This window comes from Mauremys mutica, unplaced genomic scaffold (genome assembly GCF_020497125.1).
Source record: "Mauremys mutica isolate MM-2020 ecotype Southern unplaced genomic scaffold, ASM2049712v1 Super-Scaffold_100129, whole genome shotgun sequence".
NCBI lineage: Eukaryota > Metazoa > Chordata > Testudines > Geoemydidae > Mauremys > Mauremys mutica.
The window spans coordinates 443,556-556,310 of record NW_025423276.1 but is presented as its reverse complement, the minus strand read 5'-3'; the positions used below and the strand labels follow the sequence as shown (position 1 = coordinate 556,310).

The 112,755-nt window shown below is 44.2% G+C and overlaps 5 protein-coding genes across 5 annotated transcripts in view; all 5 read right to left on the bottom strand.

Annotated features, from left to right (window-relative positions):
* Positions 1-5,652: 5,652 nt before the first annotated feature.
* Positions 5,653-17,286, bottom strand: LOC123359602 (nectin-3-like). Its single transcript, XM_045001105.1, has 5 exons — positions 17,277-17,286; positions 14,425-14,763; positions 10,001-10,297; positions 6,976-7,093; positions 5,653-5,785 (listed from the first exon to the last, which is right to left on the bottom strand). Exons 1-5 carry the CDS (start codon positions 17,284-17,286, stop codon positions 5,653-5,655), a joined length of 897 nt encoding a protein of 298 aa, XP_044857040.1.
* Positions 17,287-17,371: 85 nt separating this feature from the next.
* On the bottom strand, positions 17,372-37,135 carry LOC123359601 (nectin-3-like). Its single transcript, XM_045001104.1, has 7 exons — positions 37,126-37,135; positions 36,269-36,316; positions 34,273-34,611; positions 29,848-30,144; positions 26,822-26,939; positions 18,991-19,142; positions 17,372-17,376 (listed from the first exon to the last, which is right to left on the bottom strand). Exons 1-7 carry the CDS (start codon positions 37,133-37,135, stop codon positions 17,372-17,374), a joined length of 969 nt encoding a protein of 322 aa, XP_044857039.1.
* An 85-nt stretch (positions 37,136-37,220) lies between these two features.
* LOC123359600 (nectin-3-like) lies at positions 37,221-56,924 on the bottom strand. The gene is made up of 7 exons (XM_045001103.1): positions 56,915-56,924; positions 56,058-56,105; positions 54,063-54,401; positions 49,638-49,934; positions 46,676-46,793; positions 38,838-38,989; positions 37,221-37,225 (listed from the first exon to the last, which is right to left on the bottom strand). The coding sequence occupies exons 1-7, from the start codon at positions 56,922-56,924 to the stop codon at positions 37,221-37,223; spliced, it is 969 nt and encodes a 322-aa protein (XP_044857038.1).
* Positions 56,925-57,009: 85 nt separating this feature from the next.
* Positions 57,010-76,767, bottom strand: LOC123359599 (nectin-3-like). The gene is made up of 7 exons (XM_045001102.1): positions 76,758-76,767; positions 75,901-75,948; positions 73,905-74,243; positions 69,482-69,778; positions 66,457-66,574; positions 58,627-58,778; positions 57,010-57,014 (listed from the first exon to the last, which is right to left on the bottom strand). The coding sequence occupies exons 1-7, from the start codon at positions 76,765-76,767 to the stop codon at positions 57,010-57,012; spliced, it is 969 nt and encodes a 322-aa protein (XP_044857037.1).
* A 31,138-nt stretch (positions 76,768-107,905) lies between these two features.
* LOC123359604 (pappalysin-1-like) overlaps positions 107,906-112,755 on the bottom strand; it is a 96,584-nt gene continuing 91,734 nt past the window's right edge. The window contains 1 exon segment of the mRNA XM_045001107.1: positions 107,906-108,417. Within this exon segment, the coding sequence (XP_044857042.1) occupies positions 107,906-108,417 (512 nt within the window).

The following is a 112,755-nucleotide window of genomic DNA, read 5'->3' as shown; positions in this document are numbered from 1 at the left end:
TAGACTGACCTGACCCATGGGTGAACCTTAAGGACTGGTTAGGAAGATCTGTAAATGGACTAGAGCTTTGAAATGCAAGTCTGCATTGTTAAAGGTAAAAGGGGAGATGTTTGCTCAGGTCTTGTAAAGTCAGCAAACAAGTCTTGTCTATTGCTATAGTTTTAATTCAAAGATCAAAAAAGGAACATTAACATTTATGATGATACTTGAGTGAAATAGTATTATTGTCTATGTGTCTCTTTGAAGGTTGTGCTAACCTGTATCTGAACTGTTTAATGGATAAATTACTCTGGGCTAATTGCCAGGATATTTGGGAGAAGGAGTTAAGCCTATTGTTTTCTCAGGCCGAAAGGCTGCTGGAAATGTATAAGGAATCATCATATCTGACAGGTGTGTCTGGACGGAGGCCTGAGGCTGGGCACTTTAAGGGAACTGCGTGGTTTGGACTTCTACGTGACCAGTGAGGTACTGTAGAAGCTGTTTTGTGCTGGTTGGTGAATCTAAGTATTGGAATAACCACCAGCGTTTGGGGTTTGTCTGCCCCGTTTGGTTTGCAGTTCACCCTGATTGAGTGACCTCAGCTGGCTCCCCAGCTAGCACCGTCACACCCTGGGGTGTTTCTGGGGCACACTATGTCACAGTTGGGTGCAGCCTCACCACTCAGTCTGTGTCCCGGGGGGAGGGGAGGCACGGTGGAGCTGCACAGTGATGTTCCATCTCTGTGCAGCCAATGTCCCGAGCTCCCCACACCATGCTGGAGCCTCCACATTTATTTGACAATTATTTAAAATATTGTATGTAGAATTTTTTGGCGCAGAATGCCCTCATGAGGAGTCTTTTGTGCTCTTCTGCAGGTTTGTAGGCTGTAAATAAATCATCTTCCATCTTTTGAAGTAAGGCTTGAAGGACACATTTTCCAAACACATTTACAAGAATGAGCAATCTTAAAACAGACCAACTTTATCACCAGTTTAGCTCCAAATCCTGTCAACAGAATTAAATTCAGAGCCTGTGTGGGGATGGTGTTGCTACCACAGGGTGAGTCACCATCGAAGAAGAGGATGGAGGGTAAGCAAGCTCAGAGAAATGAGTTGGTACCAGTGCGGAGCGCAGGGGCGGCTCTAGGAGGCTGGCAGAGTGCCCCCCGTGGCTTGCCGCACTTGGCGTGCTGGTGCCTGGAGCCACCCCTGGCGGAGCGCCTCTCAGTACCTTTCAATAATGGTGATTCGGGCTCTTTGAGGATTCGGATGTCTTTGTGAGATAGGAGCCTGGACGGTACCAGGACGTGTGAATGTGTTTTCTCAGGAGTAAGCATATGGGGTGGTGCCAGATGCAGCACCAGAATAGGTATGGTACACTTTTCACTTCTGGCTATGGAAGACTGTACCAATAAGGACTTTGCCTCCGAATCTCAAAATGAAGGCTGAGTCGGATGCCAGTGTCAGAATCTCTCTAGATGACTTCTAGGTATGCTCCTGTGGTCACAGTACTGCAGGAAAGGGAGCCTCAGAAATATCTGTGTTTGGACATGAGGTCCAAGACCCAGATCAAGGAAGTGACTTTCCCTTTTTCGTCTGATTCTGGAGAATGGGGTCTTTCCTTGGGAAGTCTAGTGTCTTTGGTTACTGCCGAAGCAGAGCTGGTCCAAAGAACCACTATATTTGGGTCTGACTCACCACCTGAGTCTCAAAAAGTACTACATAAATAGGAATGTATGTTTTTCCTACCTCAATTTTTTAGATCTGTTTTTAAATCTTACGTAGACTTTACATTTAGAGGGAATGTGGATTTCTCCCAAGCAGCAGAGAGGCAGGCTGAATCTCCATCACTCCAAGGGAAGGACTTATGGCACATATGGAAAGGTTTGAAGTCCAGGGTCTAGAACCTAACCCACACTTGGGGCTGCGGATGAGGGTCGGGAGTTGAAGGCGGAGGTGAGGGAGAGAACAGGGACCCACAGGAGAGAAGGGGTGAACCCTCTCAAAGCGTGAACTTGTGCTAACAGAAAAAATAAATCTAAAAAGAAACTAAAATGAGAAAGGCATAAGAAAGCAAAGGGTAGCCAGCTGCATAGTTCAACTGCTGGGCACGGACTGCTCTGTTGCAAGACACTGGCAGTTTATTGGGGTATAAAGGTGAAGAGGGCATAGGTGCGGACACCACTGTCAAACATTGCTGATCAAGAGTGCACAAGCAGGCAGCATATACTGACATAGAGCACCCACAGGGACATTACTCAAAGGAGAGAGAGAGAGAGAGAGAGAGAGAGAGTGAGTGAGTGTGTGTGTGTGTGTATTTCCATGAGTGAAGTGTCAACACAATCTGCCATGCAACACCACATGCTACAGCTACTTTTCATGAACAGTACCCTAAAAAATTCAACATGTACAGTGAATGAACATCCTCAGACTTTCTTCCACGTGAGCTTTTGCTGACTATAGGCCAATGACTGCTAGACAACTATGGAAATGTTTTATTTCTGCAGCTTAATAGCTATCCTGTTTGACAATCTCAAAGTTTTCCCATCATAGGAGTCAAGTGGCTAAACAAGCACAAATCTGTACTTATGTTACTTTTCATTGTACATGCATGGACTTTTATTGTCATTTCATTGCGTGAACACAACACACTGCTGCAATACACACTCATTTGTCATCTCCCCAGCCAAACAAGGATTCATTAACCTCGTTGTGTACAGATTTGTCCATCTACTTCCAGGTTATTAAGATCGCTCAGCATGTGTTATTACTATTACTGAGAATATAACCTAGCCCCTTTATCTTAAAATTCAGTGGACAAAATGCAAAAATACATCTATTCTGCACCAGTTCAATTCTGTATTTCTTCAAAAGCATTATTTAGCATTTAAACTAGATTTGAAATCAACTTCAACTGAAAGGTTTTCTGGGACAAAGTGGTACAGATGAGATTCTACCTTTGCTTTCCCCAAATGCCACTACTTTGTTCATTTTTTCAGAAGCAAGTACAAGTAAATACCCCACACGTGACCCAGCTCTCCAGCCTTGCATAACAGTGGTCTGACCCTCTGCATTGTAGCTCAGTATCCTGTCAATAAATTACAACCTCAACTTTTTAAAGTCGGCATTCTTATCATAATTAAGTTTCTGCCAAGGAGTTTTGTCATAAATAAACAGATAGTTAAGGGCTAAGGTCTCTTTTACCTGTAAAGGGTTAACATGCAGTACCTGATGACCACCTGACCAGAGAACCAATCAGAGACAACATAATTTCAAATCTCTGTGGAGGGAAGCCTTTGTCTGTGTTCTTTGTTAGAGCTCTCTTTGGATCTAAGAGAGGTCAGTCATGTCTCCAAGTTCTCCTGGAGTAGTTTCTACTATTTAATAGTGAGTATTAATTAGAAAGGCGGATTAGTCTTTTGAGTTGGCTTTCTATATTTGCAATTGTGTGTTTGCTAAAGGAAATTCTTTATTCCTGTTTGCTGTTACTTTGCTTTCACTGAGAAAGAAAGGGGGAGGGGGGATTCTCTCCAGAGATTGATAAGTTTAGACCCTGTATTGTTCCATTTTGGTTACAGAGACAGTGACTTTTCTTTTTATTCTTTAATAAATTCTTTTCTATTAAGGACTTGGTTGATCTTTCTTTGGGTGGATTCTCAGGGAAAGAGGAGGGGGAGGTATCCCTCTGTAGTTAGATCCTGGTGTCTCTCCTAGGAAAAGGGAGGGGGGAGGAAGCAGGGGGGAATGGTTTATTTCTCCTGGGTGTAAGAACTCCATGGATTTGGGGCTCTTGGAATCCCCTAGGATTTTGGGGAAGGACTGTGTCCCAATCCACGTTTCCTGATTGGGTGGTGGCAGCTTTTACTAGATCTAAACTAGGATTTTAGTTTAGAGGGAAACCAGTGCAGGTCCCCACATTGGAACCCAACAGCTCTAAGTGGGGGTGAGACCTATGACAAGTTTATTACAAGAAATTTGTATACAAGTTCATCTCCAATTTCTTGAAATTAAAGTTCTCTGCTTTTACAAACCATATTAGACTTGTCTATACTACATGAGGAATGATACTAATCTGGGAATTGGTTTAAGTGTTATGAAAGCCCTTTTAGTGAGAAGGTTAGCATATCTTGTAAAACTAGATTAGTTATTTGCCCTTATTACTTTTAACCTGCATCATAACATGTTGGAGAGGATAGGAGGGGATTTTTTTTTAATCCAACTGGTTTAAATGTGATCCAATTGAGACTACTACATTTGTTTCTTAATTTTTAATGTAATACTTGGATAGCATATTTTGTTTTGCATTTAGGAGGTTCCATTCAAGAAACTTTGGTTGTATGTTTATTATTATTAACCCTGCATTTCAAATACAATTTTAAAAAGCTTTGTCTACACCACACAGCTTTTAGCAACATTCCTGTGCCGCTATAGCCATGCTGCTAAAAGTCGTGCAATGAGCGACTCCTGCCGACAAATCACTGTTCACACTGGCACAGGGGTCGGCAACCTTTCAGAAGTGGTGTGCCGAGTCTTCATTTATTCACTCTAATTTAAGGTTTCGTGTGCCGATAATGCATTTTAACATTTTTAGAAGGTCTCTCTCTATAAGTCTATAGACTATTGTTGTATGTAAAGTAAACAAGATTTTGAAAATTTTTAAGAAACTTCATTTAAAATTAAATTAAAATGCAGATCTTATCAGTTTAGTGCAGTGGTTCTTAACCAGGGGTGCCTGCACCCCCTGGGGCAGGGCTGGTGCAAGGATATTTTGTGCCCTGGGCAAAACTTCCACCTTGCTGCCCCCCATCCCACGCACATCGGTTCATTGATGGGCAAATTCCAAGGAGCCTTTATAGACCCCAGGGGCCAGCCGTGCCAGGGGCTGCTCCCCAGACCAGGTTAATTAATTTTTTAATTAATTAATTAATGGAGATATCCTATCTCCTAGAACTGGAAGGGACTTTGAAAGGTCATCAAGTCCAGCCCCCTGCCTTCACTAGCAGGACCAAGTACTGATTTTGCCCCAGATCCCTAAGTGGCCCCCTCAAGGACTGAACTCACAACCCTGGGTTTAGCAGGCCAATGCTCAAACCACTGAGCGATCCCTCCCCCGGAACTCCCCCGGCGGGTGCACAGTCCCCCCGCAAGCCCTCCTCACCCTGGTGGCCCCTGCCCAGAGTCCACTCACTGGCTTTGCGGGGCTTGGGCCGCTGCAGCAGTTTGGCAGGGAGGAGCTGCCTTCTGGAGGGACCAGAGAGCCAGAGTGTCCTGCTTGCGGCAGCAGCAAGCTCCAGCCATGGGGGAGCCAGCGCGGTGCAGGGGGGCAGCAGCCCTGCAAAGGTGGTGGCGCCACTAGTGGGGAGCACCTGCGCTCTCCCACCCCTCCTGCCCATGCTGCTGAGGCAGTGGGGGGGGGGGAAGCTGAAAGGGGGGGCAGCTGCGGCTCACAGTTCTAGGAGCCGCAGAACCCGAGCGTGGTGAGGGAGGAGCCGGGAGGCCTGCCTGCCTGGGCTGCGGCCTGGTGACCCCTGGGGGGCTCCTGCAGCAGATGCATGCGGGCGGCCGTCCCCATGCGCCCCTCGGCTCCCTCCCGCCACACTTGGGCTCTGCAGCTCCCGGAACTGTGAGCCGCCGCCCCTCCCACAGCAGGCTCAGGGCCCCGCGCCCTGGTGGCTCACGCTCCCGGGAGCCGCAGAGCCCGAGCACGGTAAGGGGGCGCGCTTGCGGCCGGTCTGGAGTCCCAGCCGCCGGCCCCGCTCAGCCTCTGCCGACCCCTGCACTGGCGCTTTTCATCGGTAAAACTTCCGCTGTTCGGGGTGGGGAGGGTGTTTTTAACACTGCTAAACGACAAAAGTTTTGCCAACCAAGTTCCAGTGTAAACTTTTAGTCTTTTAGTCTTTTTTCTTCTAACTGATCCAGGAAGCAACGTGAGGTTACAAGGTGGTACCACAGCTGATCTTTAATGCTTCTTATAGCACTATGACTATCAATGATTCTCATAGCGCTATTACTGTGCATTACATACACTTAAACACTCACACAAGTTCTTTTCTTTTTTTCAGACAGACTGACCAAGTGAAGTTGAAGTAAAAGGGAAGTTACCTTTTGGGGCCATATATTTGCTCCGGAAGTGGCTCCCTCCAGGGGAACGTACTTAACATGCAAGACTACAGATGGCAGGCAGCAGGACTCTCAGTAAAGGCATCCAATTCATATTGGAGTCATGAAATACTGCTTTTATCACACAACAGGAAGCCATACAGAGATACCAGATCTCAGCACGGGTTGACTTAAGTTTTGAGTCATGAGGGGAGCCATCTCATGCAGCTTATTTGGAAGTAGATACAGTGCCTTACTCTTCACTAGAGCATGGTAAACTTGATGACTGAAATGATACTTCAAGTGTTTTCCATCCCAATTTTCAATGTAATATCAATGTTATATAATTTTATTCAAAAAATATCCCTTTTTTTTGCATCTTTGCTTTATGCACGTCCTCAACTCACACGGAGAAGGAAGGCTGGACAACAGGTGCTTACAATGTCTTACAGTAAGCTCAAGAAACTCAATATCACAATCACCTGTCAAAGAAGTTATTCCATTTATAAAAATAAGTGGATTTATCCTAAAGCATTGGTAACTGCTCAGACTTCAGAGTAACAATCATTCTTCACTTGTACTTTCCCACCCCAATTGCTACTGCTCCCCTTTCCTTAGGAGCCATCAACTATATAAGGCCAATATTTTTCTTTACAACATCCACATGTCTCAGTCCATACATCTGATGCATCAGTATGGGACATATTTCAAAAGCAGTCATTTCTAATACATAGAATGTGCATTAGTCATGTACTGAAACCAGACAAGCTAGTAGCAGTCAAAGGGCCTTGTTTCCACTGTGTCATAAGCCAGTAGCACCCTTCAAAACTCGCCTTTATTAAAATATTGATTGTGTATTTAAATGGAAAATTCATCTTTTGTTTTCATGAACACTCACCTGGTCCATGTAAATTCCGTGGGTGGTGGATTTGCGTCAGCATTACACTGGAGCTGAACATGCTCTCTTCCAATGAACCAGTTTCCATCATACCCACTTACTGAAACTTCAGGCGCATCTATAAAATATGATTCATTTCACATTCCAATATTCAAAGTACATTACTAAAAAGGAGACACGCATTGCTTAGAATGATGTGTCTACATGTTGTATTTAACTAACAGTATGGCAGTGCTTAATCTCCAACGAGCAATGGTAGTCCTACCTGGAAATCTTAGAAATAACACGTATACATGGGTAGTTGCCATCGGAGGCTTAACATGAAGCAAATCAGTGGGCCCCATACGTTTTTAGTTTGTTAACTGAAACAAGCGGAGATAATTATATAGTTTTTACGTCAACAATGCCAATTTTTAGCATGATGCAGTGCTAACTTCAATAGTTCAAATATGCCAGATTCTGTGAATTCAAAAAAATTCATATTACACGGTGGTAAATGATGAATTGCACATATGACATGAGTAACTTCTGGCTAATGATTTATACTGTAGTAGGTATCTGCACTGTGCCTATGTTAATAATACTAGTCAAACCAGCAAGGAACTTTAGCGTATTCTGTGTTTAATTTTGATTTATTTCTTTTCAAAGGACTCAACAACTAGTAACGGTGGTAAATATTTAATTTTTTGATAGAGCAGCTTACAGCAAGGGGCCTGATGTTCAGTAAGGAGAGAAAGTATCTTTAAAATATTTTTACCACTCAGTTGCTTTTCTGAAGTAGTAATTAAGTTACTCTAGTATCAGAGGGGTAGCCGTGTTAGTCTGGTTCTGTAAAAGCAGCAAAGAATCCTGTGGCACCTTATAGACTAACAGACGTTTTGCAGCATGAGCTTTCGTGGGTGAATCCGACGAAGTGGGTATTCACCCACGAAAGCTCATGCTGCAAAACGTCTGTTAGTCTATAAGGTGCCACAGGATTCTTTGCTAAGTTACTCTAACCCATCAATATTTTCTGTTCTGAGATCTACATCCTACACTTCCTTTCCCCTTCTCCTGCACACCCATTACTGTGTTATGGTTTGTGTTTGAAAATGGATGCCTAAAGCTAACATTTTGAATCCTTAGGAACCCAATATGTTCTGGACTTTTGAAAATTCTGGTCATATATTTGATAGCCCAACTCCAGGCATCTATTTTGGGTTATGTGGACTAAAGTTTGTAACAGCACATCGAAATGACCAACATAGCATACAATGTAAGGTTTTAAGAAATTCAACTTCTTTATGGCAAGTTACAAGTTACTCTTCAATGGGGAGAATTTATTTTGGAGGCAACTCTTGTCAAAGTCAGCAGGCCATCAGAGCACCGCATTATTAGCGGTTAATCGAGGGAGATATGCGAAGGCCGTGTCTTCAAACTGCAGTTTGGACTATGGGAGTGTGAAAAGGACTCAGCGCCTGGTGTGCAATGATATTCACACTCCCACAATCCAAACTGCAAGGCACTGTAAACAAGCCCGACATTGGTTAGGGCTTTAATCTGTGACCATCAAGACAGAGTTTTTCAAGTAGCCAGAAGTTCACCAGCAAAGGGCTAGAAAGAGGTCTTTTATTGTTGTATTTGTTAATGAACTGAAATTGAAGTAGTACATGTGCCACACTTTTTCCTTGTGATATGCTAACAGTAGTAAAGATGCAGAATCCAAAACAATCTGGTCATACACAGAAACTTATTTGCTGCAATAAAGACACAAACATTGCTAACCGATGAAAGCTCTGCAAATTTCTACAGCTGAGATACAAGGTGCAGTTATGAAATTATAAAGATTATTATTAGGGTCAAATAAGGAGGGGGGCGTGGTAATTTATCATCTCCTGTCACTTGTTTCTTTTAGGGACATCAAGTTTAACAAACCAAAACACACATACACATCTATACACACACAGACATACACACAAAGAAAATAAACTTCCAAATGGAGGGATTCTCAAATTATCCACGCTCTCGCTAACACTCTCAGTAGTGTAGTGAGTGATCTGGTTAAGCACAGTTACCCCATAACATTTTTCATCACTGAAGTTCTTTGGGAATATCATGACTTGTATTATTCCAAGCGTGAAAGAAATGGCAACCACCGTTTCAAGTATTTTTAAATACCTCAATTCTTGTCGACAGGGCCGCCCAGAGGATTCAGGGGGCCTGGGGCAGGGCCAGGTCTTCGGTGGCAATTCAGCGGTGGGTCCCTCTCGGAGGGAAGGACGCACCACCGAATTGCCACCGAAGAATGAAGCGGTGGTGGTAGAGCAGCCTAAGTGCTGCCGATCGCGGCTCTCCCCACCCCTGCCGCTTGCGGCGCTTGTACTCACCGGGCGGCGCTCCAAGGCTTTGGCAGCACTTCAGCGGCGGGTCCTTCACTTGCTCCGAGTCTTCCGCTGCACTGAAGGACCTGCTGCCGAAGACCTGGCGCGAGTGAAGGGCCTGCCACCGAAGTGCCACCAAAAACCCGGAGTGGCTCTTGGGGCCCCTGCAGGGCCCAGGGCAAATTGCCCCACTTACCCCTCCCTCTGGGCGGCCCTGCTTGTTGAATGGGAAAACAGATTTTGCTTATAACAAGTCCCTGTAAAGCTTCCGAGGAGGAACTGAAATTTCAGCTTCAACATCTGAGTATTAGTCAAATTTGTTAAAAAATAAGGGTCCATGAAGAAACATAGGAGGAATCTGAATGGGTAATGAAACCAAGTTAATTAAAAGGTAAGTGGCAATGTGTCTCAGCAAGTAGGGAAACTGACTGGGTCTCGGGAGCCCTGGGTTCTACTCCCAGCTCAGCCAGTGGCCTGCTGCAAATCCTTGGTCAACCCACTTCACCTCTTCCTAGCTCTGTTTCTCCAATCTGTGTGCGGGGCAATGATACTGATCTTCTTTGTACACTGCTTGCAGATCTACTGATGGAACATACTCCAAGGCCTAGTTGTCATATGACAGACCAGCAGCTATAAAAGCAATAGTTAACTTGTTGTATACTTACATAGTATGTCCAATGTGTAAGGATATCTCAGCTCCTTTTCCAAAGCCGGATGCCTCACAACACAAGTTATGAATCTTCCTCTGGAAAATCTGGTGGGTATGAGTTTGTACTGACTGGCAACTGTCATGGTTTCATTTGGAAATAAAGTACAACTGGATTCCACTTCTCCAAGCCCACCTTCCCAATCAATATCTGCAGCAGGTTTTCCAGTGGCTGCTGTACAAATGGCTGCTACTGTCTGATTTTCACCATCTATTAAAGAGTTTGGTCCCTTTGTTAGGCTCACAATGGGTTCAACTATTGAAATAAAAAAAAGTACGTTTTCAGTCAAGACAGAAACGTTTAATCAACCTTACTTCAATTCCTGTATGTACATTTTATCCCCAATAGCCTACAGCTAACAACTCATTTTCAAGGCAGATTTGTTAACTGGCAGGTAAAGTTGATGACACAATGGGCACTTAAAAGTAATCTGGACAACTGACAGCTCTGACATCCCTGTGCTGCACATTGCCAGGATAGACTGATTTAAAATCAAAGTGATAGAAGTCAGATTTTAATCAGCAAGCAAGAAATCTTGTTTTAAATCATTTATTTTAATCTAGCTTTGTATCTGTACTTTATCCCCCTCCCCTCACAAGGTAAGGTTGATGGCTCATTCATTGGTAACCATTAAAACATGTGAAGTGCAACTAAATATAGCCTTTAGGCTACATTTGGTGGGATTGGTTTAACTAACCAGGAACAGACACTATATTTTACACATTTACTTAAGCAATTCTGTAGTTTAACTTACATGTACTCAGGTTTTTTTATAAATACCACAGAAATGTAGGATGCACTTATTTACAACTACACATCTCCAGTGTGGTTAGAACCCAAATCTTTGTTGTTTACTTCAAGTGCTATCACCTAACTAGATACCAGGGTGGGTTTTTTTGGTTGTTTGTTTAGGTTTTGGTTGTTTGTGGTTAAAGATACTTGCTCCACAAGCTATTAAACAAATCATTATGTCCTTCAGCCTACTTTCTTTGGTAGTTAACAGTGTGACTTGCAGCATTATGCTTTGGCCACAAAACATTCTTTTCACTTCTCTTCATTTTTCTCTTTTTTTTTAAATATAGCTATCAAGATAATCAACATGCAAAAACTCAACATCAGGAAAGACCTGAGAGATGCCCAAGAATCAATGACGTCCAGGAGGTTGAACTCGTATACATTAAGGAAAGCCGCTGAGAAAATCAAACTTTTAAGTGCAAGGAAATTTAGACTACTTATGAATGTCAAGCCAGTTACAAATAAGAGATTGATTTCACTCGCATGCTGCAAGCTACTAACAGGGAATATCCAACTGCCCAACATTTTGTGAACTCAGGTGTTCAGAGCATCTCTACTGCAGTTTATATTTAAAAGAAAATAATTCTTACAGTAGTTAGTATTAACTTAAAGTCAATTTGTACATTTTATTTATAAATAAGGTTCAATTATGCATCCACCCACGGAATACAGTTAGTCATCCACCAATTCTTGACCAAACGTAGAATTCTTACTTAATCCAAGTGTAGTGTACTGTTTAAATAATGCCACTTGTACATTGAGAGGTTAGTAACTTTGTATAGTAACTCGAGTTCTTCAAGGTGCATCCCCCTACATGCACTCCACTTCAGGTTCATCTTTGACATTTTTGGTAACAGTGCATGTTCAGCACACGCAGGTGGCTCCAGACCACCTCATGTCCTGTCTCAAGAATACGGGAAGCCATGCAGGCAAATAGCCCTCAGTTCCTTCGCTGTCACCAAAAGAGGAGGGAAAGGGCAAACAGTAGAGCACCTATCAAGACGTCTCTAAGAACTTCAGTTCCTGTAAAATTAAACCACCTTTCCTTTCTCAAGTAGTGTCCTGATGGGTGCTCCACTTCAAGCAACTGACAACCAGCATCCAGAGGAGGGAGCAGCTTTGGAGTCAGATTTAAGACTGCTGACAAAACAGCACTGGCAATAGCAGTATCTGACCTGCAAGCCTATACCAAGACATATTGTTTGGAAAAACTGAACTGGTGACCAAGTTGCAACTTTGCAAATTTCAGTGACTCGCACACTTTTCAAACAACTCAGAATAGCCCCAGAAACGCATTTTGAAGTCTTTGGGTGGAAAGTGTATATTTTTCTGATCGAGCCACAAAAGAAACAGAGTTTCTAAATGGTCTGGCTCTGTCCAGATACAAAGCTAACACCCTTCTGACATTCAGAGTATGGAATGCAGATTCTGCCCTGGACAGGTCTGGATGGGAAATGGATGGGGGAGGGGGAACCACACATACAGAGGAAGGTATATGGCCTGGTTAGTGCAGAAATGGAAGAATGGTTTAGGTAGAAGTTTGAGATGAGGCTGTAATGAAACTTTTTCCTTAATACTGTAAAGGGGCTCCAATATTAATGCCCCTAACGATCGGGCCCAGGTGCAGAAGTGATGCCATTTTAATAGGTAAAGGGAATAGAAAACAACTACTGTAGCTAGAGGCACAAATGAAGGTTCCATGAAGCTGTTAAGGACCAAGTTCAAGCCTCGTACCAGAGTAGGTTGGCTTATTTGTGGGAAGGACCTGCATTGCTGGCATATGATGGTGTACCAATCCATGCAACAAACCTCAATGCCAACTCTGCCCACATATCTACACCAGCGACACCATCACAGGACCTAACCAGATCAGCCACACCATCACCGGTTCATTCACCTGAACATCCACCAATGTAATATACGCCATCATATGCCAGCAATGCCCCTCTGCTATGTACATCGGCCAAACTGGACAGTCCCTACGGAAAAGGATAAATGGACACAAATCAGACATTAGGAATGGCAATATACAAAAACCTGTAGGAGAACACTTCAACCTCCCTGGACACACAATAGCAGATTTAAAGGTAGCCATCCTGCAGCAAAAAAACTTCAGGACCAGACTTCAAAAAGAAACGGCTGAGGTCCAGTTCATCTGCAAATTCGACACCATCAGCTCAGTATTAAACAAAGACTGTGAATGGCTTGCCAACTACAAAAGCAGTTTCACCTCCCTTGGTGTTCACACCTCAACTGCTAGAAGAGGGCCTCACCCTCCCTGATTGAACTAACCCAGTTATCTCTAGCCTGCTTCTTGCTTGCATATATATACCTGCCCCTGGAAATTTCCACTACATGCATCTGGCGAAGTGGGTATTCACCCATGAAAGCTCATGCTCCAATACGTCTGTTAGTCTATAAGGTGCCACAGGACTCTTTGCTGCTTTTATAGATCCAGACTAACACGGCTACCCCTCTGATACATGGAATGTATTGTTCACTGAGATCAAATAAAGGCCATATATATCTTTTCTACAAGACAAAAGCATTCCTTTTATATTTATCACTTATTTTCTAAAATCCCTTACAGGTTTTACAGCTTTAAGCTTTCTGATACATTGAACACTACTAAATTTGTGACATCTTTTTTCTTAACAGGACTAAACAGCTCAAGTCAAAACTCAGTGATTTGGTAAAATCCAGATCAAGTGAGGCAACTAACATTTCAAGTAGACAAAACACTTTTGAGGCAGAGGTTTCCTCGAGAAAAGTATCAAAATTGAAGCTAGGATTCAAATGCTTGAAATTTCTCCCATTCACGTGCAGTTTATTTTAAACATACAAGAATGTGAACGTTTATTTTTAATTAACTGCACTATTTTAGCACATATTTGTCAAACATTTGAAATAGCAACAATTTCATCTCAGCCTATTGTCACCCAGCAAACAAGCTCTCTCCGTAAGCACTGCCCAGTATATTAATTCCATCACTCAATGTTTATTTTCTCCTTCTTGCACTTAAGGCCCAACCATATTACCTACTTTAAAAAAGAAATGCACACACTATTCTCAGCTTTTGGATTATTTGACAGAGTGCCTGGATCTTCTGATTTAAAAAAATGCAAGTCCTCCCCAAATCACTAAGAATGACTTTCAATCAAAAGGCTTGTAGTCTTCTCGTGGATGTGGCTATGGTGACAAAAAAAAAAGTCACAAACCAACTAATACCTACTCTGTGTTGTCTTCCAAGTCAGCCAAGAGGATTGTTAAAGTAAACTTGAGACAGAAGAATAAGTTGTATACTTCTGTAAGTCACAGCATTAAGAAACTCGATCACTTCCTTACAAAGCTGGAGCCCACTAACAATATTTGAAACATCTGTCAAACCCCACTACTGAACTTTCAGTACACAGCAGGAAGGTAAACACGGCCAATCATTATGTGGCAAGATACTGTGCTGTAGATTCAGACCCCAGCTTGCCACACACGATGTCTCCATGTAGCCAAGTCCTATGAAGTTTATTTAGCTTTTTGTGGCGGCTTTTGGGGATAAAAAAATTAAATATAAAATTAAAAAGCAAACATACCTAATACAGTTACGGTTGTTGATGACTGAGTATTTCCTAGTGGGAATGTAACTGCTTTGCATATATATTCTCCTGAATCAGAAAAGCTTATATTGTTTAGGGTGATAGTTGCATCAGTAAGTGAGTGGTTCTTAAGTGACACTCTTCCTTGGTAGTCTCCTCGAGCAGTAAACCCATATTTAGGATGATGAACAGCAATGGTCTGTTTACTTTTACCATGCATCTTCTCCCATGAGATTTGTGTTATTGTTCCATTTATTTCAATTATGCATTTCAGGGTGACATTCTTCCCCCAAACGGCTGTTACATGTGGATCAACAACTGGTTCAACCAAGGCACCTAAAACCAAAGAAATGTGTTAGTTGAGAGATGGGTCCAAATCACTAAGTTAAGAACCATATTCCAAGATAGTTGTCAACAGGGAAGGTGGGACCTTGAGCTGTTCAGGGTGTTGGGATCCGAAGTTTTATTAGGGCTCAGTGCACAGAGCAGACTCATGAAGCTAATTTTCTCCTACTGATTACTACCTTCCTACCACACATTCAATCTTTGAGAGCAAACTGACTATACAAAGGTACTTCTACTCCAATACATCTGTTAGTCTATAAGGTGCCACAGGACTCTTTGCTGCTTTTATAGATCCAGACTAACACGGCTACCCCTCTGATACTTAGCCCCTCCCACACACCCCTGCGGGGTCCCTGCTCCCCATAGTACAGCAGGCCCAGGCTGAAGGGAGCACCCCAATCCAGCCGGGGGGGGGAGGGGAGGGCAGATGGAACCCAGCAATCCTGACCCCCAGCTCCTCTGGGGCTCCCCTGTCCCCTCCCCAAGCAGGGAGGGAACTGCTTTTGTAGCACAAAAGCAATCACTGTCAAATTTTAAAAATAACCATTAATTCTCCTGAAAGAATGGAGAAGTTCCTTTCAGTTTATGTAGATTTTATAGTTGACTACTTCCAACCAGTTTTATCTCATCCATGGAGGATATTATCTACCACAAAAAACCAAAACCAAAATAAAACCAACCACTAACCAATTCCTCAGCCAAAGATAAGAATAATACTGGCGAAGGACAAACAGTATCTTCACTTTTTACTTAAAGTTTTATTAAATTTTGAAATTGTTCAGTTCACTGAAACGAACTCGTAAAGAATGAAAAACTATACATTGTGTGCTAAGTTATCAGAAAGTAAGTTATTGATTTCAATTATTCTCCCCAAAACACTGACTGTGTTAATAGAAACTCAACAGCCTAAGTGGGGAACGGTGAAGGAACTCAAAGTTAAATTATGTTGTGCAGTTCTTTGGTTATGAATTTTCTTTTAAGAGAATGATGTCAGCAGTGTAACAATGCAACTTTACCTTTTAAACCACTGTTTGAGCAAAATATTCTACAGAAAGCAGTTGAAATCACTAAAAATAGTTTTCTGCAGTACATAATAACTAGTACATTTCCAGAATCTTGATTGGTTTAAATTGTTTTTAAGCAATTTAAAAAAATTCAAAGTTCCCTGTCTCCTTCTTAATGGCACACATTCTGAGTTTTAGCTTGCTCTCAAGGGTATGCACTGAAGCATCACTTAAAATCTGCTGCTGGGGTTGTACGACGAGACCTTTTTTCTTTTGATTCACAGGAGAGTTCTTATTTCCAATGCTACAGGCTATCACCTTCACCTTTGAATGAGGTAAGATGCCTCCTTAGCACATTTCATAAAGGTAATGCAGTCCTGTTTTACAGAAAGGGAAACTGAGGCAGAAACATGTTCTGTCCCTTGTCCAAGGTCACCAAGTGAGTCCACAGATAGGACAAGAGCTCAGGTCTCCTGAGGCATGATTGTGTCCTATCCGCCAGGCCGCACAGTTCCCCATATACATTCTGAATAATAATAATAATAATAATGCCATATGTCCACGTTGTAATCAATTAAAACAACACCTTCTTGAGTGGAAACAGTATGAATGATATCTTTAAAGAAACAGACTATACCATTACCTGTGACTTCAGACTCATCATCACCACCAACAACCAATGATGGAGAATCTTGAAATGGAAGAAAAAAAAGTCACTTGTGCTACTACTACTGGTGTTTCAGTATTTCATTTTCTTGATACCACTACAAGAAACAGTAGATCAAATGCAGTCATTTTTTAAAACCACTATGGAGCAGTCTTTCAAGAGGCAGCCTTCATATGTGAAATGTTACACCTTCCCCCACCCTCCATAATTACATTTCTGGGCACGTGAGAGGAGTTTCACATTTGTCCAACAGAGGATCTGTCACTTCTGGAGAATGGAGACTGATGGACAAATACCACAGGTGTGTGCATGCCAAAATGGAGGAGGGCTGCAGCCCTACTGAAAACTAGGCCCTATGTGTCTCAGAAACGCTTAACTGCTGAGCCTTCCTGTGACTCTTTTGCTGTTTTCTGCAGAATCTAAGATTTCATCCAAGAGAATAATAAAGGAAGCTCTCCTCTTTTCCACTGCTGTCAACATTCCCATGCAGAAGAGCTAACCAAATAGGAAAAGCAGCAGAAGTGTGAATTGTTTCCCCCAATCTTGTGTTAAAGGTGCTCAGCAAAGAAACCAAAATAACCAACAAACACTCCTTCCCCCAAGACTCGTGATTTTTTTTGCTTCTTTACGATGGCTAAAGAGTGCCGGCAAGTATTTTTCCCAAGAAGGATCCTGCCTGGTTATTTCAAATCTTAGATTAGCAGGCCCGGATGCTCAAAAGTATTTTAGGGACTAACACATGGGCACCGGGTGCCTAAATATTTTTGAGGCCCAGGACCTCAGCTCCTGTCTAAGCTGAAACACTCTGAAGCCCTGACCTTGTAAAGACTTACCAGTGTGCATAACGTTACACACTATGAGTAGTCCCATTGACTCCACATTGCTATAGGATCATGAATGGTGCATTACATTAAGGAACTGGGATTGTTTAGTCTGCAGAAGAGAAGAATGAGGGGGGATTTGATAGCTGCTTTCAACTACCTGAAAGGGGGTTCCAAAGAGGATGGATCTAGACTGTTCTCAGTGGTAGAAGATGACAGAACAAGGAATAATGGTCTCAAGTTGCAGAGGGGGAGGTTTAGGTTGGACATTAGGAAAAACTTTTTCACTAGTAGGGTGGTGAAGAACTGGAATGGGTTACCTAGGGAGGTGGTGGAATCTCCTTCCTTAGAGGTTTTTAAGGTCAGGCTTGACAAAGCCCTGGCTGGGATGATTTAGTTGGATTTGGTCCTGCTTTGAGCAGGGGGTTGGACTAGATGACTTCCTGAGGTCCCTTCCAACCCTGAGATCCTATGATTCTATGTGAGTGCTCTGGATATGTCATGAGACAAACATTTAAACAGTGCAAAGTTCAGCAGGCCTGAATGGAGAGGTTTAGATTTAAGTTTTGTTTCTGAGGCAGTTACTGAAACAGCAAAGATTTGTAGAGCTGTAATATCGTTTCTTTTTCACTCCCAGCCAGGACCAGCTGGGCATTTATTAGTGATGCTTTGTGGAGTCTTCTTCGAGATCACATGGCATCAGAAAAAAGGTGCCAGAAAGCCCCAACCTTTCCCCTTCAATTCACAGCTCTGCAGATACCAAATCCTACGTCCTCTGAGTTTTTAATGTATGCTCCTCGAATCTCCATTTAATGCAGGCAGCTGGCTCGAAATACCCCAGAACAATGAGTTTACTCCTAAGCATCCTGAAAGCCCCCTGCACCAAAACCGAAGCAAAGTAAAAAGAACATGGAACCGTGGGTGGTTGTGTAGTAGTTTTCATTAGCTACAATGCCACCAGCATAGTACCTACTGAGATAAGAATGGATTCAGACCTTACCATATAGATTTGCTCTCAAGAACATAAAAAGAATAAAATGAATGTATAGTTCATGTTCTGAATACTGCTACCACCCGTTAATTGAAACATTTGCACCTATTGGTAAAAGTAAGTAATTCCATTTTGTTTACCCCCATCATCATGGTAATATAATAACATTGGGTCTCAGCTCTACTACTGATGCTACTATGTATGATCTTCATTAGGCCATGGTACTCTTTCAATATGCTGCTATACTCAAAGGAACGTGTACTATGATAACATGGCACTTCTGTCTGCTCCTGAGATTCTTTACCATCGGAAACCCTGGAATAAGTGTTTTCCTGATTTAAATACTAACAAAAAGTCTGCCACCAGCAATACCCCACCCACAAGAGAGTACCACACAGACGGGAAGGGGCAGGTGGAGCAAGGTGCGCTGACCATTTCTGCCCCTTGTAATTAGCTTTATGCTTGCTCCATAGGAGTGTGTGAGCTGTGAGAGGCGACACTGTTATTCTGAACAGCTCAGCTGAGGATAAAGGAATAAAACCAGACTCCCTCAGGAAAGTGTTTTAAGTTTGGGTTTTAGAACATTTCTTCCCTCCGCCCCCAACTCTGAGTTTTAGATAATCTGTTATAGAACATGGCTAAAAAACGCATTCAACTAGACACCTAATCCAATTTCTGACACAGGATTTTAAACTAAGCATGCTTAGGAAGTGAAGGGAGAAACAACAAACTCACCTAAAATGTAGATCGTCTGTTGATCACTTCTTTGTCCAAGGGAATTGGTCACCTTACAGACGTAAGTCCCAGCATAATTGTAAGTCAACGGACTGTTGAAATGCAGACTATTATTTGAAGACATTAAACCTTCAGGCCATTGCCCATCCAACCTGAATTAGACAATAAATAGATAAATAAATGCAAAATGTATTATCTGACCTGGCTGGTGGCTCCTCTTCCCCTGCATGGCATCTGGGGTCATGTTAGACCCATCCCCACATTTCTCCCCAGCTGTCGGAAGCTCTGCCAACTCCCTCCTCTCCCTCCCCGTCTCGTCCCCCATACTTCCTATAGCCATCGCTCCTCAGCTGCAGAGAGAGGAATCGCTGCACAGGGAGCTGCTCCCCGTGCATCCAGATCCCCTTATACCCAGAATCCTCCTGACTAGCCCCACTCCCCCTGCACCTGCACCACCCCCACAACCCACCCAACCAAGCCCCAACCAGCAGCACCAGGAACCTGACACCACAGGATTCCCACACTGAGCACCCACCCACACCTCACACTGAGCCCCAACCATCTTCACCTGGACCCTCCTGCAGAGTTCCATTAACACTGCACCCAGAACTGTCCAACAAGTCCCCAGATCTCCCCCCACCGCACCCAGATCTCGCACTAAGCCTCCCGCACCCAGATTGCCCCACACCGAACCCTCCCAACCCACACCTGGATTCCCCCACACTAAGCCCCTCCACCCTTGGATCCTGCCTGCCCTATTGCATAAGGCACATAGGGTAGGGCCCTGTGTGACGTTATGAGTGTGATATAATATCTCATTGAAAGGTGACAGGGCCAGAAAGAGTTAATTAACTCATAGACTGACCTGACCCATGGGTGAACCTTAAGGACTGGTTAGGAAGATCTGTAAATGACTAGAGCTTTGAAATGCAAGTCTGCATTGTTAAAGGTAAAAGGGGAGATGTTTGCTCAGGTCTTGTAAAGTCAGCAAACAAGTCTTGTCTATTGCTATAGTTTTAATTCAAAGATCAAAAAAGGAACATTAACATTTATGATGATACTTGAGTGAAATAGTATTATTGTCTATGTGTCTCTTTGAAGGTTGTGCTAACCTGTATCTGAACTGTTTAATGGATAAATTACTCTGGGCTAATTGCCAGGATATTTGGGAGAAGGAGTTAAGCCTATTGTTTTCTCAGGCCGAAAGGCTGCTGGAAATGTATAAGGAATCATCATATCTGACAGGTGTGTCTGGACGGAGGCCTGAGGCTGGGCACTTTAAGGGAACTGCGTGGTTTGGACTTCTACGTGACCAGTGAGGTACTGTAGAAGCTGTTTTGTGCTGGTTGGTGAATCTAAGTACTGGAATAACCACCAGCGTTTGGGGTTTGTCTGCCCCGTTTGGTTTGCAGTTCACCCTGATTGAGTGACCTCAGCTGGCTCCCCGGCTAGCACCGTCACACCCTGGGGTGTTTCTGGGGCACACTATGTCACAGTTGGGTGCAGCCTCACCACTCAGTCTGTGTCCCGGGGGGAGGGAGGCACGGTGGAGCTGCACAGTGATGTTCCATCTCTGTGCAGCCAGTGTCCCGAGCTCCCACACCATGCTGGAGCCTCCACATTTATTTGACAATTATTTAAAATATTGTATGTAGAATTTTTTGGCGCAGAATGCCCTCATGAGGAGTCTTTTGTGCTCTTCTGCAGGTTTGTAGGCTGTAAATAAATCATCTTCCATCTTTTGAAGTAAGGCTTGAAGGACACATTTTCCAAACACATTTACAAGAATGAGCAATCTTAAAACAGACCAACTTTATCACCAGTTTAGCTCCAAATCCTATCAACAGAATTAAATTCAGAGCCTGTGTGGGGATGGTGTTGCTACCACAGGGTGAGTCACCATCGAAGAAGAGGATGGAGGGTAAGCAAGCTCAGAGAAATGAGTTGGTACCAGTGCGGAGCGCAGGGGCGGCTCTAGGAGGCTGGCAGAGTGCCCCCCGTGGCTTGCCGCACTTGGCGTGCTGGTGCCTGGAGCCACCCCTGGCGGAGCGCCTCTCAGTACCTTTCAATAATGGTGATTCGGGCTCTTTGAGGATTCGGATGTCTTTGTGAGATAGGAGCCTGGACGGTACCAGGACGTGTGAATGTGTTTTCTCAGGAGTAAGCATATGGGGTGGTGCCAGATGCAGCACCAGAATAGGTATGGTACACTTTTCACTTCTGGCTATGGAAGACTGTACCAATAAGGACTTTGCCTCCGAATCTCAAAATGAAGGCTGAGTCGGATGCCAGTGTCAGAATCTCTCTAGATGACTTCTAGGTATGCTCCTGTGGTCACAGTACTGCAGGAAAGGGAGCCTCAGAAATATCTGTGTTTGGACATGAGGTCCAAGACCCAGATCAAGGAAGTGACTTTCCCTTTTTCGTCTGATTCTGGAGAATGGGGTCTTTCCTTGGGAAGTCTAGTGTCTTTGGTTACTGCCGAAGCAGAGCTGGTCCAAAGAACCACTATATTTGGGTCTGACTCACCACCTGAGTCTCAAAAAGTACTACATAAATAGGAATGTATGTTTTTCCTACCTCAATTTTTTAGATCTGTTTTTAAATCTTACGTAGACTTTACATTTAGAGGGAATGTGGATTTCTCCCAAGCAGCAGAGAGGCAGGCTGAATCTCCATCACTCCAAGGGAAGGACTTATGGCACATATGGAAAGGTTTGAAGTCCAGGGTCTAGAACCTAACCCACACTTGGGGCTGCGGATGAGGGTCGGGAGTTGAAGGCGGAGGTGAGGGAGAGAACAGGGACCCACAGGAGAGAAGGGGTGAACCCTCTCAAAGCGTGAACTTGTGCTAACAGAAAAAATAAATCTAAAAAGAAACTAAAATGAGAAAGGCATAAGAAAGCAAAGGGTAGCCAGCTGCATAGTTCAACTGCTGGGCACGGACTGCTCTGTTGCAAGACACTGGCAGTTTATTGGGGTATAAAGGTGAAGAGGGCATAGGTGCGGACACCACTGACAAACATTGCTGATCAAGAGTGCACAAGCAGGCAGCATATACTGACATAGAGCACCCACAGGGACATTACTCAAAGGAGAGAGAGAGAGAGAGAGAGAGAGAGAGAGAGTGAGTGAGTGTGTGTGTGTGTGTATTTCCATGAGTGAAGTGTCAACACAATCTGCCATGCAACACCACATGCTACAGCTACTTTTCATGAACAGTACCCTAAAAAATTCAACATGTACAGTGAATGAACATCCTCAGACTTTCTTCCACGTGAGCTTTTGCTGACTATAGGCCAATGACTGCTAGACAACTATGGAAATGTTTTATTTCTGCAGCTTAATAGCTATCCTGTTTGACAATCTCAAAGTTTTCCCATCATAGGAGTCAAGTGGCTAAACAAGCACAAATCTGTACTTATGTTACTTTTCATTGTACATGCATGGACTTTTATTGTCATTTCATTGCGTGAACACAACACACTGCTGCAATACACACTCATTTGTCATCTCCCCAGCCAAACAAGGATTCATTAACCTCGTTGTGTACAGATTTGTCCATCTACTTCCAGGTTATTAAGATCGCTCAGCATGTGTTATTACTATTACTGAGAATATAACCTAGCCCCTTTATCTTAAAATTCAGTGGACAAAATGCAAAAATACATCTATTCTGCACCAGTTCAATTCTGTATTTCTTCAAAAGCATTATTTAGCATTTAAACTAGATTTGAAATCAACTTCAACTGAAAGGTTTTCTGGGACAAAGTGGTACAGATGAGATTCTACCTTTGCTTTCCCCAAATGCCACTACTTTGTTCATTTTTTCAGAAGCAAGTACAAGTAAATACCCCACACGTGACCCAGCTCTCCAGCCTTGCATAACAGTGGTCTGACCCTCTGCATTGTAGCTCAGTATCCTGTCAATAAATTACAACCTCAACTTTTTAAAGTCGGCATTCTTATCATGATTAAGTTTCTGCCAAGGAGTTTTGTCATAAATAAACAGATAGTTAAGGGCTAAGGTCTCTTTTACCTGTAAAGGGTTAACATGCAGTACCTGATGACCACCTGACCAGAGAACCAATCAGAGACAACATAATTTCAAATCTCTGTGGAGGGAAGCCTTTGTCTGTGTTCTTTGTTAGAGCTCTCTTTGGATCTAAGAGAGGTCAGTCATGTCTCCAAGTTCTCCTGGAGTAGTTTCTACTATTTAATAGTGAGTATTAATTAGAAAGGCGGATTAGTCTTTTGAGTTGGCTTTCTATATTTGCAATTGTGTGTTTGCTAAAGGAAATTCTTTATTCCTGTTTGCTGTTACTTTGCTTTCACTGAGAAAGAAAGGGGGAGGGGGGATTCTCTCCAGAGATTGATAAGTTTAGACCCTGTATTGTTCCATTTTGGTTACAGAGACAGTGACTTTTCTTTTTATTCTTTAATAAATTCTTTTCTATTAAGGACTTGGTTGATCTTTCTTTGGGTGGATTCTCAGGGAAAGAGGAGGGGGAGGTATCCCTCTGTAGTTAGATCCTGGTGTCTCTCCTAGGAAAAGGGAGGGGGGAGGAAGCAGGGGGGAATGGTTTATTTCTCCTGGGTGTAAGAACTCCATGGATTTGGGGCTCTTGGAATCCCCTAGGATTTTGGGGAAGGACTGTGTCCCAATCCACGTTTCCTGATTGGGTGGTGGCAGCTTTTACTAGATCTAAACTAGGATTTTAGTTTAGAGGGAAACCAGTGCAGGTCCCCACATTGGAACCCAACAGCTCTAAGTGGGGGTGAGACCTATGACAAGTTTATTACAAGAAATTTGTATACAAGTTCATCTCCAATTTCTTGAAATTAAAGTTCTCTGCTTTTACAAACCATATTAGACTTGTCTATACTACATGAGGAATGATACTAATCTGGGAATTGGTTTAAGTGTTATGAAAGCCCTTTTAGTGAGAAGGTTAGCATATCTTGTAAAACTAGATTAGTTATTTGCCCTTATTACTTTTAACCTGCATCATAACATGTTGGAGAGGATAGGAGGGGATTTTTTTTTAATCCAACTGGTTTAAATGTGATCCAATTGAGACTACTACATTTGTTTCTTAATTTTTAATGTAATACTTGGATAGCATATTTTGTTTTGCATTTAGGAGGTTCCATTCAAGAAACTTTGGTTGTATGTTTATTATTATTAACCCTGCATTTCAAATACAATTTTAAAAAGCTTTGTCTACACCACACAGCTTTTAGCAACATTCCTGTGCCGCTATAGCCATGCTGCTAAAAGTCGTGCAATGAGCGACTCCTGCCGACAAATCACTGTTCACACTGGCACAGGGGTCGGCAACCTTTCAGAAGTGGTGTGCCGAGTCTTCATTTATTCACTCTAATTTAAGGTTTCGTGTGCCGATAATGCATTTTAACATTTTTAGAAGGTCTCTCTCTATAAGTCTATAGACTATTGTTGTATGTAAAGTAAACAAGATTTTGAAAATTTTTAAGAAACTTCATTTAAAATTAAATTAAAATGCAGATCTTATCAGTTTAGTGCAGTGGTTCTTAACCAGGGGTGCCTGCACCCCCTGGGGCAGGGCTGGTGCAAGGATATTTTGTGCCCTGGGCAAAACTTCCACCTTGCTGCCCCCCATCCCACGCACATCGGTTCATTGATGGGCAAATTCCAAGGAGCCTTTATAGACCCCAGGGGCCAGCCGTGCCAGGGGCTGCTCCCCAGACCAGGTTAATTAATTTTTTAATTAATTAATTAATGGAGATATCCTATCTCCTAGAACTGGAAGGGACTTTGAAAGGTCATCAAGTCCAGCCCCCTGCCTTCACTAGCAGGACCAAGTACTGATTTTGCCCCAGATCCCTAAGTGGCCCCCTCAAGGACTGAACTCACAACCCTGGGTTTAGCAGGCCAATGCTCAAACCACTGAGCGATCCCTCCCCCGGAACTCCCCCGGCGGGTGCACAGTCCCCCCGCAAGCCCTCCTCACCCTGGTGGCCCCTGCCCAGAGTCCACTCACTGGCTTTGCGGGGCTTGGGCCGCTGCAGCAGTTTGGCAGGGAGGAGCTGCCTTCTGGAGGGACCAGAGAGCCAGAGTGTCCTGCTTGCGGCAGCAGCAAGCTCCAGCCATGGGGGAGCCAGCGCGGTGCAGGGGGGCAGCAGCCCTGCAAAGGTGGTGGTGCCACTAGTGGGGAGCACCTGCGCTCTCCCACCCCTCCTGCCCATGCTGCTGAGGCAGTGGGGGGGGGGGAGCTGAAAGGGGGGGCAGCTGCGGCTCACAGTTCTAGGAGCCGCAGAACCCGAGCGTGGTGAGGGAGGAGCCGGGAGGCCTGCCTGCCTGGGCTGCGGCCTGGTGACCCCTGGGGGGCTCCTGCAGCAGATGCATGCGGGCGGCCGTCCCCATGCGCCCCTCGGCTCCCTCCCGCCACACTTGGGCTCTGCAGCTCCCGGAACTGTGAGCCGCCGCCCCTCCCACAGCAGGCTCAGGGCCCCGCGCCCTGGTGGCTCACGCTCCCGGGAGCCGCAGAGCCCGAGCACGGTAAGGGGGCGCGCTTGCGGCCGGTCTGGAGTCCCAGCCGCCGGCCCCACTCAGCCTCTGCCGACCCCTGCACTGGCGCTTTTCATCGGTAAAACTTCCGCTGTTCGGGGTGGGGAGGGTGTTTTTAACACTGCTAAACGACAAAAGTTTTGCCAACCAAGTTCCAGTGTAAACTTTTAGTCTTTTAGTCTTTTTTCTTCTAACTGATCCAGGAAGCAACGTGAGGTTACAAGGTGGTACCACAGCTGATCTTTAATGCTTCTTATAGCACTATGACTATCAATGATTCTCATAGCGCTATTACTGTGCATTACATACACTTAAACACTCACACAAGTTCTTTTCTTTTTTTCAGACAGACTGACCAAGTGAAGTTGAAGTAAAAGGGAAGTTACCTTTTGGGGCCATATATTTGCTCCGGAAGTGGCTCCCTCCAGGGGAACGTACTTAACATGCAAGACTACAGATGGCAGGCAGCAGGACTCTCAGTAAAGGCATCCAATTCATATTGGAGTCATGAAATACTGCTTTTATCACACAACAGGAAGCCATACAGAGATACCAGATCTCAGCACGGGTTGACTTAAGTTTTGAGTCATGAGGGGAGCCATCTCATGCAGCTTATTTGGAAGTAGATACAGTGCCTTACTCTTCACTAGAGCATGGTAAACTTGATGACTGAAATGATACTTCAAGTGTTTTCCATCCCAATTTTCAATGTAATATCAATGTTATATAATTTTATTCAAAAAATATCCCTTTTTTTTGCATCTTTGCTTTATGCACGTCCTCAACTCACACGGAGAAGGAAGGCTGGACAACAGGTGCTTACAATGTCTTACAGTAAGCTCAAGAAACTCAATATCACAATCACCTGTCAAAGAAGTTATTCCATTTATAAAAATAAGTGGATTTATCCTAAAGCATTGGTAACTGCTCAGACTTCAGAGTAACAATCATTCTTCACTTGTACTTTCCCACCCCAATTGCTACTGCTCCCCTTTCCTTAGGAGCCATCAACTATATAAGGCCAATATTTTTCTTTACAACATCCACATGTCTCAGTCCATACATCTGATGCATCAGTATGGGACATATTTCAAAAGCAGTCATTTCTAATACATAGAATGTGCATTAGTCATGTACTGAAACCAGACAAGCTAGTAGCAGTCAAAGGGCCTTGTTTCCACTGTGTCATAAGCCAGTAGCACCCTTCAAAACTCGCCTTTATTAAAATATTGATTGTGTATTTAAATGGAAAATTCATCTTTTGTTTTCATGAACACTCACCTGGTCCATGTAAATTCCGTGGGTGGTGGATTTGCGTCAGCATTACACTGGAGCTGAACATGCTCTCTTCCAATGAACCAGTTTCCATCATACCCACTTACTGAAACTTCAGGCGCATCTATAAAATATGATTCATTTCACATTCCAATATTCAAAGTACATTACTAAAAAGGAGACACGCATTGCTTAGAATGATGTGTCTACATGTTGTATTTAACTAACAGTATGGCAGTGCTTAATCTCCAACGAGCAATGGTAGTCCTACCTGGAAATCTTAGAAATAACACGTATACATGGGTAGTTGCCATCGGAGGCTTAACATGAAGCAAATCAGTGGGCCCCATACGTTTTTAGTTTGTTAACTGAAACAAGCGGAGATAATTATATAGTTTTTACGTCAACAATGCCAATTTTTAGCATGATGCAGTGCTAACTTCAATAGTTCAAATATGCCAGATTCTGTGAATTCAAAAAAATTCATATTACACGGTGGTAAATGATGAATTGCACATATGACATGAGTAACTTCTGGCTAATGATTTATACTGTAGTAGGTATCTGCACTGTGCCTATGTTAATAATACTAGTCAAACCAGCAAGGAACTTTAGCGTATTCTGTGTTTAATTTTGATTTATTTCTTTTCAAAGGACTCAACAACTAGTAACTGGTGGTAAATATTTAATTTTTTGATAGAGCAGCTTACAGCAAGGGGCCTGATGTTCAGTAAGGAGAGAAAGTATCTTTAAAATATTTTTACCACTCAGTTGCTTTTCTGAAGTAGTAATTAAGTTACTCTAGTATCAGAGGGGTAGCCGTGTTAGTCTGGTTCTGTAAAAGCAGCAAAGAATCCTGTGGCACCTTATAGACTAACAGACGTTTTGCAGCATGAGCTTTCGTGGGTGAATCCGACGAAGTGGGTATTCACCCACGAAAGCTCATGCTGCAAAACGTCTGTTAGTCTATAAGGTGCCACAGGATTCTTTGCTAAGTTACTCTAACCCATCAATATTTTCTGTTCTGAGATCTACATCCTACACTTCCTTTCCCCTTCTCCTGCACACCCATTACTGTGTTATGGTTTGTGTTTGAAAATGGATGCCTAAAGCTAACATTTTGAATCCTTAGGAACCCAATATGTTCTGGACTTTTGAAAATTCTGGTCATATATTTGATAGCCCAACTCCAGGCATCTATTTTGGGTTATGTGGACTAAAGTTTGTAACAGCACATCGAAATGACCAACATAGCATACAATGTAAGGTTTTAAGAAATTCAACTTCTTTATGGCAAGTTACAAGTTACTCTTCAATGGGGAGAATTTATTTTGGAGGCAACTCTTGTCAAAGTCAGCAGGCCATCAGAGCACCGCATTATTAGCGGTTAATCGAGGGAGATATGCGAAGGCCGTGTCTTCAAACTGCAGTTTGGACTATGGGAGTGTGAAAAGGACTCAGCGCCTGGTGTGCAATGATATTCACACTCCCACAATCCAAACTGCAAGGCACTGTAAACAAGCCCGACATTGGTTAGGGCTTTAATCTGTGACCATCAAGACAGAGTTTTTCAAGTAGCCAGAAGTTCACCAGCAAAGGGCTAGAAAGAGGTCTTTTATTGTTGTATTTGTTAATGAACTGAAATTGAAGTAGTACATGTGCCACACTTTTTCCTTGTGATATGCTAACAGTAGTAAAGATGCAGAATCCAAAACAATCTGGTCATACACAGAAACTTATTTGCTGCAATAAAGACACAAACATTGCTAACCGATGAAAGCTCTGCAAATTTCTACAGCTGAGATACAAGGTGCAGTTATGAAATTATAAAGATTATTATTAGGGTCAAATAAGGAGGGGGGCGTGGTAATTTATCATCTCCTGTCACTTGTTTCTTTTAGGGACATCAAGTTTAACAAACCAAAACACACATACACATCTATACACACACAGACATACACACAAAGAAAATAAACTTCCAAATGGAGGGATTCTCAAATTATCCACGCTCTCGCTAACACTCTCAGTAGTGTAGTGAGTGATCTGGTTAAGCACAGTTACCCCATAACATTTTTCATCACTGAAGTTCTTTGGGAATATCATGACTTGTATTATTCCAAGCGTGAAAGAAATGGCAACCACCGTTTCAAGTATTTTTAAATACCTCAATTCTTGTCGACAGGGCCGCCCAGAGGATTCAGGGGGCCTGGGGCAGGGCCAGGTCTTCGGTGGCAATTCAGCGGTGGGTCCCTCTCGGAGGGAAGGACGCACCACCGAATTGCCACCGAAGAATGAAGCGGTGGTGGTAGAGCAGCCTAAGTGCTGCCGATCGCGGCTCTCCCCACCCCTGCCGCTTGCGGCGCTTGTACTCACCGGGCGGCGCTCCAAGGCTTTGGCAGCACTTCAGCGGCGGGTCCTTCACTTGCTCCGAGTCTTCCGCTGCACTGAAGGACCTGCTGCCGAAGACCTGGCGCGAGTGAAGGGCCTGCCACCGAAGTGCCACCAAAAACCCGGAGTGGCTCTTGGGGCCCCTGCAGGGCCCAGGGCAAATTGCCCCACTTACCCCTCCCTCTGGGCGGCCCTGCTTGTTGAATGGGAAAACAGATTTTGCTTATAACAAGTCCCTGTAAAGCTTCCGAGGAGGAACTGAAATTTCAGCTTCAACATCTGAGTATTAGTCAAATTTGTTAAAAAATAAGGGTCCATGAAGAAACATAGGAGGAATCTGAATGGGTAATGAAACCAAGTTAATTAAAAGGTAAGTGGCAATGTGTCTCAGCAAGTAGGGAAACTGACTGGGTCTCGGGAGCCCTGGGTTCTACTCCCAGCTCAGCCAGTGGCCTGCTGCAAATCCTTGGTCAACCCACTTCACCTCTTCCTAGCTCTGTTTCTCCAATCTGTGTGCGGGGCAATGATACTGATCTTCTTTGTACACTGCTTGCAGATCTACTGATGGAACATACTCCAAGGCCTAGTTGTCATATGACAGACCAGCAGCTATAAAAGCAATAGTTAACTTGTTGTATACTTACATAGTATGTCCAATGTGTAAGGATATCTCAGCTCCTTTTCCAAAGCCGGATGCCTCACAACACAAGTTATGAATCTTCCTCTGGAAAATCTGGTGGGTATGAGTTTGTACTGACTGGCAACTGTCATGGTTTCATTTGGAAATAAAGTACAACTGGATTCCACTTCTCCAAGCCCACCTTCCCAATCAATATCTGCAGCAGGTTTTCCAGTGGCTGCTGTACAAATGGCTGCTACTGTCTGATTTTCACCATCTATTAAAGAGTTTGGTCCCTTTGTTAGGCTCACAATGGGTTCAACTATTGAAATAAAAAAAAGTACGTTTTCAGTCAAGACAGAAACGTTTAATCAACCTTACTTCAATTCCTGTATGTACATTTTATCCCCAATAGCCTACAGCTAACAACTCATTTTCAAGGCAGATTTGTTAACTGGCAGGTAAAGTTGATGACACAATGGGCACTTAAAAGTAATCTGGACAACTGACAGCTCTGACATCCCTGTGCTGCACATTGCCAGGATAGACTGATTTAAAATCAAAGTGATAGAAGTCAGATTTTAATCAGCAAGCAAGAAATCTTGTTTTAAATCATTTATTTTAATCTAGCTTTGTATCTGTACTTTATCCCCCTCCCCTCACAAGGTAAGGTTGATGGCTCATTCATTGGTAACCATTAAAACATGTGAAGTGCAACTAAATATAGCCTTTAGGCTACATTTGGTGGGATTGGTTTAACTAACCAGGAACAGACACTATATTTTACACATTTACTTAAGCAATTCTGTAGTTTAACTTACATGTACTCAGGTTTTTTTATAAATACCACAGAAATGTAGGATGCACTTATTTACAACTACACATCTCCAGTGTGGTTAGAACCCAAATCTTTGTTGTTTACTTCAAGTGCTATCACCTAACTAGATACCAGGGTGGGTTTTTTTGGTTGTTTGTTTAGGTTTTGGTTGTTTGTGGTTAAAGATACTTGCTCCACAAGCTATTAAACAAATCATTATGTCCTTCAGCCTACTTTCTTTGGTAGTTAACAGTGTGACTTGCAGCATTATGCTTTGGCCACAAAACATTCTTTTCACTTCTCTTCATTTTTCTCTTTTTTTTTAAATATAGCTATCAAGATAATCAACATGCAAAAACTCAACATCAGGAAAGACCTGAGAGATGCCCAAGAATCAATGACGTCCAGGAGGTTGAACTCGTATACATTAAGGAAAGCCGCTGAGAAAATCAAACTTTTAAGTGCAAGGAAATTTAGACTACTTATGAATGTCAAGCCAGTTACAAATAAGAGATTGATTTCACTCGCATGCTGCAAGCTACTAACAGGGAATATCCAACTGCCCAACATTTTGTGAACTCAGGTGTTCAGAGCATCTCTACTGCAGTTTATATTTAAAAGAAAATAATTCTTACAGTAGTTAGTATTAACTTAAAGTCAATTTGTACATTTTATTTATAAATAAGGTTCAATTATGCATCCACCCACGGAATACAGTTAGTCATCCACCAATTCTTGACCAAACGTAGAATTCTTACTTAATCCAAGTGTAGTGTACTGTTTAAATAATGCCACTTGTACATTGAGAGGTTAGTAACTTTGTATAGTAACTCGAGTTCTTCAAGGTGCATCCCCCTACATGCACTCCACTTCAGGTTCATCTTTGACATTTTTGGTAACAGTGCATGTTCAGCACACGCAGGTGGCTCCAGACCACCTCATGTCCTGTCTCAAGAATACGGGAAGCCATGCAGGCAAATAGCCCTCAGTTCCTTCGCTGTCACCAAAAGAGGAGGGAAAGGGCAAACAGTAGAGCACCTATCAAGACGTCTCTAAGAACTTCAGTTCCTGTAAAATTAAACCACCTTTCCTTTCTCAAGTAGTGTCCTGATGGGTGCTCCACTTCAAGCAACTGACAACCAGCATCCAGAGGAGGGAGCAGCTTTGGAGTCAGATTTAAGACTGCTGACAAAACAGCACTGGCAATAGCAGTATCTGACCTGCAAGCCTATACCAAGACATATTGTTTGGAAAAACTGAACTGGTGACCAAGTTGCAACTTTGCAAATTTCAGTGACTCGCACACTTTTCAAACAACTCAGAATAGCCCCAGAAACGCATTTTGAAGTCTTTGGGTGGAAAGTGTATATTTTTCTGATCGAGCCACAAAAGAAACAGAGTTTCTAAATGGTCTGGCTCTGTCCAGATACAAAGCTAACACCCTTCTGACATTCAGAGTATGGAATGCAGATTCTGCCCTGGACAGGTCTGGATGGGAAATGGATGGGGGAGGGGGAACCACACATACAGAGGAAGGTATATGGCCTGGTTAGTGCAGAAATGGAAGAATGGTTTAGGTAGAAGTTTGAGATGAGGCTGTAATGAAACTTTTTCCTTAATACTGTAAAGGGGCTCCAATATTAATGCCCCTAACGATCGGGCCCAGGTGCAGAAGTGATGCCATTTTAATAGGTAAAGGGAATAGAAAACAACTACTGTAGCTAGAGGCACAAATGAAGGTTCCATGAAGCTGTTAAGGACCAAGTTCAAGCCTCGTACCAGAGTAGGTTGGCTTATTTGTGGGAAGGACCTGCATTGCTGGCATATGATGGTGTACCAATCCATGCAACAAACCTCAATGCCAACTCTGCCCACATATCTACACCAGCGACACCAATCACAGGACCTAACCAGATCAGCCACACCATCACCGGTTCATTCACCTGAACATCCACCAATGTAATATACGCCATCATATGCCAGCAATGCCCCTCTGCTATGTACATCGGCCAAACTGGACAGTCCCTACGGAAAAGGATAAATGGACACAAATCAGACATTAGGAATGGCAATATACAAAAACCTGTAGGAGAACACTTCAACCTCCCTGGACACACAATAGCAGATTTAAAGGTAGCCATCCTGCAGCAAAAAAACTTCAGGACCAGACTTCAAAAAGAAACGGCTGAGGTCCAGTTCATCTGCAAATTCGACACCATCAGCTCAGTATTAAACAAAGACTGTGAATGGCTTGCCAACTACAAAAGCAGTTTCACCTCCCTTGGTGTTCACACCTCAACTGCTAGAAGAGGGCCTCACCCTCCCTGATTGAACTAACCCAGTTATCTCTAGCCTGCTTCTTGCTTGCATATATATACCTGCCCCTGGAAATTTCCACTACATGCATCTGGCGAAGTGGGTATTCACCCATGAAAGCTCATGCTCCAATACGTCTGTTAGTCTATAAGGTGCCACAGGACTCTTTGCTGCTTTTATAGATCCAGACTAACACGGCTACCCCTCTGATACATGGAATGTATTGTTCACTGAGATCAAATAAAGGCCATATATATCTTTTCTACAAGACAAAAGCATTCCTTTTATATTTATCACTTATTTTCTAAAATCCCTTACAGGTTTTACAGCTTTAAGCTTTCTGATACATTGAACACTACTAAATTTGTGACATCTTTTTTCTTAACAGGACTAAACAGCTCAAGTCAAAACTCAGTGATTTGGTAAAATCCAGATCAAGTGAGGCAACTAACATTTCAAGTAGACAAAACACTTTTGAGGCAGAGGTTTCCTCGAGAAAAGTATCAAAATTGAAGCTAGGATTCAAATGCTTGAAATTTCTCCCATTCACGTGCAGTTTATTTTAAACATACAAGAATGTGAACGTTTATTTTTAATTAACTGCACTATTTTAGCACATATTTGTCAAACATTTGAAATAGCAACAATTTCATCTCAGCCTATTGTCACCCAGCAAACAAGCTCTCTCCGTAAGCACTGCCCAGTATATTAATTCCATCACTCAATGTTTATTTTCTCCTTCTTGCACTTAAGGCCCAACCATATTACCTACTTTAAAAAAGAAATGCACACACTATTCTCAGCTTTTGGATTATTTGACAGAGTGCCTGGATCTTCTGATTTAAAAAAATGCAAGTCCTCCCCAAATCACTAAGAATGACTTTCAATCAAAAGGCTTGTAGTCTTCTCGTGGATGTGGCTATGGTGACAAAAAAAAAAGTCACAAACCAACTAATACCTACTCTGTGTTGTCTTCCAAGTCAGCCAAGAGGATTGTTAAAGTAAACTTGAGACAGAAGAATAAGTTGTATACTTCTGTAAGTCACAGCATTAAGAAACTCGATCACTTCCTTACAAAGCTGGAGCCCACTAACAATATTTGAAACATCTGTCAAACCCCACTACTGAACTTTCAGTACACAGCAGGAAGGTAAACACGGCCAATCATTATGTGGCAAGATACTGTGCTGTAGATTCAGACCCCAGCTTGCCACACACGATGTCTCCATGTAGCCAAGTCCTATGAAGTTTATTTAGCTTTTTGTGGCGGCTTTTGGGGATAAAAAAATTAAATATAAAATTAAAAAGCAAACATACCTAATACAGTTACGGTTGTTGATGACTGAGTATTTCCTAGTGGGAATGTAACTGCTTTGCATATATATTCTCCTGAATCAGAAAAGCTTATATTGTTTAGGGTGATAGTTGCATCAGTAAGTGAGTGGTTCTTAAGTGACACTCTTCCTTGGTAGTCTCCTCGAGCAGTAAACCCATATTTAGGATGATGAACAGCAATGGTCTGTTTACTTTTACCATGCATCTTCTCCCATGAGATTTGTGTTATTGTTCCATTTATTTCAATTATGCATTTCAGGGTGACATTCTTCCCCCAAACGGCTGTTACATGTGGATCAACAACTGGTTCAACCAAGGCACCTAAAACCAAAGAAATGTGTTAGTTGAGAGATGGGTCCAAATCACTAAGTTAAGAACCATATTCCAAGATAGTTGTCAACAGGGAAGGTGGGACCTTGAGCTGTTCAGGGTGTTGGGATCCGAAGTTTTATTAGGGCTCAGTGCACAGAGCAGACTCATGAAGCTAATTTTCTCCTACTGATTACTACCTTCCTACCACACATTCAATCTTTGAGAGCAAACTGACTATACAAAGGTACTTCTACTCCAATACATCTGTTAGTCTATAAGGTGCCACAGGACTCTTTGCTGCTTTTATAGATCCAGACTAACACGGCTACCCCTCTGATACTTAGCCCCTCCCACACACCCCTGCGGGGTCCCTGCTCCCCATAGTACAGCAGGCCCAGGCTGAAGGGAGCACCCCAATCCAGCCGGGGGGGGGGAGGGGAGGGCAGATGGAACCCAGCAATCCTGACCCCCAGCTCCTCTGGGGCTCCCCTGTCCCCTCCCCAAGCAGGGAGGGAACTGCTTTTGTAGCACAAAAGCAATCACTGTCAAATTTTAAAAATAACCATTAATTCTCCTGAAAGAATGGAGAAGTTCCTTTCAGTTTATGTAGATTTTATAGTTGACTACTTCCAACCAGTTTTATCTCATCCATGGAGGATATTATCTACCACAAAAAACCAAAACCAAAATAAAACCAACCACTAACCAATTCCTCAGCCAAAGATAAGAATAATACTGGCGAAGGACAAACAGTATCTTCACTTTTTACTTAAAGTTTTATTAAATTTTGAAATTGTTCAGTTCACTGAAACGAACTCGTAAAGAATGAAAAACTATACATTGTGTGCTAAGTTATCAGAAAGTAAGTTATTGATTTCAATTATTCTCCCCAAAACACTGACTGTGTTAATAGAAACTCAACAGCCTAAGTGGGGAACGGTGAAGGAACTCAAAGTTAAATTATGTTGTGCAGTTCTTTGGTTATGAATTTTCTTTTAAGAGAATGATGTCAGCAGTGTAACAATGCAACTTTACCTTTTAAACCACTGTTTGAGCAAAATATTCTACAGAAAGCAGTTGAAATCACTAAAAATAGTTTTCTGCAGTACATAATAACTAGTACATTTCCAGAATCTTGATTGGTTTAAATTGTTTTTAAGCAATTTAAAAAAATTCAAAGTTCCCTGTCTCCTTCTTAATGGCACACATTCTGAGTTTTAGCTTGCTCTCAAGGGTATGCACTGAAGCATCACTTAAAATCTGCTGCTGGGGTTGTACGACGAGACCTTTTTTCTTTTGATTCACAGGAGAGTTCTTATTTCCAATGCTACAGGCTATCACCTTCACCTTTGAATGAGGTAAGATGCCTCCTTAGCACATTTCATAAAGGTAATGCAGTCCTGTTTTACAGAAAGGGAAACTGAGGCAGAAACATGTTCTGTCCCTTGTCCAAGGTCACCAAGTGAGTCCACAGATAGGACAAGAGCTCAGGTCTCCTGAGGCATGATTGTGTCCTATCCGCCAGGCCGCACAGTTCCCCATATACATTCTGAATAATAATAATAATAATAATGCCATATGTCCACGTTGTAATCAATTAAAACAACACCTTCTTGAGTGGAAACAGTATGAATGATATCTTTAAAGAAACAGACTATACCATTACCTGTGACTTCAGACTCATCATCACCACCAACAACCAATGATGGAGAATCTTGAAATGGAAGAAAAAAAAGTCACTTGTGCTACTACTACTGGTGTTTCAGTATTTCATTTTCTTGATACCACTACAAGAAACAGTAGATCAAATGCAGTCATTTTTTAAAACCACTATGGAGCAGTCTTTCAAGAGGCAGCCTTCATATGTGAAATGTTACACCTTCCCCCACCCTCCATAATTACATTTCTGGGCACGTGAGAGGAGTTTCACATTTGTCCAACAGAGGATCTGTCACTTCTGGAGAATGGAGACTGATGGACAAATACCACAGGTGTGTGCATGCCAAAATGGAGGAGGGCTGCAGCCCTACTGAAAACTAGGCCCTATGTGTCTCAGAAACGCTTAACTGCTGAGCCTTCCTGTGACTCTTTTGCTGTTTTCTGCAGAATCTAAGATTTCATCCAAGAGAATAATAAAGGAAGCTCTCCTCTTTTCCACTGCTGTCAACATTCCCATGCAGAAGAGCTAACCAAATAGGAAAAGCAGCAGAAGTGTGAATTGTTTCCCCCAATCTTGTGTTAAAGGTGCTCAGCAAAGAAACCAAAATAACCAACAAACACTCCTTCCCCCAAGACTCGTGATTTTTTTTGCTTCTTTACGATGGCTAAAGAGTGCCGGCAAGTATTTTTCCCAAGAAGGATCCTGCCTGGTTATTTCAAATCTTAGATTAGCAGGCCCGGATGCTCAAAAGTATTTTAGGGACTAACACATGGGCACCGGGTGCCTAAATATTTTTGAGGCCCAGGACCTCAGCTCCTGTCTAAGCTGAAACACTCTGAAGCCCTGACCTTGTAAAGACTTACCAGTGTGCATAACGTTACACACTATGAGTAGTCCCATTGACTCCACATTGCTATAGGATCATGAATGGTGCATTACATTAAGGAACTGGGATTGTTTAGTCTGCAGAAGAGAAGAATGAGGGGGGATTTGATAGCTGCTTTCAACTACCTGAAAGGGGGTTCCAAAGAGGATGGATCTAGACTGTTCTCAGTGGTAGAAGATGACAGAACAAGGAATAATGGTCTCAAGTTGCAGAGGGGGAGGTTTAGGTTGGACATTAGGAAAAACTTTTTCACTAGTAGGGTGGTGAAGAACTGGAATGGGTTACCTAGGGAGGTGGTGGAATCTCCTTCCTTAGAGGTTTTTAAGGTCAGGCTTGACAAAGCCCTGGCTGGGATGATTTAGTTGGATTTGGTCCTGCTTTGAGCAGGGGGTTGGACTAGATGACTTCCTGAGGTCCCTTCCAACCCTGAGATCCTATGATTCTATGTGAGTGCTCTGGATATGTCATGAGACAAACATTTAAACAGTGCAAAGTTCAGCAGGCCTGAATGGAGAGGTTTAGATTTAAGTTTTGTTTCTGAGGCAGTTACTGAAACAGCAAAGATTTGTAGAGCTGTAATATCGTTTCTTTTTCACTCCCAGCCAGGACCAGCTGGGCATTTATTAGTGATGCTTTGTGGAGTCTTCTTCGAGATCACATGGCATCAGAAAAAGGTGCCAGAAAGCCCCAACCTTTCCCCTTCAATTCACAGCTCTGCAGATACCAAATCCTACGTCCTCTGAGTTTTTAATGTATGCTCCTCGAATCTCCATTTAATGCAGGCAGCTGGCTCGAAATACCCCAGAACAATGAGTTTACTCCTAAGCATCCTGAAAGCCCCCTGCACCAAAACCGAAGCAAAGTAAAAAGAACATGGAACCGTGGGTGGTTGTGTAGTAGTTTTCATTAGCTACAATGCCACCAGCATAGTACCTACTGAGATAAGAATGGATTCAGACCTTACCATATAGATTTGCTCTCAAGAACATAAAAAGAATAAAATGAATGTATAGTTCATGTTCTGAATACTGCTACCACCCGTTAATTGAAACATTTGCACCTATTGGTAAAAGTAAGTAATTCCATTTTGTTTACCCCCATCATCATGGTAATATAATAACATTGGGTCTCAGCTCTACTACTGATGCTACTATGTATGATCTTCATTAGGCCATGGTACTCTTTCAATATGCTGCTATACTCAAAGGAACGTGTACTATGATAACATGGCACTTCTGTCTGCTCCTGAGATTCTTTACCATCGGAAACCCTGGAATAAGTGTTTTCCTGATTTAAATACTAACAAAAAGTCTGCCACCAGCAATACCCCACCCACAAGAGAGTACCACACAGACGGGAAGGGGCAGGTGGAGCAAGGTGCGCTGACCATTTCTGCCCCTTGTAATTAGCTTTATGCTTGCTCCATAGGAGTGTGTGAGCTGTGAGAGGCGACACTGTTATTCTGAACAGCTCAGCTGAGGATAAAGGAATAAAACCAGACTCCCTCAGGAAAGTGTTTTAAGTTTGGGTTTTAGAACATTTCTTCCCTCCGCCCCCAACTCTGAGTTTTAGATAATCTGTTATAGAACATGGCTAAAAAACGCATTCAACTAGACACCTAATCCAATTTCTGACACAGGATTTTAAACTAAGCATGCTTAGGAAGTGAAGGGAGAAACAACAACTCACCTAAAATGTAGATCGTCTGTTGATCACTTCTTTGTCCAAGGGAATTGGTCACCTTACAGACGTAAGTCCCAGCATAATTGTAAGTCAACGGACTGTTGAAATGCAGACTATTATTTGAAGACATTAAACCTTCAGGCCATTGCCCATCCAACCTGAATTAGACAATAAATAGATAAATAAATGCAAAATGTATTATCTGACCTGGCTGGTGGCTCCTCTTCCCCTGCATGGCATCTGGGGTCATGTTAGACCCATCCCCACATTTCTCCCCCAGCTGTCGGAAGCTCTGCCAACTCCCTCCTCTCCCTCCCCGTCTCGTCCCCCATACTTCCTATAGCCATCGCTCCTCAGCTGCAGAGAGAGGAATCGCTGCACAGGGAGCTGCTCCCCGTGCATCCAGATCCCCTTATACCCAGAATCCTCCTGACTAGCCCCACTCCCCCTGCACCTGCACCACCCCCACAACCCACCCTACCAAGCCCCAACCAGCTGCACCTGGATCCTGACTCCACTGGATTCCCACACTGAGCACCCACCCACACCTCACACTGAGCCCCAACCATCTTCACCTGGACCCTCCTGCAGAGTTCCATTAACACTGCACCCAGAACTGTCCAACAAGTCCCCAGATCTCCCCCACCGCACCCAGATCTCGCACTAAGCCTCCCGCACCCAGATTGCCCCACACCGAACCCTCCCAACCCACACCTGGATTCCCCCACACTAAGCCCCTCCACCCTTGGATCCTGCCTGCCCTATTGCATAAGGCACATAGGGTAGGGCCCTGTGTGACGTTATGAGTGTGATATAATATCTCATTGAAAGGTGACAGGGCCAGAAAGAGTTAATTAACTCATAGACTGACCTGACCCATGGGTGAACCTTAAGGACTGGTTAGGAAGATCTGTAAATGACTAGAGCTTTGAAATGCAAGTCTGCATTGTTAAAGGTAAAAGGGGAGATGTTTGCTCAGGTCTTGTAAAGTCAGCAAACAAGTCTTGTCTATTGCTATAGTTTTAATTCAAAGATCAAAAAAGGAACATTAACATTTATGATGATACTTGAGTGAAATAGTATTATTGTCTATGTGTCTCTTTGAAGGTTGTGCTAACCTGTATCTGAACTGTTTAATGGATAAATTACTCTGGGCTAATTGCCAGGATATTTGGGAGAAGGAGTTAAGCCTATTGTTTTCTCAGGCCGAAAGGCTGCTGGAAATGTATAAGGAATCATCATATCTGACAGGTGTGTCTGGACGGAGGCCTGAGGCTGGGCACTTTAAGGGAACTGCGTGGTTTGGACTTCTACGTGACCAGTGAGGTACTGTAGAAGCTGTTTTGTGCTGGTTGGTGAATCTAAGTACTGGAATAACCACCAGCGTTTGGGGTTTGTCTGCCCCGTTTGGTTTGCAGTTCACCCTGATTGAGTGACCTCAGCTGGCTCCCCGGCTAGCACCGTCACACCCTGGGGTGTTTCTGGGGCACACTATGTCACAGTTGGGTGCAGCCTCACCACTCAGTCTGTGTCCCGGGGGGAGGGGAGGCACGGTGGAGCTGCACAGTGATGTTCCATCTCTGTGCAGCCAGTGTCCCGAGCTCCCCACACCATGCTGGAGCCTCCACATTTATTTGACAATTATTTAAAATATTGTATGTAGAATTTTTTGGCGCAGAATGCCCTCATGAGGAGTCTTTTGTGCTCTTCTGCAGGTTTGTAGGCTGTAAATAAATCATCTTCCATCTTTTGAAGTAAGGCTTGAAGGACACATTTTCCAAACACATTTACAAGAATGAGCAATCTTAAAACAGACCAACTTTATCACCAGTTTAGCTCCAAATCCTATCAACAGAATTAAATTCAGAGCCTGTGTGGGGATGGTGTTGCTACCACAGGGTGAGTCACCATCGAAGAAGAGGATGGAGGGTAAGCAAGCTCAGAGAAATGAGTTGGTACCAGTGCGGAGCGCAGGGGCGGCTCTAGGAGGCTGGCAGAGTGCCCCCCGTGGCTTGCCGCACTTGGCGTGCTGGTGCCTGGAGCCACCCCTGGCGGAGCGCCTCTCAGTACCTTTCAATAATGGTGATTCGGGCTCTTTGAGGATTCGGATGTCTTTGTGAGATAGGAGCCTGGACGGTACCAGGACGTGTGAATGTGTTTTCTCAGGAGTAAGCATATGGGGTGGTGCCAGATGCAGCACCAGAATAGGTATGGTACACTTTTCACTTCTGGCTATGGAAGACTGTACCAATAAGGACTTTGCCTCCGAATCTCAAAATGAAGGCTGAGTCGGATGCCAGTGTCAGAATCTCTCTAGATGACTTCTAGGTATGCTCCTGTGGTCACAGTACTGCAGGAAAGGGAGCCTCAGAAATATCTGTGTTTGGACATGAGGTCCAAGACCCAGATCAAGGAAGTGACTTTCCCTTTTTCGTCTGATTCTGGAGAATGGGGTCTTTCCTTGGGAAGTCTAGTGTCTTTGGTTACTGCCGAAGCAGAGCTGGTCCAAAGAACCACTATATTTGGGTCTGACTCACCCACCTGAGTCTCAAAAAGTACTACATAAATAGGAATGTATGTTTTTCCTACCTCAATTTTTTAGATCTGTTTTTAAATCTTACGTAGACTTTACATTTAGAGGGAATGTGGATTTCTCCCAAGCAGCAGAGAGGCAGGCTGAATCTCCATCACTCCAAGGGAAGGACTTATGGCACATATGGAAAGGTTTGAAGTCCAGGGTCTAGAACCTAACCCACACTTGGGGCTGCGGATGAGGGTCGGGAGTTGAAGGCGGAGGTGAGGGAGAGAACAGGGACCCACAGGAGAGAAGGGGTGAACCCTCTCAAAGCGTGAACTTGTGCTAACAGAAAAAATAAATCTAAAAAGAAACTAAAATGAGAAAGGCATAAGAAAGCAAAGGGTAGCCAGCTGCATAGTTCAACTGCTGGGCACGGACTGCTCTGTTGCAAGACACTGGCAGTTTATTGGGGTATAAAGGTGAAGAGGGCATAGGTGCGGACACCACTGACAAACATTGCTGATCAAGAGTGCACAAGCAGGCAGCATATACTGACATAGAGCACCCACAGGGACATTACTCAAAGGAGAGAGAGAGAGAGAGAGAGAGAGAGAGTGAGTGAGTGAGTGTGTGTGTGTGTGTGTGTATTTCCATGAGTGAAGTGTCAACACAATCTGCCATGCAACACCACATGCTACAGCTACTTTTCATGAACAGTACCCTAAAAAATTCAACATGTACAGTGAATGAACATCCTCAGACTTTCTTCCACGTGAGCTTTTGCTGACTATAGGCCAATGACTGCTAGACAACTATGGAAATGTTTTATTTCTGCAGCTTAATAGCTATCCTGTTTGACAATCTCAAAGTTTTCCCATCATAGGAGTCAAGTGGCTAAACAAGCACAAATCTGTACTTATGTTACTTTTCATTGTACATGCATGGACTTTTATTGTCATTTCATTGCGTGAACACAACACACTGCTGCAATACACACTCATTTGTCATCTCCCCAGCCAAACAAGGATTCATTAACCTCGTTGTGTACAGATTTGTCCATCTACTTCCAGGTTATTAAGATCGCTCAGCATGTGTTATTACTATTACTGAGAATATAACCTAGCCCCTTTATCTTAAAATTCAGTGGACAAAATGCAAAAATACATCTATTCTGCACCAGTTCAATTCTGTATTTCTTCAAAAGCATTATTTAGCATTTAAACTAGATTTGAAATCAACTTCAACTGAAAGGTTTTCTGGGACAAAGTGGTACAGATGAGATTCTACCTTTGCTTTCCCCAAATGCCACTACTTTGTTCATTTTTTCAGAAGCAAGTACAAGTAAATACCCCACACGTGACCCAGCTCTCCAGCCTTGCATAACAGTGGTCTGACCCTCTGCATTGTAGCTCAGTATCCTGTCAATAAATTACAACCTCAACTTTTTAAAGTCGGCATTCTTATCATGATTAAGTTTCTGCCAAGGAGTTTTGTCATAAATAAACAGATAGTTAAGGGCTAAGGTCTCTTTTACCTGTAAAGGGTTAACATGCAGTACCTGATGACCACCTGACCAGAGAACCAATCAGAGACAACATAATTTCAAATCTCTGTGGAGGGAAGCCTTTGTCTGTGTTCTTTGTTAGAGCTCTCTTTGGATCTAAGAGAGGTCAGTCATGTCTCCAAGTTCTCCTGGAGTAGTTTCTACTATTTAATAGTGAGTATTAATTAGAAAGGCGGATTAGTCTTTTGAGTTGGCTTTCTATATTTGCAATTGTGTGTTTGCTAAAGGAAATTCTTTATTCCTGTTTGCTGTTACTTTGCTTTCACTGAGAAAGAAAGGGGGAGGGGGGATTCTCTCCAGAGATTGATAAGTTTAGACCCTGTATTGTTCCATTTTGGTTACAGAGACAGTGACTTTTCTTTTTATTCTTTAATAAATTCTTTTCTATTAAGGACTTGGTTGATCTTTCTTTGGGTGGATTCTCAGGGAAAGAGGAGGGGGAGGTATCCCTCTGTAGTTAGATCCTGGTGTCTCTCCTAGGAAAAGGGAGGGGGGAGGAAGCAGGGGGGAATGGTTTATTTCTCCTGGGTGTAAGAACTCCATGGATTTGGGGCTCTTGGAATCCCCTAGGATTTTGGGGAAGGACTGTGTCCCAATCCACGTTTCCTGATTGGGTGGTGGCAGCTTTTACTAGATCTAAACTAGGATTTTAGTTTAGAGGGAAACCAGTGCAGGTCCCCACATTGGAACCCAACAGCTCTAAGTGGGGGTGAGACCTATGACAAGTTTATTACAAGAAATTTGTATACAAGTTCATCTCCAATTTCTTGAAATTAAAGTTCTCTGCTTTTACAAACCATATTAGACTTGTCTATACTACATGAGGAATGATACTAATCTGGGAATTGGTTTAAGTGTTATGAAAGCCCTTTTAGTGAGAAGGTTAGCATATCTTGTAAAACTAGATTAGTTATTTGCCCTTATTACTTTTAACCTGCATCATAACATGTTGGAGAGGATAGGAGGGGATTTTTTTTTAATCCAACTGGTTTAAATGTGATCCAATTGAGACTACTACATTTGTTTCTTAATTTTTAATGTAATACTTGGATAGCATATTTTGTTTTGCATTTAGGAGGTTCCATTCAAGAAACTTTGGTTGTATGTTTATTATTATTAACCCTGCATTTCAAATACAATTTTAAAAAGCTTTGTCTACACCACACAGCTTTTAGCAACATTCCTGTGCCGCTATAGCCATGCTGCTAAAAGTCGTGCAATGAGCGACTCCTGCCGACAAATCACTGTTCACACTGGCACAGGGGTCGGCAACCTTTCAGAAGTGGTGTGCCGAGTCTTCATTTATTCACTCTAATTTAAGGTTTCGTGTGCCGATAATGCATTTTAACATTTTTAGAAGGTCTCTCTCTATAAGTCTATAGACTATTGTTGTATGTAAAGTAAACAAGATTTTGAAAATTTTTAAGAAACTTCATTTAAAATTAAATTAAAATGCAGATCTTATCAGTTTAGTGCAGTGGTTCTTAACCAGGGGTGCCTGCACCCCCTGGGGCAGGGCTGGTGCAAGGATATTTTGTGCCCTGGGCAAAACTTCCACCTTGCTGCCCCCCATCCCACGCACATCGGTTCATTGATGGGCAAATTCCAAGGAGCCTTTATAGACCCCAGGGGCCAGCCGTGCCAGGGGCTGCTCCCCAGACCAGGTTAATTAATTTTTTAATTAATTAATTAATGGAGATATCCTATCTCCTAGAACTGGAAGGGACTTTGAAAGGTCATCAAGTCCAGCCCCCTGCCTTCACTAGCAGGACCAAGTACTGATTTTGCCCCAGATCCCTAAGTGGCCCCCTCAAGGACTGAACTCACAACCCTGGGTTTAGCAGGCCAATGCTCAAACCACTGAGCGATCCCTCCCCCGGAACTCCCCCGGCGGGTGCACAGTCCCCCCGCAAGCCCTCCTCACCCTGGTGGACCCTGCCCAGAGTCCACTCACTGGCTTTGCGGGGCTTGGGCCGCTGCAGCAGTTTGGCAGGGAGGAGCTGCCTTCTGGAGGGACCAGAGAGCCAGAGTGTCCTGCTTGCGGCAGCAGCAAGCTCCAGCCATGGGGGAGCCAGCGCGGTGCAGGGGGGCAGCAGCCCTGCAAAGGTGGTGGTGCCACTAGTGGGGAGCACCTGCGCTCTCCCACCCCTCCTGCCCATGCTGCTGAGGCAGTGGGGGGGGGGGAGCTGAAAGGGGGGGCAGCTGCGGCTCACAGTTCTAGGAGCCGCAGAACCCGAGCGTGGTGAGGGAGGAGCCGGGAGGCCTGCCTGCCTGGGCTGCGGCCTGGTGACCCCTGGGGGGCTCCTGCAGCAGATGCATGCGGGCGGCCGTCCCCATGCGCCCCTCGGCTCCCTCCCGCCACACTTGGGCTCTGCAGCTCCCGGAACTGTGAGCCGCCGCCCCTCCCACAGCAGGCTCAGGGCCCCGCGCCCTGGTGGCTCACGCTCCCGGGAGCCGCAGAGCCCGAGCACGGTAAGGGGGCGCGCTTGCGGCCGGTCTGGAGTCCCAGCCGCCGGCCCCGCTCAGCCTCTGCCGACCCCTGCACTGGCGCTTTTCATCGGTAAAACTTCCGCTTTTCGGGGTGGGGAGGGTGTTTTTAACACTGCTAAACGACAAAAGTTTTGCCAACGAAGTTCCAGTGTAAACTTTTAGTCTTTTAGTCTTTTTTCTTCTAACTGATCCAGGAAGCAACTTGAGGTTACAAGGTGGTACCACAGCTGATCTTTAATGCTTCTTATAGCACTATGACTATCAATGATTCTCATAGCGCTATTACTGTGCATTACATACACTTAAACACTCACACAAGTTCTTTTCTTTTTTTCAGACAGACTGACCAAGTGAAGTTGAAGTAAAAGGGAAGTTACCTTTTGGGGCCATATATTTGCTCCGGAAGTGGCTCCCTCCAGGGGAACGTACTTAACATGCAAGACTACAGATGGCAGGCAGCAGGACTCTCAGTAAAGGCATCCAATTCATATTGGAGTCATGAAATACTGCTTTTATCACACAACAGGAAGCCATACAGAGATACCAGATCTCAGCACGGGTTGACTTAAGTTTTGAGTCATGAGGGGAGCCATCTCATGCAGCTTATTTGGAAGTAGATACAGTGCCTTACTCTTCACTAGAGCATGGTAAACTTGATGACTGAAATGATACTTCAAGTGTTTTCCATCCCAATTTTCAATGTAATATCAATGTTATATAATTTTATTCAAAAAATATCCCTTTTTTTTGCATCTTTGCTTTATGCACGTCCTCAACTCACACGGAGAAGGAAGGCTGGACAACAGGTGCTTACAATGTCTTACAGTAAGCTCAAGAAACTCAATATCACAATCACCTGTCAAAGAAGTTATTCCATTTATAAAAATAAGTGGATTTATCCTAAAGCATTGGTAACTGCTCAGACTTCAGAGTAACAATCATTCTTCACTTGTACTTTCCCACCCCAATTGCTACTGCTCCCCTTTCCTTAGGAGCCATCAACTATATAAGGCCAATATTTTTCTTTACAACATCCACATGTCTCAGTCCATACATCTGATGCATCAGTATGGGACATATTTCAAAAGCAGTCATTTCTAATACATAGAATGTGCATTAGTCATGTACTGAAACCAGACAAGCTAGTAGCAGTCAAAGGGCCTTGTTTCCACTGTGTCATAAGCCAGTAGCACCCTTCAAAACTCGCCTTTATTAAAATATTGATTGTGTATTTAAATGGAAAATTCATCTTTTGTTTTCATGAACACTCACCTGGTCCATGTAAATTCCGTGGGTGGTGGATTTGCGTCAGCATTACACTGGAGCTGAACATGCTCTCTTCCAATGAACCAGTTTCCATCATACCCACTTACTGAAACTTCAGGCGCATCTATAAAATATGATTCATTTCACATTCCAATATTCAAAGTACATTACTAAAAAGGAGACACGCATTGCTTAGAATGATGTGTCTACATGTTGTATTTAACTAACAGTATGGCAGTGCTTAATCTCCAACGAGCAATGGTAGTCCTACCTGGAAATCTTAGAAATAACACGTATACATGGGTAGTTGCCATCGGAGGCTTAACATGAAGCAAATCAGTGGGCCCCATACGTTTTTAGTTTGTTAACTGAAACAAGCGGAGATAATTATATAGTTTTTACGTCAACAATGCCAATTTTTAGCATGATGCAGTGCTAACTTCAATAGTTCAAATATGCCAGATTCTGTGAATTCAAAAAAATTCATATTACACGGTGGTAAATGATGAATTGCACATATGACATGAGTAACTTCTGGCTAATGATTTATACTGTAGTAGGTATCTGCACTGTGCCTATGTTAATAATACTAGTCAAACCAGCAAGGAACTTTAGCGTATTCTGTGTTTAATTTTGATTTATTTCTTTTCAAAGGACTCAACAACTAGTAACTGGTGGTAAATATTTAATTTTTTGATAGAGCAGCTTACAGCAAGGGGCCTGATGTTCAGTAAGGAGAGAAAGTATCTTTAAAATATTTTTACCACTCAGTTGCTTTTCTGAAGTAGTAATTAAGTTACTCTAGTATCAGAGGGGTAGCCGTGTTAGTCTGGTTCTGTAAAAGCAGCAAAGAATCCTGTGGCACCTTATAGACTAACAGACGTTTTGCAGCATGAGCTTTCGTGGGTGAATCCGACGAAGTGGGTGCCACAGGATTCTTTGCCATCAATATTTTCTGTTCTGAGATCTACATCCTACACTTCCTTTCCCCTTCTCCTGCACACCCATTACTGTGTTATGGTTTGTGTTTGAAAATGGATGCCTAAAGCTAACATTTTGAATCCTTAGGAACCCAATATGTTCTGGACTTTTGAAAATTCTGGTCATATATTTGATAGCCCAACTCCAGGCATCTATTTTGGGTTATGTGGACTAAAGTTTGTAACAGCACATCGAAATGACCAACATAGCATACAATGTAAGGTTTTAAGAAATTCAACTTCTTTATGGCAAGTTACAAGTTACTCTTCAATGGGGAGAATTTATTTTGGAGGCAACTCTTGTCAAAGTCAGCAGGCCATCAGAGCACCGCATTATTAGCGGTTAATCGAGGGAGATATGCGAAGGCCGTGTCTTCAAACTGCAGTTTGGACTATGGGAGTGTGAAAAGGACTCAGCGCCTGGTGTGCAATGATATTCACACTCCCACAATCCAAACTGCAAGGCACTGTAAACAAGCCCGACATTGGTTAGGGCTTTAATCTGTGACCATCAAGACAGAGTTTTTCAAGTAGCCAGAAGTTCACCAGCAAAGGGCTAGAAAGAGGTCTTTTATTGTTGTATTTGTTAATGAACTGAAATTGAAGTAGTACATGTGCCACACTTTTTCCTTGTGATATGCTAACAGTAGTAAAGATGCAGAATCCAAAACAATCTGGTCATACACAGAAACTTATTTGCTGCAATAAAGACACAAACATTGCTAACCGATGAAAGCTCTGCAAATTTCTACAGCTGAGATACAAGGTGCAGTTATGAAATTATAAAGATTATTATTAGGGTCAAATAAGGAGGGGGGCGTGGTAATTTATCATCTCCTGTCACTTGTTTCTTTTAGGGACATCAAGTTTAACAAACCAAAACACACATACACATCTATACACACACAGACATACACACAAAGAAAATAAACTTCCAAATGGAGGGATTCTCAAATTATCCACGCTCTCGCTAACACTCTCAGTAGTGTAGTGAGTGATCTGGTTAAGCACAGTTACCCCATAACATTTTTCATCACTGAAGTTCTTTGGGAATATCATGACTTGTATTATTCCAAGCGTGAAAGAAATGGCAACCACCGTTTCAAGTATTTTTAAATACCTCAATTCTTGTCGACAGGGCCGCCCAGAGGATTCAGGGGGCCTGGGGCAGGGCCAGGTCTTCGGTGGCAATTCAGCGGTGGGTCCCTCTCGGAGGGAAGGACGCACCACCGAATTGCCACCGAAGAATGAAGCGGTGGTGGTAGAGCAGCCTAAGTGCTGCCGATCGCGGCTCTCCCCACCCCTGCCGCTTGCGGCGCTTGTACTCACCGGGCGGCGCTCCAAGGCTTTGGCAGCACTTCAGCGGCGGGTCCTTCACTTGCTCCGAGTCTTCCGCTGCACTGAAGGACCTGCTGCCGAAGACCTGGCGCGAGTGAAGGGCCTGCCACCGAAGTGCCACCAAAAACCCGGAGTGGCTCTTGGGGCCCCTGCAGGGCCCAGGGCAAATTGCCCCACTTACCCCTCCCTCTGGGCGGCCCTGCTTGTTGAATGGGAAAACAGATTTTGCTTATAACAAGTCCCTGTAAAGCTTCCGAGGAGGAACTGAAATTTCAGCTTCAACATCTGAGTATTAGTCAAATTTGTTAAAAAATAAGGGTCCATGAAGAAACATAGGAGGAATCTGAATGGGTAATGAAACCAAGTTAATTAAAAGGTAAGTGGCAATGTGTCTCAGCAAGTAGGGAAACTGACTGGGTCTCGGGAGCCCTGGGTTCTACTCCCAGCTCAGCCAGTGGCCTGCTGCAAATCCTTGGTCAACCCACTTCACCTCTTCCTAGCTCTGTTTCTCCAATCTGTGTGCGGGGCAATGATACTGATCTTCTTTGTACACTGCTTGCAGATCTACTGATGGAACATACTCCAAGGCCTAGTTGTCATATGACAGACCAGCAGCTATAAAAGCAATAGTTAACTTGTTGTATACTTACATAGTATGTCCAATGTGTAAGGATATCTCAGCTCCTTTTCCAAAGCCGGATGCCTCACAACACAAGTTATGAATCTTCCTCTGGAAAATCTGGTGGGTATGAGTTTGTACTGACTGGCAACTGTCATGGTTTCATTTGGAAATAAAGTACAACTGGATTCCACTTCTCCAAGCCCACCTTCCCAATCAATATCTGCAGCAGGTTTTCCAGTGGCTGCTGTACAAATGGCTGCTACTGTCTGATTTTCACCATCTATTAAAGAGTTTGGTCCCTTTGTTAGGCTCACAATGGGTTCAACTATTGAAATAAAAAAAAGTACGTTTTCAGTCAAGACAGAAACGTTTAATCAACCTTACTTCAATTCCTGTATGTACATTTTATCCCCAATAGCCTACAGCTAACAACTCATTTTCAAGGCAGATTTGTTAACTGGCAGGTAAAGTTGATGACACAATGGGCACTTAAAAGTAATCTGGACAACTGACAGCTCTGACATCCCTGTGCTGCACATTGCCAGGATAGACTGATTTAAAATCAAAGTGATAGAAGTCAGATTTTAATCAGCAAGCAAGAAATCTTGTTTTAAATCATTTATTTTAATCTAGCTTTGTATCTGTACTTTATCCCCCTCCCCTCACAAGGTAAGGTTGATGGCTCATTCATTGGTAACCATTAAAACATGTGAAGTGCAACTAAATATAGCCTTTAGGCTACATTTGGTGGGATTGGTTTAACTAACCAGGAACAGACACTATATTTTACACATTTACTTAAGCAATTCTGTAGTTTAACTTACATGTACTCAGGTTTTTTTATAAATACCACAGAAATGTAGGATGCACTTATTTACAACTACACATCTCCAGTGTGGTTAGAACCCAAATCTTTGTTGTTTACTTCAAGTGCTATCACCTAACTAGATACCAGGGTGGGTTTTTTTGGTTGTTTGTTTAGGTTTTGGTTGTTTGTGGTTAAAGATACTTGCTCCACAAGCTATTAAACAAATCATTATGTCCTTCAGCCTACTTTCTTTGGTAGTTAACAGTGTGACTTGCAGCATTATGCTTTGGCCACAAAACATTCTTTTCACTTCTCTTCATTTTTCTCTTTTTTTTTAAATATAGCTATCAAGATAATCAACATGCAAAAACTCAACATCAGGAAAGACCTGAGAGATGCCCAAGAATCAATGACGTCCAGGAGGTTGAACTCGTATACATTAAGGAAAGCCGCTGAGAAAATCAAACTTTTAAGTGCAAGGAAATTTAGACTACTTATGAATGTCAAGCCAGTTACAAATAAGAGATTGATTTCACTCGCATGCTGCAAGCTACTAACAGGGAATATCCAACTGCCCAACATTTTGTGAACTCAGGTGTTCAGAGCATCTCTACTGCAGTTTATATTTAAAAGAAAATAATTCTTACAGTAGTTAGTATTAACTTAAAGTCAATTTGTACATTTTATTTATAAATAAGGTTCAATTATGCATCCACCCACGGAATACAGTTAGTCATCCACCAATTCTTGACCAAACGTAGAATTCTTACTTAATCCAAGTGTAGTGTACTGTTTAAATAATGCCACTTGTACATTGAGAGGTTAGTAACTTTGTATAGTAACTCGAGTTCTTCAAGGTGCATCCCCCTACATGCACTCCACTTCAGGTTCATCTTTGACATTTTTGGTAACAGTGCATGTTCAGCACACGCAGGTGGCTCCAGACCACCTCATGTCCTGTCTCAAGAATACGGGAAGCCATGCAGGCAAATAGCCCTCAGTTCCTTCGCTGTCACCAAAAGAGGAGGGAAAGGGCAAACAGTAGAGCACCTATCAAGACGTCTCTAAGAACTTCAGTTCCTGTAAAATTAAACCACCTTTCCTTTCTCAAGTAGTGTCCTGATGGGTGCTCCACTTCAAGCAACTGACAACCAGCATCCAGAGGAGGGAGCAGCTTTGGAGTCAGATTTAAGACTGCTGACAAAACAGCACTGGCAATAGCAGTATCTGACCTGCAAGCCTATACCAAGACATATTGTTTGGAAAAACTGAACTGGTGACCAAGTTGCAACTTTGCAAATTTCAGTGACTCGCACACTTTTCAAACAACTCAGAATAGCCCCAGAAACGCATTTTGAAGTCTTTGGGTGGAAAGTGTATATTTTTCTGATCGAGCCACAAAAGAAACAGAGTTTCTAAATGGTCTGGCTCTGTCCAGATACAAAGCTAACACCCTTCTGACATTCAGAGTATGGAATGCAGATTCTGCCCTGGACAGGTCTGGATGGGAAATGGATGGGGGAGGGGGAACCACACATACAGAGGAAGGTATATGGCCTGGTTAGTGCAGAAATGGAAGAATGGTTTAGGTAGAAGTTTGAGATGAGGCTGTAATGAAACTTTTTCCTTAATACTGTAAAGGGGCTCCAATATTAATGCCCCTAACGATCGGGCCCAGGTGCAGAAGTGATGCCATTTTAATAGGTAAAGGGAATAGAAAACAACTACTGTAGCTAGAGGCACAAATGAAGGTTCCATGAAGCTGTTAAGGACCAAGTTCAAGCCTCGTACCAGAGTAGGTTGGCTTATTTGTGGGAAGGACCTGCATTGCTGGCATATGATGGTGTACCAATCCATGCAACAAACCTCAATGCCAACTCTGCCCACATATCTACACCAGCGACACCATCACAGGACCTAACCAGATCAGCCACACCATCACCGGTTCATTCACCTGAACATCCACCAATGTAATATACGCCATCATATGCCAGCAATGCCCCTCTGCTATGTACATCGGCCAAACTGGACAGTCCCTACGGAAAAGGATAAATGGACACAAATCAGACATTAGGAATGGCAATATACAAAAACCTGTAGGAGAACACTTCAACCTCCCTGGACACACAATAGCAGATTTAAAGGTAGCCATCCTGCAGCAAAAAAACTTCAGGACCAGACTTCAAAAAGAAACGGCTGAGGTCCAGTTCATCTGCAAATTCGACACCATCAGCTCAGTATTAAACAAAGACTGTGAATGGCTTGCCAACTACAAAAGCAGTTTCACCTCCCTTGGTGTTCACACCTCAACTGCTAGAAGAGGGCCTCACCCTCCCTGATTGAACTAACCCAGTTATCTCTAGCCTGCTTCTTGCTTGCATATATATACCTGCCCCTGGAAATTTCCACTACATGCATCTGGCGAAGTGGGTATTCACCCATGAAAGCTCATGCTCCAATACGTCTGTTAGTCTATAAGGTGCCACAGGACTCTTTGCTGCTTTTATAGATCCAGACTAACACGGCTACCCCTCTGATACATGGAATGTATTGTTCACTGAGATCAAATAAAGGCCATATATATCTTTTCTACAAGACAAAAGCATTCCTTTTATATTTATCACTTATTTTCTAAAATCCCTTACAGGTTTTACAGCTTTAAGCTTTCTGATACATTGAACACTACTAAATTTGTGACATCTTTTTTCTTAACAGGACTAAACAGCTCAAGTCAAAACTCAGTGATTTGGTAAAATCCAGATCAAGTGAGGCAACTAACATTTCAAGTAGACAAAACACTTTTGAGGCAGAGGTTTCCTCGAGAAAAGTATCAAAATTGAAGCTAGGATTCAAATGCTTGAAATTTCTCCCATTCACGTGCAGTTTATTTTAAACATACAAGAATGTGAACGTTTATTTTTAATTAACTGCACTATTTTAGCACATATTTGTCAAACATTTGAAATAGCAACAATTTCATCTCAGCCTATTGTCACCCAGCAAACAAGCTCTCTCCGTAAGCACTGCCCAGTATATTAATTCCATCACTCAATGTTTATTTTCTCCTTCTTGCACTTAAGGCCCAACCATATTACCTACTTTAAAAAAGAAATGCACACACTATTCTCAGCTTTTGGATTATTTGACAGAGTGCCTGGATCTTCTGATTTAAAAAAATGCAAGTCCTCCCCAAATCATTAAGAATGACTTTCAATCAAAAGGCTTGTAGTCTTCTCGTGGATGTGGCTATGGTGACAAAAAAAAAAAGTCACAAACCAACTAATACCTACTCTGTGTTGTCTTCCAAGTCAGCCAAGAGGATTGTTAAAGTAAACTTGAGACAGAAGAATAAGTTGTATACTTCTGTAAGTCACAGCATTAAGAAACTCGATCACTTCCTTACAAAGCTGGAGCCCACTAACAATATTTGAAACATCTGTCAAACCCCACTACTGAACTTTCAGTACACAGCAGGAAGGTAAACACGGCCAATCATTATGTGGCAAGATACTGTGCTGTAGATTCAGACCCCAGCTTGCCACACACGATGTCTCCATGTAGCCAAGTCCTATGAAGTTTATTTAGCTTTTTGTGGCGGCTTTTGGGGATAAAAAAATTAAATATAAAATTAAAAAGCAAACATACCTAATACAGTTACGGTTGTTGATGACTGAGTATTTCCTAGTGGGAATGTAACTGCTTTGCATATATATTCTCCTGAATCAGAAAAGCTTATATTGTTTAGGGTGATAGTTGCATCAGTAAGTGAGTGGTTCTTAAGTGACACTCTTCCTTGGTAGTCTCCTCGAGCAGTAAACCCATATTTAGGATGATGAACAGCAATGGTCTGTTTACTTTTACCATGCATCTTCTCCCATGAGATTTGTGTTATTGTTCCATTTATTTCAATTATGCATTTCAGGGTGACATTCTTCCCCCAAACGGCTGTTACATGTGGATCAACAACTGGTTCAACCAAGGCACCTAAAACCAAAGAAATGTGTTAGTTGAGAGATGGGTCCAAATCACTAAGTTAAGAACCATATTCCAAGATAGTTGTCAACAGGGAAGGTGGGACCTTGAGCTGTTCAGGGTGTTGGGATCCGAAGTTTTATTAGGGCTCAGTGCACAGAGCAGACTCATGAAGCTAATTTTCTCCTACTGATTACTACCTTCCTACCACACATTCAATCTTTGAGAGCAAACTGACTATACAAAGGTACTTCTACTCCAATACATCTGTTAGTCTATAAGGTGCCACAGGACTCTTTGCTGCTTTTATAGATCCAGACTAACACGGCTACCCCTCTGATACTTAGCCCCTCCCACACACCCCTGCGGGGTCCCTGCTCCCCATAGTACAGCAGGCCCAGGCTGAAGGGAGCACCCCAATCCAGCCGGGGGGGGGAGGGGAGGGCAGATGGAACCCAGCAATCCTGACCCCCAGCTCCTCTGGGGCTCCCCTGTCCCCTCCCCAAGCAGGGAGGGAACTGCTTTTGTAGCACAAAAGCAATCACTGTCAAATTTTTAAAATAACCATTAATTCTCCTGAAAGAATGGAGAAGTTCCTTTCAGTTTATGTAGATTTTATAGTTGACTACTTCCAACCAGTTTTATCTCATCCATGGAGGATATTATCTACCACAAAAAACCAAAACCAAAATAAAACCAACCACTAACCAATTCCTCAGCCAAAGATAAGAATAATACTGGCGAAGGACAAACAGTATCTTCACTTTTTACTTAAAGTTTTATTAAATTTTGAAATTGTTCAGTTCACTGAAACGAACTCGTAAAGAATGAAAAACTATACATTGTGTGCTAAGTTATCAGAAAGTAAGTTATTGATTTCAATTATTCTCCCCAAAACACTGACTGTGTTAATAGAAACTCAACAGCCTAAGTGGGGAACGGTGAAGGAACTCAAAGTTAAATTATGTTGTGCAGTTCTTTGGTTATGAATTTTCTTTTAAGAGAATGATGTCAGCAGTGTAACAATGCAACTTTACCTTTTAAACCACTGTTTGAGCAAAATATTCTACAGAAAGCAGTTGAAATCACTAAAAATAGTTTTCTGCAGTACATAATAACTAGTACATTTCCAGAATCTTGATTGGTTTAAATTGTTTTTAAGCAATTTAAAAAAATTCAAAGTTCCCTGTCTCCTTCTTAATGGCACACATTCTGAGTTTTAGCTTGCTCTCAAGGGTATGCACTGAAGCATCACTTAAAATCTGCTGCTGGGGTTGTACGACGAGACCTTTTTTCTTTTGATTCACAGGAGAGTTCTTATTTCCAATGCTACAGGCTATCACCTTCACCTTTGAATGAGGTAAGATGCCTCCTTAGCACATTTCATAAAGGTAATGCAGTCCTGTTTTACAGAAAGGGAAACTGAGGCAGAAACATGTTCTGTCCCTTGTCCAAGGTCACCAAGTGAGTCCACAGATAGGACAAGAGCTCAGGTCTCCTGAGGCATGATTGTGTCCTATCCGCCAGGCCGCACAGTTCCCCATATACATTCTGAATAATAATAATAATAATAATGCCATATGTCCACGTTGTAATCAATTAAAACAACACCTTCTTGAGTGGAAACAGTATGAATGATATCTTTAAAGAAACAGACTATACCATTACCTGTGACTTCAGACTCATCATCACCACCAACAACCAATGATGGAGAATCTTGAAATGGAAGAAAAAAAAGTCACTTGTGCTACTACTACTGGTGTTTCAGTATTTCATTTTCTTGATACCACTACAAGAAACAGTAGATCAAATGCAGTCATTTTTTAAAACCACTATGGAGCAGTCTTTCAAGAGGCAGCCTTCATATGTGAAATGTTACACCTTCCCCCACCCTCCATAATTACATTTCTGGGCACGTGAGAGGAGTTTCACATTTGTCCAACAGAGGATCTGTCACTTCTGGAGAATGGAGACTGATGGACAAATACCACAGGTGTGTGCATGCCAAAATGGAGGAGGGCTGCAGCCCTACTGAAAACTAGGCCCTATGTGTCTCAGAAACGCTTAACTGCTGAGCCTTCCTGTGACTCTTTTGCTGTTTTCTGCAGAATCTAAGATTTCATCCAAGAGAATAATAAAGGAAGCTCTCCTCTTTTCCACTGCTGTCAACATTCCCATGCAGAAGAGCTAACCAAATAGGAAAAGCAGCAGAAGTGTGAATTGTTTCCCCCAATCTTGTGTTAAAGGTGCTCAGCAAAGAAACCAAAATAACCAACAAACACTCCTTCCCCCAAGACTCGTGATTTTTTTTGCTTCTTTACGATGGCTAAAGAGTGCCGGCAAGTATTTTTCCCAAGAAGGATCCTGCCTGGTTATTTCAAATCTTAGATTAGCAGGCCCGGATGCTCAAAAGTATTTTAGGGACTAACACATGGGCACCGGGTGCCTAAATATTTTTGAGGCCCAGGACCTCAGCTCCTGTCTAAGCTGAAACACTCTGAAGCCCTGACCTTGTAAAGACTTACCAGTGTGCATAACGTTACACACTATGAGTAGTCCCATTGACTCCACATTGCTATAGGATCATGAATGGTGCATTACATTAAGGAACTGGGATTGTTTAGTCTGCAGAAGAGAAGAATGAGGGGGGATTTGATAGCTGCTTTCAACTACCTGAAAGGGGGTTCCAAAGAGGATGGATCTAGACTGTTCTCAGTGGTAGAAGATGACAGAACAAGGAATAATGGTCTCAAGTTGCAGAGGGGGAGGTTTAGGTTGGACATTAGGAAAAACTTTTTCACTAGTAGGGTGGTGAAGAACTGGAATGGGTTACCTAGGGAGGTGGTGGAATCTCCTTCCTTAGAGGTTTTTAAGGTCAGGCTTGACAAAGCCCTGGCTGGGATGATTTAGTTGGATTTGGTCCTGCTTTGAGCAGGGGGTTGGACTAGATGACTTCCTGAGGTCCCTTCCAACCCTGAGATCCTATGATTCTATGTGAGTGCTCTGGATATGTCATGAGACAAACATTTAAACAGTGCAAAGTTCAGCAGGCCTGAATGGAGAGGTTTAGATTTAAGTTTTGTTTCTGAGGCAGTTACTGAAACAGCAAAGATTTGTAGAGCTGTAATATCGTTTCTTTTTCACTCCCAGCCAGGACCAGCTGGGCATTTATTAGTGATGCTTTGTGGAGTCTTCTTCGAGATCACATGGCATCAGAAAAAGGTGCCAGAAAGCCCCAACCTTTCCCCTTCAATTCACAGCTCTGCAGATACCAAATCCTACGTCCTCTGAGTTTTTAATGTATGCTCCTCGAATCTCCATTTAATGCAGGCAGCTGGCTCGAAATACCCCAGAACAATGAGTTTACTCCTAAGCATCCTGAAAGCCCCCTGCACCAAAACCGAAGCAAAGTAAAAAGAACATGGAACCGTGGGTGGTTGTGTAGTAGTTTTCATTAGCTACAATGCCACCAGCATAGTACCTACTGAGATAAGAATGGATTCAGACCTTACCATATAGATTTGCTCTCAAGAACATAAAAAGAATAAAATGAATGTATAGTTCATGTTCTGAATACTGCTACCACCCGTTAATTGAAACATTTGCACCTATTGGTAAAAGTAAGTAATTCCATTTTGTTTACCCCCATCATCATGGTAATATAATAACATTGGGTCTCAGCTCTACTACTGATGCTACTATGTATGATCTTCATTAGGCCATGGTACTCTTTCAATATGCTGCTATACTCAAAGGAACGTGTACTATGATAACATGGCACTTCTGTCTGCTCCTGAGATTCTTTACCATCGGAAACCCTGGAATAAGTGTTTTCCTGATTTAAATACTAACAAAAAGTCTGCCACCAGCAATACCCCACCCACAAGAGAGTACCACACAGACGGGAAGGGGCAGGTGGAGCAAGGTGCGCTGACCATTTCTGCCCCTTGTAATTAGCTTTATGCTTGCTCCATAGGAGTGTGTGAGCTGTGAGAGGCGACACTGTTATTCTGAACAGCTCAGCTGAGGATAAAGGAATAAAACCAGACTCCCTCAGGAAAGTGTTTTAAGTTTGGGTTTTAGAACATTTCTTCCCTCCGCCCCCAACTCTGAGTTTTAGATAATCTGTTATAGAACATGGCTAAAAAACGCATTCAACTAGACACCTAATCCAATTTCTGACACAGGATTTTAAACTAAGCATGCTTAGGAAGTGAAGGGAGAAACAACAACTCACCTAAAATGTAGATCGTCTGTTGATCACTTCTTTGTCCAAGGGAATTGGTCACCTTACAGACGTAAGTCCCAGCATAATTGTAAGTCAACGGACTGTTGAAATGCAGACTATTATTTGAAGACATTAAACCTTCAGGCCATTGCCCATCCAACCTGAATTAGACAATAAATAGATAAATAAATGCAAAATGTATTATCTGACCTGGCTGGTGGCTCCTCTTCCCCTGCATGGCATCTGGGGTCATGTTAGACCCATCCCCACATTTCTCCCCCAGCTGTCGGAAGCTCTGCCAACTCCCTCCTCTCCCTCCCCGTCTCGTCCCCCATACTTCCTATAGCCATCGCTCCTCAGCTGCAGAGAGAGGAATCGCTGCACAGGGAGCTGCTCCCCGTGCATCCAGATCCCCTTATACCCAGAATCCTCCTGACTAGCCCCACTCCCCCTGCACCTGCACCACCCCCACAACCCACCCTACCAAGCCCCAACCAGCTGCACCTGGATCCTGACTCCACTGGATTCCCACACTGAGCACCCACCCACACCTCACACTGAGCCCCAACCATCTTCACCTGGACCCTCCTGCAGAGTTCCATTAACACTGCACCCAGAACTGTCCAACAAGTCCCCAGATCTCCCCCCACCGCACCCAGATCTCGCACTAAGCCTCCCGCACCCAGATTGCCCCACACCGAACCCTCCCAACCCACACCTGGATTCCCCCACACTAAGCCCCTCCACCCTTGGATCCTGCCTGCCCTATTGCATAAGGCACATAGGGTAGGGCCCTGTGTGACGTTATGAGTGTGATATAATATCTCATTGAAAGGTGACAGGGCCAGAAAGAGTTAATTAACTCATAGACTGACCTGACCCATGGGTGAACCTTAAGGACTGGTTAGGAAGATCTGTAAATGACTAGAGCTTTGAAATGCAAGTCTGCATTGTTAAAGGTAAAAGGGGAGATGTTTGCTCAGGTCTTGTAAAGTCAGCAAACAAGTCTTGTCTATTGCTATAGTTTTAATTCAAAGATCAAAAAAGGAACATTAACATTTATGATGATACTTGAGTGAAATAGTATTATTGTCTATGTGTCTCTTTGAAGGTTGTGCTAACCTGTATCTGAACTGTTTAATGGATAAATTACTCTGGGCTAATTGCCAGGATATTTGGGAGAAGGAGTTAAGCCTATTGTTTTCTCAGGCCGAAAGGCTGCTGGAAATGTATAAGGAATCATCATATCTGACAGGTGTGTCTGGACGGAGGCCTGAGGCTGGGCACTTTAAGGGAACTGCGTGGTTTGGACTTCTACGTGACCAGTGAGGTACTGTAGAAGCTGTTTTGTGCTGGTTGGTGAATCTAAGTACTGGAATAACCACCAGCGTTTGGGGTTTGTCTGCCCCGTTTGGTTTGCAGTTCACCCTGATTGAGTGACCTCAGCTGGCTCCCCGGCTAGCACCGTCACACCCTGGGGTGTTTCTGGGGCACACTATGTCACAGTTGGGTGCAGCCTCACCACTCAGTCTGTGTCCCGGGGGGAGGGGAGGCACGGTGGAGCTGCACAGTGATGTTCCATCTCTGTGCAGCCAGTGTCCCGAGCTCCCCACACCATGCTGGAGCCTCCACATTTATTTGACAATTATTTAAAATATTGTATGTAGAATTTTTTGGCGCAGAATGCCCTCATGAGGAGTCTTTTGTGCTCTTCTGCAGGTTTGTAGGCTGTAAATAAATCATCTTCCATCTTTTGAAGTAAGGCTTGAAGGACACATTTTCCAAACACATTTACAAGAATGAGCAATCTTAAAACAGACCAACTTTATCACCAGTTTAGCTCCAAATCCTATCAACAGAATTAAATTCAGAGCCTGTGTGGGGATGGTGTTGCTACCACAGGGTGAGTCACCATCGAAGAAGAGGATGGAGGGTAAGCAAGCTCAGAGAAATGAGTTGGTACCAGTGCGGAGCGCAGGGGCGGCTCTAGGAGGCTGGCAGAGTGCCCCCCGTGGCTTGCCGCACTTGGCGTGCTGGTGCCTGGAGCCACCCCTGGCGGAGCGCCTCTCAGTACCTTTCAATAATGGTGATTCGGGCTCTTTGAGGATTCGGATGTCTTTGTGAGATAGGAGCCTGGACGGTACCAGGACGTGTGAATGTGTTTTCTCAGGAGTAAGCATATGGGGTGGTGCCAGATGCAGCACCAGAATAGGTATGGTACACTTTTCACTTCTGGCTATGGAAGACTGTACCAATAAGGACTTTGCCTCCGAATCTCAAAATGAAGGCTGAGTCGGATGCCAGTGTCAGAATCTCTCTAGATGACTTCTAGGTATGCTCCTGTGGTCACAGTACTGCAGGAAAGGGAGCCTCAGAAATATCTGTGTTTGGACATGAGGTCCAAGACCCAGATCAAGGAAGTGACTTTCCCTTTTTCGTCTGATTCTGGAGAATGGGGTCTTTCCTTGGGAAGTCTAGTGTCTTTGGTTACTGCCGAAGCAGAGCTGGTCCAAAGAACCACTATATTTGGGTCTGACTCACCACCTGAGTCTCAAAAAGTACTACATAAATAGGAATGTATGTTTTTCCTACCTCAATTTTTTAGATCTGTTTTTAAATCTTACGTAGACTTTACATTTAGAGGGAATGTGGATTTCTCCCAAGCAGCAGAGAGGCAGGCTGAATCTCCATCACTCCAAGGGAAGGACTTATGGCACATATGGAAAGGTTTGAAGTCCAGGGTCTAGAACCTAACCCACACTTGGGGCTGCGGATGAGGGTCGGGAGTTGAAGGCGGAGGTGAGGGAGAGAACAGGGACCCACAGGAGAGAAGGGGTGAACCCTCTCAAAGCGTGAACTTGTGCTAACAGAAAAAATAAATCTAAAAAGAAACTAAAATGAGAAAGGCATAAGAAAGCAAAGGGTAGCCAGCTGCATAGTTCAACTGCTGGGCACGGACTGCTCTGTTGCAAGACACTGGCAGTTTATTGGGGTATAAAGGTGAAGAGGGCATAGGTGCGGACACCACTGACAAACATTGCTGATCAAGAGTGCACAAGCAGGCAGCATATACTGACATAGAGCACCCACAGGGACATTACTCAAAGGAGAGAGAGAGAGAGAGAGAGAGAGAGAGTGAGTGAGTGTGTGTGTGTGTGTATTTCCATGAGTGAAGTGTCAACACAATCTGCCATGCAACACCACATGCTACAGCTACTTTTCATGAACAGTACCCTAAAAAATTCAACATGTACAGTGAATGAACATCCTCAGACTTTCTTCCACGTGAGCTTTTGCTGACTATAGGCCAATGACTGCTAGACAACTATGGAAATGTTTTATTTCTGCAGCTTAATAGCTATCCTGTTTGACAATCTCAAAGTTTTCCCATCATAGGAGTCAAGTGGCTAAACAAGCACAAATCTGTACTTATGTTACTTTTCATTGTACATGCATGGACTTTTATTGTCATTTCATTGCGTGAACACAACACACTGCTGCAATACACACTCATTTGTCATCTCCCCAGCCAAACAAGGATTCATTAACCTCGTTGTGTACAGATTTGTCCATCTACTTCCAGGTTATTAAGATCGCTCAGCATGTGTTATTACTATTACTGAGAATATAACCTAGCCCCTTTATCTTAAAATTCAGTGGACAAAATGCAAAAATACATCTATTCTGCACCAGTTCAATTCTGTATTTCTTCAAAAGCATTATTTAGCATTTAAACTAGATTTGAAATCAACTTCAACTGAAAGGTTTTCTGGGACAAAGTGGTACAGATGAGATTCTACCTTTGCTTTCCCCAAATGCCACTACTTTGTTCATTTTTTCAGAAGCAAGTACAAGTAAATACCCCACACGTGACCCAGCTCTCCAGCCTTGCATAACAGTGGTCTGACCCTCTGCATTGTAGCTCAGTATCCTGTCAATAAATTACAACCTCAACTTTTTAAAGTCGGCATTCTTATCATGATTAAGTTTCTGCCAAGGAGTTTTGTCATAAATAAACAGATAGTTAAGGGCTAAGGTCTCTTTTACCTGTAAAGGGTTAACATGCAGTACCTGATGACCACCTGACCAGAGAACCAATCAGAGACAACATAATTTCAAATCTCTGTGGAGGGAAGCCTTTGTCTGTGTTCTTTGTTAGAGCTCTCTTTGGATCTAAGAGAGGTCAGTCATGTCTCCAAGTTCTCCTGGAGTAGTTTCTACTATTTAATAGTGAGTATTAATTAGAAAGGCGGATTAGTCTTTTGAGTTGGCTTTCTATATTTGCAATTGTGTGTTTGCTAAAGGAAATTCTTTATTCCTGTTTGCTGTTACTTTGCTTTCACTGAGAAAGAAAGGGGGAGGGGGGATTCTCTCCAGAGATTGATAAGTTTAGACCCTGTATTGTTCCATTTTGGTTACAGAGACAGTGACTTTTCTTTTTATTCTTTAATAAATTCTTTTCTATTAAGGACTTGGTTGATCTTTCTTTGGGTGGATTCTCAGGGAAAGAGGAGGGGGAGGTATCCCTCTGTAGTTAGATCCTGGTGTCTCTCCTAGGAAAAGGGAGGGGGGAGGAAGCAGGGGGGAATGGTTTATTTCTCCTGGGTGTAAGAACTCCATGGATTTGGGGCTCTTGGAATCCCCTAGGATTTTGGGGAAGGACTGTGTCCCAATCCACGTTTCCTGATTGGGTGGTGGCAGCTTTTACTAGATCTAAACTAGGATTTTAGTTTAGAGGGAAACCAGTGCAGGTCCCCACATTGGAACCCAACAGCTCTAAGTGGGGGTGAGACCTATGACAAGTTTATTACAAGAAATTTGTATACAAGTTCATCTCCAATTTCTTGAAATTAAAGTTCTCTGCTTTTACAAACCATATTAGACTTGTCTATACTACATGAGGAATGATACTAATCTGGGAATTGGTTTAAGTGTTATGAAAGCCCTTTTAGTGAGAAGGTTAGCATATCTTGTAAAACTAGATTAGTTATTTGCCCTTATTACTTTTAACCTGCATCATAACATGTTGGAGAGGATAGGAGGGGATTTTTTTTTAATCCAACTGGTTTAAATGTGATCCAGTTGAGACTACTACATTTGTTTCTTAATTTTTAATGTAATACTTGGATAGCATATTTTGTTTTGCATTTAGGAGGTTCCATTCAAGAAACTTTGGTTGTATGTTTATTATTATTAACCCTGCATTTCAAATACAATTTTAAAAAGCTTTGTCTACACCACACAGCTTTTAGCAACATTCCTGTGCCGCTATAGCCATGCTGCTAAAAATCGTGCAATGAGCGACTCCTGCCGACAAATCACTGTTCACACTGGCACAGGGGTCGGCAACCTTTCAGAAGTGGTGTGCCGAGTCTTCATTTATTCACTCTAATTTAAGGTTTCGTGTGCCGATAATGCATTTTAACATTTTTAGAAGGTCTCTCTCTATAAGTCTATAGACTATTGTTGTATGTAAAGTAAACAAGATTTTGAAAATTTTTAAGAAACTTCATTTAAAATTAAATTAAAATGCAGATCTTATCAGTTTAGTGCAGTGGTTCTTAACCAGGGGTGCCTGCACCCCCTGGGGCAGGGCTGGTGCAAGGATATTTTGTGCCCTGGGCAAAACTTCCACCTTGCTGCCCCCCATCCCACGCACATCGGTTCATTGATGGGCAAATTCCAAGGAGCCTTTATAGACCCCAGGGGCCAGCCGTGCCAGGGGCTGCTCCCCAGACCAGGTTAATTAATTTTTTAATTAATTAATTAATGGAGATATCCTATCTCCTAGAACTGGAAGGGACTTTGAAAGGTCATCAAGTCCAGCCCCCTGCCTTCACTAGCAGGACCAAGTACTGATTTTGCCCCAGATCCCTAAGTGGCCCCCTCAAGGACTGAACTCACAACCCTGGGTTTAGCAGGCCAATGCTCAAACCACTGAGCGATCCCTCCCCCGGAACTCCCCCGGCGGGTGCACAGTCCCCCCGCAAGCCCTCCTCACCCTGGTGGCCCCTGCCCAGAGTCCACTCACTGGCTTTGCGGGGCTTGGGCCGCTGCAGCAGTTTGGCAGGGAGGAGCTGCCTTCTGGAGGGACCAGAGAGCCAGAGTGTCCTGCTTGCGGCAGCAGCAAGCTCCAGCCATGGGGGAGCCAGCGCGGTGCAGGGGGGCAGCAGCCCTGCAAAGGTGGTGGTGCCACTAGTGGGGAGCACCTGCGCTCTCCCACCCCTCCTGCCCATGCTGCTGAGGCAGTGGGGGGGGGGGAGCTGAAAGGGGGGGCAGCTGCGGCTCACAGTTCTAGGAGCCGCAGAACCCGAGCGTGGTGAGGGAGGAGCCGGGAGGCCTGCCTGCCTGGGCTGCGGCCTGGTGACCCCTGGGGGGCTCCTGCAGCAGATGCATGCGGGCGGCCGTCCCCATGCGCCCCTCGGCTCCCTCCCGCCACACTTGGGCTCTGCAGCTCCCGGAACTGTGAGCCGCCGCCCCTCCCACAGCAGGCTCAGGGCCCCGCGCCCTGGTGGCTCACGCTCCCGGGAGCCGCAGAGCCCGAGCACGGTAAGGGGGCGCGCTTGCGGCCGGTCTGGAGTCCCAGCCGCCGGCCCCACTCAGCCTCTGCCGACCCCTGCACTGGCGCTTTTCATCGGTAAAACTTCCGCTGTTCGGGGTGGGGAGGGTGTTTTTAACACTGCTAAACGACAAAAGTTTTGCCAACCAAGTTCCAGTGTAAACTTTTAGTCTTTTAGTCTTTTTTCTTCTAACTGATCCAGGAAGCAACGTGAGGTTACAAGGTGGTACCACAGCTGATCTTTAATGCTTCTTATAGCACTATGACTATCAATGATTCTCATAGCGCTATTACTGTGCATTACATACACTTAAACACTCACACAAGTTCTTTTCTTTTTTTCAGACAGACTGACCAAGTGAAGTTGAAGTAAAAGGGAAGTTACCTTTTGGGGCCATATATTTGCTCCGGAAGTGGCTCCCTCCAGGGGAACGTACTTAACATGCAAGACTACAGATGGCAGGCAGCAGGACTCTCAGTAAAGGCATCCAATTCATATTGGAGTCATGAAATACTGCTTTTATCACACAACAGGAAGCCATACAGAGATACCAGATCTCAGCACGGGTTGACTTAAGTTTTGAGTCATGAGGGGAGCCATCTCATGCAGCTTATTTGGAAGTAGATACAGTGCCTTACTCTTCACTAGAGCATGGTAAACTTGATGACTGAAATGATACTTCAAGTGTTTTCCATCCCAATTTTCAATGTAATATCAATGTTATATAATTTTATTCAAAAAATATCCCTTTTTTTTGCATCTTTGCTTTATGCACGTCCTCAACTCACACGGAGAAGGAAGGCTGGACAACAGGTGCTTACAATGTCTTACAGTAAGCTCAAGAAACTCAATATCACAATCACCTGTCAAAGAAGTTATTCCATTTATAAAAATAAGTGGATTTATCCTAAAGCATTGGTAACTGCTCAGACTTCAGAGTAACAATCATTCTTCACTTGTACTTTCCCACCCCAATTGCTACTGCTCCCCTTTCCTTAGGAGCCATCAACTATATAAGGCCAATATTTTTCTTTACAACATCCACATGTCTCAGTCCATACATCTGATGCATCAGTATGGGACATATTTCAAAAGCAGTCATTTCTAATACATAGAATGTGCATTAGTCATGTACTGAAACCAGACAAGCTAGTAGCAGTCAAAGGGCCTTGTTTCCACTGTGTCATAAGCCAGTAGCACCCTTCAAAACTCGCCTTTATTAAAATATTGATTGTGTATTTAAATGGAAAATTCATCTTTTGTTTTCATGAACACTCACCTGGTCCATGTAAATTCCGTGGGTGGTGGATTTGCGTCAGCATTACACTGGAGCTGAACATGCTCTCTTCCAATGAACCAGTTTCCATCATACCCACTTACTGAAACTTCAGGCGCATCTATAAAATATGATTCATTTCACATTCCAATATTCAAAGTACATTACTAAAAAGGAGACACGCATTGCTTAGAATGATGTGTCTACATGTTGTATTTAACTAACAGTATGGCAGTGCTTAATCTCCAACGAGCAATGGTAGTCCTACCTGGAAATCTTAGAAATAACACGTATACATGGGTAGTTGCCATCGGAGGCTTAACATGAAGCAAATCAGTGGGCCCCATACGTTTTTAGTTTGTTAACTGAAACAAGCGGAGATAATTATATAGTTTTTACGTCAACAATGCCAATTTTTAGCATGATGCAGTGCTAACTTCAATAGTTCAAATATGCCAGATTCTGTGAATTCAAAAAAATTCATATTACACGGTGGTAAATGATGAATTGCACATATGACATGAGTAACTTCTGGCTAATGATTTATACTGTAGTAGGTATCTGCACTGTGCCTATGTTAATAATACTAGTCAAACCAGCAAGGAACTTTAGCGTATTCTGTGTTTAATTTTGATTTATTTCTTTTCAAAGGACTCAACAACTAGTAACTGGTGGTAAATATTTAATTTTTTGATAGAGCAGCTTACAGCAAGGGGCCTGATGTTCAGTAAGGAGAGAAAGTATCTTTAAAATATTTTTACCACTCAGTTGCTTTTCTGAAGTAGTAATTAAGTTACTCTAGTATCAGAGGGGTAGCCGTGTTAGTCTGGTTCTGTAAAAGCAGCAAAGAATCCTGTGGCACCTTATAGACTAACAGACGTTTTGCAGCATGAGCTTTCGTGGGTGAATCCGACGAAGTGGGTATTCACCCACGAAAGCTCATGCTGCAAAACGTCTGTTAGTCTATAAGGTGCCACAGGATTCTTTGCTAAGTTACTCTAACCCATCAATATTTTCTGTTCTGAGATCTACATCCTACACTTCCTTTCCCCTTCTCCTGCACACCCATTACTGTGTTATGGTTTGTGTTTGAAAATGGATGCCTAAAGCTAACATTTTGAATCCTTAGGAACCCAATATGTTCTGGACTTTTGAAAATTCTGGTCATATATTTGATAGCCCAACTCCAGGCATCTATTTTGGGTTATGTGGACTAAAGTTTGTAACAGCACATCGAAATGACCAACATAGCATACAATGTAAGGTTTTAAGAAATTCAACTTCTTTATGGCAAGTTACAAGTTACTCTTCAATGGGGAGAATTTATTTTGGAGGCAACTCTTGTCAAAGTCAGCAGGCCATCAGAGCACCGCATTATTAGCGGTTAATCGAGGGAGATATGCGAAGGCCGTGTCTTCAAACTGCAGTTTGGACTATGGGAGTGTGAAAAGGACTCAGCGCCTGGTGTGCAATGATATTCACACTCCCACAATCCAAACTGCAAGGCACTGTAAACAAGCCCGACATTGGTTAGGGCTTTAATCTGTGACCATCAAGACAGAGTTTTTCAAGTAGCCAGAAGTTCACCAGCAAAGGGCTAGAAAGAGGTCTTTTATTGTTGTATTTGTTAATGAACTGAAATTGAAGTAGTACATGTGCCACACTTTTTCCTTGTGATATGCTAACAGTAGTAAAGATGCAGAATCCAAAACAATCTGGTCATACACAGAAACTTATTTGCTGCAATAAAGACACAAACATTGCTAACCGATGAAAGCTCTGCAAATTTCTACAGCTGAGATACAAGGTGCAGTTATGAAATTATAAAGATTATTATTAGGGTCAAATAAGGAGGGGGCGTGGTAATTTATCATCTCCTGTCACTTGTTTCTTTTAGGGACATCAAGTTTAACAAACCAAAACACACATACACATCTATACACACACAGACATACACACAAAGAAAATAAACTTCCAAATGGAGGGATTCTCAAATTATCCACGCTCTCGCTAACACTCTCAGTAGTGTAGTGAGTGATCTGGTTAAGCACAGTTACCCCATAACATTTTTCATCACTGAAGTTCTTTGGGAATATCATGACTTGTATTATTCCAAGCGTGAAAGAAATGGCAACCACCGTTTCAAGTATTTTTAAATACCTCAATTCTTGTCGACAGGGCCGCCCAGAGGATTCAGGGGGCCTGGGGCAGGGCCAGGTCTTCGGTGGCAATTCAGCGGTGGGTCCCTCTCGGAGGGAAGGACGCACCACCGAATTGCCACCGAAGAATGAAGCGGTGGTGGTAGAGCAGCCTAAGTGCTGCCGATCGCGGCTCTCCCCACCCCTGCCGCTTGCGGCGCTTGTACTCACCGGGCGGCGCTCCAAGGCTTTGGCAGCACTTCAGCGGCGGGTCCTTCACTTGCTCCGAGTCTTCCGCTGCACTGAAGGACCTGCTGCCGAAGACCTGGCGCGAGTGAAGGGCCTGCCACCGAAGTGCCACCAAAAACCCGGAGTGGCTCTTGGGGCCCCTGCAGGGCCCAGGGCAAATTGCCCCACTTACCCCTCCCTCTGGGCGGCCCTGCTTGTTGAATGGGAAAACAGATTTTGCTTATAACAAGTCCCTGTAAAGCTTCCGAGGAGGAACTGAAATTTCAGCTTCAACATCTGAGTATTAGTCAAATTTGTTAAAAAATAAGGGTCCATGAAGAAACATAGGAGGAATCTGAATGGGTAATGAAACCAAGTTAATTAAAAGGTAAGTGGCAATGTGTCTCAGCAAGTAGGGAAACTGACTGGGTCTCGGGAGCCCTGGGTTCTACTCCCAGCTCAGCCAGTGGCCTGCTGCAAATCCTTGGTCAACCCACTTCACCTCTTCCTAGCTCTGTTTCTCCAATCTGTGTGCGGGGCAATGATACTGATCTTCTTTGTACACTGCTTGCAGATCTACTGATGGAACATACTCCAAGGCCTAGTTGTCATATGACAGACCAGCAGCTATAAAAGCAATAGTTAACTTGTTGTATACTTACATAGTATGTCCAATGTGTAAGGATATCTCAGCTCCTTTTCCAAAGCCGGATGCCTCACAACACAAGTTATGAATCTTCCTCTGGAAAATCTGGTGGGTATGAGTTTGTACTGACTGGCAACTGTCATGGTTTCATTTGGAAATAAAGTACAACTGGATTCCACTTCTCCAAGCCCACCTTCCCAATCAATATCTGCAGCAGGTTTTCCAGTGGCTGCTGTACAAATGGCTGCTACTGTCTGATTTTCACCATCTATTAAAGAGTTTGGTCCCTTTGTTAGGCTCACAATGGGTTCAACTATTGAAATAAAAAAAAGTACGTTTTCAGTCAAGACAGAAACGTTTAATCAACCTTACTTCAATTCCTGTATGTACATTTTATCCCCAATAGCCTACAGCTAACAACTCATTTTCAAGGCAGATTTGTTAACTGGCAGGTAAAGTTGATGACACAATGGGCACTTAAAAGTAATCTGGACAACTGACAGCTCTGACATCCCTGTGCTGCACATTGCCAGGATAGACTGATTTAAAATCAAAGTGATAGAAGTCAGATTTTAATCAGCAAGCAAGAAATCTTGTTTTAAATCATTTATTTTAATCTAGCTTTGTATCTGTACTTTATCCCCCTCCCCTCACAAGGTAAGGTTGATGGCTCATTCATTGGTAACCATTAAAACATGTGAAGTGCAACTAAATATAGCCTTTAGGCTACATTTGGTGGGATTGGTTTAACTAACCAGGAACAGACACTATATTTTACACATTTACTTAAGCAATTCTGTAGTTTAACTTACATGTACTCAGGTTTTTTTATAAATACCACAGAAATGTAGGATGCACTTATTTACAACTACACATCTCCAGTGTGGTTAGAACCCAAATCTTTGTTGTTTACTTCAAGTGCTATCACCTAACTAGATACCAGGGTGGGTTTTTTTGGTTGTTTGTTTAGGTTTTGGTTGTTTGTGGTTAAAGATACTTGCTCCACAAGCTATTAAACAAATCATTATGTCCTTCAGCCTACTTTCTTTGGTAGTTAACAGTGTGACTTGCAGCATTATGCTTTGGCCACAAAACATTCTTTTCACTTCTCTTCATTTTCTCTTTTTTTTTAAATATAGCTATCAAGATAATCAACATGCAAAAACTCAACATCAGGAAAGACCTGAGAGATGCCCAAGAATCAATGACGTCCAGGAGGTTGAACTCGTATACATTAAGGAAAGCCGCTGAGAAAATCAAACTTTTAAGTGCAAGGAAATTTAGACTACTTATGAATGTCAAGCCAGTTACAAATAAGAGATTGATTTCACTCGCATGCTGCAAGCTACTAACAGGGAATATCCAACTGCCCAACATTTTGTGAACTCAGGTGTTCAGAGCATCTCTACTGCAGTTTATATTTAAAAGAAAATAATTCTTACAGTAGTTAGTATTAACTTAAAGTCAATTTGTACATTTTATTTATAAATAAGGTTCAATTATGCATCCACCCACGGAATACAGTTAGTCATCCACCAATTCTTGACCAAACGTAGAATTCTTACTTAATCCAAGTGTAGTGTACTGTTTAAATAATGCCACTTGTACATTGAGAGGTTAGTAACTTTGTATAGTAACTCGAGTTCTTCAAGGTGCATCCCCCTACATGCACTCCACTTCAGGTTCATCTTTGACATTTTTGGTAACAGTGCATGTTCAGCACACGCAGGTGGCTCCAGACCACCTCATGTCCTGTCTCAAGAATACGGGAAGCCATGCAGGCAAATAGCCCTCAGTTCCTTCGCTGTCACCAAAAGAGGAGGGAAAGGGCAAACAGTAGAGCACCTATCAAGACGTCTCTAAGAACTTCAGTTCCTGTAAAATTAAACCACCTTTCCTTTCTCAAGTAGTGTCCTGATGGGTGCTCCACTTCAAGCAACTGACAACCAGCATCCAGAGGAGGGAGCAGCTTTGGAGTCAGATTTAAGACTGCTGACAAAACAGCACTGGCAATAGCAGTATCTGACCTGCAAGCCTATACCAAGACATATTGTTTGGAAAAACTGAACTGGTGACCAAGTTGCAACTTTGCAAATTTCAGTGACTCGCACACTTTTCAAACAACTCAGAATAGCCCCAGAAACGCATTTTGAAGTCTTTGGGTGGAAAGTGTATATTTTTCTGATCGAGCCACAAAAGAAACAGAGTTTCTAAATGGTCTGGCTCTGTCCAGATACAAAGCTAACACCCTTCTGACATTCAGAGTATGGAATGCAGATTCTGCCCTGGACAGGTCTGGATGGGAAATGGATGGGGGAGGGGGAACCACACATACAGAGGAAGGTATATGGCCTGGTTAGTGCAGAAATGGAAGAATGGTTTAGGTAGAAGTTTGAGATGAGGCTGTAATGAAACTTTTTCCTTAATACTGTAAAGGGGCTCCAATATTAATGCCCCTAACGATCGGGCCCAGGTGCAGAAGTGATGCCATTTTAATAGGTAAAGGGAATAGAAAACAACTACTGTAGCTAGAGGCACAAATGAAGGTTCCATGAAGCTGTTAAGGACCAAGTTCAAGCCTCGTACCAGAGTAGGTTGGCTTATTTGTGGGAAGGACCTGCATTGCTGGCATATGATGGTGTACCAATCCATGCAACAAACCTCAATGCCAACTCTGCCCACATATCTACACCAGCGACACCATCACAGGACCTAACCAGATCAGCCACACCATCACCGGTTCATTCACCTGAACATCCACCAATGTAATATACGCCATCATATGCCAGCAATGCCCCTCTGCTATGTACATCGGCCAAACTGGACAGTCCCTACGGAAAAGGATAAATGGACACAAATCAGACATTAGGAATGGCAATATACAAAAACCTGTAGGAGAACACTTCAACCTCCCTGGACACACAATAGCAGATTTAAAGGTAGCCATCCTGCAGCAAAAAAACTTCAGGACCAGACTTCAAAAAGAAACGGCTGAGGTCCAGTTCATCTGCAAATTCGACACCATCAGCTCAGTATTAAACAAAGACTGTGAATGGCTTGCCAACTACAAAAGCAGTTTCACCTCCCTTGGTGTTCACACCTCAACTGCTAGAAGAGGGCCTCACCCTCCCTGATTGAACTAACCCAGTTATCTCTAGCCTGCTTCTTGCTTGCATATATATACCTGCCCCTGGAAATTTCCACTACATGCATCTGGCGAAGTGGGTATTCACCCATGACAGCTCATGCTCCAATACGTCTGTTAGTCTATAAGGTGCCACAGGACTCTTTGCTGCTTTTATAGATCCAGACTAACACGGCTACCCCTCTGATACATGGAATGTATTGTTCACTGAGATCAAATAAAGGCCATATATATCTTTTCTACAAGACAAAAGCATTCCTTTTATATTTATCACTTATTTTCTAAAATCCCTTACAGGTTTTACAGCTTTAAGCTTTCTGATACATTGAACACTACTAAATTTGTGACATCTTTTTTCTTAACAGGACTAAACAGCTCAAGTCAAAACTCAGTGATTTGGTAAAATCCAGATCAAGTGAGGCAACTAACATTTCAAGTAGACAAAACACTTTTGAGGCAGAGGTTTCCTCGAGAAAAGTATCAAAATTGAAGCTAGGATTCAAATGCTTGAAATTTCTCCCATTCACGTGCAGTTTATTTTAAACATACAAGAATGTGAACGTTTATTTTTAATTAACTGCACTATTTTAGCACATATTTGTCAAACATTTGAAATAGCAACAATTTCATCTCAGCCTATTGTCACCCAGCAAACAAGCTCTCTCCGTAAGCACTGCCCAGTATATTAATTCCATCACTCAATGTTTATTTTCTCCTTCTTGCACTTAAGGCCCAACCATATTACCTACTTTAAAAAAGAAATGCACACACTATTCTCAGCTTTTGGATTATTTGACAGAGTGCCTGGATCTTCTGATTTAAAAAAATGCAAGTCCTCCCCAAATCACTAAGAATGACTTTCAATCAAAAGGCTTGTAGTCTTCTCGTGGATGTGGCTATGGTGACAAAAAAAAAAGTCACAAACCAACTAATACCTACTCTGTGTTGTCTTCCAAGTCAGCCAAGAGGATTGTTAAAGTAAACTTGAGACAGAAGAATAAGTTGTATACTTCTGTAAGTCACAGCATTAAGAAACTCGATCACTTCCTTACAAAGCTGGAGCCCACTAACAATATTTGAAACATCTGTCAAACCCCACTACTGAACTTTCAGTACACAGCAGGAAGGTAAACACGGCCAATCATTATGTGGCAAGATACTGTGCTGTAGATTCAGACCCCAGCTTGCCACACACGATGTCTCCATGTAGCCAAGTCCTATGAAGTTTATTTAGCTTTTTGTGGCGGCTTTTGGGGATAAAAAAATTAAATATAAAATTAAAAAGCAAACATACCTAATACAGTTACGGTTGTTGATGACTGAGTATTTCCTAGTGGGAATGTAACTGCTTTGCATATATATTCTCCTGAATCAGAAAAGCTTATATTGTTTAGGGTGATAGTTGCATCAGTAAGTGAGTGGTTCTTAAGTGACACTCTTCCTTGGTAGTCTCCTCGAGCAGTAAACCCATATTTAGGATGATGAACAGCAATGGTCTGTTTACTTTTACCATGCATCTTCTCCCATGAGATTTGTGTTATTGTTCCATTTATTTCAATTATGCATTTCAGGGTGACATTCTTCCCCCAAACGGCTGTTACATGTGGATCAACAACTGGTTCAACCAAGGCACCTAAAACCAAAGAAATGTGTTAGTTGAGAGATGGGTCCAAATCACTAAGTTAAGAACCATATTCCAAGATAGTTGTCAACAGGGAAGGTGGGACCTTGAGCTGTTCAGGGTGTTGGGATCCGAAGTTTTATTAGGGCTCAGTGCACAGAGCAGACTCATGAAGCTAATTTTCTCCTACTGATTACTACCTTCCTACCACACATTCAATCTTTGAGAGCAAACTGACTATACAAAGGTACTTCTACTCCAATACATCTGTTAGTCTATAAGGTGCCACAGGACTCTTTGCTGCTTTTATAGATCCAGACTAACACGGCTACCCCTCTGATACTTAGCCCCTCCCACACACCCCTGCGGGGTCCCTGCTCCCCATAGTACAGCAGGCCCAGGCTGAAGGGAGCACCCCAATCCAGCCGGGGGTGGGGAGGGGAGGGCAGATGGAACCCAGCAATCCTGACCCCCAGCTCCTCTGGGGCTCCCCTGTCCCCTCCCCAAGCAGGGAGGGAACTGCTTTTGTAGCACAAAAGCAATCACTGTCAAATTTTAAAAATAACCATTAATTCTCCTGAAAGAATGGAGAAGTTCCTTTCAGTTTATGTAGATTTTATAGTTGACTACTTCCAACCAGTTTTATCTCATCCATGGAGGATATTATCTACCACAAAAAACCAAAACCAAAATAAAACCAACCACTAACCAATTCCTCAGCCAAAGATAAGAATAATACTGGCGAAGGACAAACAGTATCTTCACTTTTTACTTAAAGTTTTATTAAATTTTGAAATTGTTCAGTTCACTGAAACGAACTCGTAAAGAATGAAAAACTATACATTGTGTGCTAAGTTATCAGAAAGTAAGTTATTGATTTCAATTATTCTCCCCAAAACACTGACTGTGTTAATAGAAACTCAACAGCCTAAGTGGGGAACGGTGAAGGAACTCAAAGTTAAATTATGTTGTGCAGTTCTTTGGTTATGAATTTTCTTTTAAGAGAATGATGTCAGCAGTGTAACAATGCAACTTTACCTTTTAAACCACTGTTTGAGCAAAATATTCTACAGAAAGCAGTTGAAATCACTAAAAATAGTTTTCTGCAGTACATAATAACTAGTACATTTCCAGAATCTTGATTGGTTTAAATTGTTTTTAAGCAATTTAAAAAAATTCAAAGTTCCCTGTCTCCTTCTTAATGGCACACATTCTGAGTTTTAGCTTGCTCTCAAGGGTATGCACTGAAGCATCACTTAAAATCTGCTGCTGGGGTTGTACGACGAGACCTTTTTTCTTTTGATTCACAGGAGAGTTCTTATTTCCAATGCTACAGGCTATCACCTTCACCTTTGAATGAGGTAAGATGCCTCCTTAGCACATTTCATAAAGGTAATGCAGTCCTGTTTTACAGAAAGGGAAACTGAGGCAGAAACATGTTCTGTCCCTTGTCCAAGGTCACCAAGTGAGTCCACAGATAGGACAAGAGCTCAGGTCTCCTGAGGCATGATTGTGTCCTATCCGCCAGGCCGCACAGTTCCCCATATACATTCTGAATAATAATAATAATAATAATGCCATATGTCCACGTTGTAATCAATTAAAACAACACCTTCTTGAGTGGAAACAGTATGAATGATATCTTTAAAGAAACAGACTATACCATTACCTGTGACTTCAGACTCATCATCACCACCAACAACCAATGATGGAGAATCTTGAAATGGAAGAAAAAAAAGTCACTTGTGCTACTACTACTGGTGTTTCAGTATTTCATTTTCTTGATACCACTACAAGAAACAGTAGATCAAATGCAGTCATTTTTTAAAACCACTATGGAGCAGTCTTTCAAGAGGCAGCCTTCATATGTGAAATGTTACACCTTCCCCCACCCTCCATAATTACATTTCTGGGCACGTGAGAGGAGTTTCACATTTGTCCAACAGAGGATCTGTCACTTCTGGAGAATGGAGACTGATGGACAAATACCACAGGTGTGTGCATGCCAAAATGGAGGAGGGCTGCAGCCCTACTGAAAACTAGGCCCTATGTGTCTCAGAAACGCTTAACTGCTGAGCCTTCCTGTGACTCTTTTGCTGTTTTCTGCAGAATCTAAGATTTCATCCAAGAGAATAATAAAGGAAGCTCTCCTCTTTTCCACTGCTGTCAACATTCCCATGCAGAAGAGCTAACCAAATAGGAAAAGCAGCAGAAGTGTGAATTGTTTCCCCCAATCTTGTGTTAAAGGTGCTCAGCAAAGAAACCAAAATAACCAACAAACACTCCTTCCCCCAAGACTCGTGATTTTTTTTGCTTCTTTACGATGGCTAAAGAGTGCCGGCAAGTATTTTTCCCAAGAAGGATCCTGCCTGGTTATTTCAAATCTTAGATTAGCAGGCCCGGATGCTCAAAAGTATTTTAGGGACTAACACATGGGCACCGGGTGCCTAAATATTTTTGAGGCCCAGGACCTCAGCTCCTGTCTAAGCTGAAACACTCTGAAGCCCTGACCTTGTAAAGACTTACCAGTGTGCATAACGTTACACACTATGAGTAGTCCCATTGACTCCACATTGCTATAGGATCATGAATGGTGCATTACATTAAGGAACTGGGATTGTTTAGTCTGCAGAAGAGAAGAATGAGGGGGGATTTGATAGCTGCTTTCAACTACCTGAAAGGGGGTTCCAAAGAGGATGGATCTAGACTGTTCTCAGTGGTAGAAGATGACAGAACAAGGAATAATGGTCTCAAGTTGCAGAGGGGGAGGTTTAGGTTGGACATTAGGAAAAACTTTTTCACTAGTAGGGTGGTGAAGAACTGGAATGGGTTACCTAGGGAGGTGGTGGAATCTCCTTCCTTAGAGGTTTTTAAGGTCAGGCTTGACAAAGCCCTGGCTGGGATGATTTAGTTGGATTTGGTCCTGCTTTGAGCAGGGGGTTGGACTAGATGACTTCCTGAGGTCCCTTCCAACCCTGAGATCCTATGATTCTATGTGAGTGCTCTGGATATGTCATGAGACAAACATTTAAACAGTGCAAAGTTCAGCAGGCCTGAATGGAGAGGTTTAGATTTAAGTTTTGTTTCTGAGGCAGTTACTGAAACAGCAAAGATTTGTAGAGCTGTAATATCGTTTCTTTTTCACTCCCAGCCAGGACCAGCTGGGCATTTATTAGTGATGCTTTGTGGAGTCTTCTTCGAGATCACATGGCATCAGAAAAAGGTGCCAGAAAGCCCCAACCTTTCCCCTTCAATTCACAGCTCTGCAGATACCAAATCCTACGTCCTCTGAGTTTTTAATGTATGCTCCTCGAATCTCCATTTAATGCAGGCAGCTGGCTCGAAATACCCCAGAACAATGAGTTTACTCCTAAGCATCCTGAAAGCCCCCTGCACCAAAACCGAAGCAAAGTAAAAAGAACATGGAACCGTGGGTGGTTGTGTAGTAGTTTTCATTAGCTACAATGCCACCAGCATAGTACCTACTGAGATAAGAATGGATTCAGACCTTACCATATAGATTTGCTCTCAAGAACATAAAAAGAATAAAATGAATGTATAGTTCATGTTCTGAATACTGCTACCACCCGTTAATTGAAACATTTGCACCTATTGGTAAAAGTAAGTAATTCCATTTTGTTTACCCCCATCATCATGGTAATATAATAACATTGGGTCTCAGCTCTACTACTGATGCTACTATGTATGATCTTCATTAGGCCATGGTACTCTTTCAATATGCTGCTATACTCAAAGGAACGTGTACTATGATAACATGGCACTTCTGTCTGCTCCTGAGATTCTTTACCATCGGAAACCCTGGAATAAGTGTTTTCCTGATTTAAATACTAACAAAAAGTCTGCCACCAGCAATACCCCACCCACAAGAGAGTACCACACAGACGGGAAGGGGCAGGTGGAGCAAGGTGCGCTGACCATTTCTGCCCCTTGTAATTAGCTTTATGCTTGCTCCATAGGAGTGTGTGAGCTGTGAGAGGCGACACTGTTATTCTGAACAGCTCAGCTGAGGATAAAGGAATAAAACCAGACTCCCTCAGGAAAGTGTTTTAAGTTTGGGTTTTAGAACATTTCTTCCCTCCGCCCCCAACTCTGAGTTTTAGATAATCTGTTATAGAACATGGCTAAAAAACGCATTCAACTAGACACCTAATCCAATTTCTGACACAGGATTTTAAACTAAGCATGCTTAGGAAGTGAAGGGAGAAACAACAACTCACCTAAAATGTAGATCGTCTGTTGATCACTTCTTTGTCCAAGGGAATTGGTCACCTTACAGACGTAAGTCCCAGCATAATTGTAAGTCAACGGACTGTTGAAATGCAGACTATTATTTGAAGACATTAAACCTTCAGGCCATTGCCCATCCAACCTGAATTAGACAATAAATAGATAAATAAATGCAAAATGTATTATCTGACCTGGCTGGTGGCTCCTCTTCCCCTGCATGGCATCTGGGGTCATGTTAGACCCATCCCCACATTTCTCCCCCAGCTGTCGGAAGCTCTGCCAACTCCCTCCTCTCCCTCCCCGTCTCGTCCCCCATACTTCCTATAGCCATCGCTCCTCAGCTGCAGAGAGAGGAATCGCTGCACAGGGAGCTGCTCCCCGTGCATCCAGATCCCCTTATACCCAGAATCCTCCTGACTAGCCCCACTCCCCCTGCACCTGCACCACCCCCACAACCCACCCTACCAAGCCCCAACCAGCTGCACCTGGATCCTGACTCCACTGGATTCCCACACTGAGCACCCACCCACACCTCACACTGAGCCCCAACCATCTTCACCTGGACCCTCCTGCAGAGTTCCATTAACACTGCACCCAGAACTGTCCAACAAGTCCCCAGATCTCCCCCCACCGCACCCAGATCTCGCACTAAGCCTCCCGCACCCAGATTGCCCCACACCGAACCCTCCCAACCCACACCTGGATTCCCCCACACTAAGCCCCTCCACCCTTGGATCCTGCCTGCCCTATTGCATAAGGCACATAGGGTAGGGCCCTGTGTGACGTTATGAGTGTGATATAATATCTCATTGAAAGGTGACAGGGCCAGAAAGAGTTAATTAACTCATAGACTGACCTGACCCATGGGTGAACCTTAAGGACTGGTTAGGAAGATCTGTAAATGACTAGAGCTTTGAAATGCAAGTCTGCATTGTTAAAGGTAAAAGGGGAGATGTTTGCTCAGGTCTTGTAAAGTCAGCAAACAAGTCTTGTCTATTGCTATAGTTTTAATTCAAAGATCAAAAAAGGAACATTAACATTTATGATGATACTTGAGTGAAATAGTATTATTGTCTATGTGTCTCTTTGAAGGTTGTGCTAACCTGTATCTGAACTGTTTAATGGATAAATTACTCTGGGCTAATTGCCAGGATATTTGGGAGAAGGAGTTAAGCCTATTGTTTTCTCAGGCCGAAAGGCTGCTGGAAATGTATAAGGAATCATCATATCTGACAGGTGTGTCTGGACGGAGGCCTGAGGCTGGGCACTTTAAGGGAACTGCGTGGTTTGGACTTCTACGTGACCAGTGAGGTACTGTAGAAGCTGTTTTGTGCTGGTTGGTGAATCTAAGTACTGGAATAACCACCAGCGTTTGGGGTTTGTCTGCCCCGTTTGGTTTGCAGTTCACCCTGATTGAGTGACCTCAGCTGGCTCCCCGGCTAGCACCGTCACACCCTGGGGTGTTTCTGGGGCACACTATGTCACAGTTGGGTGCAGCCTCACCACTCAGTCTGTGTCCCGGGGGGAGGGGAGGCACGGTGGAGCTGCACAGTGATGTTCCATCTCTGTGCAGCCAGTGTCCCGAGCTCCCCACACCATGCTGGAGCCTCCACATTTATTTGACAATTATTTAAAATATTGTATGTAGAATTTTTTGGCGCAGAATGCCCTCATGAGGAGTCTTTTGTGCTCTTCTGCAGGTTTGTAGGCTGTAAATAAATCATCTTCCATCTTTTGAAGTAAGGCTTGAAGGACACATTTTCCAAACACATTTACAAGAATGAGCAATCTTAAAACAGACCAACTTTATCACCAGTTTAGCTCCAAATCCTATCAACAGAATTAAATTCAGAGCCTGTGTGGGGATGGTGTTGCTACCACAGGGTGAGTCACCATCGAAGAAGAGGATGGAGGGTAAGCAAGCTCAGAGAAATGAGTTGGTACCAGTGCGGAGCGCAGGGGCGGCTCTAGGAGGCTGGCAGAGTGCCCCCCGTGGCTTGCCGCACTTGGCGTGCTGGTGCCTGGAGCCACCCCTGGCGGAGCGCCTCTCAGTACCTTTCAATAATGGTGATTCGGGCTCTTTGAGGATTCGGATGTCTTTGTGAGATAGGAGCCTGGACGGTACCAGGACGTGTGAATGTGTTTTCTCAGGAGTAAGCATATGGGGTGGTGCCAGATGCAGCACCAGAATAGGTATGGTACACTTTTCACTTCTGGCTATGGAAGACTGTACCAATAAGGACTTTGCCTCCGAATCTCAAAATGAAGGCTGAGTCGGATGCCAGTGTCAGAATCTCTCTAGATGACTTCTAGGTATGCTCCTGTGGTCACAGTACTGCAGGAAAGGGAGCCTCAGAAATATCTGTGTTTGGACATGAGGTCCAAGACCCAGATCAAGGAAGTGACTTTCCCTTTTTCGTCTGATTCTGGAGAATGGGGTCTTTCCTTGGGAAGTCTAGTGTCTTTGGTTACTGCCGAAGCAGAGCTGGTCCAAAGAACCACTATATTTGGGTCTGACTCACCACCTGAGTCTCAAAAAGTACTACATAAATAGGAATGTATGTTTTTCCTACCTCAATTTTTTAGATCTGTTTTTAAATCTTACGTAGACTTTACATTTAGAGGGAATGTGGATTTCTCCCAAGCAGCAGAGAGGCAGGCTGAATCTCCATCACTCCAAGGGAAGGACTTATGGCACATATGGAAAGGTTTGAAGTCCAGGGTCTAGAACCTAACCCACACTTGGGGCTGCGGATGAGGGTCGGGAGTTGAAGGCGGAGGTGAGGGAGAGAACAGGGACCCACAGGAGAGAAGGGGTGAACCCTCTCAAAGCGTGAACTTGTGCTAACAGAAAAAATAAATCTAAAAAGAAACTAAAATGAGAAAGGCATAAGAAAGCAAAGGGTAGCCAGCTGCATAGTTCAACTGCTGGGCACGGACTGCTCTGTTGCAAGACACTGGCAGTTTATTGGGGTATAAAGGTGAAGAGGGCATAGGTGCGGACACCACTGACAAACATTGCTGATCAAGAGTGCACAAGCAGGCAGCATATACTGACATAGAGCACCCACAGGGACATTACTCAAAGGAGAGAGAGAGAGAGAGAGAGAGAGAGAGAGTGAGTGAGTGAGTGTGTGTGTGTGTGTGTGTATTTCCATGAGTGAAGTGTCAACACAATCTGCCATGCAACACCACATGCTACAGCTACTTTTCATGAACAGTACCCTAAAAAATTCAACATGTACAGTGAATGAACATCCTCAGACTTTCTTCCACGTGAGCTTTTGCTGACTATAGGCCAATGACTGCTAGACAACTATGGAAATGTTTTATTTCTGCAGCTTAATAGCTATCCTGTTTGACAATCTCAAAGTTTTCCCATCATAGGAGTCAAGTGGCTAAACAAGCACAAATCTGTACTTATGTTACTTTTCATTGTACATGCATGGACTTTTATTGTCATTTCATTGCGTGAACACAACACACTGCTGCAATACACACTCATTTGTCATCTCCCCAGCCAAACAAGGATTCATTAACCTCGTTGTGTACAGATTTGTCCATCTACTTCCAGGTTATTAAGATCGCTCAGCATGTGTTATTACTATTACTGAGAATATAACCTAGCCCCTTTATCTTAAAATTCAGTGGACAAAATGCAAAAATACATCTATTCTGCACCAGTTCAATTCTGTATTTCTTCAAAAGCATTATTTAGCATTTAAACTAGATTTGAAATCAACTTCAACTGAAAGGTTTTCTGGGACAAAGTGGTACAGATGAGATTCTACCTTTGCTTTCCCCAAATGCCACTACTTTGTTCATTTTTTCAGAAGCAAGTACAAGTAAATACCCCACACGTGACCCAGCTCTCCAGCCTTGCATAACAGTGGTCTGACCCTCTGCATTGTAGCTCAGTATCCTGTCAATAAATTACAACCTCAACTTTTTAAAGTCGGCATTCTTATCATGATTAAGTTTCTGCCAAGGAGTTTTGTCATAAATAAACAGATAGTTAAGGGCTAAGGTCTCTTTTACCTGTAAAGGGTTAACATGCAGTACCTGATGACCACCTGACCAGAGAACCAATCAGAGACAACATAATTTCAAATCTCTGTGGAGGGAAGCCTTTGTCTGTGTTCTTTGTTAGAGCTCTCTTTGGATCTAAGAGAGGTCAGTCATGTCTCCAAGTTCTCCTGGAGTAGTTTCTACTATTTAATAGTGAGTATTAATTAGAAAGGCGGATTAGTCTTTTGAGTTGGCTTTCTATATTTGCAATTGTGTGTTTGCTAAAGGAAATTCTTTATTCCTGTTTGCTGTTACTTTGCTTTCACTGAGAAAGAAAGGGGGAGGGGGGATTCTCTCCAGAGATTGATAAGTTTAGACCCTGTATTGTTCCATTTTGGTTACAGAGACAGTGACTTTTCTTTTTATTCTTTAATAAATTCTTTTCTATTAAGGACTTGGTTGATCTTTCTTTGGGTGGATTCTCAGGGAAAGAGGAGGGGGAGGTATCCCTCTGTAGTTAGATCCTGGTGTCTCTCCTAGGAAAAGGGAGGGGGGAGGAAGCAGGGGGGAATGGTTTATTTCTCCTGGGTGTAAGAACTCCATGGATTTGGGGCTCTTGGAATCCCCTAGGATTTTGGGGAAGGACTGTGTCCCAATCCACGTTTCCTGATTGGGTGGTGGCAGCTTTTACTAGATCTAAACTAGGATTTTAGTTTAGAGGGAAACCAGTGCAGGTCCCCACATTGGAACCCAACAGCTCTAAGTGGGGGTGAGACCTATGACAAGTTTATTACAAGAAATTTGTATACAAGTTCATCTCCAATTTCTTGAAATTAAAGTTCTCTGCTTTTACAAACCATATTAGACTTGTCTATACTACATGAGGAATGATACTAATCTGGGAATTGGTTTAAGTGTTATGAAAGCCCTTTTAGTGAGAAGGTTAGCATATCTTGTAAAACTAGATTAGTTATTTGCCCTTATTACTTTTAACCTGCATCATAACATGTTGGAGAGGATAGGAGGGGATTTTTTTTTAATCCAACTGGTTTAAATGTGATCCAATTGAGACTACTACATTTGTTTCTTAATTTTTAATGTAATACTTGGATAGCATATTTTGTTTTGCATTTAGGAGGTTCCATTCAAGAAACTTTGGTTGTATGTTTATTATTATTAACCCTGCATTTCAAATACAATTTTAAAAAGCTTTGTCTACACCACACAGCTTTTAGCAACATTCCTGTGCCGCTATAGCCATGCTGCTAAAAGTCGTGCAATGAGCGACTCCTGCCGACAAATCACTGTTCACACTGGCACAGGGGTCGGCAACCTTTCAGAAGTGGTGTGCCGAGTCTTCATTTATTCACTCTAATTTAAGGTTTCGTGTGCCGATAATGCATTTTAACATTTTTAGAAGGTCTCTCTCTATAAGTCTATAGACTATTGTTGTATGTAAAGTAAACAAGATTTTGAAAATTTTTAAGAAACTTCATTTAAAATTAAATTAAAATGCAGATCTTATCAGTTTAGTGCAGTGGTTCTTAACCAGGGGTGCCTGCACCCCCTGGGGCAGGGCTGGTGCAAGGATATTTTGTGCCCTGGGCAAAACTTCCACCTTGCTGCCCCCCATCCCACGCACATCGGTTCATTGATGGGCAAATTCCAAGGAGCCTTTATAGACCCCAGGGGCCAGCCGTGCCAGGGGCTGCTCCCCAGACCAGGTTAATTAATTTTTTAATTAATTAATTAATGGAGATATCCTATCTCCTAGAACTGGAAGGGACTTTGAAAGGTCATCAAGTCCAGCCCCCTGCCTTCACTAGCAGGACCAAGTACTGATTTTGCCCCAGATCCCTAAGTGGCCCCCTCAAGGACTGAACTCACAACCCTGGGTTTAGCAGGCCAATGCTCAAACCACTGAGCGATCCCTCCCCCGGAACTCCCCCGGCGGGTGCACAGTCCCCCCGCAAGCCCTCCTCACCCTGGTGGCCCCTGCCCAGAGTCCACTCACTGGCTTTGCGGGGCTTGGGCCGCTGCAGCAGTTTGGCAGGGAGGAGCTGCCTTCTGGAGGGACCAGAGAGCCAGAGTGTCCTGCTTGCGGCAGCAGCAAGCTCCAGCCATGGGGGAGCCAGCGCGGTGCAGGGGGGCAGCAGCCCTGCAAAGGTGGTGGTGCCACTAGTGGGGAGCACCTGCGCTCTCCCACCCCTCCTGCCCATGCTGCTGAGGCAGTGGGGGGGGGGAGCTGAAAGGGGGGGCAGCTGCGGCTCACAGTTCTAGGAGCCGCAGAACCCGAGCGTGGTGAGGGAGGAGCCGGGAGGCCTGCCTGCCTGGGCTGCGGCCTGGTGACCCCTGGGGGGCTCCTGCAGCAGATGCATGCGGGCGGCCGTCCCCATGCGCCCCTCGGCTCCCTCCCGCCACACTTGGGCTCTGCAGCTCCCGGAACTGTGAGCCGCCGCCCCTCCCACAGCAGGCTCAGGGCCCCGCGCCCTGGTGGCTCACGCTCCCGGGAGCCGCAGAGCCCGAGCACGGTAAGGGGGCGCGCTTGCGGCCGGTCTGGAGTCCCAGCCGCCGGCCCACTCAGCCTCTGCCGACCCCTGCACTGGCGCTTTTCATCGGTAAAACTTCCGCTGTTCGGGGTGGGGAGGGTGTTTTTAACACTGCTAAACGACAAAAGTTTTGCCAACCAAGTTCCAGTGTAAACTTTTAGTCTTTTAGTCTTTTTTCTTCTAACTGATCCAGGAAGCAACGTGAGGTTACAAGGTGGTACCACAGCTGATCTTTAATGCTTCTTATAGCACTATGACTATCAATGATTCTCATAGCGCTATTACTGTGCATTACATACACTTAAACACTCACACAAGTTCTTTTCTTTTTTTCAGACAGACTGACCAAGTGAAGTTGAAGTAAAAGGGAAGTTACCTTTTGGGGCCATATATTTGCTCCGGAAGTGGCTCCCTCCAGGGGAACGTACTTAACATGCAAGACTACAGATGGCAGGCAGCAGGACTCTCAGTAAAGGCATCCAATTCATATTGGAGTCATGAAATACTGCTTTTATCACACAACAGGAAGCCATACAGAGATACCAGATCTCAGCACGGGTTGACTTAAGTTTTGAGTCATGAGGGGAGCCATCTCATGCAGCTTATTTGGAAGTAGATACAGTGCCTTACTCTTCACTAGAGCATGGTAAACTTGATGACTGAAATGATACTTCAAGTGTTTTCCATCCCAATTTTCAATGTAATATCAATGTTATATAATTTTATTCAAAAAATATCCCTTTTTTTTGCATCTTTGCTTTATGCACGTCCTCAACTCACACGGAGAAGGAAGGCTGGACAACAGGTGCTTACAATGTCTTACAGTAAGCTCAAGAAACTCAATATCACAATCACCTGTCAAAGAAGTTATTCCATTTATAAAAATAAGTGGATTTATCCTAAAGCATTGGTAACTGCTCAGACTTCAGAGTAACAATCATTCTTCACTTGTACTTTCCCACCCCAATTGCTACTGCTCCCCTTTCCTTAGGAGCCATCAACTATATAAGGCCAATATTTTTCTTTACAACATCCACATGTCTCAGTCCATACATCTGATGCATCAGTATGGGACATATTTCAAAAGCAGTCATTTCTAATACATAGAATGTGCATTAGTCATGTACTGAAACCAGACAAGCTAGTAGCAGTCAAAGGGCCTTGTTTCCACTGTGTCATAAGCCAGTAGCACCCTTCAAAACTCGCCTTTATTAAAATATTGATTGTGTATTTAAATGGAAAATTCATCTTTTGTTTTCATGAACACTCACCTGGTCCATGTAAATTCCGTGGGTGGTGGATTTGCGTCAGCATTACACTGGAGCTGAACATGCTCTCTTCCAATGAACCAGTTTCCATCATACCCACTTACTGAAACTTCAGGCGCATCTATAAAATATGATTCATTTCACATTCCAATATTCAAAGTACATTACTAAAAAGGAGACACGCATTGCTTAGAATGATGTGTCTACATGTTGTATTTAACTAACAGTATGGCAGTGCTTAATCTCCAACGAGCAATGGTAGTCCTACCTGGAAATCTTAGAAATAACACGTATACATGGGTAGTTGCCATCGGAGGCTTAACATGAAGCAAATCAGTGGGCCCCATACGTTTTTAGTTTGTTAACTGAAACAAGCGGAGATAATTATATAGTTTTTACGTCAACAATGCCAATTTTTAGCATGATGCAGTGCTAACTTCAATAGTTCAAATATGCCAGATTCTGTGAATTCAAAAAAATTCATATTACACGGTGGTAAATGATGAATTGCACATATGACATGAGTAACTTCTGGCTAATGATTTATACTGTAGTAGGTATCTGCACTGTGCCTATGTTAATAATACTAGTCAAACCAGCAAGGAACTTTAGCGTATTCTGTGTTTAATTTTGATTTATTTCTTTTCAAAGGACTCAACAACTAGTAACCGGTGGTAAATATTTAATTTTTTGATAGAGCAGCTTACAGCAAGGGGCCTGATGTTCAGTAAGGAGAGAAAGTATCTTTAAAATATTTTTACCACTCAGTTGCTTTTCTGAAGTAGTAATTAAGTTACTCTAGTATCAGAGGGGTAGCCGTGTTAGTCTGGTTCTGTAAAAGCAGCAAAGAATCCTGTGGCACCTTATAGACTAACAGACGTTTTGCAGCATGAGCTTTCGTGGGTGAATCCGACGAAGTGGGTATTCACCCACGAAAGCTCATGCTGCAAAACGTCTGTTAGTCTATAAGGTGCCACAGGATTCTTTGCTAAGTTACTCTAACCCATCAATATTTTCTGTTCTGAGATCTACATCCTACACTTCCTTTCCCCTTCTCCTGCACACCCATTACTGTGTTATGGTTTGTGTTTGAAAATGGATGCCTAAAGCTAACATTTTGAATCCTTAGGAACCCAATATGTTCTGGACTTTTGAAAATTCTGGTCATATATTTGATAGCCCAACTCCAGGCATCTATTTTGGGTTATGTGGACTAAAGTTTGTAACAGCACATCGAAATGACCAACATAGCATACAATGTAAGGTTTTAAGAAATTCAACTTCTTTATGGCAAGTTACAAGTTACTCTTCAATGGGGAGAATTTATTTTGGAGGCAACTCTTGTCAAAGTCAGCAGGCCATCAGAGCACCGCATTATTAGCGGTTAATCGAGGGAGATATGCGAAGGCCGTGTCTTCAAACTGCAGTTTGGACTATGGGAGTGTGAAAAGGACTCAGCGCCTGGTGTGCAATGATATTCACACTCCCACAATCCAAACTGCAAGGCACTGTAAACAAGCCCGACATTGGTTAGGGCTTTAATCTGTGACCATCAAGACAGAGTTTTTCAAGTAGCCAGAAGTTCACCAGCAAAGGGCTAGAAAGAGGTCTTTTATTGTTGTATTTGTTAATGAACTGAAATTGAAGTAGTACATGTGCCACACTTTTTCCTTGTGATATGCTAACAGTAGTAAAGATGCAGAATCCAAAACAATCTGGTCATACACAGAAACTTATTTGCTGCAATAAAGACACAAACATTGCTAACCGATGAAAGCTCTGCAAATTTCTACAGCTGAGATACAAGGTGCAGTTATGAAATTATAAAGATTATTATTAGGGTCAAATAAGGAGGGGGGCGTGGTAATTTATCATCTCCTGTCACTTGTTTCTTTTAGGGACATCAAGTTTAACAAACCAAAACACACATACACATCTATACACACACAGACATACACACAAAGAAAATAAACTTCCAAATGGAGGGATTCTCAAATTATCCACGCTCTCGCTAACACTCTCAGTAGTGTAGTGAGTGATCTGGTTAAGCACAGTTACCCCATAACATTTTTCATCACTGAAGTTCTTTGGGAATATCATGACTTGTATTATTCCAAGCGTGAAAGAAATGGCAACCACCGTTTCAAGTATTTTTAAATACCTCAATTCTTGTCGACAGGGCCGCCCAGAGGATTCAGGGGGCCTGGGGCAGGGCCAGGTCTTCGGTGGCAATTCAGCGGTGGGTCCCTCTCGGAGGGAAGGACGCACCACCGAATTGCCACCGAAGAATGAAGCGGTGGTGGTAGAGCAGCCTAAGTGCTGCCGATCGCGGCTCTCCCCACCCCTGCCGCTTGCGGCGCTTGTACTCACCGGGCGGCGCTCCAAGGCTTTGGCAGCACTTCAGCGGCGGGTCCTTCACTTGCTCCGAGTCTTCCGCTGCACTGAAGGACCTGCTGCCGAAGACCTGGCGCGAGTGAAGGGCCTGCCACCGAAGTGCCACCAAAAACCCGGAGTGGCTCTTGGGGCCCCTGCAGGGCCCAGGGCAAATTGCCCCACTTACCCCTCCCTCTGGGCGGCCCTGCTTGTTGAATGGGAAAACAGATTTTGCTTATAACAAGTCCCTGTAAAGCTTCCGAGGAGGAACTGAAATTTCAGCTTCAACATCTGAGTATTAGTCAAATTTGTTAAAAAATAAGGGTCCATGAAGAAACATAGGAGGAATCTGAATGGGTAATGAAACCAAGTTAATTAAAAGGTAAGTGGCAATGTGTCTCAGCAAGTAGGGAAACTGACTGGGTCTCGGGAGCCCTGGGTTCTACTCCCAGCTCAGCCAGTGGCCTGCTGCAAATCCTTGGTCAACCCACTTCACCTCTTCCTAGCTCTGTTTCTCCAATCTGTGTGCGGGGCAATGATACTGATCTTCTTTGTACACTGCTTGCAGATCTACTGATGGAACATACTCCAAGGCCTAGTTGTCATATGACAGACCAGCAGCTATAAAAGCAATAGTTAACTTGTTGTATACTTACATAGTATGTCCAATGTGTAAGGATATCTCAGCTCCTTTTCCAAAGCCGGATGCCTCACAACACAAGTTATGAATCTTCCTCTGGAAAATCTGGTGGGTATGAGTTTGTACTGACTGGCAACTGTCATGGTTTCATTTGGAAATAAAGTACAACTGGATTCCACTTCTCCAAGCCCACCTTCCCAATCAATATCTGCAGCAGGTTTTCCAGTGGCTGCTGTACAAATGGCTGCTACTGTCTGATTTTCACCATCTATTAAAGAGTTTGGTCCCTTTGTTAGGCTCACAATGGGTTCAACTATTGAAATAAAAAAAAGTACGTTTTCAGTCAAGACAGAAACGTTTAATCAACCTTACTTCAATTCCTGTATGTACATTTTATCCCCAATAGCCTACAGCTAACAACTCATTTTCAAGGCAGATTTGTTAACTGGCAGGTAAAGTTGATGACACAATGGGCACTTAAAAGTAATCTGGACAACTGACAGCTCTGACATCCCTGTGCTGCACATTGCCAGGATAGACTGATTTAAAATCAAAGTGATAGAAGTCAGATTTTAATCAGCAAGCAAGAAATCTTGTTTTAAATCATTTATTTTAATCTAGCTTTGTATCTGTACTTTATCCCCCTCCCCTCACAAGGTAAGGTTGATGGCTCATTCATTGGTAACCATTAAAACATGTGAAGTGCAACTAAATATAGCCTTTAGGCTACATTTGGTGGGATTGGTTTAACTAACCAGGAACAGACACTATATTTTACACATTTACTTAAGCAATTCTGTAGTTTAACTTACATGTACTCAGGTTTTTTATAAATACCACAGAAATGTAGGATGCACTTATTTACAACTACACATCTCCAGTGTGGTTAGAACCCAAATCTTTGTTGTTTACTTCAAGTGCTATCACCTAACTAGATACCAGGGTGGGTTTTTTTGGTTGTTTGTTTAGGTTTTGGTTGTTTGTGGTTAAAGATACTTGCTCCACAAGCTATTAAACAAATCATTATGTCCTTCAGCCTACTTTCTTTGGTAGTTAACAGTGTGACTTGCAGCATTATGCTTTGGCCACAAAACATTCTTTTCACTTCTCTTCATTTTTCTCTTTTTTTTTAAATATAGCTATCAAGATAATCAACATGCAAAAACTCAACATCAGGAAAGACCTGAGAGATGCCCAAGAATCAATGACGTCCAGGAGGTTGAACTCGTATACATTAAGGAAAGCCGCTGAGAAAATCAAACTTTTAAGTGCAAGGAAATTTAGACTACTTATGAATGTCAAGCCAGTTACAAATAAGAGATTGATTTCACTCGCATGCTGCAAGCTACTAACAGGGAATATCCAACTGCCCAACATTTTGTGAACTCAGGTGTTCAGAGCATCTCTACTGCAGTTTATATTTAAAAGAAAATAATTCTTACAGTAGTTAGTATTAACTTAAAGTCAATTTGTACATTTTATTTATAAATAAGGTTCAATTATGCATCCACCCACGGAATACAGTTAGTCATCCACCAATTCTTGACCAAACGTAGAATTCTTACTTAATCCAAGTGTAGTGTACTGTTTAAATAATGCCACTTGTACATTGAGAGGTTAGTAACTTTGTATAGTAACTCGAGTTCTTCAAGGTGCATCCCCCTACATGCACTCCACTTCAGGTTCATCTTTGACATTTTTGGTAACAGTGCATGTTCAGCACACGCAGGTGGCTCCAGACCACCTCATGTCCTGTCTCAAGAATACGGGAAGCCATGCAGGCAAATAGCCCTCAGTTCCTTCGCTGTCACCAAAAGAGGAGGGAAAGGGCAAACAGTAGAGCACCTATCAAGACGTCTCTAAGAACTTCAGTTCCTGTAAAATTAAACCACCTTTCCTTTCTCAAGTAGTGTCCTGATGGGTGCTCCACTTCAAGCAACTGACAACCAGCATCCAGAGGAGGGAGCAGCTTTGGAGTCAGATTTAAGACTGCTGACAAAACAGCACTGGCAATAGCAGTATCTGACCTGCAAGCCTATACCAAGACATATTGTTTGGAAAAACTGAACTGGTGACCAAGTTGCAACTTTGCAAATTTCAGTGACTCGCACACTTTTCAAACAACTCAGAATAGCCCCAGAAACGCATTTTGAAGTCTTTGGGTGGAAAGTGTATATTTTTCTGATCGAGCCACAAAAGAAACAGAGTTTCTAAATGGTCTGGCTCTGTCCAGATACAAAGCTAACACCCTTCTGACATTCAGAGTATGGAATGCAGATTCTGCCCTGGACAGGTCTGGATGGGAAATGGATGGGGGAGGGGGAACCACACATACAGAGGAAGGTATATGGCCTGGTTAGTGCAGAAATGGAAGAATGGTTTAGGTAGAAGTTTGAGATGAGGCTGTAATGAAACTTTTTCCTTAATACTGTAAAGGGGCTCCAATATTAATGCCCCTAACGATCGGGCCCAGGTGCAGAAGTGATGCCATTTTAATAGGTAAAGGGAATAGAAAACAACTACTGTAGCTAGAGGCACAAATGAAGGTTCCATGAAGCTGTTAAGGACCAAGTTCAAGCCTCGTACCAGAGTAGGTTGGCTTATTTGTGGGAAGGACCTGCATTGCTGGCATATGATGGTGTACCAATCCATGCAACAAACCTCAATGCCAACTCTGCCCACATATCTACACCAGCGACACCATCACAGGACCTAACCAGATCAGCCACACCATCACCGGTTCATTCACCTGAACATCCACCAATGTAATATACGCCATCATATGCCAGCAATGCCCCTCTGCTATGTACATCGGCCAAACTGGACAGTCCCTACGGAAAAGGATAAATGGACACAAATCAGACATTAGGAATGGCAATATACAAAAACCTGTAGGAGAACACTTCAACCTCCCTGGACACACAATAGCAGATTTAAAGGTAGCCATCCTGCAGCAAAAAAACTTCAGGACCAGACTTCAAAAAGAAACGGCTGAGGTCCAGTTCATCTGCAAATTCGACACCATCAGCTCAGTATTAAACAAAGACTGTGAATGGCTTGCCAACTACAAAAGCAGTTTCACCTCCCTTGGTGTTCACACCTCAACTGCTAGAAGAGGGCCTCACCCTCCCTGATTGAACTAACCCAGTTATCTCTAGCCTGCTTCTTGCTTGCATATATATACCTGCCCCTGGAAATTTCCACTACATGCATCTGGCGAAGTGGGTATTCACCCATGAAAGCTCATGCTCCAATACGTCTGTTAGTCTATAAGGTGCCACAGGACTCTTTGCTGCTTTTATAGATCCAGACTAACACGGCTACCCCTCTGATACATGGAATGTATTGTTCACTGAGATCAAATAAAGGCCATATATATCTTTTCTACAAGACAAAAGCATTCCTTTTATATTTATCACTTATTTTCTAAAATCCCTTACAGGTTTTACAGCTTTAAGCTTTCTGATACATTGAACACTACTAAATTTGTGACATCTTTTTTCTTAACAGGACTAAACAGCTCAAGTCAAAACTCAGTGATTTGGTAAAATCCAGATCAAGTGAGGCAACTAACATTTCAAGTAGACAAAACACTTTTGAGGCAGAGGTTTCCTCGAGAAAAGTATCAAAATTGAAGCTAGGATTCAAATCCTTGAAATTTCTCCCATTCACGTGCAGTTTATTTTAAACATACAAGAATGTGAACGTTTATTTTTAATTAACTGCACTATTTTAGCACATATTTGTCAAACATTTGAAATAGCAACAATTTCATCTCAGCCTATTGTCACCCAGCAAACAAGCTCTCTCCGTAAGCACTGCCCAGTATATTAATTCCATCACTCAATGTTTATTTTCTCCTTCTTGCACTTAAGGCCCAACCATATTACCTACTTTAAAAAAGAAATGCACACACTATTCTCAGCTTTTGGATTATTTGACAGAGTGCCTGGATCTTCTGATTTAAAAAAATGCAAGTCCTCCCCAAATCACTAAGAATGACTTTCAATCAAAAGGCTTGTAGTCTTCTCGTGGATGTGGCTATGGTGACAAAAAAAAAAGTCACAAACCAACTAATACCTACTCTGTGTTGTCTTCCAAGTCAGCCAAGAGGATTGTTAAAGTAAACTTGAGACAGAAGAATAAGTTGTATACTTCTGTAAGTCACAGCATTAAGAAACTCGATCACTTCCTTACAAAGCTGGAGCCCACTAACAATATTTGAAACATCTGTCAAACCCCACTACTGAACTTTCAGTACACAGCAGGAAGGTAAACACGGCCAATCATTATGTGGCAAGATACTGTGCTGTAGATTCAGACCCCAGCTTGCCACACACGATGTCTCCATGTAGCCAAGTCCTATGAAGTTTATTTAGCTTTTTGTGGCGGCTTTTGGGGATAAAAAAATTAAATATAAAATTAAAAAGCAAACATACCTAATACAGTTACGGTTGTTGATGACTGAGCATTTCCTAGTGGGAATGTAACTGCTTTGCATATATATTCTCCTGAATCAGAAAAGCTTATATTGTTTAGGGTGATAGTTGCATCAGTAAGTGAGTGGTTCTTAAGTGACACTCTTCCTTGGTAGTCTCCTCGAGCAGTAAACCCATATTTAGGATGATGAACAGCAATGGTCTGTTTACTTTTACCATGCATCTTCTCCCATGAGATTTGTGTTATTGTTCCATTTATTTCAATTATGCATTTCAGGGTGACATTCTTCCCCCAAACGGCTGTTACATGTGGATCAACAACTGGTTCAACCAAGGCACCTAAAACCAAAGAAATGTGTTAGTTGAGAGATGGGTCCAAATCACTAAGTTAAGAACCATATTCCAAGATAGTTGTCAACAGGGAAGGTGGGACCTTGAGCTGTTCAGGGTGTTGGGATCCGAAGTTTTATTAGGGCTCAGTGCACAGAGCAGACTCATGAAGCTAATTTTCTCCTACTGATTACTACCTTCCTACCACACATTCAATCTTTGAGAGCAAACTGACTATACAAAGGTACTTCTACTGTTTCTTCTGGCTATTTGGTTTAACTGTATCATGTCCTATTAGGGAGCCAGAGTAAGATTCCCTAAAGCACCAAAAAAACCAACACCACCCCCAAACAAACAAAAAATCCCCCAATACAAACCACATGTCCAATACTAAAGGATGAGTCACAGGAAGTTGAACTGTTTAATACAGTGGTCTCCAAAGTGGGGTGCGCAAGAGGATCCTTCGGGGTGCGCTGCAGGAGCGCCGTACTGACAGCTAAAATGCTGTACTTTCCCAGACTGCACTGTGGTTTGGAGATTCTTAAGCTGCGATTCTCCATGCTAAACTTTTCCTTTCATAATAAAATTGAACAGTTAGCGGTTATCTTTCAGCTCACCACCCTGTCAGAATTACATTGCGGAACACTTTTTTCTCCTTACCCTTTGTGTGCATGGAGAGTAGCACAATCAAGGAAACGTGAAGCTGCCAGTTTGATGCTTCCAGCCAACCCATTGCTGCAGGAGAGGACTGATTCTGATTTGCCTGTGTTCTTCTGGGTAGTCCCTGTGCTTCATCTCTGTCATATCCTCAGACAAGTCTGCCAGCAAGCCTGAGAGGAGAATGTGAAAGACAAGCCTGTTACAAACCAGTTCTGTCACCACACAGACCTCAGTTGATCACCTCATGGGGAGGACAACAGCAGGGCAGCAAGGATCCCAAGCCGGAGTGGATCCCTGAGACAGGAGCATGGCCTGACTGCCCACACAGGGATCTGTGTAAACTTGGAAGCTGCCCCCACCCTCAGTTCCTTCTTGCTGGAAACGCTGACAGAGGGGAAGGAGGGTGGGTCGTGGAATGGACATGAGCAACACATCTCCAGGAACACCAGTTACGGAACAGGTAACCGTCTTTTCTTCGGCCAGCGCTTGCTCATGTCCATTCCACATTAGGTGACCCAGCAGTTCCTGTGGAGGTGGGTAGGAGTGCACAGATACACAGACTGTAATACAGCTCTGCCAAGCCAAGGCCCCCTGGACATCCAGTCTTGTGTGGCCCGGGACAGAGCACAGGCAGGAATACGTCCTGGCTCATGTGGAAGGAAGATACCATCTTTGGTAGGAAGGCTGGGTGGGGCCGCAGCTGGACCTTGTCCTTATAAAACACTCCGTTTACAAGAACTCTAGTTCATACGAACAAAGCCTAAGCAACGCTAGTAAGAGCGGCAAACATCCCATGCACTGCCACTGGCTGCAAGAAGGAACTGAGGGTGGGGGGAGCCGGCAGTACCCCCTATACCATGCCATGTGGGCGCCACTCCAGAGGGGGCCGGAGCAGCTCCCCTATGGCTACTGCTAGTGGAAAAACTTCCTGCACTGGTGCATGTGGAGAGCACACACACAATGTGCAATGGACATGAGCAAGCACCCGAAGAACTACCATTTACTAGCCCAAACCAGCAAGGGACCCATGCCCCATGCTGCAGAGAGAGATGAAAAGCTCCAAGGGGGTCTGCCAAACTAACCAGGGGGGAAATTCCTTCACAACCCCATGAATGGGTCAACACCATTTACATAATCAGATACTCACTACAAAAGTTAAAGGGAGACAGATGTACACTACGGAATAGCTCCCCAGGTGTACCTGTGTGACTCATCAGGTTTCTAGGAATACCAGTGATAGTCTCTCTGTTTTATGTTGCAAATGCTCAGCTGTGGACTCTACACTTAAGCAACAGAGGTCTATATGTGCGGATGGGAGGTGGGGGGAGAGAGGACCTTCTTTCCTACCCTCTATAATCAAAATGCATTCCAGGGATTTATGTTTCACAGCGGTTATTTTCATCTCTCAGTGACACCATTTTTTTTTTTTACCATATCCTCAGAAATCCATAAATAACCCCCACTGACTTGAGACAGAGTTGAAGTGATGCTTCTGAGGTAAAAATTAGGCCTCGTGGATCAATTTAATCTAGTGTCACTTCACCGACTGCAGTGGAATTACACCAGAGATGCATTTGGTCCCAGAACCACTATCCACGAGTGTACAACTGAGGGCCAAATGCTGCCGTCCAGATGAGGAATGGATCCTGGTAACGCACAGGAAAAAAGGGTCGCCAGCTAAATCCTGCTCTCTTGTGAGGTGAGAAGTCCCAGGATTTGGCCCCTCGCTCTAAAAAAAATCTCCCCTTGAACTATAATTTTATTATTGATTGTTTGAGCTGTAACTTGGGAATTTTTGTCAGAATTCTTAAAATTCAGTCTGCAAGGACTCAATTCCGTGAAATTATGTCCTGCTTCTCTTTTGTGAAAAATATAGGCAAGGCTACAGAGTCCATTTAAAAATTAATTGGTGGTGATCTCCCTTGACTTTGTACTGTGAATGCCTGGGATTTATTTTTTTGTTGTGGTGGTTTTTTAAAGTAAGAAATCCTGCTTTTTTCCATATTACGTTCTGGTCTGTGTCATAATGCACCTCGAGCAGAGGTAACAGAGCAACCTGTGGTCTGACTGCATTATTAAAGAACATTAGTAAGCAATGACTAGTATCCACTGCGGCCCAGAAGCAGTGATAGCCAATCATAACTAATATGCAAGAGTGTCGGTCCCTCTACACCGTTACTTGTATTGTCCTCATCCTAATAGTGTAAGAGGGCCTGGTACGGACGTCATAAATCTCACATCCGTTCCCCTAAAGGAAGGGGGGATGGAGAAGAAATCACTGGAGAAATTGACTGGAAGAATTTCACAGAGCGTGTCAAACAAAGGGTAAAAGTGTGAAAAATGAACCCTAGAATATGCAGCATTTAGCCAAGGCCATGTGTCACACACCTACGCACCAGTGATCTCTGTTGCCTGTATACAAAAAGCTTTGAAAAGTCAAATAGTTTAAGGTGCTTCCTGATAATAAGAACTGCCACTGAGCTAAACTCTACAAGAGATTAGATTGTAGACAGAGAGCTCATGGATGTAGACAGCCACACACATCCAACCAGACCTCCCTTCACTCCTTAGAGACCAGTCTGTTCTTTCAGCTTTCCCGTTGCACGGGCCCTTCACATTCAGGGGAGGGAGCCGGGCACACACCCTATGGAGCCGTTTTCTGGGAAGGTGTGTACAGGACACAGCCATTCAGAATTTGGCTCTCCATGTCTGTATTCTAAAACTGACTTATTAATTCCTAGCCAGACAGACCTTCACCCTACACTATGCCACACCATCCATCCAACCCCAGCCCTTCCTACTGACACTACCAACCTCACACTGCGCCATGATGTCCAGCTTTCCCCCCCACAACCTGCCCCACTCACCCACCATGGCTCCCCCGCTTACTAACAGGGTCCACTCCCCACCGCCCTCTTTCCATCTCTGTCTCAGCTGGTTAAACTGTACTGGGAGCTCCCTGCCATGGGCCAGCCTATCCTCAAACCACCAGGGGTGATGGCAGAGGCCCCAGAGTAGCGAAACCCCTTTCATCTCCGAAGGCTAGAGAAGGAAAGAGGGGGTGGACAGGGGGTCTACAGGACAGAGGAGCTGGGGTAGATATTTGGAGGGGGGGTCCAGATCAGTGGTTTTCACCCTACGGTACGTGGCTCCCTGGGGGTCTGCAGAGCATGTCTGAGATGTCCACCGCGATCTGCACCTCCATTTGAAATGCTTGGGGGGGGGCGCGAATGAAAAAGGTTGAAAATCACTGGGTTACAGGACAGGATGTTAGAGATCAGAGGAGGTGTTAGGAGGGGCAGAGGCAAGACTGGGGGCTGAGGAGGTATTGGGGGCCTGGGGACTAAGCAAGGGATGGTGGGGGCTAGACAAGGGGAGCATGGGAGGTATTTCGGGATGGAGGCTAGAGGTGGGATGGTGGGGGATAGAAGAGGAGTGGGAAGTATTTGGGGGACTAGAAAAGGGGGGAGGATGGGACATATTTAGAGGAGTGGAGCTAGAAGAGGAAGGGGTGGAGGGTATTTGGAGGGTGAGGCTAGATAAGGGGGGGAATTTGAGGGTCAGGGCCTAAGAAGGAGGGGGTGGGAGGTATTTGGGGGCAGGAGCTAGAAGATGGGGGAGAAATTGTGGGGAGAGGAGCTAGAAGACAAGGAGGATGGGAGGTATTTGGGGAGAGGGAGTATATTGGGGGCAAGGGGCAAGAAGAGGGGCAAAGATGGGAGATATTTGGGGGGCAGGGGGCTAGAAGAGGAAGAGGGTGGAAGGTATTTGCGGGGAGGGGCTCGAAGGGTGGGAGGTATTTGGGGCTGGGAGGCTAGAAGAGGAAGGCAGTGCAAAGCATTGGGGCAGGGGCTAGAAGAGGAGGGGTGGGAGGCACTGGGGGGTATTTGGGGGGGCGGAGGGTAGAAGGGGTGGGAGGTATTTGGGGGTGGGGTGTAGAAAGGGGGAGAGGTATTTGGGGGGTGGGGGTAGGAGGCAGGGAGGTATTGGAGGGCAGGGTGTAGAAGGGGGGAGGGAGGCATTTGGGGAGGGGGTAGAAGTGGGGTTGGGAGGCATTTGCAGAGTGGGGGCGGGGGGTGTTTGGGGAGGGGGTAGAAAGGGGGGAGGTGTTTGCAGAGGGGGGGCCGTGGGTGTTTGGGGGTGGGGAGTAGAAGGGGGGAGGAAGGCATCTGGGGAGGGGCGGGGGCTATTGGGGGAGGGGGTAGAAGGGGGGAGGGAGCCGTTTGCGGGGGGGGCCATGGGTGTTTGGTGGTCGGGGTAGAAGAGGGGGGTTGGGAGGCATTTGGGGGGTGGGAGATATTTGAGAGCAGGTGGGAGGTGTTTCAGGAAGGGGCGGGGGCTAGACGAGGCGGTGGGAGATATTTGGGGAGGGGGAGCTCAGGGCCCCCCCGCCGCCTTTACCCGCTCGCGCTCCGGGCCGCACCACCTGCTGCTCAGGAGCCGCCACGCGAACGCCTCAGGCCCACGTGACGCTTCCCGCGAAGCCCTGCCTCTCCCGGCACGGCCAATAGGAAGCGAAGAGGGGCGGAGTCCTGACCAATCGGAGCGCAAGAAACCGCCCCCCCCCCCCCGCCTGCAGTGTCCAGACCCCGCCCCCCCCAGGGTGCAATGGGGGGGCTGTAGTCACCAGTACCCCTCCCGGGTGCTGCAGTGTCCAGACCCCGCCCCCCCCAGGGTGCTGCAGGGACCAGACCCCTCCCAGGGATGCAGGGGGGCGGGGCGCAGCCACACAGGAGCCGGCGGCACTTTGCGCAGCCACTGCTGTGATGAGCTGGCGAGTCTCAGCCTGGAGGGCTGGTGCTCCTGCTGTCACCCCCCTCCCAGCCCCCCAGCTTGTCTAGGGGGCGCCTCCCTTTACCCCCCCCGCCTCCCTTAGACCCGCGTTGTGCCCCGGAGGCCTGGGGCCGCGGAGCCGCTGGCAGTGGTTCTGTAGGGGGCCATCAGGGCCGGCTCCAGACCCCAGCGCGGCAAGCACGCGCGTGGGGCGGCCCTTTCCCGGGGGGCGGCAGGCTGGGCCGGCGGACCTGCCGCAGTCATGCCTGCGGGAGGTCCGCCGGAGCCCCGGGACGACCGGACCTGCCGCAGGCATGACTGCGGACAGTTCGCTGGTCCCGCGGCTCGGCTGGACCTCCCGCAGGCATGACTGCGGCAGCTCAACCGGAGCCGCCGGACCGGCGAACCGTCCGCAGCTGCGGGAGGTCCAGCCGAGCCGCGGGACCAGCGGTCCCTCTGCAGTCATGCCCGCGGGAGGTCCGCTGCTCCCGCGGCTCGGGGGCGCCTCCCGGGCATGACTGCTTGGGGCGGCCAAAAAGGTAGAGCCGCCCCGGGGGGCCATGCTAACAAACTAACCCCTCGCACCAGACTCAGTCCATCCTTCCTGGGGACGGGGACCCTGATTTCCAGCCTTCCCTGGGGGAACCTCCCCGAATGGGCTGTCTGCTGCGGAGCCCCAAGACCCTCCCAGTCCCCACCAGCAGGGGATGGGAGTGGGGTGAATGCCCCTGAGGCAGTCACATCCCCCCCCCGCCCCCGCCGGCTACATGCTGGGAATCCAGGCAGGGGGGCTGCCGGCCATGGGGTTCCCTGCAGCCTGGTGCCATTCACAAGGAGAACCGCGACGGCCTGACACCCCAACCCCTGTACGAGTTCCCGCCCTGCGTCCCCCATGCCTATTGCCTCTTGAGCAGCCCTCCCTGCGGTGTCCCCAGTACCTCCCCTCAGCTGTCCCCCCTCCCCTGCAGCTTCCCAGCCCCCCCAGCTCCCGCCCCTGTGACATCCCCCCTCTACACTTTCTCCCTGCAGCTTGCCCTATTCCCTCCCTGAGTCCCAGCTTCACCCCCTGACATCTATCCAACCCCACCGCCCGCCATCACAGCCCTTGCCCCCCTCTAGTACCCCGGCCCCTGCTCCCCGTGGGGGGCTTGAGAGGCCCCCACTCCCCAGCCGCTCCACTCCCCAGAATGGGAAGCTGCTGGCATTGAGGAAGGTGGGCCTGGGCTGGGCCTGCTGCTTGAGCAGGTCCTGGTGAAAGAGAGAACGGGCAAGGCTGAGAGGCCCCTCCCTTGTCCTGGGGGCGACAGGGGGTCCCACAATTTGACCAGTGTCACCCTCCCACATACAGAGGAGATGACAGCTCCCAGCAGGCCGTGCTCCATCTCCAGCCCCGCAGGGATGAGACCACAATCCACCAGTGCCCCCCATCCCGCCACCGCCATCAGCAGTCAAGCCAGGGAATCACCCTCTTCTCCCCTGCGAGGGCTGCAGGACTCCCTGCCCCCTGCAACACCAGCCTCCCAGCCATGTACCCCAGAGTGGGGTCGGATAAGGGTGGATTTATTCTTTCCATTCCTCATATCTAGCCCTCAGCCCCGGTCTGCCCATACGTGATCCAGGGTCTGGAGCAGTTGGCTGCTTACCCAGGGCTACCAAGGAGCCGCCAGGAGAAGGGACTAGATTCTCCACGGCTCTGCATCCATTCACACTGGTAACCCATCTCACACATGGGGAAACTGAGGCACCAGGGAGGGCGATATGGGCTGCACCAGGTCAGATTGGGAGTCTGTGGGAGAGCCTGGAATAGAACCCAGGAGTCCTGGCTCCGTGGGCAGCTTGAGACTGCTCCATTTGGGGAGGCTGGGCGCTCCCGGACTGCGGCCCTGCCCCAAGGCTCGCTCCCGCTCAGCATCCCCTGGGCCTTATACCCACTGCCCATGCCTGGCTCCCAGCCTCCCCTGCTCTAACCACTAGACCCAGCGGGACTGGAACAATTTTTAGAGTGGGAGGTGCTGAGAGCCAGTGAACAAAACTGTAAACTCTGTACAAGATGGAAACCACTTCAAGCCAGGGGGTGCACAACGACTGGCCCTCACTCCCTTCCCAGAGCTAGTGGTGGGACCCGGATACCCTGGCTCCCAACCCCCACTCTAACCACTAGACCCCACTGCCCTCCCAGAGCTGGGGATAAGAACCAGGAGTCCTGGCTCCCAGCCCGGCTGTGGGTGGAGCAGGACGTACTGGCCACGGGCTCAGCTGGGCATCGCTTACCATCAGATTGGAGGGGACGAGTCATGGACGGCGCGTACCATGGGCTGGGGCAGGCTGTGCCTCCCCAAACAGCCCAGTGTAGCCCTGCCCATGCTCTGCCCAGAAGGCCCCTCCTGCTCGCCCTTCCCCCTTGGCCCCAGCCCAGGCCAGCTGGCTGCTCCTCCCCAGGGCAGTGGGCTGGGGCTGGGACTAGGGTGGCCATGGCCAGCCTGCGGCCGGGACTTGAGGTGGCTGGGGGGCACCTGGGGATGCCCACCAAGTGCTTGCGAAGGAAGGGCTGGGGTGGGGGCTGTGCAGTGCCTGCCCGGCACTCAGGAGCTGGGGGGCCGTGCACTGTCCACCCACCCAGCGTTTGGGGACTGGGGGTCACGGGTGGAGGGGGGCATGTGTCCCCTATGGAGCGTGCTGGGGGAAGCCACAGGGGGGCGCTCTGGGCTCCGGTGGGGGAAGGGGCCAGGAGGGGCAGGGCAAGCTGGGGGGATTGGATGCTCCATAAAGCAACCAATGGATCAGATCAATGGGCCAATCTAACCTGTATTGCCCCCCACCAAACATCAGATTAATTGGGCCATCTAGCCTGGTATCCCCCTCCCCACAACAATATCAATGGGCCCATCTACCCTGGAATACCCCACCCTACATGAGCTCAATGGGCCCATCTAACCTTCTTATCCCCACCCTATATCAGATCAACGGGCCCATCTAATCTGATATCCCCCACCCCACAATAATATCAATGGGCCCATCTAACCTGGTATCCCCCTCCCCACAACAATATCAATGGGCCCATCTAGCCTGGAATACCCCACCCTACATGAGCTCAATGGACCCATCTAACCTTGTTATCCCCACCCCATATCAGAGCAATGGGCCCATCTAATCTGATATCCCCCACCCCACAATAATATCAATAGGCCCATCTAGCCTTGTATCCCCAACCCCAACATCAGATCAATGAGCCCATCTAGCCTCATATCCCCCACCCCACATCAAATCAATGGGCCCATCTAGCCTGGTATTCCCCTCCCCAACATTAGATCAATATGGTCTGTGGGATGCACCCTTAAACAGCTGAAGTTGGTTAACATAAGCAAGTTTTTGCTTGTTTGTTTTACATGAATCTTGTTTTTAGTAACCCACATGTAACACACAGACTAACTTAGTTCGTCTCCAGTGTAATAGGGATCAAGTCTTCTATAACACAAGCTCTACGTCTGGTCTGGTTTTTCCAGGTCTTTAGCACACATATGCCTGCTTTCAATACTTTCGCAGCTGTTGCACAGACATTCCTTTTTGCTGAATTCGTGCAAGTGCATTACTAACTGTTGTAAAAGAAACGTAGTGCTTGACTGCTAAGAAGCACTGCAAGTCTGTAAGAAAGCATATTGCTCTCCCCAGCTGAGCTCTCTCTTTCAGTAACAGAAGGGGCTGTGTCTGAGGCTGGGAGCCCAGTGCGGAGGCTCCTCCATCCTGGCCTAATGAACTTCCTATCACCAACAGAAAGAGATCCTGTCCTCTAGTAAAGAGGTCCCCACTTCTTGGAGGCACATTTATGGTTCTCTGCCATTTCCAAGCCACCTTCTCCCTGTCATGGCAAAAACAGACGAAAGCCAAGAGGCAGGAGATCATCTGGGAGTGGGAAGAGCTGCCTGGGTTCGTGGCGGGATTGGGGCCGGAGAAGTTCCTGCTGGAAGAGCTAGCTGGAGCCAGAGCCACTGTGAAGAGAAGGGATGAGGGTGACTCCAAACTCTCCTGGGAGATTTCCCTGTCCAACGAGAGGGGTGGAGAGAAGGGGCAGTAGCCACTGACCCAATCCCTGAAGGTCAGACTGTTTTATTGCCATGATAATATGCAGCATTTCTATGGGAGCTTCTCAGCACTAGTCCCCAAAGCATTTCACGAGGTGGGCTCAGAGGCATTATCCCTACGTTACAAAGGGGGAAAGCAAAGTTACTGTCACTCACTCAGCATGACAGTCCTTGTTGTCCAGTCAGGCAGCCAGACTGGACTCCATGGGGAAGGAATGTCCTCGTTTCCTCATGATACTTCGGAGCCAAGTGGTAAAGGACAATTGTTTCCAATCTAATCCTGGCATCCTTTGGGGCTGAAAGCAATGCTACTGAAGCAGGGAGCGGTGTTCTATGAACAACTTGATGTAGGCCATAGCTCTCCATAGCTTTCTTCTCTGGGGTGAAAACCAACAGCTGGGTGCCTGCTATTTCGATTGCAGTTCTTGCCAAATCCTTCACCGTGCTAAAAGTACACTTCCCTGGAGTAGAATCATGTAGCAAACCACCCAGAATCTCAGCAGTGCTAGGCAGGAATAGTGTCTGCAAACATGGCCAGTTTATTCCTTTAAACTGGTGGCACAGGTGCCAGTTAGGAACCAGACCTAAGCTAGGTCACAGTCTCCGTTAGCTACCTGAGACGGGGGTTCTAAGCAAAAATAGTTATTTATTTTCCTGCAGCTCTCTCAGCTTCAACTCTGATTGTATTTCACACACCTTTGCAGCTCCTGCTGAGGGGTGACCGTGACATCACCAAAACCGCCCTTTTCTTCCCTCCACAGAGATCCCAGGATTTTAGTGTGTAATGGAATTCATAGGAACAATACAACCCAGCTGTGGACTCTTCAGCGACAGCTCAGTCTCTCCAGAGTTCCAGCACACACTGTACAGCTATAATACAAATGAGAACTTTGAACAGACCACCTCTGTCAGTGCAGAGGCTCTTTGTAGGCTGCCCATTGCCACCAATGCACACGGAGAGGTGGCTCTCTGATGGCTTCTCTTCTCCGTTTGTTCCTGATAAAAAGGCCGCACTCATGAAAAGGGGGAGACCAGTGGAGACTGCTGGGGCTATGAAACAGGACAAGTCTTTTGTGAGTGACGGCAACACCTTGGAGAAAGCTTCCCATCCCAGGCTCTCTCGACTTAATAAACTCTCCCTAAAAATTCAAGGGTTTTTGCTCGAGAACAAATGCTGAGATACTGATTCCACGGCAGCTCTAACTGGGTCACACTACCCAGCGACAGCAGGGTTCAAAAGGTTTTGTGTTAACTGGTTTGACCATCCCTAATTATTTCTAGTGATCAGCCCGAATGAAAACCCCAGAGCTGAACCCCCAGGAGTACTGGGGAACTTTGCAGGCCAGGCCCCTCTCTACTTATTCCTACAGCTGGGAAGAACTCAGCGTTTTCACACGGCAGCTGGTTTGACTATTTTATTGATTTATTCCCCCCCTATTTTTGGTTTATACTCGGTTCATAGCGGATGAGTTTCACTTTGTTTAATGGATTCAAGCAAACCTGGACGTTCAAAGTCATCTGAAGCGATTGAGATTTGCCCGGTTCCTCTATAATCTGCAGGGATGAAGAGGCCATTCAGATCTCAGCCCCATCCTTTTGAAACGTTCCCTGATCTCAGCCTGCTTGCGCCGAGAGCTGGGATTCTAATTCAACTTGAGAGCAGGCAGGGTTGGGATGGGTCTGTGTTCCTTAATAAAAGGTTTACATTACTCTAGCTATTTTCTCTCTCCTGTAAGAGCACCTAATGCTGACGAGGCAAGAGCTATCCATTAAGACTGTCTCCCCTTTCAGCTCAGGGAGATGTTCTCTCCACCAGCAGGAAGAGGGTATGAGAAATTAATTTTCCTTTCATCACTGCCACACCTGGGGGAAAGATCTTGTTCAGAGATAACAGAACAAGCAAATATTTTCTTTAGGAAGAAAAGAGAAAACAGAGTCCAAGGTCAGAAGAGGCAGGGGAAGAGACGTGCAACTTCCTCCATAATATTTTTATATACATGTGTGGATGCCACGCTAGTCAATATGGAAACATGCAAAAACAACAAGGAGGAGTAACTGGCCTGGGGTTTACAGAGAAACAGATGGGCTGCGCTGTCAGCTGGTAGTAGGATGCTGAGTTCCACTTATACAGAGTCAAACACGCAGGAAAAAGAGAATCTGGACTGAGAGATATTTCAAAGCGGTATTTCATGTACCTGTTTACATAGGGACATATTCTAGCTTCTCTTTCACGGGTGCCTTGGTGAGGGACCACCCGCAGCCTTCTCCTTTCTGCTTGGTGAGTAAAAAACACTCAGCACAGGCTGATGATGGAAAGCTTATCCTGCTTCAGTCTGGCTCTTAACTGAGACTACAAAGGATTCTGCCATATGTCAGAAGAAAGAACCAATCCGAGGCTGCACCTACACAATCTACCAAGGGATCTATCTGGCCCTCAACACTGTAGTACCTGAGCTATTACCCACAGCCCACCCAGGAGATAGGGCAGTGCTCTTGTCCCCATGTTACAGAGAGGGAGTTGAGGCACAAAGAGCCCACGGTAAAATTGGCAAAAGGCTCTAGGTGACATAAAAGCCTAAGTCCCATTTTCAGAGGGGACTCGTGAACTTATGAGCCTAAGACACATTGACTTTCAGTGGCACTTAGGAGTCTGAGTCACTTTTAAAAAGAGGACTTAGGCTCCTAAGTGTCTTAGGTACTTTTGAAAGTTTTGTCCCTCATGATTTATCCAAGGTCACAAAAGAACCTGGAGCAGAGCTGGGAGTTGAACTTCGGTGTCCTGAATCCCAGGACAGTGCCCTAATCACAAGGCAATCCGTCTTCTCTCAAATCCAGGTAAGAGGACTATCAGATAGAGGTCTGAAAAATATTCAGAACAAAGTTTGATAGAACAGTGCTTAGAATTCAAAGGTTTTTTTTCCCCCCACAATGAACTCAAAGTTGGGCCCATTTCGTGGAATTTGTGCTAAGGAATGCAGATGTTTCAAGAAAAAACAGTCCTTTTTTCCAATAAGAAAGGGCCAGTTCTCAGGCAAAGAGGCGTTTGCAGCAAAAACCATGGGAAAATTCACAATTTCCCATATTTCCAATAGGTCAATAACCTTATTTACTGTAAGTGTCAGCAACTACTGCAATTTAAAGCACCAGTCCAGGAAAATACTTTAGCGCATGCTTAACTTTAAGCATCTGAGGAGTCCCAATGATGTACATTTTTTGGTTTTAATAATTAACCTGGATTCTCATGCGCTCAGAGACAATTTGCATTCTCTCAGTTGTACAATTGGGCTGCCAGAGTGGCAGTATCTTATAATTATTGGATTGTTAATTAGTCTCTTTTATTATATTTGGAAACTTTTTAGGAAGCTGTGGTCTTCCTTGCTATTAGATATTAGTAGTAAGATTATCTTTTTTTTTAATTAGCATGTGGTTTCCTTAGCAGCTTTGTTCCTTTTATCTGATGTTACTTTTCAAAAGGGCTTCATTGCGTTGCTAAAGGTGAGTGAGTAATTACTAAAGAATACTTTTATTAAAGTTATGCTTTTTTCTTTCTGTGAACAGAGCATGAATTACTTTGAAGTTATTACACTATTCCTTTTTTTTTACTTTTGCTTAAGTTCTGCATAGTTTAAGTTCTGATTGGCCTCATAAAAGTCACATGACAATGTTTATGTTCCCCGATTGGATAAGCATAACTCTTCTAATCAGGCTTTAGGCTAAAACCCAGTGTGAAATTCACCTATATACAGAGAACTTGCAAAAGGCACGTTTCATGTAAGTCCCATTTAAGTCTGCAAACAAAACTCAACTTCAGAAAGTGATTATAAGAGGGATGCAAATGTAGCTGAAATAAATTCATTAAAAATGTAAACAAATATATGCACCTCCCTCTCTCCCACCTGCCTGCCACCCTCAGCTTTGGGTGTTCCCAATCAGAGCACTCCAAATGATTCCCCACCACAACACACATATTTCTTAGAAAAGAGATTCTTCTGAGTGTCACCATGCTAGTCCCCAAACCCTCTCTTGGGTTCTCTCACAAAGTTCAGAACTTGGATAAGTATTTGGTAGTCTGTGCGGAAAAAAAAAGATCTGAACTTCTTGTGTCTGCAAACCGAGGCTGGAAAGCCCATGAGATCAGGTTGTCTCATGTGATTCTGGTACCTCCAGTTGCAGACATATACCCTGAGAGTGCCCTCTCTTGTGGAGACTCAGCCTTTCTAAGTATTTCAGAACCCTGCCATTCCAGTGTAATTTGATGGGGAGAGACGTTTCCAAAACAATTTGTCCATCCTTCGGACTAGTGATACTTACGTGTCCATGAATCTCCTGCTGAGGTTTGAGATGACAAATGGAGAACCAGTCTGGAAGGGAGGGTCCCGAAGCACTTTGTACCAGATGGGTCTACAGTCTGCACACAGCAAGCTCCGTGGGATGGAGCTCAGCATAGCCGCATCAATCTCCAGGTGCTCATCCAGGGTGTAGATCTGGATGCCGTACACTTCCTCGCCCACCTGTTTGGCATTCAGCTTGATGGTCAGAGGGATGTCGCAGAAGACGTTCTGGGGCCCCAGAGAGATGTTCTTCCCGCTGATGGTTAGAAGCTTGATGTCATTCACTGCTCCGCTGGAGTCCCAGTCCGTGGAGACGAATGTCACCCAGACCGTGAGGGACTCTGGGATCAAGGGATAGCGGAACTCCAGCACCAGATAGCAGCCCTGGGGCTCGGGACAGACTGGCAGTACTGTGTGCTGGTGGACCCCTGAGTTGGGACTCCAAGTCCTGACACTGGGTTTACAAGGTTGCTCTACATCAGGGTGACCTGAAGGAAAGGCAGAAGCAAAGAAGAGAGATAAAGGATGTTAGAGACTATGGCTTAGCACTGATTTCACAGTCTTCTGAAATACAAACCTACAGGCTAAGAGCAGAGCAGGCCACCTCCAGACAGGGAGGTAAGCTATACATTTAGATGGAAGGAGATGGATGGCAGGAGAGAGATCACTTGATCATTGCCTGTTAGGTTCACTCCCTCAGGGGCACCTGGCATTGGCCACTGTCGGTAGACAGATACTGGGCTAGATGGACCTTTGGTCTGACCCGGTACGGCCTTTCTTATGTTCTTATGTTCTTATGTTCTTAAGGATGAAAGATATCAGGACTGAGAGACTGTGGAAGGAGGTAGGAGGCTACCTAAAACTGTACATTGCATTTCAGAAAGGTTTTCTGACACAGCAATTAGGGCAAGAAATGAGCTGTTCGGTAATCTGTCCTGTCCAACTGCTAATACAAGATTGTTCCCTACTGTACAATATGAGTTGGATTCACCAGCACATGATGGCCATGCAAAACAACCATAAACATAGTTTAACTGGCTGGTTGAGCCCAGCTTAGGACTACCTTTTGTCACCAGAGAGGCATAAAACAGCTGGAGGTGCCAGTAAACCTGGCCCCGTATTTTCAGTCTCCAATTTCAAGTGAAGGTTGCTACCACTGTGACTATTCCATAGTCTGAAAGAGCTCACAGTGGCAGATGATTCTTTCCAACAATCAGCCTCAATTCTCGTTACTTTAATTTCACCCCACTGCTGCTAACTATACCCTCCTTGTGGCATTTTATTATATATCAGGAACAAAAAGAACCCTTACAATGCTATTGGTCCATAAGTGGATGGAAATGGAAGAATTATCAACAACACCGAAAATGTGAAAATGTTCAATAAATACATTTATTCCATGTTTGGGGGGAGGGGAATGAACAGATGATGCACTCTCATCATATGATGAGGATAATGTTCTGTCCATTCCACTAGTATCTCAGGAGGATGTTAAACAATAGCTACTAAAGTTAGATATTTTCAAATCAGCAGATTCAGATAACTTACATCCAAGAGTTTTTAAAGAGTTGGCTGCGGAGCTTACTGGACTGTTAATGTTGATTTTCAATAAGTTTTGGAACACTAGGAAAATTCAGGAAGCCTAGAAGGAAGATAATGTTGTGCCAATATTTTAAAAGAGTAAATGGGATTATCTGAGTAGTTATGGGCCTGTCCATATGACATCAAGCTGGGACAAGATAATGGAGCGGCTCATATGGGACTTGATTAAAGAAATAAAAGAGCGTAATATAATTAATGTAGATCAATGTGGGTGTATGGAAAGTAGATCCTGTCAAACTAATTTGATTTTTTATAAGATTATAAGTTTTGCTGATAAAGGTAATAATGTTGCTGTAATAGACATAGATTTTTATAAGGCATTTGACTTGGTGCAGCATGACATTTTGGTTAAAAAACTAGAATGATAAAAAATGAACATGGCACGCATTACATGTATTTAAAACTGGCTAACTGATAGATCTCTAAAAATAACTGTAAACAGGAAATCGTCATCAACAGGGAATGTTTCTAGTGGCGTCCTGCAAGATTCTGTTCTTGGTTCTACATTCTTTCATATTTTTTATTAATGACGAAGTAAACAAAAAAAATCAATCACTGATACATTTTGCAGATGACACAAAAATTGGGAGAGTGGTAAATAATAAAAAGGACAGGTCACTGATACAGACCAATTTGGATTTCTGGGTAAACTAGTTGCATTCAAACAATAGGTATTTTAATATGGCTAAATCTAAATGTATATATCTAGGAACAAAGAAAGTATGTCATACTTAGAGGATGCGGGGGGGTGGAACTCTATCCTGGAATGCAGTGACTCTGAAAAGGATTTGACGGTTTTGGTGGATAACCAGCTGAACATGCGCTCCCAGTCCGACACTGGATAAAAGGGCTAATGGGATCCTTGGATGCATAAACAGGGGAATCTTGAGTAGAAGAGAGGTGATTTCCCTCTCTGTTTGGCACTGGTCTGACCACGGCTGGAACAGTGTGTCTATTTCTGGTGTCTTCAATTCAAAAAGAATGTTGAAAACTAGAGAGGACTCAGAGAAGAGCCAGGAATATGATTAAAAGATTAGAAAACCAGGCTTGTGATGACAGACTCAAGAGGCTCAATCTGTTTAGTTTAACAAAGAGAAAGTTAAGGGGTGATTTGATTACAGCGTATAAGCACCTACATGGGGAATACATATTCAATACAGGGCTCTTCAGTCTAGCAGAAAACGCTATAACATGATCCAGTGGCTGGAAGCTGAAGTTGGACAAATTCAGACTGGAAATAAGGCATAATTTTTTAACAGTGAGAGTGATGGGGAAGTTCTCTGGCCTGTGTTAGACAGAAGGTCAGACTAGATGATCATAATGGTGCCTTCTGGCCTAGGAATCTATGAATCACTTTCAAATAATCCATTTCTCTCCAAAGGACACAAAGAAAAAAATTAAGTGCATTTGATAACTCTGAAGGGCAACTACATTGTGTGGTTAAGAGGTTGAAATGTTCACAGAGGCTCTTTGGGTGAAATTCACTATTGATGCCGTGTCATGGAAGCCCAGGTTTTTGGACGGAAGTGGCAAAGAATCCTGTGGCACCTTATAGACTAACAGACGTTTTACAGCATGAGCTTTCGTGGGTGAATACCCACTTCTTCGGATGCAAGCAGTGGAAATTTCCAGGGGCAGGTGTGTGTGGACAGAAGTGGTGCATCAACCTTGTGTTGGCTCTGTGCTGGGTGAATTTCACCCATTGTGACGAAATGACGAGAAAATGTACTCTTACATTTCTCACCACTGGCTTTGCTCTACAACACAGGAGGTATTACTAAAAGCTAATGAAAGCCACAATGCTTGCTGGGCTCCCAAATAGTTGGTAACATTACAATCTGGCATGAAATCATGTACTGAAAGATCCAGAGAGGTCGGATGGGTGGAACAGTCGGTAACAGAATCCAGTGCGAGCTATAAATTCCCTCTTCCTTCCCAAATAACCACACGGAGAGGGAGTCAGCTGGACAGAGAGAATACATAGCAGAGGAGAGAAGGAAGGGAAAGTAAAGATAAAGAGAGAGAGAGAGTGCACAGCTGAATGTAATAGAGGAAGAAAAGAAGGGAAACAAAGCATTGGTCAAACACAATTAAGAGAGGACATGAGTGTTAATTTAAAAAGAAAATGCCAACGTATGAGTTTTTCTCATCGTCTGAAGTGTTAGAAATATGCTTTATTATTCATTTTCATAGAATCATAGAATCATAGAATCTCAGGGTTGGAAGGGACCTCAGGAGGTCATCTAGTCCAACCCCCTGCTCAAAGCAGGACCAAACCCAACTAAATCATCCCAGCCAGGGCTTTGTCAAGCCTGACCTTAAAAACCTCTAAGGAAGGAGATTCCACTACCTCCCTAGGTAACCCATTCCAGTTCTTCACCACCCTACTAGTGAAAACGTTTTTCCTAATATCCAACCTAAACCTCCCCCTCTGCAACTTGAGACCATTACTCCTTGTTCTGTCATCTTCTACCACTGAGAACAGTCTAGATATATCCTCTTTGGAACCCCCTTTCAGGTAGTTGAAAGCAGCTATCAAATCCCCCCTCATTCTTCTCTTCTGCAGACTAAACAATCCCAGTTCCCTCAGCCTCTCCTCATAAGTCATTTTCTTTCCCTGAAGGTCGGCTGGTAGGACAGACACTCCAGTTCAGTCAAAAGGAGTCCAGATGCAGAATGATTTCTCTACAGCAAGTGCAGTCCTGGCAGAGGGCCAAAGAGTGACACCCTTTCCCCATTAGCCCCCTCCAGACGTAGCCTTTCTACCCCTCACACAGAGCACTGTGCAGTGGGAATGCCACTTACCTCAGGCATGGAAAAAGACCCAAGCTCAAGTAGCGCTGACATATTGTGAAGGAAGCCAGGGCTCTGTTTCAAGCTCTGTGCTATTTATTTAGTTAGCTCCCCCTTTCTTACTATTCCAACTGGGCAACTGCTGAGCCACCCCGCCACCTCATTCTTGCTAGGCTTACAAGTATTGAGTGTTAGATCAATCTGAGTAGCAAAAAAAAATCTATCCAGCTCAGATTATCTCAGAACATTTGCTGCGGTGTGTATGCGTGGTCAGGTCCAACAGTTACGTGGTAGCTGGTACACTGAGCCCCTGACAGCAGCCCGAAGAAAACGTTTTACCCACAGATCCCCAAGGGATCGTCGACGGGGGAGGGTAAGTGCTATCATTGCCATCTGGCAAATGGGGACATTGAGGCACAGAGTGGTTTGAG

Bases quoted from the DNA above. Each gene is read 5' to 3' on its own strand.
- LOC123359602 (XM_045001105.1), bottom strand. The intron at 10,298-14,424 runs GTATGTTTGCTT...TTATTTCAATAG, and splicing joins AACAACCGTAACTGTATTAG to TTGAACCCATTGTGAGCCTA. The intron at 7,094-10,000 runs GTAAGTATACAA...CATATTTTATAG, and splicing joins TTACACATTGGACATACTAT to ATGCGCCTGAAGTTTCAGTA.
- LOC123359601 (XM_045001104.1), bottom strand. The intron at 34,612-36,268 runs GTAATGGTATAG...CTTTGGTTTTAG, and splicing joins TGATGAGTCTGAAGTCACAG to GTGCCTTGGTTGAACCAGTT. The intron at 19,143-26,821 runs GTGAGTGTTCAT...TGTCTAATTCAG, and splicing joins ACGGAATTTACATGGACCAG to GTTGGATGGGCAATGGCCTG.
- LOC123359600 (XM_045001103.1), bottom strand. The intron at 54,402-56,057 runs GTAATGGTATAG...CTTTGGTTTTAG, and splicing joins TGATGAGTCTGAAGTCACAG to GTGCCTTGGTTGAACCAGTT. The intron at 38,990-46,675 runs GTGAGTGTTCAT...TGTCTAATTCAG, and splicing joins ACGGAATTTACATGGACCAG to GTTGGATGGGCAATGGCCTG.
- LOC123359599 (XM_045001102.1), bottom strand. The intron at 66,575-69,481 runs GTAAGTATACAA...CATATTTTATAG, and splicing joins TTACACATTGGACATACTAT to ATGCGCCTGAAGTTTCAGTA. The intron at 58,779-66,456 runs GTGAGTGTTCAT...TGTCTAATTCAG, and splicing joins ACGGAATTTACATGGACCAG to GTTGGATGGGCAATGGCCTG.